Source organism: Oreochromis aureus, linkage group 12 (genome assembly GCF_013358895.1).
Source record: "Oreochromis aureus strain Israel breed Guangdong linkage group 12, ZZ_aureus, whole genome shotgun sequence".
Taxonomy (NCBI): Eukaryota; Metazoa; Chordata; class Actinopteri; order Cichliformes; family Cichlidae; genus Oreochromis; species Oreochromis aureus.
Window position 1 is genome coordinate 8,866,193 of NC_052953.1, and position 133,451 is coordinate 8,999,643.

Sequence of the window (133,451 nt, forward strand, 5' to 3'; positions counted from 1 at the left end):
AAATTCCAGCATTTACACGGGTCGCAGTCAGCTACAAGCAAAAGATGTGGAGGACACACGAAAACTGGCACATGTCAGGATCCATGTTGAACGTGTTATAGGCTGTCTACGGTCCAAGTACACTATCCTAAACGACACCATCCGTCTAGGTTTTGTGGTGCCATGCGAAGGTGAGAACATGACTTTGCTGGATAAGATAGTTGCTGTATCATGTGCGCCACAAACATGTGCCCAAGTGTTGTTGTAAAGCAAGCAAGTGATGAATAACTGTTTTCCAATTTGGTCTTGTTTTGTTGTGCAGCTATGTTTTTAACAAAATGAAATAATAATGCACAACGGTATATTATTTTGCCTTTGTCCTGTAAGCTTCGATAGTAACATGTAAAACTTGTCAGTTATAAATAAAGACAGTCCTGATGAATGACTTGTGCAACACTTACTTTATTTGTATTGGTTCTGACACTGTATATTAGTACAGTCTGAAAAGAAAGATTGCGTATGGACATAAAGAGATAATAATTTACAGCACAGCTGTAGAGTGCAGTGGTGTGAGACACATTTATTGCAATTTTAACACGTTATAATAATTCACTGTGCGTAACAGAACAACAGATAACAAACCATAAAGTGCAGAGTACAGGAAGATGTGTCCACCTTAATGTGACACTAAACATGAAATCACAAGAAAGTCCTTCAATATAAGAGTTGTCTCAGAATGTGTGTAACTGAAATACTTTGATTAGTTTTCTATGCAAGCTTTTGTCTTTCTTTTTTTTTTTGTCACGGTGACATCCATGTAATGTGGCCCTTGTGAAACACTGGTTTCTGGATCACTGTAGTGATTGGCCAAGAGCTCAGGCATCACAACTTTGTAGAAAAATCCTGAGCGACAGGCAACATTTTAGTCCACAAGTCTATATCTGGCATCACACGTGTAACAACACAAGCTTTTGTTGTCCACACAACAATGTCACAAAAGTGTGACTTTGTAACATAGATCTGTGTTTGTACCTGCTTGTAGTAAATGTGTGTCTTTTTCAACTCAACCCTTCCATCTTTTAACCCCAAACAAAACCTGTCATCTTCACAGGCCTGCAGGAGGTTGTTGTTGCGGTGTTTATATGGGCACTTAATTTCCACACATCCTTCACCACAACATTCACATTTTACGAGCGCATCAGGGTGGCACCTAATTCTGGGAATGCGGGGTTGATTATGAAACCACACTTATCAACTTTAAGTTCTCTATGCTGCACCTTTCCTGTGAGGTGTACCACTCGCGTGCTGTGTTTTCATTGTCTCTTCCCACTTGAATTGTTGCGGTTCTTGGTTGGAGAGCTGATGTGACAGTTTTTGTGGGTAGCACACTTTCTTTACAGTTGACAACGCAGGACTGGCAGTGGAGGTGGACACAACCGCATGTATGTTTGACGCAGTGATTCTTCCTGCTCGTGCTGTGTGCCAAAGGTCACATTTGTGCTGCTCCCTGGTTTTCTCCTCCAGTGCCTCTGCCTCAGCCTTTGAGACAACGACACAGTGCTTCAGACGTTCACAGTGCTGCAGAAGGACAGATAGCTGACAGCCCTTCAACTGTGGGTCAAAGATGCGTAGCAGTGATTTGGGAGGACACGAGGCTGGACAGGGTCAGCATATAGGTGGCAGAAGTCCTCCATAACAGCGCATAGGCCTGACCGGTTTTCATGCATGAGATCTGTGAGAGACTTTAAATCGGCCAGTGTGCGCACTTGTAGTGAGCTGCCACCAGTGCGAGTCCGGATTTTGGGTTTAGGAGAACAGTCACTTTGTCCAGCACTACATGATTGGTCGAGTGCCCTTTTTCTTGCTGCACTGGTGGTGTAGTCAATTGTGTGGCCTGGTACTCCTTGCACTCTCTTGATGTTGGAGGGCATAATCCAGTAAGCTTTGACATCTGTCGGCGTGATATTACCTCGTAGACGCACAGTAGTGTCAACTTTGTAAAGGAGAGCCGCTACATGCACACACTTCTCTGCCACACCAGCCATGCATGTGCAATGTGCACTTTCAACGTCCCCATTAGATTGCAGAATAACCCAGGGCTGAAGAGGCTTTTGGCTGAGGCGCATGGAGTGATTTACCTGAAACAGTCAATGCAGAAAAACATGTTTGTGAGGACAGAATGTACAGTAAATGTGTAGCTTTGCATAAATGGTAAATTGTCCTGGCAGAATATTGCGATCGCTTCTGTTATTACCATGGTACATAGACAACAACATATACTTTTATTCACAGGATATATGACAGATTTTTGTCTCAGTGATTGCCCAGTACGATTACAGCATACAATATTATTATCACTGCTACATTTCTGTAATGCATACCATATATTCTTTGCACTACTAATTAATTACCGTGAGCTAAAAGGTCCTATTTATAAACGGTTCACGAATGTGTATTTATGAAGACGATTTGTGAGACAGGTAAACTTACCGTTGTGCGCGACGATGGTCTTGTGCTCAACACGGTGCATTTCCAGGTCCTGTACCCATCCGTCCGTGAACTGCACCTGGGCCTGTTGCAGTGACCTGAAGTTACTAAAACTTCATGAGTGTATGCACTCACCCAAGAACCATGTAATTATAAATCTGAGCGTGGTTAAAGTTGGGCAGCACGCTGATGTCTTTTGTCCAGTCTGTGTGCTCGTAAGGGTCTAACCCTTTCACTCCTTTGATTTTTTCAAGTACCTTTTCTTTGCCTTTTCCTCGAGTCTGTCTTTGTAACGGACCGGCATTGTTCTCCTTCGTTTTGTACATTATTTTTGGTGAGAAAAGAAAAAGCAAGACGGTATTGGAACGTGAGAAAAAACGTTTTGCGGTGCTGCAAATGCTTGCATTTGATGCGGTAATTTAAATGTCCTGCCTTCACCTCCCGGCATGCAATGCGCGAAAGTCACGTGGTCTGTCAATCTCTATAGGGCTTTTGGAGAGTGATGTCACGAGAGGGGGCGTGGCCAGGATTTTTGGTTGAGGCGCCATGTTTCTGGGGCGAACAAAGTGCTAGCGAAAGAGGAGCGAAAGTACACGGATAACACCAGCTAAGGTTTGTACTTGCTGTGCGGTCGGTTGTAAAGTTAGATCGCATGACCGGCAAGGGAATAAGGTTGAAATTGGTTTATCTTTTCATTCTTTCCCCACCTGGAAGCAACGTGAGGCAGCTCATGTATCGGATGTTACCAAAAGAAGGCGTCTAGTCTGGATAGCAGCTGTGAGACGAGCTGATATCCAGTTCTCTTCCATCTCCAAATATCTGTTGGTGTGCTCCAGACATTTTCATTCCGGTAAGTTATAGATATGTTCATATCACTCTTTATCCGGTCTGTAAGTCTGACGTCACTGGCCGTGTCTGGGCTCAAACTCCACTGCAGGTCCATAAATCACACGATCACTGTGGCATCACTGAGAGTTGAAAAAGTATCTAAAGTCTTTCATCTGTAATAAAATGATCAGCGTTCTGCTCTACCATGTGTAACAACTGAGTTTATCATCCAGGCATCCATGAAAACGAAATTAGCAGGAAGTTAGATTCCATCTAAATACAATATAGCATGTCCTAACTGAGGGATTTTGGAAACAAATTCAAACGTACAGCTCTGCTATCACTTCCAACATAAATGAAGACAGAAAAGTAAACAGCAGTGACGTTTGTAGGGTACTGTGAGTAAAATGCGTTTGATTTTCCCCCGAACATTCAAATTAGTGCAATCATAAATTCATTCATGAGGGACAAATTACAGTGAGAACATGTGGAGGCTCTGGCTACATTCACACTGCACGCGAAAGCGTATCAAATCTGACTTTTTTGACCGTATGCGACCCATATCCCATCATGGTATGACAGTGTAAAAACAGCACAAATCCGATATTTTCAAATCCGATCTGGGTCACTTTCGTATGTGGTACTGAATCCGATACATATCTGATGTTTTAGAAAGCAACTGCTGTTTGAATGGTCATGTCGCATTAAATCCGTCTTTTATGTCACTGACACAAAACGTATGCCAATTATCAGCGCTGGAGAAGCGTCCGAGAAGACATTGAGAACACATGAGCGCTTCGTCTCCATCCCGTGTAGATGTTAGTGAAACTGTTGGGAAGACAATGTGAACATTTTATTTATACTATATAATCTGCAGATTCTGACAGAAATCTGCATATCCTTTGAAGCACCGCTCCTCTCTAAAACGGCAATAAGGATAATTATTAGGCCATATGTAAATAACAAAATAACTTAAAACAAAATTGGAGAATGTAAAGTCTGAAACAAGTCTTTATATTAAGGGCCATCAGTCAAACTGGGTCTAAACAGAGCGTGTTGTGTGTGACGTCTGCTTTTGCGTATGCGGGCCACTTTGAGGGTTCACAAAGGAGCGCGTTTGCTGTCACATTTTATTTGTAGTGTGAACAAGCAGACAAAAAAATCGGATTTAAATAAAAAAATCGGAATTGAGCATTAAGACCTGCACGTAGCCATAGTGAGTTCAGTGCATTGATGTGACATTGTCCTGAAGGATTTAGTTATTCTCAGTGGTAAAGAAATTGCAATTATTTATTCATATTTATTAGAAATAATCCTAATTATATATCTTGCTTCCATGTTTGTGTCCTGTGTCACAAAAAATACATTTTTTACTATAATACATTGATTAAGGACCTGCAGAATCTCCTTATCATATTACGTGTCCATAATTGTCACCTAAAGTCAAACTTTATGCTTTCTTCATCTTGAAAGTGATTACATCCTTGCATTACATACTTTAGGTTCATTTTCTGAAGGCAGGTTTCTGAGAGAAAATAGGCAGATTTGGAATATAACATGCAGCGTTCTATAGATGGATACATAAAGAAATGGAAAATTACATGTATGTGCTAACTTTCTAAACACTTTGTTACATTTATGATAAATGGATTTGAAAGTAGATAAAACACATTTATGTCGGCCTTGGCTCATTAAAGTCCTTGTCTTTAAATTAACTTTGTATGTTTCAGGTACTGCACTCTCAAAGACTGAATGAACCAGCATTGCAGCCATGGGTCATTGTGAGCATCACAGGGAAGGTTGAAGCCGCCCACTGCACCTGTATGGCCGGAGTCGTGGAGACCTGCATCCATGTCGCTGCTCTTCTTTTTAAAGTAGAAGCAACAGTGCAGATCTGTGGCACAAGGACTGTTACAGATGAACCTGCATACTGGGTTTTGCCTGGTAATGTGACCAAGATACAGCCAGTGGTTGGCCATAAGATAGCCTTCTCCTCTTCAGCTGCCCAAAAACGGCTCTGGATCAAAACATAAACAGACCATCCGTATTGAAAGGTAAAAGGAGCCGTCCTCAAAAAAGAAAAATCCCACCTGCTACTGTGGAGGAGTTGTCACTGCTATTGGATACTTTGCTGGAACACAGTAAAGCTGTGGGTTGTGGGAATGACACATAATGTTTTATCTAGGGGTCTAGATTTATGCCTGAGTGCACTGCCATGTAAATAATTTGCATTTACTGAATATGTACTGACTGAGTACCACTGTTCAAAAGTTGAATAAAGAAACAAACTAATTTTTGCCTCTTTTTATTAAAACCACTTTATAGAAAATCACATCAGTTACAGTGTAGAATCCATGTCATTTATAGTTTATAAAAGACAAAATGTTTACACAAAATCATGACAGCATTTACACGATATCACCCACTACTAACACTACTTAATTTACTATCAATTACTTCAATTTATCTTTTGAAAAATTACTGCTATCTATACAGCACAAGACTTAAGAATATTTAACAGGAGCAAGTTTCATTTTTCCCTGGTTTTACTACCACACTGTTCACCAAAACGGCAGCAAACCTTCACCATCTTATCCTGAAGGGTCACCTCTTCACCCTCACATGGAAGAAGTAATCTGATTGGCATGGTGGTATGTTTGAAGCAGGTCCCTTGTGTAGCGCTGGCACCCAGTCACGATGTTTCATCCATTTCATTGGCTGGTTTGCCTGCAATAATGCCAAATAATTAGCAAGTCTATAAATAGAACGTAGTTCTGCAAAATCACTCATTAGGATGTTTTTTTTCTAATTTGCTATGACCTCAGAGCGCATCGAAAATAAAACTAATAGGCTATCTGGTCTTTAAGTGATGGCGTGACGAATCTTGCTTCCGGGCCTAAAGTAGTCTGCATTTAATATGGGTTTTGTGTTGTTAACATGTTTAATGTTTTGTATTGTCTTCTATTTAATCTCACAAAGCTCCTAAAAACAGTCAGTGATCACTGTTGGCCTCCCTCGGCTTTTATCACCACTAATCATTTGAAAGCTCAGTTTTTAAAACCTTACGATGTAGCTACAGCCCAGACCATGCAGCAGTATATGAATGACTAATCCTATTCATCCTTGTGGATGGATTATCTCAGTTGTTCTCCTGGCTGATGTTTGGTCCGTTTACAGCATCCTGCCATGAGATTACATTTGTTCCTGACCACCGAGAATCCTCACGATAACTTTTATCAAGTGGAAAAAAGTTAGCGTGTTTATATTATGCTCACATAGCTGTGTCGCTAGCGGTCACGTAGCACATCGTTATATACCAGCTAGCCAAACTTCAGTAACCCTACAAACGTCACTGCTGTTTACTTTTCTGTCTTCATTTATGTTGGAAGTGATAGCAGAGCTGTACGTTTGAATTTGTTTCCAAAATCCCTCAGTTAGGACATGCTATATTGTATTTAGATGGAATCTAGCGAGCTAACTTCCTGCTAATTTCGTTTTCATGGATGCCTGGATGATAAACTCAGTTGTTACACATGGTAGAGCAGAACGCTGATCATTTTATTACAGATGAAAGACTTTAGATACTTTTTCAACTCTCAGTGATGCCACAGTGATTGTGTGATTTATGGACCTGCAGTGGAGTTTGAGCCCAGACACGGCCAGTGACGTCAGACTTAAAGACCGGATAAAGAGTGATATGAACATATCTATAACTTACCGGAATGAAAATGTCTGGAGCACACCAACAGATATTTGGAGATGGAAGAGAACTGGATATCAGCTCGTCTCACAGCTGCTATCCAGACTAGACGCCTTCTTTTGGTAACATCCGATACATGAGCTGCCTCATGTTGCTTCCAGGTGGGGAAAGAATGAAAAGATAAACCATTTTCAACCTTATTCCCTTGCCGGTCGTGCGATCTAACTTTACAACCGACCGCACAGCAAGTACAAACCTTAGCTGGTGTTATCCGTGTACTTTCGCTCCTCTTTCGCTAGTACTTTGTTCGCCCCAGAAACATGGCGCCTCAACCAAAAATCCTGGCCACGCCCCCTCTCGTGACATCACTCTCCAAAAGCCCTATTAGGCTAATCGTTGTGTCACTTCCGGTATTTCAGACAATCCCTTTCCGTTCAGGATTTTTAATTTGTTGTGGATTTTTAATTTGTTGCGGTTTTTTAATTTGTTGTGGATTTTTAATTTGTTGCGGTTTTTTAATTTGTTGCGGATTTTTAATTTGTTGTGGATTTTTAATTTGTTGTGGATTTTTAATTTGTTGCGGTTTTTTAATTTGTTGTGGATTTTTAATTTGTTGTGGATTTTTAATTTGTTGTGGATTTTTAATTTGTTGCGGTTTTTTAATTTGTTGTGGATTTTTAATTTGTTGCGGATTTTTAATTTGTTGTGGATTTTTAATTTGTTGCGGTTTTTTAATTTGTTGTGGTTTTTTAATTTGTTGTGGATTTTTAATTTGTTGTGGTTTTTTAATTTGTTGCGCTTTGCACTTCCCAGCCACCGTAGTTTAGGGTGCGGTGTAGTGAAGAGATTTGTCAGTGATGTTGTAATTCCTTCTTCAGAGGTGGATTTAAGTTATCTACTGCTAGATGCAACATTAAGCAGCTTTGGAGGTCTGATGAATTTGAATCATGTATGGAACGGAAATAAGCCAATCAATGCTTAATCAAGATGCAATCAGTATCAGTAACAGTAGCACAGCGAGCACAGATGGAAATAGTTTGTTATACATGCAATCCTTTTTGCAGAGAGCTCATTAACTGTTGTGTGACAAAATGTTGAATTCATCACCACCTGCAGATCTTTATACCAACTGTTTTTGTAATTTCACTTTTAAAAACAACCACTTGAACAAGAGTCATACAAATCTGCTGGTCAGTCATTAGTCAGGCTATTGCAGCTGTTGCAGTCTATAATGTTAATTGTTATAGAACGCAAGATCAAACATTCAGATTTCTGAGAACTCTGAAAAAAAATGGAAAATCTGATAAACACTAAATAGTGTTATGTGACGACTGTGTGCAGGCAGGAAAAGGACCCAAGGTGCAGACACTGGGAGGCAAAACTTGAACTCAAAACAGCTTTAATGCTAAACTCAAATGTAACATAACTGGATATATCAAAATAAACTTACACAGGAAGACTGACAGAACACACAGCATTGCATAAGGGTAGATCACAACACGGACACAGAGAAACACAGGGCTTAAATACACAGAGGGAGCAATCAGGGAATGGGTAACAGGAGGGAAACACAGCTGGGGCAAATCAGGCCTAACGAGACAAAGGAAGCAAAACCACACGCATTTACATGAGACACGGACTTTCAAAGTAAAACAGGAAACATAACACAGAGACGCGAACTTGACAAGGGGATACAGCTGACAGGGGAGACCGAGCAACTAGAGAACACAGAGACATAAACCATAAGACAGAACTCTGACCAAGAAACCAAAGACTAGAAATGATAAATAATATAATGAACTCAAAACCCTGGGTCAACGACCCAGGCATCCTAACAAATAGCTCAAACATATAGCTTAAAAACAACTGTAAAGTGTCAATAATAAAGCATTTTTTAATTAAAATATTGCAAATATGTGTTTAAAATTATATATGACCATTTAAGATTTATGTTTTCGTCATGTCTTTCTAGCCCGTGTTTCAGTAACACCTATGGAAAAGTTTTGGAAATCCTCAATAACTTATCTCAGTATCACTGTCAGAAGTGAGCTTCACTGACTCATTGAATGCATCATGATAACAGTGAGTATGTAGACCTGGCATTTTGAGGTCACTCGGTGATCTGAAAGCCTACAGGCGACTCAGGTAAAAACATAAAATATTGCAATATGTTTAATTGTTACATATGTGTTTTTTATTCGTGATGTATTGCTAAGTGTTGATATTATTCAAATAAGTTGCATAGTATTTTTATTGTTATTATTTTTGCCTGTCAGTTGTGGTCATTGTGGAGAAACAGAAGATGCCAGTTTTGTGTGATGAAGTGATGTATGCCAAAAAATAATTGTAGGTATTTGAACTGTTTAATATGACTTGTTGGATATCTCAAAAATATCTGTCATGAATAATATCAAGTCTCTCTAAGTCAGTGAGATCATTTTTATCCCAAGGCAGAAGCTGCAATCAGTTTTTGGCAAAGTGACTTTAATTTATATGTTATTTATCAAGGTAAAGAGATCTGACCAACATGAAAGCAGAATTTCCAACAAATGTAACATTACAGTTCCATAACGAAGGTGTAAGTGGCGAAAATAAACTGGATTGAACATAATGTAGATTCAATAACGAAGAGTCAATAAACTCTTCGTAAATCCTGTTGATTATAGTGTATTTAGCGTCATAAGTAAAGACAATAAACATAGAAGACACATGGAAACATCACTGTTTTGGGATACAGGGGGTTAAGGGAATATGTGTAATCGTGTGATAAAAATGATGCTCCCAGCCAGCCTTGAAACATTCCTAATTTGTATGCTTTCCATACATATGAAAGTCCACAGGGATGAAATTATTAAAGATGTGCTTGATCACTGAAATTTTTATGGAGAGCAGGTGAGAGCTTGCATCATTTTGTTCACTATCCCAGAAGAGCAGAAAGAGCAGAGAGCAAACACTTTGAGTTCATAAACTGGAACAAATTTAATTCTCTTGCATTCTCACATTGAGACATAGGGCTCCTTAACCTTGATTAATACTTAATGTTCCTGTTCACATATACTGGTGCAGTACAAGTTGTTCTCACACAGCCACAAATTAAGGAAAATAAACAAATCTGTTATGGGTAAAAAAAAAAAAAAAAAAACAGACTGCTAAGAGAGATGACTTCATTTATCATTTCATATTATGACTTTGCTGCAAAACTTTAAAACTTTTGGGCACAATAAATTACGTACGTGTGGTACGTGGAATATCGAACATTTGTCCATCAATGTCTGTTACACCTCAAAGAGCAAAACAGTTCAAAGGACAGGACAAAATTTGGATAGCGCATATAGTTTTTAAATTAAAAGTCTAGTTATTAAAAATGAAACAAATTTAGATATGCACTCAGTGTATAAGTAAACAAAAAATAAAGCAAGCAACCAATCACATTGAGAGAGGGAGAAAGAGAGACTATATGTAGGAGAGCTGTCACACCAATCCAGGGTTTAGCATCATTCCCAAAGCCAAGCAACCTAACAGGAAATGGGTCTTGAGGCCTAGGGGCCCATCACATATCTCACAGAGACCGAATAGTCACTCCATTTGCACAGCATCCTGATAGGCAGCATATGTGAGTAGAACGTAAAACCTGGTTCTGAAACTTGCCAACAGTTGATTAAATTCTTCAGTTTAAATTTGTTGCTTATTTCTGGGATGAGTAACATGAAAGAGAAGTTTTTTTTCCAGAGCTTCACCTAATTTGCATCCTACTTACATGCTGCTAAGCTGGCAGCTAGTTTCCCTGAGGTCATCTCAGGTGGTCAAATTTTGCAGGTCTAGCGGGTTTTCGCACCTGCACACACCAGTCCTCTATCTCCATGCCTTAAAATCCACGTGGGCAGCGGGCAGAAAATACACTTTGGCTTGCAAGTCAGAAAGCTTGTCAGGGACATAATGAAGCGAGCAACATCCTTAAGCCTCCCGGTTACTAGTGCAGAGCATTTCTCTCTATCTGAGCAGTATGTTGTCCCATCCAGGCTAACGTCAACTCAGCTGTTACATCTGCCCAGGCTCTCCAAATCTCCTTAATTCCTTCAGCAGGCAGCTGGAATCAGCCAAGGGGGCATGCCAAAGATGGAGTAGTAGTTAGCAGCTGTGCAGCCATTCAGAGCTCTTTATGTATTTTGAAAAAGTCACCAGTCTTGAAATAGAACCTCTTTTTTTGTCATTTCTTTTTTATAAAGTGTTCCCTTTCCAGAACAGTATATAAGGTCACTATCTGTGATTTTAATGGTTACTGCATATCTACACTTGAATGTGAGGATGATATGCTTGCTAGACCTCTTGCAATCGCTCTGCCAGGGGACTAACCAGTGTAAGAACGTACATCAGTAAGAAGAACATTTAAGAGATTTCAGGGAGAGCTGTGAAGATAAGCATAATGCCTGTAAAGTATACTAATCCAATTACAGCTATTCCATTACATTAAATTACAGAATTTCACTTTAATAAGGTATTACCAAGGGAGGGGTCACAGTGCGGTTGTGTTTCCATGACTACAGCCAGAAACCTACACTTGAATGAAATATAGAGTGAAATATAACACCCACACACACTACACGGTTTCAAGACTTCAAAATATTTCCCCCCATCAACTGGCAAGTATTTGTCAGGCCTAGAAAACACACGGAGTCACACTAGTCAACCCCGCAGCAGGAGTTCGTGTAAATGATGGATAGGTAGAAGATTATATTTGTCTAAACAGTCAAGCAGAAAATGAACAGGTGAGACAAAAGAAATAAGCACACATTTTATTGAGATGTTCTGGAGGAAAGATGACTGCAAGAAGCGAGAGATGAAGAAAGATCCATGGAGAGGGGAGAAATTGATAAGCCAGATGAGACCACCAGCTGGCAAAAAAACAATTTCCCACGACCTACACTGTCAAAAATGCAGCTACGAACTCACTTTGGAAACAGTAGCTGTCTCTATCTGACAAACAAGTCAGATATAGCCGGCTACTGTACTTGTTAACTCGAGACTGGCTTTATGTCTTGCAGTCTTTGCCACATGACTTCCATTCATCGGTATGTGTCTGTCCAGTTACCAAACAACTTTGGCTCATTGTTCTTTGAGAGCTGTTAGATTGTTCTAAAACACTGGCTTTATTGCATTAGTCATTTTGACAAGTGGTCCATGGAGGGTTTACTTTTAATGTATTTTATGTTTTATTTTCATATGAATAATGCCAATTTGACACTAAAAACATTTTTTAAATTCAGAATACCAATTAAATTCAGTAACGATGGCAATTTTTCATCTTGACATATAGCTGAATTAAAATAATAACACAAGTGATGCTCAGTGTTTCCCACTAATAGATTCAACGGTGTGGAAGATAACAGTCATTAATTTCCATTTAGCCTGTTAAAGAAAGGTTGTGTGGAAATCTGAAAATAAATAAATAAATAATGCCTGGGAAACCTGGGATTGCATTCTGAGCTGTCATATGAAAAAGAATAAGATATCCTTAGAGTGTTGTTTACCTCTCAGGCAAACCCCTTGAGAGCCATTGAAGTGAACATCAAGTTTGTCCAAATGACAAATCAAGAGAAGGTGGCAATATGTGCAACGACACCTGCTGAATGAGCGCTTTCTCTTTCAGGTTTGACAAAGTATTGTGTCTTCCCTTCCTGGCGGAATTTTTTCGGTGCATGCTCAAATGAACTTTGTTAGCTTGAGATGTGTCGACACTTTTGCTTAAGCAGCATGACTAAAGCTGATCTGGGGACACAGTCAGCCAGTGCTGGAAAGCAATCTGCAGCACTGCTCTATAACTAGCCTGAAATCAGCTGAAACTGTCTGACAACACAGCGGTTGCAACAAACATCCACACTGACAATCCACCTTAGAAGATGTGTCTGCACTCAGGAAGTGTTTCATATACAGTAAATCATGATAAGTGTAGTTTAGTGTATGACATTTATCTGTATTGTCTTTTTTTTTTTTACACAAGCCTAATCACTGTAAAGTTTGAGGGCCACAGAATTACAGGATACAAGCATCATCAATCTGTCACTGTCTGTGAACTCCTGCTCTCCTGGCAGAGATTCAGGCAGTGAATTAATCAAAGGAACCGTTATTGCCAAATTACTGACATGGGTTCAAAGATAAATGTCTCCTGGCTGACGCCAACTGACAGCCCTGAGAGTGATTAATTTCACTCCACTCGGGTGATTGGCAAGAGACTCAAACTGAGGAGCGTGCATCATCGTTGTGCCACACATCATCACGTGTTGCGCTTTTTTTTTTCAAGAGTCTGGATTACAACAGCAATCCGTATTACTTTACAGCTTACGGCACCAGTAAGGTGGACAACATATTCTTCAGAGTTTTTAGCCGAAGAGACACTGAAGCCCAAGGGTCAATGACACAATACTTTCTCAAAGGTCTTTGAGCTGGCAACAGGATTGATTTATGTGGACACTGTCCTGTCAAATGCAATGAAGAAAGCAAGTCAGTGAAAAGCCCAAGGTTTTCTTCCAGTGACCAGAGCTTCATATAGCACACAATTCAATAACTGCTGCTGGCAGTAATGCAGTTATGTTTTCCTACCGTGGACAGTCAGGTCTGCATCTCTGCCCGAGAAATAAATCTACTTGGATATTAGCATATTATTTGTAAACATTCTGCTAAACGTCGTGATGTATTCACACTCAAAACAAAATGACAGTTTAAAGAAATCCTGCGATAACCCTAACAGGCTGTTCATAAATAATCAACTGCAGCAAATTGGTAAGTAGAGCAAAACATCATCACCTTTTGATCTTGCCTGTTAGCAGAAATATCCCTATCAGTCTTGATATCACTCCCATGGAGAGTAACGAGATCGATCAAATCCATTATCTGGCTTTTGTGTTTATCACACTTTAAAGTTGCAGCAGGGGCTTGCGTTGTCATAGAAACAGCTGCAGTAGAAAAAGGTTAGCTCGTTGTTGAACTTGGTAGGATGCATGGAGCGAAAAGAGTCATCATTATGGGAGATATCAGCAGCAAAAGCGAAGAGGGGACTGTTGCTTCTTTTGTTTGCTTAGAAAGCAAGGCCTTACAAATTATTATTTGCTGGTGACTGCAAATGTTCTTCCGCTATATGAAAAAGCAGGAGAATGTGTTGAGACGGATGGGCAATATTGAGTCAAGACAATAATACTGCCACAGGTGCAGGGATCTGGCTGAATTCCTGCATAGTAATAAAAGTCAGTGACAGAATTTTGTTTTCAAAGCACAGAATTGGTTTGTACCTGCACTACAATGCAATCATCTTGTCTTCCTTCCACTCGAAAATGAATCTTGGCTGGCCCACACACAGTAAAGCTGAGCCTCAGTGTGATGTCTTTTAACTTGAAGATTGCACATTAGCATTCACACTGTCTGGGGAAGCTTACCGAGCCTCACCAATGCAGCTTACAATCTATAAAACGTTGGGCTATTTACAATAAATGTTTTCACTTCAGTTCAATTTTACGAAGAAGTGACAACGAGGACTCTATGATGTGTAGAGCCATTTTCTTAAACAGAAACCATAACACTGCTCAGTTTTCTTATCCATGTAAAAACAGCGTATATTGTTATAGGATATAGTTGTAACAGTGGCCTAATGTGGTGTGAAGAATGTGATGAAAGTCTGCGGCATGATAACTTTAAAATGGAGCTTTCTAACTCCAACTGTTTGATGTTGTGAATAGAGTGTGTTTTGAAAAGAAATCATTTTAAAGTGGAAACTTCAACATGTTGTTTTAGAAGGAAGTAACAAACAACCATTATGATCATTTAACTGTGGTCATAGTTCAACATTTCAACTTAACATGGTTATATAGTTCAGTAATAAATACTAATACCGTAGTTTTCGGACCATAAAGCACACCGGATTATAAGGCGCATTAAGCGAAACAAAACAGTCACTTAAGTCAAATTTTACTCAACTCATTCTTCTTGCTTCCTCCACTTCCACACCATTGATTCATTAATATTTAATTGTCTTGCAGCTGCTCGATTCCAGTGTTGTTTCAGTATATTAATGACTAACATCGTCTTGTAGATGGATTATCTCAGTTGTTCTCCTGACTGAAGTTTGGTCCATTTACAGCAGTGGTTCCCAAACTTTTTTTGCTGGGCCCCCCTTGTTTAACAAGAAAAATGTTCGCGCCCCCCCACCCCCGCACGTGCACGCGCGCACGCACACGCACAAACACAAACACATCCTTCAACCACACCACCCATATTTTGCTCCATTGCGGTTTATTTCACACCTCAAACATTTATTAAACAATTAAGCAAATACAAATAATCTGCAATAAATTACAGGTAGTAAGAAAATAAACTACCAACTCTTTTACGCTCAGTCCGCACCTACATGGGTATTTTTGAACGCGCAGCTGTTTCGGGCACATGTAAACGGCGTATCGAATCACCGAGAACGGAGATTTTTTAAAACTCCTTTTTTTTGCGTTTACGTGTGGACAAGGAATACAGAGTTCGTCACGCAATATCAAAGGTATGTGCCTTTTTCACGTCACACTGTGCGCCACGTTATTGTTTACATGAGATGAATTGCAGAATGGCAGATAGAGACAAAATACTGTTACTGTTAATCTGACTATCTTCAGGTTTTACAGGCTTACATATACAGGCCATTACTGTCCCTCCATTTAGAAAGGCAGAGGCGCCACGGTGTGATTATTTTACATGTAGTTGTTTTTTTCCTGTGTAATAATGTTCAACATTGCTATCAATACATTTTCAAAAAACCCTCTACAAAATGGGTTCAAAAACATAAACAACTGTGGGATACTGTTTGTCCGTGATTTGAACAGCCCAGCGCTGCTCCCGATGCAGGGAAAACTAATTCTGCAGGGAGACCTACCTCAGCACTTGTGCAGGTGAAGCCAAAGGGAGGATATGCTTCACCATATTTTCTAGTCTTTGGCTTAGAATGAAGTTGGTTTGGAAACATATTCAGCGATGCTTCATCTCCTGCTTTGCGTTTGTGTGGGCGCCCCGTGCTAGCAGTGTCCAAGCGTTGTTTTTGTTTTTGTTTTTTTTTCCCTTTTCATGCCGCGCCCCCCCTGCAATAGCTCTGCGCCCCCCCTAGGGGGCGGGCCCCACACTTTGGGAACCACTGATTTACAGCATCCTGCCATGTGATGGCATTTGTCCCTGACCATCGGGAACCCTCACGTTAACTTTTATCGAGTGGAAAAAAGTTAGCATTTATCCTCCAGCTTCACTGTGTTTATGTTATGCCAACATAGCTGTGTCGCTAGCGATCACGTAGGACATCATTACATACCAGCTAGCACAACTTCAGTAACCCTACAAACATCACTGCTGTTTAGTTTTCTATCTTCATTTATGTTGGAAGCGATAGCAGAGCTGTATGTTTTAATTTTTTCACAAATCTCTCAGTCAGAACATGCTATATCATGTTTAGGTGGAAACTAGCGAGCTAACTTCCTGCTAACTTCTAACTCCGGTAAATTTAATACATTCGGTTTTCATAGATGAAAGATGAAAGATGAAAGAATTTAGACAGTTTTTAACTATAAGTGATGCTGCAGTGTTCGTTTGACCTTGGGACCTGAAGTGGACGGAGTTTTGGACCCAGATTACTCCACGAGGCTCCTGACTATGGTAGCCATAATGCTCCAACAATCCATCAGGCGGTGCAGCTTCGTAGCTTACCAAAGTCGTACTAAAACATTTTTTGACAGATTTTTGAGCACTGTGTACCACATAAAATCGGTTCAAGGTCAGTAAGCACAGCCAGAATTCATTTATATGGTGCATCGGATTATAAGGCACACTGTTGATTTTTGAGAAAATTAAAGGATTTTAAGTGCGCCTTATAGTGCGAAAAGTACGGTACATAAATAGTAATACTTAAAGGGCAGCATGACAAGCTCTTGGTGTTATAAACAGATTTCTACTCTCAAAGGGAGAAGAAGATGCAAAAACTAGTTCAAAGAGTGCATTTCTTAGTTTTCACAGCTCGGTAAAAATTTTAAGCCACTTGAGTTGTCAGAAGGGAATCCAGAGCTCGGTTAGGCAACGAAACACAATACTGCCTATGGTATTCAGATGAGATGAGAAACTAACAGGCTAGATCTGAACCGAGGACAATGTGATTGCTGTAAGATAGGCAGCAGGAAGTGTCTGCAGTGTACAACAGGAGATAAGGTGAGGAGAGCAATCTTACCAGAGGCAAGTGTTTTGCTCTGCACTCAGCTGAAAGTGAATGGCTGATCTGTGCATCCACATGCATACACCTTGTTTAAAACCCCTGGTTCTTTTCCTTCAAAGGCTTTCCAAACTCAAGAGCCACAAAGGAGCCTTCTGAAGGAATATCTCCTGGTGTTTCAACGGGACAGCCGTGCGCCTAAAAATTTCTCTTAACTTGCAGACCCACATGCAGCCTCCAGCTTCACAGATGTTTAATTAAAAGCGGATCCCACTTTTTCCACTGAGATTTCTCATCTGAGTGGGAGAAATGTTGTAAACATAGCAGATATTTGATATTTGTTTTTATTGGCTTATTTGACTTTGTAGATGCATTGTGTCTTCTTCTTCTGTTTTTGCATACCCACACGTTTAGGGGTAAGAAAATGCAGCTGTAACACATGGGATATGAAGAATGTGCAGTTTGAAACAAGCTTCCTGTATAAGCACTTCACTAGAAAGATCACACCTTTCCATTTCAGCTAGGTTACAGTGACCCAATTACTAGCAAAATTTTCCACAGACCATGTTGACTGGTTCACAAATTGTGTAGCTAATTAACAAGACAAACCTAATATGCACCAGTGGGAGACTAGGCTAATCTAAGTTGTGTGAATCGTTTAAAAATGAAATTGCAATGAGAAGCAGCACGTGTATTTGACAGGTGCAATGTACCCCATCAAACCAAAAATCATTTGAAGGAATACATGTGACAAGAGGTCCTTCACAGGGCAGTTGATAAGGGGATTACTTGACTGGTGCTTTTTGGCAGGCCGATACCCCATTCTTAGAAGTCGGAGGGATTTGAAGATACACATAACCATGTGTGCACAAACACACAAAAACACTGTGTCTAAATGCTCGAGCTTTTCCCTCATATTGCTGAGGAGAGCACAGATTCCACCAGAAATCTCCCGGCAGGGCCTATATCAAAAGCTTAGTCTGCTGCAGCAAGGATCACACCTCTGGGAATTCTCCCCACAAACACGTAGCTGAGAACAAAGGCAGTTATTGTCAAAGTGTGTTCCGATTTAACTTATAATTACATTCAATGAGGAAAAGCAAGGCAATCTAGGCTGCGTGAGATATCACATCCAAAGTTTCAATGAACCGATTTGCCATAAAAGCTGAAGATAAAATGGAACAATGAGCAGAAAACTGAGACAATCAATGAGGATGCAAGTGATGCAAGCTTTCCCACATATTTAAAAAGCAGAGGGGAAAAATATTATTACAGTATTCATATCGTGCTACGAACTTCTGTTGCTCATGTTGAATATAAAATGCTGGTGCAAGTTCAGATAAAAATGGTAAATGGTAAATGGCCTGTATTTATATAGCGCTTTTATGGTCCCTAAGGACCCCAAAGCGCTTTACATATCCAGTCATTCACCCATTCACACACACATTCATACACATTACTGCTGTGCTTCATAGTTCGTGGGTACTTTTGTGTAAAATACTGACTTCAGGAATTTCATTTCTTGTGCTGTTGTGTTTCAACTTTTTACATTGCCTCAGAAAAATTCTACAGCGCTTTGTCCATTCATGTGTCCTTGTGACTACTTATTCAGTTCAGGGTCGCAGACGGGCCCTGCCGTGCAAAATGCACCGATAACAACAAAAAAGAAAATTTTAGAAAAAAAATAACAAAACCAAAAACACAACAATTATACAGAAAACTTCAATGGAATCAGTGGAACCTAAGTCGGTGGTGGCAGGTACAAATCTTTTCTCAGTCTTTGCATGTCTTCGCATGAATTTTAAACAGAGTTTGAAAGGATGGAAGATGAGATTGGAATCATAAAGTACCTTTTTAACAAAGGAGATTTGAAATTAGAATTTCATACACTACAGAGTGTGAAAAATTATTATCAGTGTTTAACCCAGCAACAGGGTCTCTGCCATTGGTATTACAAGTCCCTCACTGGACCCAAGCTTCTTTGATTTTTTAAATACAGAAACTAGTCATTTTATACTATATACAATAAAAAACTCTCTCATGTAATTAACAGTGTGTTTAAAAAATAGACCATCTTAGCCTGACAATTAGCATTATAGCTGACTGATGTATACACGTCACATTATATCACATAATAAGTGCCACATGTAAATGTCCACCTTCCTTTGTTAGTTTAAAGCCAGGAGAGTTAACAGTTCTGCTGATATACTCTATGACAAAGAGTATTAGTATTGTTTTTATTTTAGCTATGTGTGGTCTCTTGACAGAGACAAACATTGGCAAACATACAGAGCATTGGATAACACTGGCAGGCAGAACTCTGGTATCATCGGTGCCGATTCACTGCAGTGTGCTTTTGGCATTTGAATGGACATTTTAATGATTTATGTTGAAAGGTGATTTACATTGTATGAATGTCCTCATGATTCTGATCTCACTGATCTCCTCCTCCATCCCATTTAGCAGCACATAAGGAAAGGACTTACTGTGTACTACAGAAAAAAGAAATTATATCGACTTGTCACTATTGACAGTTTCCAACCACTCAAAATAAATAACATTCTCTGTATATTTAAATGAGTATTCTGAAAGGTTAATGTGTGTGTGCAAGTAAGCAATATGAAAGTTATAACATAACAATTATATAAGTAATTTACACTTGACACCTACTTTATTGCATACACCTTGCTTGTTTGGGTTGGACCCCTTTTTGGCACAGGCTCAATAAGTTTCTGGAAACATTTCCGCATAGATTTGGATCCATATTGACATGATAGCATCAATGATGTGAATCTCCCTTTTCACCACATCCCACAGTTGCTGTGTTAAATTGAGATCTGCTGCTTGTGGAGGCCATTTGAGTACAGAGAACTTAATGTCATATTCACCAGCTTGAAAGCAGTTTGAGATGATTTTGAGCTTTGTGACGTGGCGTGTTACCCTGCTGAAAGCAGCCATTACAAGACGGATACCCTGTGGTCACAAATGGATGGACATGGGCTGCAACAATACAGTTGGCTATGGCTTTTAAACGATGCTCACTTGCTACAAAGTGGCCCAAAGTGTTCAAAGTAACCATCCTCTCACACTATCGCACCACTAGTAGTAGGCTGAACTACTGATACTAGGCAGGATGGATCCATGTTTTCATGTTGTTTATGCCAAATTCTGACCCTTCCACCAAATGTCGCAGTGGAAATTGAGACTAATCAGATTAGGCAACATTTTTCCAATCTGCACTTGTCCAGCTTTGGTGAGCTCATGCAAACTGTATCCTCAGTTTCCTGTTCTTAACTGACATAACCCATCTGCTTGAAGGTTCAATAGGCGAAGCATTCAGAGACATCTATATATCTTCTTACATCGCTGATTAGATATTTGCATGAACAAGCAGTTGTGCAGATGTACCTAATGAAGTGGCCAGTAAGTGTAGACAGTAAGTCCTGAACATTTGTAGAGCAGCATGTTTTAAGTAAGCTATAGCTTAGAGACTTGCTTTTATGACACAAAGACTCCAGTTATTAAAAGAATGAGGCAAACAACAGAAAAAGCACTAAATTGAGAGTGGGAAGAAAGCCTAATGGTGGTAGATTATAATGGTATTACTACTTTGTGAGACACAAGTAGGGTACATGCAGCAGGCTTGAGGTGTCTGTGGGATGATGGGACTGACACGCAGCAGATGAGTCACACAGAAGCTAAGCAGAGGGGTGAGGATCATAAAGACTACTGCTCAGCTGTGAGCAGAAAAGAGCGTTGCTCCAGTGAGTCATCCTCTACTGGTTTTGACCTTTGCCACTCAGACCTTTAACTGCTGACTGTTTACATCCATAGCTGAAGGTCTATATGGAATCCTTGGGTGTTTATACTCCTTCGTTGCAAGCCAAAGATGATGTAATGAGGGATTTTTCCAGTAGGTTTCAGTCAAAAGTGCTGCAGTGGCTCACTACCTTTGCAGTTTAATGGGATTATGACAACATTGTGATATATTAATCTTGTTGTGATATTTATGTTAAGGTAATATGGAGATGAATTACACTCTGACTACAACCAGTATTAGTCACAATTTTAGAGGCTTTTGATATTCTAAAATCAAGTGAAACACTTGCCTGGAATACAAAATAAGCATCCCCTATCATACGACTTTAGATCAGCAAAAGGATTACTTTTTATTACGCATCTCATTATTACTGCAACAGAATTTAAAGAATATTTTCAAATTTTGGGACGTACTCTTCTGCTTTCTTGCTAAGAGTTTGACAAGAAGATTTATATCACTCTTATGTGCATCCTTTAAGTATTAAACTATAGCCAGGAGCTAGTTAACTTTACTTGCATAAATTTGGGGGAGAAAAGAGACACTTTGCCTTCTGTTGCTTTGGAATCGAATCAAAGTAACAGCCTATGTGCTGTCACTGTGCAAGTACATATCCAGAACATATCATCTAGTTAAACTGTACACTGGTATTTCTGAGGATTAAAACACTGAGAGACAAAGTAAAAGCCGATGGCGAGCTAATTTTATTTCTTTGGGACAAAACCAGAATAGCTATTCTTCTTTTCCCCCTATATGCTAAACCAGAGATGTGAAAAAAAGAGACAAAGGACTTAAAATTTTGAATGTGAGAGAATTTCACAACAACAAAAAAGGTAGAATTCACAAGTCTGAATTAAAAAAAATTATAAAACTGTGTCAGATGTGACTGGTGATTCTAGATTAGATAACTGAACAATGCTTAAAAAATTGCTTTAAAAATTGAGCAGACAAATACCTGGAAGATGCCAAGTTTGCACTACTTTTTCTTGAAAACCTTTTGTTAAGCTGACCAACTACAGGCTGTAACTTTATATTTAGTAACCATACATAACAGAGGTATCTTCCCATGTCATCGAAATCTTGAAATCGAAAAAGCTTATTTTGCCAGATGTACAACCATTACAGTAACTAAGAGGAATTCTATGTCCTGGGTCAGGTAGACCTCAATATAACAGTTGGACTAAACCAGTGCACCATAACTAGTAAACACTCCATCAGCAGCAGTACATTATGTAGTGTGCCTGAAGCTGACCTAACTCATTCCAGAAGCTGCATAGTGGTCACATGTACCTAGGTCCTTTGCCAAGCCATCCCATCCAAGTCAATTTCACAGCTCGCCTGTAGTGAGTTTTTTTTCCCTTCTTTCTTCTCTTTCAAACTCAATTTCAGAGACTTCTGGGAGACAGCAGTGGCCTCACTGTTAGTCGATCACATTTTCTCATTAATTTAAAGGCACCGTAGTTGCTGTTTAATTCATTGTCTATCCATGTGTATTAAGGAAACTGCTTCGCCATAGTTTAAAAAACCCAAACAGCCTCAGACGTATGACACTGTTGTTCCAGACTTGATAAACCACCAGTCAGGATGTGTTACAGTAGGATGTTCTGGAGGACTGTCGGACACAGAAAAAAGCTTAAAACTACTCATACACATACAGTTTAGTGTGTTATCCTAGTATATCTCAAATGATGTTTTTCACAGGATATGTGATCTAATGGCTCTCTCAGATGAATTGCCTCCCCACATATGTCCGAGTAGTTACACCTCTATCAGTATCTTTCTAGATGTGATTTGAACTCCAATTTGTAATTACAAAATTATGAGGATTTTTCTCTATTACATTAAAAAAATGAAAAATGAAAGCATGTGTATGTGAAGGTGCATGAATTTGCATTCTGATGCATGTACCAGTACGCTGCTGGCGCAGGTGTGCAGGGACTATTTACATTCATTTTATGAGCCATAAACGACAGAGCAGGAATCTTAGGTTCATCAAATAATCGTCATTCAGTGGGGGTCATCCTGATTATCATAGCATTAAAGCGACATATGAAACAACCATTAATAATTCATAAGGTTGTCCGCCTCAATTAAAGGGCTTCCTTCTGGTCCTATATCTGGCTTGTACACCAAGTATTGGTTTTCTTCATGATTGTTAAGGTGTTATGTCTCCACCTAAAGGTACTCCGAGGAACTGTGTGGGGATCGTTCATCTATGTGTGAGCCCCACATGACAAAAAGCTGAACTGATAGGCAGGATAATCATATAAACACTCAGAGCAGCATTTTAATCAGGGCCAATTATAGATCTCTGTCACATTTAATGACACATTAGGTACAAGTTGATACGATTAGGCTTGTGAAATTAGTGGAATTCAAGGGAGATACTGTACTCATCCAATTACAGACACATATCTATAGTTTTTAATTTGAAAAAAAGCAATTATTACCATTAATGCAACTGTAGATAATGCATTACAAGTAAAGTTTTATTATTCAGCTTTAAAAATAACATTACATGCTCCCAAAATGTACAATAGATTGTGCAATTCTATACAGAACATTTTAAAGTGTCAAAAACGTTTCATAAAGTGGTTTAAATAGTGAGAAAACTACAGGAATTCTGAAAGTTTTTCCTTTACTTTCTCTTCAATGTTTGCATAGTATTTCATTTGGACAAGTATTGCTTTGGCGGCCTGTAGCTCTCCTGAAAAAGAAAGAAAGAGGGTGAAAAAGGAGGTTTAATCAATGACTCACTCAGTGACTTAAAGGGAAGCTTCAACTAGATTACAAAACACACAAAGAGGAATGAGTGGGAGGAATAGACAGTGTTTCAAAGCAGCATCTGAATATTATTACCTTTACGAAGAGCAGCATCTATATGCACTGTCAAGTCTGCCAGTTTTCCTGCAAGTAAGGAGAAGACAAGTTCTATATCTGCACGTGTTAACAACACACCCCACACGTGGTGCTGTTTATTCACAGTGAAGAGATCTACTTAGAAACTGTAGAGACTCTATACACATAGGTAAGTCTGTCACGTACTGACTTTACTGGGAGGCAATTATGACTGTTTCTGTAATGTAATGGGTCATTTGTTATGTAAAATTGGGGGCAAATTAAAAACTACTGTAGCCAGTGAAACTGTTCCCATTGGACGAGCACATTTCCTAATATCGGAACATCGAAGCCTATGGTTTGTCCTCTTCAGAGACAAGGTTAAATTTTAATCATACTTAAGCTCAATAAAAACTCATCAAAATCTGCAAGTTCAGCCACATGCGGCATGATGCGAGCTATACTGAATTGAATCTGAAGGCACACAATTGTATCTGCTCCATCAACCAGCAACTGGCTCTGTTTGAAAAATCCAAAACAAGGGTATAGGGACTGTCTTTAAGGACTAATACATAGCAGCATGTGGAGACTGCTGTCTGCCATGTATAAAGAATAAGTCGCTTCCAGTAGCAAACAGACATACATTATATACTGTACAGTTTATTGCAGCTGAGCGTTTTGCACTACAATTGACATTTAAAAATGTTTTTCTTGTGACACCTTCAGCGTGAGCAGTTTTGAATCACAATGAGAAATTCAAAGCTGCTCACACTGCATTTCCTGGGACACGAGCACATTTTTACAAGATCCAGTTTTTTCATCCTGTTCGTTTTTAGCATTTATTCTGCATTAATGATTAAAAGTAATTACTGTGTATTCAGTGTATTTGTTTGATGACCTTTTCATTTAGTATATTTCATTGTTCATGTCATTCTCACCTTGGATTCAATCTCCCTACATATGCACTCCACCAGTGCTGGTCTGTTTGGTTGCTGTGAAAATGGGTAAATCCCTTGCTTCTCTGTTGTATTTCTGACAAGAGTAGCTCCTTGAGGAGTGTTAGATGTAGTGCTACACTGCACTTGAGGTTACTATGGTAACCACAGGTGTTTCCAGATAGACCAGAGCTGAAATCTAAGGGATTGCAACCTTAACTCTTAAAATCAAGCATGTGTGCAGTTCAGCCGTTAAGTGATTCTCATTTCTCACTTTAATAATTGACGATTTAGACTGAAGTAGATACATCTGACATGTAGAAAAACGTGTCTTACACATCCACTTTTGCTACATTAGGCAAACGACTTACTAGAAATCTACTTAAGTAATGTTAAAATAACAACTTGTTTACCTTTTATATCTCGGCCAATCATAATGGCCTCTTCTGGACTCTGCGCTTCATCGAGGGATTCATTAATCTCCATCAGCTTCATTAGAAAATTTGAATCAGCTCCAGAGTCTGTGCCCTCTTCTATATTCATTCCCTCTAGTTCCAGCTGAAACATATGATGGGAATCTGTCAAAGGTTGCTCCTTTAGATCTAAGACACTAGTTTTGACTGTCAGATGGTGATGAACATGTGATCACACAGACAGACCTTGTAATTACGAATTTTGCCACAAGTTAAATCAGAGATTTGAAACTCACCATATAAAGACCACGACTCAAAGGCTTAAGCAGAGTGTTGTATGCTTTGTTAATGAGTGCAGACTGGCTTTCTGAATACTCCTGTTCTTTCTGCAAAAGAGGGATGTGTTAGAATTATTTCTAAGCATAGCAAGTTCAATCCAAAATCATTTATTAAAAAAAGAACAGAAAGGCTGTATTATAATGTTTTGTTTTTATTTGTATTGCTGTGGATTTGAAAGAATGAACCTTTACAATATTCACAGAAAATGTGAGTGATTTTACACTTTGCAATCGCAATCTATAGCATTGTCAAAAACCTTTGTGATACTGATAATTAGCTGTATGACATGCATCAACTCTTGCAGTCAAGCAGTTTGGGACCCTTCAGGAGATGCAGGTGTAAGTTTGACATGACAAATGTGCGGAAACAAGATGTGAGGATTGGGTGGGAGCGGGGGTGAGAGCTCCGAAATGGTTGGCAGATCTGAGAACATTTTGCAGCTATCAGGTCTGTCGGCTCTGGTGAAAATCAATAGTCGGAAGCTCTGCCCCATGGGCCCATCGTGTGAGGCTGTTTCTCTAATAACAACCAATGCAGTAGGTGGCTGCCTCATATAAGTAATGACTTTTCTATATATGATGCAAACCCCTGAGGGTGGAAGATGTCTAATTAAGAAAAAAATGGCCAGAGGTGGTGATAAATAAAACAGATTCAGTACAATATTGGACAGGTTGTGTATAAAGAAACAATTTAGGCTACCTCTCCCCTCTCACATTCTGCTGAATATGAGTTTAGCTTTCACATCATATCATGACAACATTCTGCATTTCGCTTTTCCACCTGAGTGTACAGAATAAATTACACCCAAAGCAATACATCTCCTCTCCATCTTGCATTCATAATGCTTATTCTCGTAAACTGCCATGCATTTTTCTTAATGATCTACAAGGGGGGAACTGGAAAATGGGGAGCTTTAACACTATTTACGACATTGTAAAATAACATCTAACACATTAAAACTCTGATGCACTGGGACAAGCCTTATTTCTTTATGTGAAATTGTTAGGTAAGTGGTCACCCTTACAGTCTCACCGTAAATGAGCTGTGGGCTCAATAAGATCTGGCAGGAACCTCAAACCTGACACAAAATTCTTTTTTTAACTAAAGGAAGTGACAATTTACAAAAGCGAAGATGAAGAAAACATCAGACTTCTTTCCTAAGCATCAGTGAGTAAGTGCTTCATCAAATGACAAGTGGGAGAACCTAAATTAAACTGCTTTCCTTTTATTGTCTATTTCATGGAAAAAAGATCTCTAGTGGTTTAGTATTTACCTCGCAAAGTTATGGAACTCTTAAATGTCCATTGTACAGGATTTATTGTAAGAAAGGAACACACACAATTAAATTAGTGTTTGCACACTGGTGTATGCTCAGCTAAAAATATGATGCAAAAAAACAAACAGTAAGGTGAGGGGGAGTCATATTGTTGCAAACTACACCCTCTGTGCTCGATGACACTAATATAGGTGTTCTACCTTCTGCAGTTACATAACCTACCATTTATTTTGCCTGAGGAACTTCTCTGCCCAGCCACTATGCGATTTTACCTGTACATTTGTCATTGTCAGACTCAATTTGGCTGAGTTTGTCAAAACAGCAAGCATGAGAAGGCACTGGTTTGTATATTTGCTGAGTCTGGGATATTTACATAAGTTAATTACATCAGAAATTAGCAAAAAATTTAAACAAATGAACAACCAAAGCTATATAATTATATAACCTTAATGTTAGCTGCATTCTGTGTGCTCGTCTGGAAGGGAACAGAATCCCAGCCTCAGTCCTACATACTGCTCCTTATTAATTTTTGATGAACAAAAAAAAAATAAGTATGTCACAGAGTGACATTTCCTGGCTTTTTTATGGCTAAGGTTCCAAAAATATGCAAGTGATAGGTTTTTCCAAGATATCCTCTCCCCTTGGTACGTATCTTTATCTTTCAAACTCTAAATTTGCTGTCTCTCAGCACAAGCTGAAATACCCCTGATGACATCACAACAAAATTGTGTCATTTTTCTTCAATTTGTCAAAACTCTTCCAGAGCAATAGACAATATCATCCTATTTGTAGCTGGGGGAAAAAACCAAACCAAACAAAAATACTGCAGTGCTACTGTACACCACCGCAGTGGATTTTAGATTAAACAATCAGAGGCACAAAATAAAATTGGAAAACTGATGATATAACTTTAAATATGAGAATTATTTTTAATACGTGGACAAAAATTCTCTTCTGATGACTGCCTGAAGTCCAAAAAACATGGACATCACCAAATGCTGTTTCTCCCATTGAGACCCTCTGCTAGTCTTAACTACTCACTTCCTGCTTGTTTGTACGTCTCTCCCTTCCATTTTATCTTCATTTAATGAAAAGCATGCTCTTCTATGTTGAGATCAGGTGACTCACTTGGCCATTGAAGAATCTCCCATTCTTTTGCCTTGAGAAGTTCTTGGGTTGCATTTGCACTATGTTTATCTGTTATCTGTTAGATGCTTGATCAGTAAACACTTGTGGGGCATATTATGTTCCTTCCAGTAACACTGCATCTACCATGTTTGGCAGAAGATGAGCCATTTCTCTTCCTATTATGACTTCCTTGTTCTTGAGTGTAACCAGTGTTTTGCATCTTGTTGTAAACCCATTCACGAGGGCATCTCTTGATTGTAGACTTTGACAATGATATTGCTAGATATAACAAAAGCGGTTTTCTTACCAAGTAAAGAGATCTACCATCTACTATAGTTGCCTTCCATGGTCCATCAAGGCTTTTGGTGTTGTTCAGCTGGCCAGTGCTTTTCTAATTTTTCATTTTCTTTTTTGAGTATTATGGTGACCCTATTTACTTGCAGCAATCTGACATCATATTAAGAACTCCAGTGAAAATCTACTAGATATTAGTTCAAAACTTTGAATGAATGTCAGATATTATATCTACTTAAAGTTTCATAAAATACACAAGGAATCAACCTCACCCTCACCATGACTGTGATTGTCAATCAACTGTCCAATTACTTATGAGCATCTGAAAATGCCAAAGCAGGTAATGCAATACTTTGTATTAAACCCATTGAATCAAAGTTGAAAGTTGAAAGGTGTCATTTTAATAGTTTTAAACATCTGAAATCTACCTTGGTGGTGCACAGAGGCCAAATTAAAAAGACTGACATTGACTGAATACCGATGGAACTTCCTTAGTGTAATTAGAGTTTATATGGTAAATGTATAGCGCTTTACTAGTCCCTAAGGACCCCAAGGCACTTTACACATCCAGTCATCCACCCATTCACACACTGGTGATGGCAAGCTACATTGTAGCCACAGCCACCCTGGGGCGCACTGACAGGCTGCCGGACACTGGCGCCACCGGGCCCTCTGACCACCACCAGTAGGCAACTGGTGTCTTGCCCAAAGACACAACGACCGAGACTGTCCAAGCCAGGGCTTGAACCGGCAACCTTCTGATTACAAGGCGAACTCCCAACTCTTGAGCCACGCTCGCCCCATATAATGGGTCAATATACACAAACACAATCAGGACTGTTTTCACAATTAAATAATTGTTTCAGTGATCTTATTAAGCCAAACCGTCCAAATTTATTTGACTAATAAAGAAAATACTCAGCATATAAAACATCTTAATAGTCACAAGATCTTATCCCCTTTTTTCACTTTATTATTTTCAGGGGAACAATCTCAGCTACTTACTTTTCCTAATCTATCGAAAAAGACTCCTAAGTCACAATTTAGCAGCTTGTGATCAAACCTTTTATCCTGGTGGGAGTTAGAAAGTGTCCATTCATAAGGCAAGATGAGTAATTGAATGAAAACTTCTAAACCAAAGTTAACTTTTGCTTTCTTAACCTGTATAAATATTTAATATACTTAATATACCTCTGTTTTTATTATTTTAGATTTTGCAGTTATAATGTAAAATGTTTTGGAAGGCAGGTCCTAGTAGGCACTTTTACATTTCACAGCAGGAAAGGCACAAGTGTAATTATCAACATAAATAACATAAAGTCATGTTGGCTTACTGGAGTTGCCTCCTGGTTTTCATAGCTGAAATAAGCAGCCAGGAATCTCTTCACATACACTGATGCAATTCAACATGTAAAGCTGTTTATATTACTAGACTGTCCATTTATACACTACCCCCCCCGCCCCCTTTTTATACCCCTTTTGTATTTTTCCCTGAGAAGCAAATGCTTGTTCATCTACACTGCTATTTAGTTTCAATTCCTTAAACTTGCTTCCTATGCCTTGAGCTTGTTTGGTAGCTTAACACAAACCAAGTTCCCTAACCAGGCCCTACATTTGTCAGTGTCTTTTAACAAGCCCATCTTTCTTACTTTGCCCAGAGTTACTCCCATGGCCAAGTCACAATGAATTATCATGACAAAACAAAAATGCACACACAAGTGGACAAATGGGGACAAGGGGTCAGACCCAATTTCCTGTGTCACAGGGCAACTAATAGAAAGGAAAGTGTTCTCTGACTCATAGACCATCTCACTCAGCAGATCTCTATTCCCCTTACATTCCCCCTCCCTACCACAGATTTCTGGCTGAAGTTGTCTGGATGAAGAGACCGCTGGAGCTGCAAGTATGTTTTCTGCAGCTTTTGTGTGTCCAGTGTGAATGTGTAGTCACTGAAAAAGGTAACACATGATAAAAATGAATAGACTGGATTCATTTGGAAAGCTTTTTAAGATGGTGGCATATGTTAAGGTAAACAAGAAACTCACCAATCCATGATCTTGAAGTAGGATGTCCCTTCTACAGGGGGCTGCACTGCTTTGCATGACACGCAGAAAAATGCAGGTCTTTTGTCAAGAAGATGCTTACAGTTCCAGCAGTTCAATTTAATTTGACTTGTGCAGCAATTCCTGGGTGAAGCGGATTGATTAGTGAAGTAAAACAGCTCTCTCTCCTTTCTGAGTACTCTGAAGTTCATGTTGCTGTGCCATGTGCCCCTCCTGTGGAGGCTGGTAGACATACTGTAAGCTGTACATGTAACAGCTTTAGAAACAAGCAATCGGTTGGTGGTTAGCCAGCTTGGGTGCAGTACAGCCCGGGATGAGCCAACAATCCTCAAAGAGTTGACAGACAACATTTCTGGAATTAAAATGCACTACTCGCTGTCGTGCACTCAATAAATACACAAAATGTTCACTGTCAAAACACATCTCTTTCCGGAAAAACAAACGAAGAAGAGCGTTCTTCTTCTACGTTTTGTAACACTGTCACACTGCCGCCGCTCGGTGGGTTTCGAGTTCTTGATGGAAAACCAACAGCTAGCTGGCAACAGCAAACGCAATTTGTGAGGAACTATTGATAAAGTAGCCTTAGTTTTGGACGCAGCACACCAATTGAAGTAAGCTGAACACCTCACAAAATGTTCAGTGTTTGTTAGTAGTGTACTAGTGTCGTTTTAGGTGCGGCTTTTGCCGAGGATGTAACGATAACAAGAACCTCTGGTCTGCATGTAGCTAGCTTAGCTCACTAGCTGAACAGTATAGCTTAGTTTGCGAACATGTCTTAACAACAAAAAGCCTTTATTCGTGGTCGGTACTGACAAATAAGCTGGTTGTTGTCAGATTCCAGTTCACGCCCTTAAAAACAGCGTTTCATGTTATTTAAGGGCACATGTGAAGAAAAAAAGCACCCGGGTTTAACTTTATGTTGAGTAGCTTGCTCAGCTAGCTGGATGACAAAGGCATCCCATGTTATGGTTGAGCGGTGACAAAAACAAATTCAAACTAGCTTATTTTTATTATTATTTTAAATAATCACCCATTTAAGAAGCATCAGCTTAAAACATAACTTAATGCACGCTTGCGTAACTTTAATTGCCTTTTTCAGAAAGTCTAGAAAACTGCATTTTCATACCAATTGGGTTGTTTTGTTTTTTTCTTTCAGATTCAGCTGCATTCTGACAAAAGAGGCAATGCTTCATGAAGAGTTCTGGATACTCAGTGAGTGGCTAGTCCGCCAAGGACATCATCAGGCACTGGAGCACAGATAACACCTCCAAACTTGTGAGTATTTTATTGACTAAGAGTACTTGTTGCTGCTTCATCGTCCATCCATACAGGCGGTCGCAATACAACAGCTGCTAGCTGTGTGAAGAAAAAAAATTCTCTGAACACTGGCCAGTGTAAATATGCTTATTTGGCCAAGAATCAGACTAGGCGTCTCGACTATTTGTCATTACAGTTTCCTACCAAAGTACAAGCTCTGTGATGAATGCCAGGTCTTCATTCTTGTTGTGTGTGTGTGTGTGTGTGTGTGTGTGTGTGTGTGTTTTTGGGAGGGTGCAAAAGCTGACTGTAGAGTATTCCAGAGAGACACTTGTTGGAGACAGCAGCTTCTATAAGGTAAACAGGATCTCTTCCTGAAGGTCGAGGGAGGTACTTCTCAAGGCCCCCACAGACAATACTCTGGGTATTATTAACGGAAACCGCTAAGAATAGAGAGCAGGGGAGCAAGGTGGCTCCTCTGGCGGTCACGTTGTTTGGGTTAAACAAGCCAAAACGGAACATCTTCTTAAGAAGAGTGACTTCTCGAGCTTTCATGCTGGGTGTGGCAATTTAGAGGGCTTTATCTGGCTCTGATGTACAGCAGAGGTAAGGGAGATTAGTTGTGGATTGCTCTTGGCTGTTTATGTATGGAGGACTTGTGCTTTACAATTGGAATTTGTAAGTAAAACAAATTTTCATACGTAATAGGACATTGTTAACCTATCATTTTACATAAGCTATGTATTATGTGACTTTTTTTTCAATTTAAAAATAATAGTTTTGGCTTGTCCAGCAATATCCCCCAGACAATGCATTACCTACCTACTAAAGGAAAGAGTCTCTGTATGTTTTTGTGTCTGTTTACTCAAACATTCATCATAAGGAAGGTGATATATCCTAGTATTGGGACAAAATTTTCCTGCAATGCATTTTTGTACAAATTGCAAATGAATAAATAAATGAATACATACATGTATGTATTTACTCAGACATACGTGTTTGAGTAATCATGTCTGGTATGTCATTACTTGTGTTTCATAAGTTTGTCAGTTATATTTGGATGATGAATTGATTTTGTGTTAATCAGCTGACTTCACTTTGTGTGATCTAAAATTTTTGAGGAGATATTACTTTTTATTGGAGTTTGACTAATCTATTCATGTTTCTTCTTTCTGAAGGAAAAATTATATCAGACAATATATTGGAATCGGATCGGATTTTTTTGAATCACCAAATATTGGTATTAGTATTAGTACAACCAATACAAAGCTAATAGCAAAGAAATCAGAACGATGTTAAACGATAATTCAAAGGATTTAATAAAAAGTGTTGGATTACCTGTTTTGGCATTTTCAGATGCTCGCAAGTTTCTCCTTTAACGATGTTAAAGGAGTAATTAGCAGTCGGGCTTATAATGCTATAGCCTCCAAAGTAGCATTGCTTTGGCTACAGCATTTTTCTCTTTGGATCCTATTTGGGCTGGCTTAATTATCTTTACTGTCACCTTTGTGTTAATACCTACATACTAAAAGAAACATCTTGAGTGTGCCCTTGTTAGAGTATGGGTTTGTGGCATTTTGTGGGACTGTAGCATAAGGTTTATGTTGTTAACTCATGGTAATGTGACAGTGTACATTATGTCATACCACCTTGTTAATAATGCAAAAGTTATATAATGAGCAGTGTAAGGAATTCCTTTCTTCAGCGAGTAAATATGTAGCAAAATGAATTCATTTTTAATTTTGGTGACTGTATCCTCAGCAGCTTAGTAAGGCTGTCTGCGTGTATCTTCCATCCAATTTGAAATGGTCTCACATGCTGGATTATGAGCAACTCCACTATCTGTTATATCACCACAGTTGTGATGTAAAAACGAATGAGTAATGAAAGTCAAGTTTCTGTTTAATTATTTAGCGATGGTTATTACATTAACATGTGTATGTGCTTTGTTCAGTGAACGTATTCATGGCCACCCCACCATAAGAACAATTTAAATCTGTGGGTAACTGTTCAAAATTCACATTTTGAGGTTGGTTACACACTTAAATGATAAATGAACTGGAACTTATATGGTGCTTTTCTACTCAATTTGAACACTCAGAATGCTTTCTTTCAACAAGTCTCATTCACTCAAGCACATGCACATCCATACAGCACTTTTTATCTAATGTAAAAAGCATGAGTGAGTGGGCAACTTGTATTCAGTGTGTTTTCCTTTAGCAATACTGTTTTCCCCTAAAATAAGTCATTTTGTGACTTACTCATGCTTCGTAAATTACATTCCACATACAATTAAATTAAAATGTTTCTGAACTTGAGTGCCAAAATCTTTTAATATGCATTGAAAACCCTGCTTCATTAATTGGCTGCATTACTTGTAGAGGCCGAAAACCCCATGTTAAACAGATGGATGAATCTCATGTTGTCTCATCACTGTATTATTGTAGGGTCTTTATCTTACAATGTAAATTGCCTTGAGGTGGCTGCTGTTGTGCCTGTTTTAGTTTTGGTACTCAGATTTTGTGTTATAATCAGCATCAGAACAGAGAAGTGGAATTTATGTATTATTACTGCTGACGAACAGTAATAATACAACCTCTCACGATTAACAAGTGTGAAATTACTGCCTGCCTAACTTAGTCATTTATCACGTTTACACCTTGCATACATATTGAAGGCAGCTGTTTCTTTGCCTGTATTTTTTTTTTCTTAACGTAGGCAGCCCATTAATACTTCACCTTAATCTTGTAGGAGTAATTTAAGATGCAGATAAATTTACTTTATATTTTATTGATTGCCATTTGGCCCTAACATTTGAAATGACTTGTCTGGTATGACAGTCCTTTGAAAGCAAGATTAATTGAGCCTGCTTAACAATAGGTAAATCAATAACATGGTAGTCCACCAAGTAAAGTTAAACACCAAAGTCTTTGTCACAATCACTATTCATTACTCCTGACAGCCTTCAAATTAACCATGGTCAGCGTTCTGATGTGTGCCCTTGTTAGTTAGAATTATAGTATTGATTTTTCTGCTAGGTTTTTTGTCGTCGTTTAGGCAAAGGTTGCTTAAGCACTACAGGGAAGGAGTGTTTAATTTGTAAACAGACATTTCTGTATTGTTCTGATGTTTGACAGGGGTCTTTAATTCAATACATCACTGTCTACATTCTCTACGTTCCCACAGATAAACCATGATCCCCATCACCGAGCTGCGGTACTTTGTGGACACACAGCCAGCATACCGCATCCTGAAACCTTGGTGGGATGTCTTCACCGACTATATCTCTATTGTCATGCTCATGATTTCTGTTTTTGGGGGAACACTGCAGGTCACCCAGGACAAGATGATCTGCTTGCCCTGCAAATGGGTGGTCAATGAAACCTGCAAGAAGAACTTCAATTCAAGCATCACATCATCAGTGCCCAAAGGGATCCAGTATGATTTGGACCGCCACCAGTACAATTATGTTGATGCTGTCTGCTATGAAAATACATTGCACTGGTTTGCCAAGTATTTCCCCTACCTAGTATTACTCCACACCCTTATTTTTCTAGCTTGCAGCAACTTTTGGTTTAAGTTTCCACGGACTAGCTCCAAACTAGAACACTTTGTATCTATCTTGCTAAAATGCTTCGATTCTCCGTGGACAACAAGGGCACTATCAGAGACAGTGGTTGAGGAAAGTGACCCAAAACCAATGAAAATGAATGGCTCGATGGACCACAAGGCATCTGTAATAAGTGAGGATGTTGAAGCAAGTGTTCCTATGCTTCAAAGGACAAAATCACGCTTTGAGCAGGGCATTGTAGATAGAACGGAAACAGGAGTTTTGGACAAGAAAGAGGGTGAACAGGCAAAAGCTCTGTTTGAAAAAGTGAAAAAGTTCCGCATACACGTGGAAGAAGGAGACATTGTATACAGACTGTACATACGCCAGACTATTATCAAAGTCATCAAGTTTATTTTGATAATCTGCTACACAGGGTATTATGTGCATGATATTCAATTTAGTGTTGACTGTTCTGTAAATATAGAGAGCCTGACCGGTTACAGCGTGTACCGTTGTGCTCACCCACTTGCTACACTTTTTAAAATCTTAGCGTGTTTCTACATTAGTTTAGTGGTGGTGTATGGTTTGATCTGCATGTACACGCTTTGCTGGATGCTTCGGCGCTCCCTGAAGAAGTACTCCTTTGAGTCAATCCGCGAAGAGAGCAGCTACAGTGACATACCTGATGTGAAGAATGACTTTGCATTCATGTTGCACATGATAGATCAGTATGATCCTCTGTACTCCAAACGCTTTGCCGTGTTCCTCTCAGAGGTAAGCGAAAATAAGCTGAGGCAACTCAACCTCAACAACGAGTGGACACTGGACAAACTCAGGCAGAGGATAACTAAGAACTCTCAGGAGAAGTTGGAGTTGCACCTTTTCATGCTTAGTGGCATTCCAGATACAGTGTTCGATCTGATGGAGTTGGAGGTTCTTAAACTGGAGCTAATCCCAGATGTTACCATTCCCCCAATCATTGCTCAGCTGGTTAACCTGCGAGAGATGTGGCTTTATCACACCCCAGCCAAAATTGAAGCTCCAGCTTTGGCTTTTTTGCGTGAAAATTTAAAGTCTCTGCATATCAAGTTCACCGACATTAAAGAAATCCCCTTATGGATCTACAGTTTGAAGAATCTCAGTGAGCTTCATCTGACAGGGAATCTCAGTGCTGAGAACAACCCTTACATCGTCATTGATGGGCTCCGGGAGCTCAAGAGACTCAAAGTGCTTCGTCTGAAGAGCAATCTCACCAAGCTACCTCAAGTGGTCACTGATGTGGGCATGCACCTCCAGAAATTGTCCATCAATAATGAAGGAACCAAGCTCATGGTGCTCAATAGTCTAAAAAAGATGGTAAATCTGACAGAACTAGAGCTTATTCGCTGTGATCTTGAACGCATACCACACTCAATCTTCAGTTTACACAACTTGCAAGAGATTGATCTGAAGGATAACAACCTGAAGACCATTGAGGAGATCATCAGCTTCCAGCATCTTCATCGGTTGGTCTGCCTTAAGCTCTGGTACAACCAGATTGCCTACATTCCTATTCAGATTGGCACCCTGAACAACCTGGAGAAGCTGTACCTGAACAGAAACAAGATTGAGAAGATCCCCAGCCAGCTGTTCTATTGCCGCAAGCTGCGCTTCTTGGATTTGAGCCATAACAACCTAACCTATATCCCAACAGATATTGGCTTCCTCCAAAATCTTCAATACCTGGCAATGACAGCTAATAGGGTAAGTGATGTAATAAGCATCGTTTCCAAAGATTTTAATATTATCCTAATTATAGTTTGGAGTTTATCCATAATGCTTTATTTGTATTATTTATTTGCTGATAAAACAATAAATTAACTTAGAAGTCATAATGTCTTTTCTTTTCTTTCCCAATGGAAAATCCCTTGTTCTTTAAAATACAGATTGAGAACCTGCCTAATGAACTGTTCCAGTGCAAGAAGCTTCGCACTTTGAACTTGGGAAACAATTGCCTGCAGTCTCTACCATCACGATTTGGAGAGTTGACTGCATTGACACAACTAGAGCTTAGAGGAAATCGCCTAGAGTGTCTGCCAGTGGAACTTGGAGAGTGCCGACAGCTGAAGAGAACTGGTCTTGTGGTGGAAGAGGACTTGTTCAACACACTGCCCACAGAGGTCAAGGAACAGTTGTGGAAAGCGGACAAAGAACAAGCTTAAAAAACAGGTTTGCATCTGCAAGTACAGATACTGATTTACTGGCTCTGGACCTACAAGTTGGTCCCAGATGCTTGCCATAACAGGCAGTATTCCTGCTGCATTTCTAAGTTTGGGCATCAAGAACCAGTGCCAGATTGGTAGAACCAAAATCCTGGCAGTTTCTGGTTGTCTTCTTAGTCTATTTGATTTATTAATTCCTTGACAAAAAACTTCTCAGGCCTTTACATTATAATCCAGTAATGATGCTTTTTAGCAATAATGTAGTTTGAATCTTGTGTTTACATTTTTATGCCTCTCGATTATGGTATAGAAGACAGCGTATGCAACACTCGGAGCCAATTTTACTAAAAAGAAAAATAACACTGATCAATACTAAAAACATCAGGTTTAATACATTAAAATATTCTGTCAGGTGTTCTGGTTTGAAGGCACAATGAGATGGCAAAATTACTTCCAAGACATCTTTATTTCTGTATATAGACGATAATCACCTGTTTTGAGTTACAAAGATACTATTGAGAGTGATTTGATAGTATGACTTAACAAAACAGTAATAACTATAGATGAGTGGAGTATAATTATACTGAGAGCCTTGTACCTAAAGGTGGTTTACAAAGTGGGAAGAAGAGGGCCATAGAGGACACTGTTAGTATTGTAGCGCTAAAGGGCTTTTTGTTAGTTGGTTGGCTGAACATCTTTTGATACTAGAATAGACAATTTGGCAGAATGGAGGGTTCGGTTCCCTCTTTCTATGGAAAGATGTGTGTTTGACCTAGTGCTTAAGGAAAAGCAATTATTCTGCTGAATATCACTTATTGCACTAGCATTAAAATGGTATTAGTGAAGCATATCAGAATACAAACCTTACTGCTAGTATATCTTTAATGGAAAATAACATTTTCACAAAAAAGTATATGATATGTTTGCAATAACTTGCACATAACAAAATAAAATGCGGGGGAATGCTTAAAGATTTTGAATGAGATGAGTCATGTCTGCCTCATAGGAATTCAGATTAAGTTTATACAGAATGACAGTGGTGAAATTAAAATGGAGCCTGAAAGTATTTGCAATATGTCTGTCAAACGTAGAGGCTTAAATGAGATTGGGGCTTTTTTTTTTTTGTAGCAGATGTAAAAAGAATCACTGGTGATAAGCAATGATAGCTCAATAGCTACAAATAAGAAAGACCAGACATGTCATCATGTCTTTAAATGTATTTTTTAAGCACCTCGCCTCATGTTCATTTGTAGTTTGTTACTATAACATTGTAATATTATATTTTCTACCTTGATAGGATTCAAATTCTGTTACTTTATTATTACTGGACTGCATTAGTGTGCAATGTTCAGTGAAGAAGCTGCTCACCTATGTGTGAGAAAACACACATCCTAAATGTTGGAAATGTTACATATTACTCACTGAGGTGAGGATAAAAGTCACTTTTACTGTTTTCTGCTGATATTAAAAAGCTAGTAGTAAAGAAGTTTGAAATTTTACTGCTACAGAATCAATCTACATTCCAATTAAATGAAAAGAAAATGAAGTAAATCTTACAAGTCGATCAGATTAGTTGCCTTATTTTCTCCTCTCATTGTCATGAATTGATTGTTATGTTTCCGTTGTCTGGTCAGATGAAAATTGTTAGTTTTTCAAAGTGCACCATAATAGTCAACCCCAGATAGTGATGGAGCTATTGTTGTCATAGTTTCCTTTTTTGGGGGGGGGTTTCACTTGCAAAATTTTCAGAAGTGACCATGCTTGACACTTAATATGTCTTAAGTTGATTCCCCACCCCAACACATACCCAGTTTCTGTTTTTCTTGTAACCTCACCTTGTGATATTGAGTATGGTTAAATGTTGGTTTAAATCTGATCACCGGTCTTCTTCCTCACTATTAACAACTACTGCAAAGAGTCGGGGTCAGCAGAGAGCAAACCTTGTAATTTAAAATGTCCGGTAAAACTTCTACAAGGCTGTACCTAGCTGTTGAGTTTAGATTTTGGTTACTGAAGATGCACAAAGTGTAGTTTATTATTAATGTTTTATTTTTATTTATTTATTTTATTTTATTATTTTTTTTAAAGCTCATCTGTCCAAAAGACTGTTGAGCTTATGCCAGGCATCCATGGTGTATTGTTCATTCACAAGACAGTGTTAGTCACAATATAATCAAGCTTGCACACACAATCACCCAGTGAATCTTCACCTAAATTGTGCTCAAGATCGAGGTCATTTGTGGTTTTATGGGCAATAACCTCTGAGTTGTGATGGATCGGGTGTCAGATAAGCTACTATGTCATTGACGTTCTGGGTTTTGGGGAAGGGTTTTATCTGTTTGTTGTTTTTATACCTTTCTTTGTTTTAGTACCAGATGTACTTCTTGCAGAAACGAGTTCCTGTTAAGGAAAAGAAAAGATATGTTTTTTGTTTTGTTTTGTTTTTTAAATCAATAATCGGACTTAATTGGAAGTAACCAGTGCATTCTTTTCTCAAAATATAAACTTTATTTCTCATAGTTAAAGGCAGATTTAATCTTCACTAGTTTTTAATTAAGAAAGAGATTTTTAGGTAAAGGTTTACTTGTTTTTGCTCAGTTGAAAGTGACTGTTCTGTATTTTTGTTTTGACACAGTGACCAAGACAAAGCTAAAAATGTGGAATCTGATATTGATCCACAGTTCTGATGCAGCATAACACACAACAGAAATTCTTGTATTTACCCCAAGAAAAATACAATTCCTGTTCTAATAAAGATTGACTGAAGCAATATACATAATAGAAAACATTTCAGCTATGCGCATCTATAACCGTGACATGTTTGACTATGCTATGTTGTGCAGTATTACATTTATTTAAACTGTATTGTTAGTAATGATATAGATTTCTAATGTGCATTTGTATTCCTTTTGTCACATTGGTTTTACTAAAGACATGGTGAGATTTTCACATTAAGTAGATTAGAGATTGTTGTGCTTAAACGATGCTTTTGCACTATAGCACTTCTCTCAGAACTTACTTTTAGGTGTTGCAAACAATAGTGTACAAGTTATTGTATGCACATAGAAAAACCTGTTTTGGGCATTTTCCAGTGTGGGAAGGTTTACCTGAATGACTGCCAGCCACGAGATTAAATTTAAGTTTACGCTTAAGCTTTTACATAGAAATATTAAAAAGGAAAAAAAGAGATGGATTTTGGTCTTTAGTGGAGCATTTTGAGTGACACCCACAAACACATCAGCAGTACACCTATTTAGTAAGAGAATCGACTATTCCATTTAAAAGGGACATCATGTCATCACGTCTAAGTGATTTGTTGCAATCAGTACTGTAAATAAGTGGTCAGTGCATAGTGTAGTAACATTAAATAAACATGTTTTTGTCTTAGTCACTGTTAATCTTTCTTTTTTTTTTCATTTTTATTATTAGACTAATTTTATTATTTTAATTTTGATATCTATTAGGATTATTGTAGAACTAAATTTCTCAGGAAAGCAGCCAGTACTCACTTTTTTTTTAGTTCATTGTCTATTATTATTATTATTATTATTACGGTATTATTTTTTTATTATTATTTCTGGTATTTGTAATAATTTAAACAGTTGTGATAACATTTTTATATCAAATTTCTATACATTATTTTTTAGTTTTGTGTATTTAATAATAACTGCTGAATTGAAACTAAATGTATCTGTATTTTCAAGGAGAAACCACTTTATTTGACCTTGCTTGTGTTTTTGTCAAACATCTCATGTCTGAATTGTGTCTTCATTGTGAGCAATAGATAAAGCCCAAGTGTGTATGTCTGAATAATGGGACCTTACCCCTTGGTTTCTGTTTTCTATTTTTAATTTGTATTTTTTCCTCTTAAAATGTTTAATTTGGGTACAAAATAATTTTCCATCTTTCTCTATTACAATCAGACGTGTTATCTTGACACATTTGGTTTTGTGCAGTTTTGTTTTGTTTTGTTTTTTGCCAAAGGAACATCATCAATGCATTAGTACTGACATTGAGTGTGTTTGAACATGTTTCTCTTCATGTCTTGTACACCACTGACTCCAGTAAAATAAAAAAAATGAAGTAAGCCACATTTGTCTTGGTGTCTGTTGGGCTTTTGGCACAAACTTTTCTCAGAAATTGCTCACTGTAGTGCTAATGAAATTTACTCTGAAGATTTTATGAACTAATCTGTTCTCAGGTGTTTTACACCAGCACGGAGAACATGTCGTAAACCCAAGCCTTGAATACTCAGAATTTTCATTAGAGGTGATGCTGTAATTTAGCTTGTTTTTATCTGACATTATAAAGAGCCTCTTCAAATCTTGACGTGCCATATATCTTAAAAACCTTCATCTCTGCTTTGTGCTCTGCCTATGTCTTAATAGCGTCATCACACAAGGGTTAAAAAAAATTACATAAAGGTTTAGCTTGATGTGCAAGTGTGCGCATCAAACTAGTGTGTAGATGCAGATACTGACCTGTGTGCAAATGTGTAAATATATATATATATATATATATATATATATATATATATATATATATATATATATATATATATATATATATATATATATATATATATATATATATATATATATATATATATATATATATATATATATATATATATATATATATATATATATATATATATATATATATATATATATATATATATATATATATATATATATATATATATATATATATATATATATATATATATATATATATATATATATATATATATATATATATATATATATATATATATATATATATATATATATATATATATATATATATATATATATATATATATATATATATATATATATATATATATATATATATATATATATATATATATATATATATATATATATATATATATATATATATATATATATATATATATATATATATATATATATATATATATATATATATATATATATATATATATATATATATATATATATATATATATATATATATATATATATATATATATATATATATATATATATATATATATATATATATATATATGTATATATATATATATATATATATATATATATATATATATGTATATATGTATATATATATATATATATATATATATATATATATATATATATATATATATATATATATATATATATATATATATATATATATATATGTATATATATATATATATATATATATATATATATATATATATATATATATATATATATATATATATATATATGTATATATATATATATATATATATATATATATATATATATATATATGTATATATATATAACCAGTATAACATCTCTCATACTGTAGGTGTTCAACTGACCTTATAGTGGCTGCAAAGACCCATATCATGCTACAGTCACACACGTTCAAACAGAGGTTGGAGGCAGTGGCATGACCAAAACTTTTACAAATTGAAATTTCCTTGTCGCAATGAGTTGGCTATCCTATTTGTACTCTAGTGTGACTGAGCCATTATGCCCTCATGGGCAAAGCTATTGTCATGCAGGAAGATACCACTCCCACCTTTACAAAAATCCTTCATCATAGGATGAAGGGGATCACTCATTAAAAAATTTTTTTGCGAGGACCATTTCCAGAAACTGGCCAACCACGCCCAAACCATGTCAGCAAAATGTCCCTCCCCTCACTGTTAGTGCCAGTGATTCATTTTTTTTTCTTTAATGTTTCAATTGTCTGCGCCTCTCGTATTTGTCTTTGTTTTATACATATATGTATATGTATATGTGTATATATATATATATATATATATGTATATATATATATATAAAATAAAGACAACTACAAGTTTTGTTTGCGGAACCATTCACCGCTGGGTACCCATCCCCACACGGACATGTTTCTTCGACACACTTGTTCACAGACGCAACATTTGAAATGGTGAGTTTCATTGTCGCATTTACAGTCGGTATTTGTCAAAAGGAGGTTGTTTCCTAATATTACGTTATAACGGTTCTAAACAGGCTACGAGTCACTTAAAGCATTGTGTAATAATGTAGTTCTTTGCGATAGCAGGCTAAGCTAGTCAAGTAGTTGAAGTTGAAGTTCGGGAGAAATTCCTTGTCTTCGTGATGTTTTTGATGTTCTTGTCTATTTTGCAGGCTGTTACACTTCACTCAGATCTAGGAGACATTAAAATTGAATTGTTCTGTGAGCGCACACCGAAGGCATGTGAGGTAAATGTATTTCTCAACCTAACTCTCCCTAGCAATCAAGCCTTTTATTTTAACACTCTTACATTTTATGGATCTTTACGTGAAAAAGTAAGACCATCCAGCACTCGATTTATTTTCTTCCACTAATTCAGGGTCGTAGGTGGGATGGAGTTTATCCTAACCCACTTAGACCTTGTGTTGTTGTAGTATGAGAGTACGCTCAAATGCAGTTTTGGAACTTTCTGTATGAAGTTTGCATGTTGTTCCTGTGTGTGTGCATGGGTCTTTCGGATTCCTCCCACAGTCCAAAGGCATGCCAGTTAGATTAATTTGTAATTCTGAATTGAATGCAGGTGTAAATGATGATGATGGTTATTGATAAATCAAATCAAATGAATGATTGAACTGATTTAGGACATTTCTAAGAGGTTACTGACCCGTTTTCAGACTTTATTCAGATTTGTGTGCACCTGATGTGTCAGAATTACTTTCCAGCATGGCACAAGACTACAAAGAGCCTTAAAACTCAATTTAAAAACTCAGTTCTAAGATATACTGTCTGCAATGAAGATGAAAGAGGTGTGATGTGGTCACCTCTGGCAGATAAAGTTCTTTACAATCTAGACTCAGAAATGATCGTATTCTGTCAGATAAATAAAGATAGTCAATGCTTAAGGGCGATGAAGGTGTTTAAGATTGCAAATTTTTTTTTTAAAAATGTAATAATAACATTTGTAAAATGGTAATTTAAAAACATGACAAATACATGAATTTGCATTTAATTTTGCTGGTGTTTTTTTTGCAGAACTTTCTTGCTTTGTGTGCCAGCGGCTTCTACAATGGTTGCGTCTTCCACCGAAATATAAAGGGCTTCATGGTTCAGACCGGAGATCCTACAGGTACGGGGATGTTATTGTTTTTGAAGTGGCAAAAAAATATATAAAATGAACTTCCTGTTCATTGCATCTTTGTTTTCTTATTAAAACCTCCAGGCACCGGTAAAGGAGGAACAAGCATATGGGGGCGTAAATTTGAGGATGAGTTCAGTGAACACTTAAAAGTGAGTAAATCCTATAGCTAGTTGGTTTAAGCTGGTTTTGCCCAAGTATCATTCCATAGGAATGTTTTTCGTTCTTCTGATTTCAGCATAATGTAAGAGGAGTGGTCTCCATGGCAAACAATGGTCCCAACACGAATGGTTCCCAGTTTTTCTTCACCTATGCCAAACAGCCTCACCTGGACATGAAGTACACAGTGTTTGGAAAGTAAGCATCTTATGCAAGCCAACAAAAGAGGTTTGTTGGCTTGCATACTGGCTTTGTTACCTCAGGTAAAATTGAAACATTTGCTGACTGCTTACCCTCTAAAATTTAGGATCATAGATGGCTTGGAAACACTGGATGAGCTGGAGAAGCTGCCTGTGAATGAAAAGACGTTCCGACCACTAACTGAAACTCGGATAAAGGATGTGACCATTCATGCTAATCCTTTTGCTGGATAGCAGATTTTCACTTTCATATGATACAATGCTTGTTGCCTTGCTAAAGTCAAAATACTTTTCAAATGGTAGAACTGGAGAGTCCACTCACATGCCCAGACAGTGGGCAGGGTGCTGACTTCAAAGCTACAAAGTGTTAAATTGTCTTAACTTTTTATACGGTGTAGTTCCTGATTTTGCAACTTCATGTAAAAAATATATAAAAATCAGGGGGATGTCTTGTTTCCTTTAAACAATGAACTTTGTAAACAAAAATAAAATATGGACATAACTGCCATGATATCACCCATTGGTTAGTGAAGTCTCATTCTGAAGTGTTTCAAAGTTGTTTTTTGAAGCTGACTGTCACAAGATGGAGATGGATCTAAACAGGAGACCAAAGGACGCCACACACTTGGCACTGACATGTGAATGATATGTTGTTAACCAGTGAAGTATCCTGGATATTTCTTAGTTTGTGCTTCTAAAAATGACCATATTTTACAAAATGATTATGATTTACTTAGTTAACCTGAAACTAGCAGGTGAACCCAAAGTTATCAGGAAAGTGTTTGCTGAGGTTACATAACAAAGGAGCTGAGGATTGTTTCCCCATAGACTTCTCTGTAAACGCAAGTCTTTTTGCAACTTTAAGAGTCGCCTCTTAATAAATTGTAATAAATTGCCAATGTTGCGTATTTAAAAAAAAAAATAAAATAAAAAACTTTTGTAATTAAAATACTTTTGGTTTTAGCATGTTTTCAGAATATGTTATACATGCAGCATATTTTTCGTGAGTGTCCACTTCACATCTTGTAGTCCTAAGAACTAATTTGAACTACAAAGGAGTTATTGCGTCACATTGCGTCATCAGTAGTGGACAACTGTCACGCGGACCCTGGTAGAAATCATGGCTACAGGTGATGCGTTTAAAGTAAGTTTATTACGTTGCGTGGGTTTACAGTGCTTCGTGGTTGCTCATTTATGACTTTGGTCATATATTTATTATTATTCATTTATTTTATCCAGGCGAAAACTCATTGAGAGTTAAATTTAACTTCCAAGAGAGACCTGGCTAATAAGGGCAACAAAAATTAACTAAATACGGGCTTATTTCTGCAAATTAAGATACCTCGGAGAAAGACTTGGAGGTTTTTTGCTGTGTATTGTAGGTGTCATCTCTGAAGGGGAAAGTGGCCCTGATAACTGGTGCCAGCTCGGGAATCGGAGCCGGTACGAGCGTCCTGTTCGCTAAACTCGGAGCTCTGCTGGCTCTGAACGGCCGCGACGTGGAAAACCTCAACAAAGTAGCCAAAGAATGCACAGACTGTGGAGCCGACGAGGTACATAACGTAGTATGCTTCATATATATATGTCTGCACACACTTCCATAATGTAGTTGAATAAACACAAGTTGGATGCTGTAATAACAATATTATACTTTTATACATTTTCTGGCGGTTGGTACGACCTCCTGTGACCTCCTGTTGGTCAATTTAATGACCAACAGGAGGTCAATTTAATGAGCAGAACTAAGATATTAAACAATTTTAGTGTTTGTAACTACATCAGAATTACAAAAACAAGCTTGTACTAGAGACGCACTACTACTTACTGTATACTTTGTAATTTACACCTTACTAGTAGCTGGGTGGACCCCTTTTTTGCCTTCACAAATGCTTTAATTCTTCATGGCATTGATGCAAGAACATACAAGAAACATTTTGGAGATTTTGGTCCATATTGACTTGATAGCATCACACAGCTGCTGCAGGTTTGTCCCTTGCATGTCCATTTTACAAATCTCCCATTTCACCACAGTGCCAGAGCTCATCTGTTGGATTCTGGTCATTTTGGGGGCCATTTGAACAAAGTGCAAACTCATTTTCATGTTCAAAGTGTGTCAAGAAAACTTCCCTCACACCATTACACCTTCAGCAGCAGCCTGAACCTTTGATGCTATGCAGGTTGGATCTGTGCTTTCATGTTGTTTACGCCAAATTCTGAGCCTACCATCCAAAGCAGCAGGAATGGCACCCGCTGTGGTACCCTGTGTGGTCTTCTGCTGTGGTAGTCCATCTATTTCAAGGTTTGATGTGTTGCATTTAGTAATACTCTTCTGCATGCCTTAGTTGCCATGACTGGTAATTTGAGTTACAATCATCTCCAAGCAGTCTGGCCATTCTCCTTTGGCCCCTGGCATCGGCAAGTTATTTTTGCCCAGAGAACTGCCACTCACTGAATATCTTCTCTTTTTCAACCCTTCTCTGTGAATCCGTGAGATGGTTGTGTGTAGAGCTGGGCGATATGACCCAAAATTCATATCTCGATATTTTTTAGCTGGATAGCGATATAAGATATATATCTCGATATCTTTTTAAAGCCATAAAGTAAGAACAAAAAGAGAGTTCTTAGTCAAAGCTGTGTCCCAGATGTCACACAGGCAATTTTATTAACATACAGCATAGATGTACATGAAAAAAACTACTCAAAAATAAATTATGAGCATTTATTAAAGTATGATGCTCTATAAATAAAAGAAAACTATGTTGTTTTGTGCATAACAAAGAGCTCACAATTGTGCAGTCAAAATGTAAACTAAAAGACGCTGAGCATAATAACAAAGACAGATTTCACAGCTGCTCTGTTCCCAACTTCTACTGCATGACTGACAGCCTGGAGTTTGAAATCCGCTTCGTAACCAGGTCTCTGAACAGGTGCCATTTATGGTTCTTATACACACAAAATACGGTAATATTACGTTGAAGCACAGTACGTATTACTCCGCGAGGCTCCTCGGTAGCCGTAATGCTCCGACAATCCATCAAGCGGTGCAGCTCCGTAGCTTACCAAAGGCGAACTAAAACATTTTTTGACAGATTGCTGAGCGCTGTGTATCACATAAAATCGGTTCGCGGTCATCAAGCACAACCAGAATTCATACAAAAGGCACGCAGTCAACTTTTGAGAAAATGAAAGGATTTCAGGCCGTGCATGGCGTTAGCGTGGCTAGCTCGTTAGCGTGGTTAGCTCGTTAACACGTTGACGCCGTCCAGGCCCACGCACGGGGCGATGCGCAGTAACTCATTAACGGAGATTTGCCGTGTCCATCTTGTCGCTGCCTGCAGGTGAAGCGATGGGGGAGGAGGGGGAGTTGTGTTCAGTGAAGGAGAGGCGAGGTCGAGTAACGTTGTGTAAAGACAAAAGTGGACGAAAGAGAGGCAAACTTGCAGCTCCGCAACTATAATTATGTAACATAGACTATATCGATATAAAGGATATTGTCACATCTTATATCTCGTATAAAAATATATCGATATTTTTAAAAAACTCGATATATCGCCCAGCTCTAGTTGTGTGCGAAAAAAAACCCAGTAGATCAACAGTTTCTAAAATACTAGGATAATTCTAATGCTCACTTTAAACTTCAGCAGGTCCTACCGACCAAGTCTACATGCCTAAATGTTCAGAAACTGGCTGATTAGATATTTGCTTTGTAACTAACAAAAGTGACTGGTGAGTGTAAAGAAGCAGTTTTTAAGGCTGGTGCCACTATTGTTATTACTTGACCAGGCCGATATTTGTGCCTTTAACAAAACAGTTTGTTCTGTATTTACTGTTACTTTAGTGTTGAAGGCATACATTTTTGTCACCTTTATAAATAATTTAAAAAACAGTTCTTAATGAAAGGTTGTGTGTGCATGCAGCCTCTACTCGTTCCTGGAGACCTGACTGATGAGGAGATTGTGAAAAGCACGGTTGAGAAAACTATCGCTCACTTCGGCCGGCTGGATGTCCTGGTCAACAGTGCTGGCATACTGGCAATGGGCAGCATCGAGACAACAGACCTGGCTCAGTATGACAAGGTCATGAACGTTAATGTGAGGTAGGAGACCTGGCTTTATGTAGGAGATGTATTGGTATCAGTTTCACAAAGCCATATAGTTGTTGATTAAAGAAGAGGTTAGATATAAAACTGGGAAAGAGAAATAATTTATTACATGGCACTCTTCATATATTAAGAATATCTTTATATAATAATGATACTTGTCAAACTGTGAGGGTATTTTTTTAAGATGCTGCATTTGAATACAACTGAATATGAGATTTATTTTATTTAAATATTCTAAATTGTACATGATGTTTAACAGTTAATATTTTATTATACTGTGAGCAGTTTAGCAGTACTGTTTAATGTGTGCCTGCGTGCTTGAAAAGTAGAATTAAGCATGTTTTACCATCTTTACACACCATGGACACAATGAAGCTGCATGTATGAAAATGTAAGGGTGTTAAAATATAAAATGTTAAACAATTGATAAGAACACGGTGTCCTTTTGAAGTAGATTTTTTACATACTTAGGATGGCCAATCCTTCTAATGTAGGATCCATTTAGTCCTACATTAATTCTATTTGTGCTGTAAAAACAGGTTGGAATTCACAAGCAAAAGTGAATTCTGTGCAAATACAGATTTAACACTGCCATTATCGACAGGAACATTATCTCAGTAGAACCATTCATCAGCTGTCTAGACTGGATGTAGCCTGATTAATGTAGGCCTGGTGAGATACTGCTTTTACTACAATGGTGAAGCCAATCACAGATGTCAGGATGTTAACTGACCTTTGCAGTCTGGCAAGCACTGGTTATTATAATGAATCATAACTGCATATTTAATGTTCAAAGACTTTTAAAAGTAATTTTAGTTCATATATTACAGATCTATATACCACCTGACCCAACTTTGTGTACCACACCTGATCAAGACCAAAGGCTCCATCGTCAATGTATCCAGTGTGAACGGACAGAGATCAGTGGGTACTCTGCATGTAGACGCAATATTTAAACAGCACCATCCATATGCACTATCTTTATGAAGCTATGTGTTATAAAGCATCATCAAAGAAGTGTAATTTTTCTCTCTGTAGTTCCCTGGTGTGTTGGCCTATTGCATGTCCAAGGCTGCTATTGATCAGTTTACACGTTGCATAGCACTTGGTGAGCTCTTTATTACCTTCATGTGGACAGCAATATAAAACTTTGCATTGGCACATAAGAATGGACCATCATGTAACTACTTTTTTAAATTTCAGAGCTGGCATCAAAGCAGGTTAGAGTGAACTCTGTCTGGTAAGTGCAATAAACATGTTATTGTTGCACAAGGTTTTCAAACGTGGACTGCAGCCCTTCACATTTTCAGAGATTGCGGATATTAAAAGTGCTGATAGTGAAAATAGCACAAGCAAAGTGGGCATCATATGCCTCCTGCCTGCTCTAACCACGCAGCACCCTGGTATAAACCAAACAAAGAATTTGACATCTCAAGCAACTACCGTGGCCGGCTGTGGCTCAGGTGGCACAGCAAGTCATTTCCCAATTGGAATGGTCAGTGGATCAATCTCTGACTCATCCAGCCTCGTGCCGAAGTGTTCTTAGGCACCCCTGATGCATCCATCGGAGTGCGAGTGTGTGCGCCACTGTTAGAAAGTGCTTAGAAAGCACTGTGTGATTTTGTGTGTGATTGGGTGGATGGAACTTGCAGTAGAAAGTGCTTTGAGTGCTCAACTGAATAGAAAGGTGTTGTATAAGTATCAGTCCATTTACCTACTGCTGTGTGCTACACAGAAGGGGCAACTTCAAACTCCTGAACTGCTTCTCCAAACTTTTTCGAGAGTCCATGTGTGAAAACTGCTTTCAATTCTGCGCTGTTTGACTGTCCAAAATCTGATGGGGAGAAAAAAATCATTTCTGATTTTATTTGTTCAGTCCTGGTGTGATCATCACCGATGTCCACAAGAGAGCGGGACTAAATGAGGAACAGTATACCCAGGTAATATTTACTGTATTCAGCTGAATAAATATGTATAGAATCTCAGTCATGCAACTCAAGTCATCTCAAATGTGAGGATCTATTTCTTTAATTTTTTAGCAACATAACCAAAAATGTAACTTTATGCATTATTTTCTTATTGTTTTATATTTTTACCACCAGTTTCTTGATAAGTGTAAGCAGACCCATGCCCTCGGTCGACCAGGCGAGGTGGAAGAAGTGGCCCACAGCATTGCTTTCCTGGCGTCTGATGCTGCCAGCTTCATTACTGGAGTCAACCTGCCAATTGATGGCGGCCGTCATGCCATGTGCCCGAGATAAGACCGTGTATGTACAGCACCCTGTACATACACGGTCTTTTCTGGTCTTATCAACACCCATACAGCACTCTGCTAATATAACACTTTTAAACCTCGAGTCTGTCTGTGTTTTTGAATTGCATAAGGCTGCACTAACATTGAACGAGTCCCCCTAATGGCATTAAAATTTAAATGATGATGAAAGCTGCTAGAGAAAAAAGACATCACAGACACCATTTACCTTCATCTGTACAATGGTAGTAGTGGCTGGCACGACATCAAATTTCCAGGTGTGAAATGAACAAAAGGAAACTAAAGTGTCACAAACAGGCAGTTTAAATGCATTTATTTTGTTGCGTTTGAAAATTTTCTTTGAAGAAAAACTTGGAAAGCTACTTATCAACAAAGCTTTCAGACTTTTTATTGAATTACCTATCGAGGCGTTAGACTTAAATGTCTGTTCAGACCAAAACACTGTTAGCTTGTGTACAATGGTAGTTAAGAGTTGTATAGTGTAAAAACAAAAAAATCCTCTGAGTTGTTATCATTATTGCATATTTCAGTAAGAACCTTTAAACCTCCAAATGACAAAAAAATAAAATACAATCCTAAAATGGTGCCTAGTTTGAAGATTTTAAATAATCTTTAAATAGAATCCACTGATAATAAATGTTGCATAGCTATACATTTACATTTTGACAAACTTAAATTATTTTGTCAGACTCATACAAAGAATATTGAAAATGTTAATACCTTGAAAATATAATTTAAGAAATTTGGCCTGTATGTATACGTAACAGTCTTCCCTTTAAAAGCACAGACGTAGCTTTGCTGACAAGAGTTTATCATACACGTGTCGACTGCGGCAGCACCAGGTGTCACCTCTGTGTCATCCCAGATCATATCGGGCAACGACTTGTTTTGCTGCAGGATGGGAGGAACAGAACGAGGTAGCATCTTGACACTTTTTTTTTCAGTTCACACGAGAAATCTTTGCTCCACCTTGACATTTAAGGCACCCCACAGCAGTTATTTGTGTGAAGATATCCGCATAAATGTGGTGTCTCGTAGCACTGGACAGTTAATAGAGGCTCAAAAAGACTTACCTGGAGACTGTGTGTGTGTGCCTGAAGCACACTATACCTGAATGAGTGATATGACATTTATACCGTGTATCCTTAAAGGCTGTGTAACAATAACTATTGCACTTTATCTTACAATATACAGTACATATACATGTTTAAATAATACTTAAACATTGAAAGAAGGAGTAACTGAATTTGAACTGTTCTGTATTTCCATACAAGTCAGACCGTGAAGAAACTATGATACACCATGGTCTGAGATATGACAGAAATGAGACGTTCATAATACTTCCTTCCAAAAGGGGCATCCAGGTCTTGTGTCACACAAACAAGTCTCTAACAAAAGGAGCTTATTGTGTTGCATATGCTGATTAGTGCCAGAAGTCTTATCTCTGCGATTCCAATGGGCCTTCTTTATCTGGCGCCCCTCCTGTTTCTGCAGTCCAAGCATATTTTGGGGAGAAAAAAAAATGGGAGGTTGTTTTTTTTGTGTTTTTTTCTTTTTTGCAAATCACTGAAGTGCTGTTCTCCCTCATCCAAAATCTTCCATGAAGTCACTGCTTTTAGGAGCGTGCCACAGTTATTTATAAGAAGCACACAGGTCCAACCTCTAGGTGATAGTGTGCCCCGGGCTCTGCAGTTGGGAGGTTGTGCACATCCACTATGGGGAGTAAGTTTGGATCCTGGCTCTGGAACATAAAATGCGTCTGATGCCAGCGCCCATCCTTGATCTGAAAGCCAGATTTGCATAGTGTTATGGGACATAATCACAAAATCGCATGAAAGAGCAAGTTCTCCGTCTTCTGGTGTTATTTCTATATTGACACAATTTTATCAGCTCGTTTTCAGATATCCATCACTGTCTTCAAAACCAGTGCAAAAAGAGGCAAATGGAATTTAACTGGGCCCCTCACTGAAAAAGCAGTCTATTCTCGATAATCCTCAGACGTCACTGGGAATAATTTTAATTGGAATGACTTTCTACCAAAGAAATGCTCCTTCCAGAAACTACTGACAAAGAGTTTTGTGGATTATCCAAAGTAACCGGGACAGCATTTATGGAAAGAAGGCTAATGCTGCATTCCTTTTTTTGATGCTGTGAGCACATCAAACCAAACTGCATTAACCCCCATAATATTAGGTTGAATATTGAAGAATGGAGCTAGGGTGAAAAGGTGATTAGCTTTGTGAAGCATGAAGGCTTAAAGAAAAAAACTAAACAAAAAACTTGGTTAACCAGTATCTCTGTAAAACTGAGGAAACAGCCAACTGGCTGTTAAAACATCAATTTATGTTTTTAGAGGAACTTGTCATAAAGTCTTTAAAGCATGTGATGCTCTATAACAGCGCTCCACAACCTCCGGGCCACGGACCGGTACAGGTCTGTGAGTCATTTGGTACCGGGCTCCAAGAGTTGAGGCTCGGGTGTGAAATTTATGGTTTTCAGGGTTATTTTTTTTTAGCGTTTTTATCATTAACTCGGTTTCCCTGGGTCTTTCCCCGTGTCTTATGAATGAATCTTCTTTGTTTGGAACAGTACTGGTTTTATTTTGTTGTATCCGCGACATCTTAAAGGCCAGTCCGTGAAAATATTGTTGGACATAAACCGGTCTGTGGCGCAAAAAAGGTTGGGGGCCGCTGCCCTACAAGGAAAAAAAAAACATTTCTTGCTTTGTACAAAAAAAATGCCCCAAAAGACTAAATTTATTATAATAATACAATCAAGACCAAAGTACTGAGTATTGGATTGACTTCAGTGCCATAACGGTAACGATGCATACCCAGCAGTCATCTCTGGGTACGAGCGGCTCCACGAGGTCTCCTGCTCCAATCCTCTGTCCTGTCCAGGCCTTAAAGCTTACAGCTGTGGATGAACGTTGCAGGGAGGGTCCTGCTGCCCACACAGACATGTTGAGGCAGTGAATGATGATGTGCTGCACAGCCTCAGTGCTCAAAAGGTGGATGAAGTTCATCTGGATGCGACCAACCCCGGTGTCCAACTATGAAGTAAGTAGATTTTTCTTAATGCATTTAAAAGTGAAAAGGTTAAGTTCAGAATCTGGACGCCTTGGTGTTATGACAAACTAATTTACTGTATACTGAGTGTATTGGCTTCATCTTACATCATTTACTCTTTTTGACCATGATTTTTGCAGTAAATTTACTATAGTACATTCAGAAAAGCAGTTAAACTAAGATAAATGATAGCAATCCTTAACAATTGTTAATTTACAATTAAAAATAACCAATTGTTAGTCTTTCTAATGAACAGACTTGAGCACAATCTGTTTGGATGTTGATAACAGACTGCAGCTCTGCTATGAATCTGAATGAGGTACATCTGGATCACAGATTGTACCTTAATTATGACTGTCTAACCCTGTTATTATATTCACAGTTTAAGAAGGAAATGGATCAGTCCATATTTGTGTTATTGTGTGCCATTCGGTGTTTTGTTGCAATATCTTCAAGCCGAAATGACAAAAGACTCAGTGGATAAAGGGTATTTTCAGAGTCTGAGGATTTACTTGCCAACTCAGTGTGTGTTTGATGATGACTTGGCCAAGTCTGAAGACCAAATGGGATGCCTTAAGATTCACTACGACTGTGATCTTTCCAAATAGTCCTAGAGTTTATTGTGCAGAGCCAGAAATTGAACAGCTGTGCTCCTTTATTTATTGCACGAGTGTCATTATGCACACACATGGCCCATCTTAAACCCCAAGCCTCTCTACTTTTTTAGAAATCTTTCTGAAGCCAACACGAGGAGAACATTTTCCACAAGGACACAAGCAATCGTGGATTTGATATTTATCCACCGTCTGCATAGTATGCAAAGCAATCTTGTCTGTATCTAAGTGATATGTATTTACATTTTACTGGATATTTTATCTAGCTCAGGCAAATGGATAAAAATAGATAACCTAACCTTGGAAACTGTGAGAGGCTTCAGGCAAGTTTGTCCTCCACCAGTGAAGTTGCACGTCACCTCAATCGTGTCAGCTGCGCATCCGAGGTTTGGATCAATCCAGTAAGTGCCTTTCAACATGAAGCAATGATGGGAGAACAACCCTTAACTACATAAACAGAGACCATATGTGCACAGAAATGATGGTCCTGTTTAAATATTTCCTCACCGTCATACATCTTCTGCTCACAGTTGTAGAGATCTCTGCAGATTCGGGCAGGATTGTCGCGGGTTCCCAGCGGGTTCTTAAGACTCTGGATCAGAGTGCTGAGATGCTGCAGCGTCTTAAATATCTCATTGCCCTGGTCTAACATGGGCAGGTCCATGCTCGGATAATTCTGATTTGCACATAAATAAATCACTTGAGGTTTTGAAATTTGTCTTTGAGTATATGAAACTTAATTTCATTGTTAACTGTTGATTTATCCGTAGCTATTCTTGAAAACTGTGATAGTCATGACTATATTCTGTACTGCTGCAGTGACCCAATTAACTTTAGCTGCATAGTTTCCATCAATACAAACCTCTTGTCTCAGTGCAGCATGGGAATCAATGATGACTTGAAAAGCAGCACCGAGGGCTTCATTTCTCTGCCAGAAAAAAAGGTAGAAAGGCATGAAGGTAACCTATTTGACTTGCATTATGTGATTAATCCCAGAAAAATCCAGTTTAACAAAACAGGTGAAACACACGTACAAGTGAAAGGGCAGAACTGGGACGCCCCTAGAAAACAACAGAAAAAAACCTGTTATATTACAACTTATTTTGTCTTATCTGCATTTATGTGACAACAGCTGTTCAGCGCATTTGTGTTCATGAAACAGTTCTGTAAATCCTGATCTACCCTGTCGGTGGTGGTGTTTAATTTTCTCCCAATGTGCAGATAAGACACAATCATGAATGCAGAGGAAATGAGGCATGAAAACGCAGGAAATAAAGCGTATCAAATGCAGAAAAGAAAAGCCGCTAGCCAAAAGCTATTTGCATTAGATCACAGTGGGGAAAAAAGCAGGTGTAACTAGTTAGATTATCCTGTAAATAGCACCGTATGTTTATAGTTTAAAGTGTAGATGTACAAATGACTTTGTATTCTTCAAATTATTTTCCAGCAAACTTAAAGGGAATCCCACGTTTTCCTACTTTTTACTCTCAGTGTGTCTCAGTCTGTTCTCCCACTAAATCATGCTGTCTTTGCCAGAGATCAATTAATTTATTTATACTTTCTGGAAAATACAAAAGTCATCCATTTCAACTAAACATAATTTTCCCTGGTATTTCCCCCCATACGCATTAAACACTGAAATCAACCCCAGATTGTCTGAAACAGAAATTTGCCTTTTTAAAATGTAGTAAAAGAAGAACTCACGGTTGGTCCAGGTGGTCCGCGAGGACCAGGAGATCCCTAAAAGGTTCCATTCACACATTAGGCTTCAAAATATTTATAACTTGGCTTTTATAAAAAGTGATTAAGGTCATTCATTTCTTTTCATACTTTGCAAAAAATAATATAAAAGCTACAGAGGTGATTAATTACTCACTCTAGGTCCCTGCATCCCCTGTTAGAGAGATGAAAGCAATACAATCAATATAAGTGCAGAGACGACATTATATTATCTTGTACAGTGTAATGGCATCTTAGTGCTACAAATTCAACAGACAGTCTTTATCTACTGTATTTTGAATTGCCCTCTTGCTTCTTTGCAAGCCTACACTCAGAAATCTTATTTCCACACAGCAAATCCTATTTCCACACGGCAAACCCATACATGAATGTTGGCGTTTTAAGAGTGAGGTTGTGAATTATGCCTGTGTATGAGCGCTCAACAAACCTCTTAAAAAGCTTGAGAGGAGCAAGCAGCCAACATTTATCACCCTGACAGGATTTCCACAGCAGCTAAGTGTCACTGTGAGTGTAACAACAAACAGCGGAACACAATAGGAAATGAAAAGTCCTGAGGGCAAAGGAGGCTGAGCGGTGTGCTGTCTCCATACTAAGTATCCTATTCTGTGCTCACAGTAAAGACAGAAAAGGATTCATCAAAACAGCGCCACGCACCGTCTCCCCTCGACTTCCTTTGTCACCCTGGGGTCCCTGATGGAGAGAAACAAGACAAAGGATCACTCCATCATTGCCAAAAAAACCAGGGAGAAGTCACATAAAGCTTGGCACATGGGATGACATACGAGGTACATACAGGATGACCGCTGGGGCCAATGATGCCAACGGGGCCCAAAGCACCCTCCATACCCTGGAAAGCAGAAGCATGTAAGTGACTGAGGACGGATGATGTAGCATCTGATGAAGCGGTACTTATTTTTCATGCCAAGTGTGCAGTTTGTGAGAGTTCAGTGCAAAGGCATTGGCTGAAATACTGCACTGAGTTGCCAAACTACCGTTAATCTTCATCTTACCATCAAACCACGTGGTCCTTTTGGTCCCTGTATCCCTGCTGGGCCAGTGTCTCCTGGAGGTCCCTAGAAACAAGCACAAGAAATAAAGACAATAGTATTTGTATTTCTTTGTCTAAACCAGACATGTTATTTCAGATAGTGAGAACACATCCAAAGCTGTGTGCTACATGTGAGAAACTGGATGATGGGAAACCCTGATTCTCATGATGTTAATATGTTTAAACAGCTCTATGCCAGTGTTAAACTGTCCTCCTTCATCACCATTAAAGCTGCTGAAGAAATGTCTTTAGCTGCAATTCATTAGGAAGTAGGTCTAAGATTGTATATGTGTCAAAGACCCATACTGCGTTAAATTTAAACATCTACTATTATAATAGTCGTATATTTTATCAAACAAACAAAACTATGTTTTTAATATCCCATTTAAAAAGTTGCTTCAGAAAATTTGTGTGGATTTACCTTAGACTGTGTAAAAAGTAACTTAGCTTCAAGATGTTAGCATCTCTCTTTTTGCAGAAGTAATAGTACAAACAAGCACTACATCAGTTGGGCTGCTTTTTAAATTAATAAATAGTTATTCTTCAAGTATGTAAATTGTTAAAAATTAAAAATCACACACATAAATTTTTTTAAACAAGCAGACTGGAAACTGCAGTTTACAAGCACAGAACACAGCAGTGCAGAATATTCTTATAAATCTAAAGATTAGTTTCACAAACGTGTAGGTGCTGTCACAGATGTGCTATTTCAAACATTTATTCAACGGGTGAACAGCAAATGTGCTGACAGTTTTACTCTCAAATATGTATATAAAAAAGAAGCAAATGGTTTGAAGCACAGTGTTTTACAGAAGCCCTGACCATAAAAAGTGCCATTACAAAAACACTACATTTTATACTTATTATAGTTATCAATATTGTTGACATTACAAACGTAACATCACTCCAGGACTTGTCATGCTTTAAGTATTCTTGCCCATTTCTTCTGAGTAAGAACGACCATTATAAACTCTACCGAGCACCGGCACAAAGCTCATGTGCTCGACACTCCTGTTCAACTCCCCACTGCAGGAAAATATCCAACATCACTCTCAGGGTTTTAAATTAAAGACTTAGACTCCAATAAAGCCTACTCTGTTTCTTCAGCTTGTAATGATATATACTTCAGCAGTGCTGTAAGTAAAACTTATGGTGTAGCAGATGTCATCCTGAGGCATGTTACAGTAATACCAAACAGCTTTCATGTCTAATATTTCCAAAAATCATATAATATTATGCAGCTCTCGACAACTTAAGACTTTTAAACTTTAAAAAAGTTTTTCAGCCTTAAGGTGACTTAAACCCACAAATTACTTTAATAAGCCTATTCTAAAGGTTAAAAACTTTATTCAGTCTAAAAATGTTGGCCTGAGGTCATAACTTTGGTTCTAAATGGAGAATGTGTAGAAGCTTACCTTTGGTCCAAAGAGACCAAACACCCCCGGAAATCCTTGTTCGCCAGTATCCCCCTAATAAAAAAGAAGGAAGGGAAAGTATGGATGTTATTATTGCATAGCAAAAGAATGCTGTCCTATAAAGGAATTTGAGTTGTAAGAAAAAAAGAATCAGCCCTCACCGGTTGCCCTTTAACTCCCTGATCTCCTTGTTTTCCTGGTAATCCCATCCCGCCAATGGAGCCTCTCTTCCCTGCTGGACCAATTTGTCCTGGGAGCCCCTTCTCGCCCTATAGAAGATATGCAATCACACGAGAATCATTTTTACATCCATGCCATAACCTCTGTATAGCTACTTTAACAAAAATACAGAAGTCACTATAGTTCAGCGAGCACCTACTTCATGTTTTCTGTGATAAGGCACTGCTAATTGCATTTAGTGTGGTCCCTAATCATGTAGCAAGTATCAGTAGCAAAACTTAACCTAAAATACAGTTGTGCTGGCCCGTTCCTTTCTCCTTTGGGTGTCCCTTAAATCGGTTTAGATTTAGATGCAGAAGAACCAAGCTACAGTTCATCAAAACTTGGCATGTTTATGTTTAGATCATCACATATAACAAAATTAGAATGCAACTTGATGCCCTGAGTGGGGCAGAGAGATGAAAACTGTCCAATGCTGCAGATCTCATAAATACAGCCTCTCTGTTTGTCTTGCATATTTGCATCTTATATAATATTTGCAAGGACATGCAAACAAAAACTGTGGCAATTCAATGATACTTTCCAACACAAACTTCCCGACATTATTGCAATGGATAGTAGGTCTTCTGAGAAACAGTATAAAGACTTTATGCAGCATTCAGCCTTTGAAATTACATAAGGCTCCACATATAAAGGCAGCATTATGTTGCTGAGGGAGGCATTTATAGCAGATTAAAAGCTTTCTGGCAATTACGAGTAATATCAGCAGTAATTTTGCCTGCACTGCAGTCTATAAAGATTCTTGTGCTGTAAGTTAACATGTTCCTTGTGAATATGATCAAAGCCAGGCAAGCTGTCAACCATCATTTCATCCTCATCACCTTTGGACCAAAGGATCCTTGATTTCCAGGAAGCCCTGTTACACCCTTTTCACCCTGCTGCCCAGGTTTTCCAGGAAAGCCCACGTTTCCATCTTCTCCTTGCTCCCCCTAAATACAGGAGGCAATTAATGAGCAATATTTTCTTTTCATTCAATGAAACAGGCACCACTGACAGTGTCTTCACCTTAACTCCTTTACTTCCATCTATGCCAGGCTGGCCATCCATACCAGGTGGACCCTCAAGTCCCTCCCTCCCAACAACCCCACGTGGACCAGTAGAACCCTCAGGACCCTTGGACGATCAGAAAACTTTATGTTAATGTTTAAGTTAAGGTTTCATTATATAAGCAGACAAGGAGTTTGTCCAACTCACTGGTGGCCCTTTGGTACCAGATGCACCTCTTGCCCCTGATTTTCCTTTCTGACCCTGAAACACAAAGAATTCATGTCAAGGTTCAGACACGGGTACATAAAAGAAAATACAGTAATAATAATATCCCAATAATATTGGAAGAGGTGATTAAGTTACTCATAAATGTAAAATCTTAACTATTTATGTCCTTACTTGGTCACCTTTGGATCCTTTCAGTCCTGGTTGTCCCTTTGGTCCAGGTTTCCCCTGAAATGATTATTAGTGTTTGATTTAAAGATCACAGTTTTTTTTGTGGACAATTTTACACAATATTTATACAACTGAGTTTTACAGTTTACAAGAAAAAGTATACTTACAGGAAGGCCAGGGGCACCAGGTTCCCCTCTTGCTCCATCAACACCTATTTGACCCTGAAAATTTTTATTTTCTTCATTTCAATACTGATTTTAACACTGTTTGCACCAAAAATAATGTAAAAAGAGGATCATATCACTTTCTTTTAAACTTTACTTACAGCCTGTCCAGGGTCACCTGGTTCTCCTCTCTCCCCTCTGTCTCCAGGACGACCCTGGATTAAGATTGGAAAACATAATAAACAATCAGGAAGAGCACAAAGAGAACCAGCGCTTGAAAAACTGCTAAATCTCGGAAACTCACTCTGTCACCTTCAGGACCTGGGAGACCTTCTAATTTGCTGTCATCTCCCTGTTCACCCTAATTGAGCAACACAGAAAAAAAAACAACCACAATCAGTAGATTTTCCCTTAAATCCAGCGGTCTTTGCAAAATCAATGCATGCTTTATTCGAAACACATGGCTTGCTCTCTTTATATGAATGGCAAATCATTACATGCACTATTACCCACAATGATTCCATTTTACATAAATGGAGCCAATATTTGTTCCAGGGTCTTTATGAGATTCATTAAACAATAGCCACAGATATGTGTATAATTTTAATAGGTATGTGCTGTGCATGTATCAAATGAAATAAATAATTGAAGAGCCCAGAAAGGAAAATAAAAAGCTGAAGTATAATTAGGGCTGAGCAGGGGCCAAGTAAATGAACGAAAATGTACTGTAGCAAAAATGATAAAAACAGAACTGTGACAGATCTGTTTTTATCTGCAGTATTTTTTATTGACGGTCATAAATTTTGCAATCATCCATGTGATTGGATGATATTGATTTAATTAGAGCACAAGCATAGCCATCATATCTAGGATATTGGCAAAGGGAAAATGACAAATATCCACATCCAGATGGCTTCTGCCAAGGGACTAAAAAAATTGCAAATTAGCATCTCACTAAAACTGTGGTGCAGTGAGTTACATTCTATGCTGCTCCTGTCAAATAAACACAAATTATGTGGCTAATGTGGCCAAAATCATGTGCAGAAGAGTCCAGGTGCTTGGCTAATTACATACACTTGATACACTGAGTTAATTGGGTGTGTCCTAGTTCATATCACTGATCAAATTAGAGATGACTTTGGGGATATTGCAAGGACAACAAGACAGACACAGGAAGCACTAATTAGAGACACAACTGAAGTTCCAGTGTATCCAGAAAAAACGATCCTGACCATGCACTCAAAGACAATGTGCTACATACATTGTTAGGAAGAGCTCATTAGACACAAAGAGCAACTGCCTATTAGAGGCAGTAAATAAGACTGGGAATGTACCTTTTCACCTTTTGGCCCAGGTGGTCCCAGTGGGCCTGGTGGTCCAACGTGACCCTATGACAAGAAAATACGATTATGACTCAACCTCGTTTCAGAACAGCAAGCACTGAGCTTAAGCTTCACAGTGTGACATGTTTGTAAGACAGAAGAAGATCAGAAAAAACATCCGACTGCATCCAATAGTGTCACTGGCCCTTACTTCAATAGAGTGCATACAGTGATAAAATAATTAACTTAATTGAAAATGTTTATTTTGCTACTCGATAAGATGAATCCCCAGGTTAATGATATTATTCCGTCTTATATGCAATAATAGTGTTGCATTTTACTGTTATATTTTTTATAGATTGTCTTCTCATATATTCTCTGACTGGAGTAGGTGGCACTCATAGGGATCGTTTTGTACGCAAGAATCATCGCATGACCCGTGAAAAAACATCCCTTTTTATGCGAGTCTGTACAGAGCCTGAAGATTAAAACCTGGCTGTTTGAATATTCCCCTCGGGTCTCTCATTTTTCATAACATACCACAATTAGATGCTTGAATTAAACAAAGGCTTACCTTGTAACCTGATATGCCCGGGTCTCCTTGTTGGCCCATTCTCCCTGGAGCACCCTAGGGAAATATATATATATTTAGCCCATATATATAAACACACTAATTAAGTCTTTTAGTCCTACTGTGAAGAATTTACCACTGGTCCGATGGTTCCTCTTGCTCCCTTCTGCCCAACAAATCCTGGCTCTCCTGGCACGCCGGCTGGCCCAGTCTCACCGAGATGACCTTGTTGACCTTTGCTCCCCTGGAAAAAGGCCATCAATGAGCAGTTATTCACTGAGCATACAAATAGCCCTAAATAGTCGTGCAGTTAGTTTGACAAAATCAAACATCTAATGCTAAAACTCTACTTGACAAGCACCTCCAGTGTTGTGCTTATAGAGGTTACAGACCTTTCTGTTTGTTTACTACTACAGCAGAGAACGTTTTAACTCCCAGTGCAGGAGAGTAAATTGACAGACATCCAAGATTGAAAGGTGTATTTAGCTTCAAGCAAGTGAACTGACAAACCTTTTCTCCTGGCCTTCCTCTTTCCCCAATTTTGCCAGGTTTACCCTCCTGACCCTGATAACAGAAAATCGAACAGGGTTCTAGTGGACCAAAAGAGCTGTCTTTTCATTGGAACTGAGTGAAATTTGGAGCTGGTTGGCGAAACACTCACCCTCACCCCCACCAGCCCAGGAGGCCCAGGTGGTCCTTCCTTTCCTTTCAGGCCAATTTCACCCCTGTCTCCTGTGGTGCCCTCAGGACCAGCATCCCCCTTTTCACCCTGGGAAGAGTGAACGAGTCAAATAAAAAGAAGAAAATCATCATCTAACAGTTGAGTGAGAATAAACTGGATTACTGTAACAATAATCACAAGCATCCTTAGCCAGTATTGTAATCGGACATAGCTTCATATATCTGAACAAAGTATCATTATTTATATCCAATAAAGTATTTTACAAGCCCAGAATAAATATGTTACAGTATTTTATAAGCCATTAATGATACTGCCCACTGAGAGGCCTGCACAACAGCGGATGGAGATGCCTGCTGGTAGTGTAAGGAGTTAATATCTACCAGCCTGAGGAGTTTGATTCCACGGGGAACTTCAGGTTATAAATCAAATCTTGAATGTTATTCAGCACTTCTGTACAGTAAAAGAAGTCTAAGTGCAGAAAAGGCAAGCGGTACAGCTAACTGTATATAAAAGTCTTACTCCAGCACTCTGAGCTAGCTGCAGTTTCCAAGCTTGTAAATAGAGCTACAGCCGTTAAGCCAGGATGACACAAAAGCATGACTAATTTATTAGACCAAACAGGCAGCGAACTGGAAATATTTCAGAGATAAAAAAAATAAATAAAAGTGTCATTTTGACTTGACATGTTCTTTAAGGTGTTTTTGCTCCCAGAGTATCAAGTATCATAAGAAAGTAGGACAAAGTTTCACAGTAAATATGATGTTACATCATCAGAAATTATCATGAGGACAGATTTGTTTCACTGACAATTTCTTGGCCGTCTAACTTTTTACAGCCGAAATGTCATCTTCTAAGAAAGTCTACCCATCTTGCTGTCTGACAGTACTTTTTAGGAAAAGGCATAGTGGAGCTTCTTCATGTAAAGTAACGAGAAATAAAACAGACTATCCCAAATGAGTATCTCATTAGAATGCAAGAGTGAACTGAAGATTCCCAAGAAACGCACTAAGACCGTAGAGAACACGGCATATTATTATTACGCCATTATTAACAGTTTTTCAACACTGTAGTCAAGCTGACAGTTCTGTCAGGTTTTATGGTCCTTTGTGGTTCAGTCACAGAGCAAAAATAAAATGCAACCTCCTTGTGACTAGGAAAAAAAGACTGAGACAAATTGGTAAAGGTTTGCAGGTAACTGTTGTCTATAAACATAGACACAGTTCCAACTTTGCAATCAATCTGAGGCAGCCTGCAACAATGACTGCAACTCAGTGCATGCATGTCATGCTGTTTGCATGACTTAACTGGTTCTATTCTTTATATATTTCTATATAAAATCAAGGATGCAGAACATCTATGTCATTTTGCACTTAAATCAACATTTTCATTTTGCGTTTTCTTGGAGAAATTTTTCAATTACTGTTTCAAATCTACGAGGTTCTGGCTGTGCTCTGAATGTAAGTAATGAAGCTAGCTGTGAGTAGTCACAGATCTGGTCCCTGCCTTCAAAGCAACCATTTCAAAGGCAACACGATCATAGTCACTATAATCTTAGCCGTGCCACAATCTTCAACCACTGTTTTCCCCAGAGTGGCTGCATTAGCGCTAACTAGCAGTGACATCATGAAGTACTTTAAAAATAAAATTAGAACAATTCAAAAAATGTTCTTCATCTAAAACATCAACACATTTTTAAAACTCCAACCCCACTACCCCCTTACCCTTAATTAACACTGTTATTAAGTCATCAGTCAACATTTATTAGCAGGGAACGAAGAGTGCTCTTCATTACTCCTGATCTAGCCCTTTAGGTTCTAGGATATTTTAGAATCAATTTTAAGATTATTTAAATGACTTACAGAGTATGGTCTGACTCCCCAATATATTGCTCCCTGTTTATCACAGGACAACCATGTTCATATTCTAAGATGTAATTGTGAACTAATGCTGACTAATGGTAAAATAACAATCAGAGGCTGTGATCCTTATTTTTAATCTAAATGCAGGCTGTTTAGTATTTCCATTATCTGTTACAGGATTTTTATGTGTAAGTCATGCGGCCCATGATCCATCACAATTCACAGGTTACTGCCCGTACAGTGTGACCCGAACCTTGAGAACGATTTTGGGTGAAGACACATTCAGTAATCATTGTCCGTAAGTTTGATTAGTTTCTGACTGGTAGTTTGTTACTTTAGCCAGATGAGCTAATAACACTATAATACAGGAGAAGCATTTATTTGGCAAAGTCAGGGACATTTTGCCACCTTCTCAAACAGAATATTGGCTGGTAGCTCTGACGAGACAAGACTGCAAGACATTTCAGTGAAAACAAATATATTGGGGTCCATACCATGTCAAAGTATCGTAATTACATAGTTTGGTAAACATTGTTTCTAAAAGTTCAATCTTGTGATTTTCTGCTGATGGTTTACATAATATTTCTGCAATAAACCACTACAATGCACCGATTTTCACTCCCCTTTCATTCCTCAAACAACAGCAAAAGCTGCTAATCTCTTCTGGTAGCTGCACCGTGGCCAGAAACCTCTCAAAGTAGTTTACTCCGCTGAACAGAAGAAAAGTCCTGTACAGCATGAAGCTGAAAAGAATCTCAGGTTGATTCTTCTAATCCTCAGTGTTCTCAGCTCACATTTTAGCACGTTGACAGAGCAAAAAAGCGCTTTGTGGGTCCATCAGCCGTACTTCCAACATTTTGGCTTTGCTGAATAGGCACACTTTTTATGCTTTTCCTTTTTTTTCTGTCACACTATCTGCCAGACAGCAGAGCTCCTAAAATAGCTTGCTATCTGTTTTCACTGAGCATCAACACAATGTACTCCAACTGTACAAAGGCCAATATCTCACAAACAATACTTGACTTGTTCTAATTACAGTAAGCTGCTACCGTAAACAGGAAAGTTCGCAGAGTTCACCAACAGCTTCGGGATAAAATTAATCAGTGTCGAAGTTAATAACAATTATTTAACTACTAGCTGAAGACTTGATAAATGTTTTTATAATCACTCTGAAACTCATGACTGTACAATTAAAAACAGTTAATACACATCTCTTTTTTTAAATTTTTAAAGTATTTTGAAACTTGCCTTGGCACCATCAGGTCCACTTGGCCCAGCCTCTGCATCAATGCCTGGCTCACCCTGACAGACAAATCACAAAAACATTAGAGTTGTATTTCTTTCTGATGACAAAGACAGTAATGAAATGGAAGCAAAAACAGATGTAATTGCACACTTAAACATTTAGCACTTTGTGTCGATTTTGTTGCAGACTAAATAAATCCAGTACATCATAATCATTAAGACATCACAGGAAGAAAACTTGGGAAACTCACCCTCTCGCCAATCAAGCCTTGTTCGCCGATGCTACCAGGTAAACCAATGTCACCCTGTTAAACAGTGAAGCGTGACCGTTAAGCTACTGTTGCTGTGTTAAATTTAATCAGTGCCACCTACTATGAAGGGTACTATGATGTGAATCCTGGGAGTAAAACCTGACTTTTTACAAAAGCTTAACTAACTAATAGCTTAACTTAATCTGCCAGCACAAAACTACTATTCACTACTTTTTGTGCTGAAAAGTAGTGAAATTATTAACAATGGCAAGACAGCAACCTGAGTGGATAAAATGCATACAGGAACACAACAGCCACATATATACAAAAATCATACATACAGCTTTGGAATTAATGTTACTTTTTTAAAACTTGAACTTTGAGCAATTACACTTTATTCACAGGTCTATACCCATCTAGGTAGATAAGTCCAAATCCAGTAGGTTATTTCTGTGCATCAACATTAAACCCACTAAAGGGTCAAGGGACTAACACTTATCCCATTACAGTGCAATATTGTAATGAAAAACCTTGAGTCTCGGATTTCATGTGGAGTTTAGTCTGACAGATACCTCTCAAATAAAAATTGTTGTAGACCTTCTGAACTCATATGTTGTGTGGAAAAACATCTGTCATAGAAGCACTGCAGGGTCAAATAGTATCAGCTATATATATCCATAGCATCATAGACTGATCTGTAGCTGAAGTCTAAACAGACAGACACAGCCTTACCCATCATAGTTGGGTATGCCCTCAACTATGATGACACTCTCTTAACTTGCGCATTGCACCTCAACTATATGACATATAATGCCACATGATGTCACCTTTCCAAAGTATTTACAATGTTTTCTGGCAGTGTACAAAACTATTTTCAGAAAAGTGAGACCCTGTAGAAACTGGAGAACTATTTTTTGTTATGCAAAGTTTTATCTGTAGTACAAGTTTAGGATCTGTTTTACGTGTTTAAGAAATTGGGGTGTATAGAACAAACACACTAAACAATTGATGTCTAAAGTTAACAATTTAAAAATCATGATTCTGCACTAAAACCTGCAAAGCATTTGAGGATTTTATCATCTGATTGTGGAGATTTTCTCTCCAATATTGTTGGAACTTTACAATATAAAGCAACTGTTGTTCTGAATTGGCACCGTATAACTAAAACTGAATTGAATTATTATACATAGTATCATTAAAATATTCAAAGAATGAATGGAAATCTCTGCATGCAAGGGACAAGCCAGAATTGAAAGGCCTCTGAAATGAAAGGCCTCAGACTCTCAGGCGGCACTGCAATAAAAGCAGACATGATTTTGTAGCGCAGAGCCCTGCATGGGCTCAGGAACACTTTTGAAACCCGCTGCCATTGAGCCCTGTTCATCTCTACATGTACAAATGCAAATTAAAACTATTAGGCAAAAGAAGAACCATATAAACGAGATCCAGAAACACTGCTGCTGCCTTCTGGGCTTGAGCTCACTGCGCATGGAAAAAAGACAGGAAAATCCTGTGGCCTGATTTGAAATTCTTTTTGGAAATCCTGGAAACCGCCTCCTTTGTTTTAAAGAGGAGAGGGATCGTCTGACGTCCCTGATGGTATTGGGGTACTTTAGCGCAAGTGATATGGACACATTCTGTACAGGTGCCATTAATGCTGATCGATACGTACAGGCTTTAAAATAATAAAAATAAATAATTAAATAAAGTCTTGTACCATTGCTGTACCAACTTGCAAACTCTGCAACTTGCTAATTACTGAATTCTGATTTTCTTTACATTTTATACTACCCATAATTTGGGTAAAATGAGTCTGAATGTATTCAGTACTGCATATTTCTGTAAAGCATAAAGCAAATAAATCACAATTTCTCAATGATCCCAGAGTAGACCTAAAACAATATTTACTGTGACCTTTCTGGGGACACAAATGACATGATGAAATCATCAAAGGCAGTTTTGATATTATAATTCAGTAAAAAAAAAGTGTAATTCTGACAACATATCATCCTCATCACCTTCTCTCCAAGATCACCAGGCAGTCCTCTCTCTCCGGTCTTCCCAGGTAGCCCCTGTCAGGAACAGTCACAGCTTTATTGTTCTATTCAAATGTAAAAGTCAGTTGGAGGTTTTACACTGAATGTGTGATCAACTTACACTCAGCCCAATCTCCCCAAGTGGCCCAATCGTTCCTGGTGGCCCTGCTGGTCCCTGCGGCAATAAAACAGGAGCGTCAATACAAAGGTTAAGAGCATTTTATAATCTTGGACAAACCTCTGAAAGTGACATTAAAAGAGTAAAAATAAAATGTGAAAAGAAACAAGTAATAGGCAGAAAGTGTGGATTTGTGAAGATAAGTTAATCTGCAGGGGTAAGAGCCATCACAACACGGAGCCAAAACTCCTAAAAGATGTAAAAACTGGGCTGCTGTTATAGAGACACAATGAGGCTACAATAAGGCTGCCAGAGAAGAAGGAAGGAGATGGTGTAAATCAACTTGTCTCCAACTCACTACTTTTCTGCTTGTGTTTGTGAGATTTGGGCAGCATGAGAGAAAGAGGATTAGGCTGTCTAAGGCTTTTTTCAAACAGGATAGAAGTTCCTAAGTAGGCTTGAAAAAAAGGGTCAAAAATGAAGAAAATCAGTCTAAATATGCAGGGGCACGAAGGGTGCATAGTAGCTGCTACAGAGCTCTGAGTTATACTAGACAATGAGACACTGATTTATGACCGTATCTTCTAAGAAATTCTGCAACAGCTAAATTTTGCATAACTGAACCACACGGAGTGAACACCAGAGAAAAAATGTGACCAACAAAAGCAGCTATTGTTAAAGCTTCAAAAAAGTACTAAAACTCACTGGCTCTCCTGAAAGTCCTTTGGCTCCTGGAGGTCCAGAGTGGCCTTGGACACCCTGAAAATAATAGCCATTTGTTACACCCACACTCCAGGTACTCATAAATATTTTGAAATGCTATAACCCCCACGAGATAAACAGTGCAACGTACACCTATGTCTTATCCGCTACTATTGCTTACAACAAATTCAACACTGACCTAAAAGAAAGCTTTGTTAGGCCCAATAACTTACTTGAAATCCTTTAGGCCCAGGTTCACCTGGCTCACCAAGTCTTCCCTGCAGACAATGACACACACAGAAAAATATGTTTTGAAATGTGTGTGGCCAGTTAGATATAATTGTGTTGTTTCCATGTGTTAAAATTAAGAACGGGGCTTGGTTCACTTTCTCTCTATCCTCGATTAGGTTTAACGTTACAGCTAAGTTTTGCATTGGAATCTCTGATAGCCACGAGAACCACAACCATTTCCTGACAAACAGGAAATTATCTTGGTAAAGTTTCTATCCATCAAAGTCAAGTTTGGTAAATGGAATCTGGACCCAAATTTGTGTGAGTGCATTTTGCTTTCATTATTTTCTTATGCCTAATAACTGCTGATGTATTTGCCAAATAACCAGGAGGTGCCAAGAGTAAGAACTGATAAGCTTTCATGTCAAATAACTGAAGTGACAGTCATATTGAAATTTATCAATAAGTTTAAAAAAATAACCCAATACATACCTGATTGTGTTCAAACCCAGACTCACAAAAATGATCTAATGGAGCTTTAAGACAGTTACAGCCAACTGATATTAAACAGAACCTGAGATCATATCTCACCAACTGTTGTATATATTCACACCAAACTTGGCCCCTTTCTCATTTTTCAAACCGCACATCCTCAATTCCTTTCCTCTTATCTTAGTCTCTACCACCAGAGTGGGGGTGCCGCAGTAAGAAAAAAATGCATTTCTCCCATCACAGCGCCAATGCTTTTAACACGATAAGATCAAATTGTGATTTTGCACCACTGAACTGCTGGGCCTACCTGTTGCTGCATATACTAAAATAAATTGCTGCAAGTGTAAACGATCTTTGCTGTCAGTTACTTTAGATTTATATTTGAAGAAATGTGTTTACCTTTAATTGACAATTTTTACATTACTGTATTTTTACTTTTATCCCTCCAGTTTTGTGCACCCCCACCCCCTTACTTTAGTGTTCCTGGTCAAAATTGACTGGTCAGTTTTAACAGCTCTTAAATTAGCATAACAAACATTTTTCACCACCAAATTCAGTTCAGTGGGCCATTCAGTGGGTCTTTCATTTGATCATTCAGTGGGCCATTCAGGGGGTCAGGGGCCATGGTCATCACTTTTATATGTTCAAGTGCATAGTGTGGAGGATGTCATAAAGCCTTGAGGCAATCAGATGTAAAACACAATATTTATGAGTGTTTTAAGTTGTAAATCGGGGCGATTTGACCTGATCACGACAGAAAGGTTATTCATGTAACTTTTGCAATGCTCACTGCTCAAGTAATAATGGTTAACACATTACAAAAGTGTAATAAAATGAATTATTTGCTCATTTAAGAATCTGCAGAACACTGTGAACCAGCTGAGGATTACAGCTGGAGTAGCACCATGGTTCCATCACAGTGGAACCAAAACTGATGATCCTGATATACATGCAACATAAAGTACTGAACTTCTACAGTATCAACAGTGCCCCGTTTATCTGAAATGCTATTTCTGAGAAAGCTGGAAGGCTAAATGATCCAAAGCAACCAGGATTCGTGCTAATGCAAAAAATTACTGTTAGAAGAAATTTCGTCACCATGTCTCCAGGGAGGCCCAATTTTCCTCGTGGACCATCAGGGCCCTGCAAAGAAAAAAAAAACATCGGTTAACTGAGCTTTTTCAAATCCCCCCAGAGTTTAAGTGTTTCTCACTGACAAGCACTACCAGCGCCATCAATATTTTAATTTAAGATTCAGTTGTTAAATTTGTTTTTTAACAAGAGTGCCCTCTAAAGATTCTTCAGATGCTAAAAAAAACTTAATAACCACAGTCTTCAGAACAAAGTCTCTTGTAAAAATTCTCATGAGTTGTCGTTTTCTCTGCAGAAATTTGAGCCATTTGTTTTTCATGGACCACGTTTGATGTGCGTAATCAGGAAACTTAATGACAAACATTCCACAAAGGCAGCTGCAGAATAATATTAGCAGCAATGAATCCCTACACGTTAAATGAACATCATACTCTGCATATCTTTTAACTAGCATCACCTTTGATTTTTTGACCATGTGCTCACCTTTATTCCTGTAGATCCTTTCTCCCCCACTGGGCCATCTGGACCTCTTGGACCCTATGCAAAGAAATAAAAGCTGAGGAATAGTTTGAGAAACACTGGCCTTTAACAGACCTAAAGGGGATGTTGTTTAACAAATAAAGTTAATGATTTGGGGCAATTAATCTCCATTTTTGTCATTCCCATTTAGCAGAGCCTGGGAGGCAATGCTTCTGGTTTGATTGCATACTATGGTTTAGCCCACACTGGAGAGACATCATCAAAGATTGTGGCTATTTAGCAAATAGTTGGCATCTGGATATTAGCTCCGCACAGTGCACACACTGTGAACACTTTGTCCTCATTTTTCCAAGACTGCACACAGCAGTGCTGCCTTCACACTAAAGTAATTTTGAAGAAGCCTTGGGAAAGGCTAAAAATCCTTTAGCCGATTCATACTTGCTTTTAAAATGAACAAAACTGTTTAGTCAACACTTAAGAACTGATTCTGCGTGATTCTAGTTCTTTTTCCTTTTCTAAGTATCTTAAATAATGCAAACAGACGCAGAGTACGATACATACAGAGCACTAATTAAATCCTGTTTCCATAAAGCTGTCAAAATAAAATTATGCTTTCTGTTGTTTAGAAACTCAGCAATGTTAGGAGTGAGAAACCATTTGAGGTAGTAACTGTGTGCAGCTTGTGTTCAAAACTTGTGTTAAACAGGTTGTAAAATATAAATTTAATTTAATAAGAAACTTCAAAAATTGAGATTAATAGATTCACTCAAAAAGTTTGTTTCCTTAAATATAATGTTTTGTCTGATAATGAGAAATATTTACACGTCAGTAGGATCATTTTAACTGTTTCCTGTTTAAATAATTTTTTTAATCACGTCTCATTTTCTTGATGCATGATAGGAGAGTAATTGATCATAATTCAAGATACTCTGACTTGTTTCCAACAAATCTTTAAACAGATTCATACAATTTCATTAGATTTCTAATCTAACTTCGCTTGCAATCATTTTTTTTCACTTATTTAGCACAAAAGACAAGCTTGATTATGTTATTTATTCAGACTGAACATCTAAAGTGCAAACATTTAGCATCCATCCATCCTTCCACTGATAATCAGTTTTCACATCCTTTTAACTGGGACAGGAACATTAGTTTGAAGTTCACTCGCACTCAGTCTTTCTTTATTTCTTAAAAAAAAAGAAAAAAGAAAATAAATGGTGCAGTTAAATCACTAGAAAGAAAATTACTTTAATGAATAACCTGCAAATACCTAAAATGCCTAATGTGAAGACTGAAAATTTAGTTATATTTATAGTAATTAGGCAGGATAAAAGCATTGAGCTCTGTGACCCTCTAGAAGTACAACATAACAAGGGCAAACAAAAACGTATAAAAGTCCTATTTATTACAGTCATGTAAAAAAGGAAGTTTTCACTGCACTCTTTCACAGCCCTATGAAACACTAAGTACACCTTTACTGCTTCCATAGGAATTAAGAAGGAAAGTACCAGCCAGGTGCTGCAAATCAAATACCCTTCACTAACTGATCAGCAAACGTGACCACGTGTTGACATAATGCCACGATATTCCCAGGAGTGGACATTTCAGCAAACTCAAACCCATCTTGCATCTTGCCCCTCCCTTCTTTTCCTCCCCATCCCTGGCTGCCTCCCTCTTCCCACTCCACCACACTCACCCACACAGGTAGGGCCTTGGGGTGCGGGTGTGTCACCAGGGTGCAGGGGAGGCATCCCCCCCCCCTTCTGTCCCCTTCTGGCCACCTGTGCCTCAATTTTATTTCACAACTTAGACATCCACATTATTCACACTCTCATAACACACACACACATATATATATATAGGGCCTTGAGGGTGACCACGTTAACGGCGTCCAGAGGACGGTCTGTGTATTCAACCCTACCTCTGGCGCCGGTGCCCACCTCTCAATTTTAAATCCATGTAGACATTGAGGGTTCTCCGGAGGGGCCGTGCTAACACCTGCTGCTCTCTGGCAGCAGCACCATGCCCTCCCTTGTTTTAAATGCACTTTAGAACAACACGCAGCAACACTACACATGAGCGGGAGGAGGGAGGTATGGGGTCTTCACACACCCCGTTCTCTACTAGCCATCGGGCGGGGGCTGGGAGGAGGTGTTGGCTGTCCGATTGGCCTCCCCTGCTGCTGCGGAGCCTGGGGCGGTCTGCTTGCCTCCACCCCGGGGAAAGGGTCACATCTCTTGGGTCTGGTGCCGTTTCCCCTCTGGGGGCGAGGGTACCTTGACCCGGGGCATAGAGTATGTTTGGGGAGTATGATTGTGTGTACATGTCTATGTATGTCTGTCCCTACGTTGGGTGAGTGCTGAGTGTTTATATATGTGTGCATGAGGGTGGGAAAGCATGTTTATGTCTGTGTGTCCCTGTTTGTCTGTGTCTATATGTCAGGTCGGGTCTTAGACTCCACCTCCCTGGGTACTCCCAGGCCCTCCAAGTGTGGAGGCCTATCTCCCCTCACCACACTCCCTGCTGGTAACTGATGCCCTCAGGGGTTGGTGCATTGGTGGTTCTTGGTGTCCGGGGCTGGGCGCTCAGGTATGCACCAGCTCACTCCCGGTGGCTACTTGGCGGGGCCTGGTGCCTGTCGCTCGGTCAGGCCTCTTCCGGGGCAAAGGGGCCCTCGGGCCTCCGGCCTCGGGCCTGCAACTCGGTTCACTCTGGCACAGCTGGCTGCCGGCAGAGCCGGCGGGCACGCCAGTGCAGCCCCCTCTGGCTTCTGCTCCGTGGCTACTGGGTGACCCCCTCGTCTGGGGATCTCCTCAGCCCTTCCCAGGAAGGTGGCACGGATGCCCCTCCGGTGGTACTCCTTTACTCCTGGAGCCTGGATCTCCTCCATGCCTGCTTCATGCCCTGGGGGACGGGGCTATGGGCCTCCACACCCTCTAGCAGACCGTTACATGGGGAAACCTTTTGTATACAAGCGCGTTGATCCACACAGGTGTGCACACGGGTGTTCACTGTTCGTAGACATAAACTACACCTTTCTTAGCTGCTACTTCAAAGCACATTGTGTGCTGTCTGTCCTGCGTGCTGCACAACGACTTTCAATATTTAGTATTTACTGCTGTTCACACTTAGCTAGATTAACGTGATGGTGTTGTGTTTAGTATGTTGCTTTGTTTTTGTTTGGGTTTTTTTTGCTTGTCTTCTCTTCTATTTCTCTCAACAGGTGATCCAGGAGATTTTTTTTTTCTTCTTTCTCTTTGTCTTTGTAAGTGCCCTTTCTCACTGTCCCTTTTCCCTTCTGTTTTTCCTTTCCTTCCTCTCTTTCTTTCTCCCTTTCCTATCCCCCAGTCATGTCTGTCCCATCTGTAACAACTGAAAATAAAATAAATAATAGCAACAAAGTTTGATCAAATGGACCAATACGGCAATGCCATGATGATCCATTTGGCAAAATAAATCCATTTGGTATCCTTGTTGGTCTTCAGACAACAATTCTGACGGCTAAAGAACCAAATGGGACAGACAAAAAAAAAAAAAGCAAACTCAAACCCGATTCAGACCCTCTAATTCTTATAGAAACTGCAAAAAGAAAGAAAGAAAGAAAACCTACATGTCAAACTGAACAGGCCTCAGTCAGCACAACAAAAGTTAAAGTTCACGACAGTACCAATACATAATTATTATTGTGCTATCTACTGTACAATATAAAGCGCCTTGAGGCGACTTTTGTTGTGATTTGGCGCTATATAAATAAAATTGAATTGAATTGAATTGAATTGAATAAAGACAGAATTTTGGCTTATTTGGAAGAGCTGCCAGGAGAAAGCCTCTTCACTGTAAAAGGAACATGGCAGCACAGCTTAGGTCTACAAAGTTGCATCTGAACAATCCACAAGACGTTTGGAACAATATACTTTGGTCAGACAAGACCTTGTGGGAGATGTTGGGTCATAATGCCAGCGTCACTTTTGGTGAAAGTCAAATACAGCGTGTGAACATCTCATAAGAATTATCGAGAATGGTGGTGGAAGGTTGATGGCTTGGACTTATTTTATAGTCACAGGACCAGAAAACTTTGCAGACCATAAACTCTTCTGTACCAAAAGTCTCTCAAAAACTGACAGTCTGATAAAATAATATAGAAAAAGACTACCTTAATGTATTGCTGCTAAAAGCTTTTCCACAAGCTACTGAATCATGATATATACTTAGTCATATGCAGGTTTTCACAGGATGCTGCAGGCTTGTGAAAACTTTGATGTTTGTATGTCTGTAGATACTTGAAACACTGGATAAAAATGATTTCTATAACAGACACAAATGTATAGTAGTCATATATGGATATATTTTGCATGTGAAATGAATAATTAGGGACAAATTAAGTCTTTCCAACAAGTGGATGAGTACATGAGATACCTGGAAAAAACATAAAACAAAAAAATACTGGCAGCGACCAGTAGTAGCCCTCAGCCTCCAATATATGCACCTAAGGTATCAGTTTCAAAGTTATTTCAAAGTTAGCTAAGTTATTCGCATATACAAGATTGTCAGAAAACTTGACCCCTTGACCTCAACCAAGAGGTCAAGGTCACAGATTCAAACTATGATACACCTATGGTATCCATTTAAAACTCCTACACCGCTTCATTCGCGAGTTATCATAGTCAAAGGTTTTTCAGTAAGCTTGATCTCTGACCCTTGATCTTGAGGTTGAGGTCACTGAGATTCAAACTCAACTGAGATTTTTAGTAGCTACACCTTTGGTATCAAATTCACAATCCTACATTGCCTTATTCTCAAGTTACTGCATTCACAAACTTGGGTGTCCACATCACCCGCCCACCATGCCCACCTGGGTGACAACTATACCCCATTAACAGCTGAGGGGTAAAAATGGGCCTAAAATGACATATTCGATCAATTATTTATTTTGTCCAAAATTTTGCACTCTACCATTAAAGTCTGTAATTCCATAATTCTATTATGCAAAGCTGGAAAAAAAATGAAGCACCAGTGACAGATTTAAACCTGCAGATGCAGCAAGATTCTGAGATAAGCTGCTACATCTTCTATATAGAAGGATATACAGTACTTTGGTTTATGGAGGCTCACTGAGGTTATCTTCTAAAATGATCTGTGGTTTTGCATTATAGAAAAGTACTTTAAGAGATGTCATTATATCTGGATCTTTTAGAGACAATTAGAGCTACTGTAATGTTACACAGTTCATCTTCTCATTATTTTGGAAAAAAAGAGAAAAAAACTATTGTTACTGCAACTGGGAATGTAAGATTACAATTACAGCAAATCAGGGCTTTAAGCAGTCTACAGTAATGGCAGAGGCTGAGTAAGACTGTAGATGTGTAAGCTAGCATTTCAACAGATATAGTGACATTAGTGCCTTTTAGCAGGTTACTGGACATGGATCATGATGCTAATTTCATTTGCTGGGTGCAAACATAATTATGGTGTTTTATTTATTAACAGACAGTAATTAAGAGTCACATAACGGAGATATCATCTTTTACTATAGCTTCCATTTGCTTACCCTCCTGCCTTTGGGTCCTCTGATGCCAACAGATCCCCGGGAACCTGGAGGCCCCTGCATGTGTATGAAAAAAGATTCTTTGAGTTTGAAAGTGGAGACTTAGATGCGACTACCTCAATTTTTTTTTTATATGTTGTCAACCATCAAAGGCTGCTAAGAAAAACACAACACCATATGATCATATTGAACTATTAGTGTGTGACTTTTTTTCTGCTACCTTTCTATCACATTGATGTCAAACTGAACCGAAAAACACATTCTCACACGTAACCACACAACGCCACGTACATCTCTTCTAATCTCTGTATCAATTCTGTGTCGTCTTGTTTTGTAGTTTGTCCCAAAGTGTCCATAAGCATTTTGTCTTTTTGAAAATCAATCTATAAAAAAATAACGCAAAAAAAAGAATAAGAGGCAGAAACTTTAGCTGCCCTTTGGGGTTGCATCAGGAAGGGCATCCGGTGCAGAACTGCCAAATCAAACATGTGGGAATACCTCCTATGGCAACCCTTTGTGACACGGCAGCAGCCGAAAGTATCCACTACGGGAGATAGAGTCATCAGCTATTGGGCCTCTTTCCTGTGGAACCAGCTCCAAGTTTTGAATCTACATTTAAAATTCTGCTTAAGAACTTTATTTTCAATAAAGCTTATAATTAGTGCTAGATCAGGTCACTCTAAACCATCTTGTGAAGATGCTATCGGATCAGGCTGTTGGGGGACTTTCCATAATGCACTGAGCATTTTTTCTCCACTCCCCTCTTTTTACTCTTGATGCATTTGCATGCCACAGCTGTATGAAACTAGCTTTGGTCTGCTCTCTCCTGTAATTTGTGTTTAGGCCTATACTCTCCATTTCGAGCTTCACTTTCTCCTTACCCCCCAGAACCAGTCTCAGTACAGTACTGTACCTCCCTGAGCCTGGTTCTACCAGAGATGTCTTCCTGTTGTATGGGAGTTTTTCCTTCCCACTGTTGCCAGGCGCTTATTCATATAAGACCGCCTGACTGTTGGAGTTCTCGCTCTAATATTGTAAGGTTTGTTTTTTCATCTTCTAGAAAATCTCAGGTTATCAATAAAACTAAATTGAAAGTATCTTTATAGAAGCAAAATAAATGCAACATAGCACCAGTGTAGTTGGGTGCGGTGAGAAGAGCGATCTAAGACTGCATACAGGCACCGTTTTTCAGCATGTTATTAAGGATTAGATAAGCTCTGTTAGTGTAGATAGCACAACAGGTTAGTATAGCCACACCATACACATCCACACACACCAAGAGAGTTTACCTTCTGTACAGCTATGATGCAGCTAGCAATAACGGTAAACTTACTGGAATCCCTTGCAGTCCAGGTAGCCCCATCTCACCAGGTATTCCAGGGTGACCCTGATGAATACAACATTACTTGAATGATATCTATACAATCTTTCAAAGAAAGCATAAATAAGTCCTCAGATGTGACAAAACCTTGGTGACCATATATTATGGTCATTAGATTATTTATTAGATAATTATTGCATGATAAATCAAATCTGTTATCACACCCCAGTCCTTTACAACAGAATGCCCCCTGGTATGAGAGATGGGGTCCAGACTTACTCCTTACCATCGGCCCCTGTTCACCTGGTGGCCCGGGAACGCCCGTGTTCCCTCGATCACCCTGAAGTACCAAAAGCCACGATTAGGGAAACACAAGTAGGACTGCAACTGATCCAACAGTCAAATATATGTCAAAACATTTAATTACACCCAATAACAACATAATAAAGTAATGCTCTCAAATTGTTGCTTTTGTTTTATCAGAAATGTACGATTACATTATACAGAGAAAGTTAGCAAATATACACATTTAAGAAGCTACCAGCAAATTTTAGTGTCTCCATGTGGGCAACAGTCATTGCAAGTGGGATCACTTTTTCAGGTTGTACAGCCAGTTCTTATGAGTGCAATATTTCTGGAACATCTTTAAAACTATCATTCAATTGAGCTGATTAAATTTTGGTCAAGCTTACTGTGATCTAGAATTTCATTACTATTCATTCCAAATTCAGTTGGACTCACTGACAACTGATTAGATGTGGCTAGTCAAAGGTCAAGGTATGATTGGATCATTTCCATCAAATAATAAATTGATAGTAATTTAATTTTATAAGTTTAACTCAGTTGAATTTATCTACTTTTGGGACTTGTGTTAATATCTGATGATGAATTAAGTCATATTTATACAGAAATATGAAAACTATTAGAAATCTTACTCAAACTATAACTGGTGATCGGCTGGTGCATGCGTACAACCACAAGACAGCAATTTTACTTGCATGAGAACTTATTTGAATAATTGTGCTCAATATATTTTTGGGCATTTGCTGGCACACTCCATACAGCACTACAGAAAAGATTTCAAAAGGTCAAAACGAGACTACAAATGGTGACAGTAGCAAAGAATGACACATTTAGACCCTGCTAACCTTTTCTCCCGCGATACCCATCTCTCCGACAGGCCCAATAAAACCAGGCAGTCCCTGAGGGAGAGAAAACATGCTGTCTTAACTGTGTCTTATTTCTCTTAGTCCTATGAACTTGTAATTCTCATAATAGGCTGCACAGCTCTGGGGCACTGACAAAACAGACACACACTGTGAGCATCAAACAGAAACGAGCAAAAAAGAGGGAGAAAAGCCTTTACCCTCTCGCCAAGCTTTCCGACCTCGCCAGTTATCCCGGTCTCACCCTACAGCAAAGCAGCCAATTAGCATATCACAAACTTATTCATGCCTTTCGTTTTTAGTGCAATTCAGTTGAAATGTGCTTAGAGGCCAGTTCCCCTGTGGTAGCAGGGAATTAACATCTAATTTATACATATTCAGATGATACATTATCATAAAAGAAAACCAGGGAGAGAGTGTTCAGTTACGGGTGACAGCGGTTCGTCTGTGAACGTATGACAATTAAGTCTGACCTTGAGTCCATCTGTGCCCGTCAGTCCAGGGAATCCCTGCCTCCCCGGCCTGCCCTGAACAGAAAGCAGAAATGACAGAGAGAAGTGTACTGAAGCTCCACACAACAAACAATAAACTCTGTATCTCCAGTAAAAAGGTGTTGCGTCCCTCAAGAGGCTGCGACACAAAACAAACCAACATTTGATGCCAAAACAAAGACACTCCTTTAAGACAGCTAATGATATAAAAAATAAAGAGGCATTTCTAGCATCAAAGGCTTATTATTACTCACAAAACTCTTTGGGTCATTTGTGTTTGTATTTTCATATTCACTTGTGGGTTATACTTTTGGGAGATGGCAGACTGAAGTCTACCACTGCAAAAATAGATTTTTTTACTGGAAAAGACTCCTCTATTGTTTAGCCTGGGATGACTCCAAACAAACACATTTTTGGACAGAGACGGTCACTGTGGAGTTTTTTGTATACTGTGGAGCAGTTCAAAGTCATCCTATTCGTCTTTTATAAAGTCACATTTTGCTTGAATAGCATCTTTATCAACAATGGTCACAATTCAGATATAAAAAATCTACATCTGTTGAAATCAATTGATAAACAAACAATAATGGCAACTTGTTTGACTCCACTCTCAAATAGATTTAATGAATTATCAGAATTTAGATCAAGAAGTTCCTTTTCTTGTGCATTCATCTTAAAAAATAACTCAATCATTAGATACTTTTTAAAGAATTTCTTTTGTTTACGACACTCTGTTTGCTTTCGCGTTCTTTTTATGATAGACGGGAGGACGGCAATTTGCTGACCAATCTGGTAATATGAGTACAGAGTGTCCAATAGGAAGTCTTTGAAAACATCTGGAAAACAATAGGAGATCAGTCAGCCAAAGGACTTACTATCCATAATTGGTCAAAGTTACTCCTCCAATGCTAATTTAGGCAGAGACACATGAGCGTAGTAAGTGTTGTGGTTTTAAATGACAACTGTGTTATTGTTGTGTCTGGTCTTAGGTTGTACTCACCTCGGGTCCAGCGGGTCCAGCTGGCCCAACTGGTCCCTCATCACCCTGACCAAAAAAACCAAATTTTAAAAAAAAGTCAACATTAAGTAAAGAAACATTTATTTCAGCTTAAATGAACTTTTAAATTTAACCACACCTGAAGTCCTGGAGTTCCTCTTGGACCTGGCAAACCTCTTGTTCCTTGTTTTCCCTATTAATGAGACATTGAGGTTCAGGGTTCACTTAATTTTTGTGGTTCTAATTGAGCTGATGTGGTTCTACTAACCTTGGGACCTTCAGGGCCATTTTGTCCTGGTGGGCCAATGTCACCTGGAAAGCCCTGCAGAAATAACAAGAAATGAACCCCAGTTATATCACCATATGGTAGCATGGTTTATGCTACTCTAAAAGGTTAAAATGATAAACAGCACTGAGCAAAAATCTTGAGCAACTCCTCATTTCTACAGATTTTGTTTCCAGGAAGCATTGAGCAATACCTGAGTTGTCATGAGATAGCTATAGCTCGGGAGGTAGAGTAGGTCATCTACTAATTGGAAGGTTAGTGGTTTGACCCCTGGTTGCTCTTGTCTGCAGGCTAAAATATCCTTGGGCAAGATATATTCTAACAATACTGAACCCCAAGTTGCTCTCCAAGTGTGAATGTTAGATTGAAAGCACTTATACATAGAAAGAAAAAGCTTATATCAATGTGTGTGAATATTGTGAAAAGCACTTTGAGTGCTTGAGTAGAAAAACCCTCTACAAGAACCAGTGCATTTATCAATAGTTAGCCAGGCTTTCTGATGATTTTTCAGAGTTTTCTTTGGACATTGGCTGCTTTTTCACTCATTTTCAGTCCAATTCTTATACCTGACCATTTTCAGAGGACTGGCTGTATTTGTTAAGTGACTTAACACTGACCTATGAATCACCTAACTCAATAGATGAACCATTTTTGTGTTTAGCAATTTAGCAAGAACCTATTCTAAATTTTATCTTCAGCCTCTTCAGTCTGTTGCAAAAATACATAATTCACATCCGTTTCTGTAGTCGAATCTACAAAAAAAAAAAAGCCAAAAAGTTGATTCCCAAAGAGCTACTAGCTGAAAACTTGAGAATGGAACAAAAGGCAGCCAACATTCAAAGAAGAGCTTTGAATGTCCTTCAAGAAGCCTGGAGAACTATCCCCGAAGGCTACTTCAGGATTTACAAGAAAGCTTGCTTAAGAGAGTTCATGTTGTGTTAAAGAGGAGGTGGTCATACAAAACACTGACTTTCAACCCAGTTTTTGTGTATTTCTATGTTTGCAGGTTTTCCTAGCAAATATAAAGAAATGAGGTTTGGCTCAGGACCTTTTCAAATTGCTGCTGTATTTAGATAATATGTTTGTATGTGACTATAATCTATCCCTACCTCTAGGCCAGGAGGACCAGGTAAACCAACAGGGCCCTTCTCACCAGGTTTGCCCTTAAAAATGTCACACAATTATCACCAAGATCAGAAACGTAAAAACAACAACAAAAAAGCTAAACAATCGATATCCAAAGCACAAATTTGCAGATTTACTAGTTACATAATGTGGCACTTTAACGAAACAATCCAATACAGCTTCGTGATTTTTTTTCAATTATAATAAACCTGCCCTTTAGCACCTGTAAAAATGTTATGCAATTCAAGGTTACGTCAATGCAGAATAAAGGAAATTTAATTTTCATTGCACCAGACAACAAATCCCTCAAACAAGGGAAAATCAGATAAGATCCTGATATGAAGAATGAGTTTAGCTCCTTGGAATGGCTGTTATCATTGCTGAAAGATGCATAAATCACATAGCAGATCAAGCAAGCATGAGGCTTAGTTTTCTATGCAAGAACCTCAAATCAGATCAGAGAGCACTGAAAACATTAAGGAAACTTTTAGATTGCATAAGTGCCAAAGCTCGGAGAGCGTTCACACTGGGAATTTGCCTGTGCCCTACTCTTTGAAGAGTTGAGCTGTATGTGCCTGATTAGACCAAAATTCTCACACACACATAAGAGCATAAAGTTTGCTTTTGTATACGTTTGAAGATTTCCACTCATCTTTCTTCAAGAAGACCAACCTTTTTTTCTTGAGAGCATCTTAAGACTTACTGGATCCTTTGAGCGCACCACTCTGCTTTCAGAACAAAATTCTCATGCGCAGTTTAAAAAGGAGAAACTGCCTTCACATCATAATTTAATTGCAAAGCAAACGTTTTCTTGCTTGAGAAAAGAAATATCTGTTATTTCCAAATAAAGTTATAATGTTCAGTCTAGACATCACTGCAACATCACTAATTAAATCATTTTAATCAAAGAAATTCCAATTCACTGCACTGGCACTGGGGGCAGCATCACTGCGATCCAGTTAGATGTTAACTAAATGAGGTTTCAACTATACTGAATGGAGTTTTCCTGCATGAAACTATCCACAATGGATAGCTGTAAATCAATAAGCATGTGGAAGATAAAATACCTGTGGTCCAGGTTTTCCACAAGGACCGGGCAACCCACGTGAGCCATGGCTGCCCTGTAACATAAATGCCAGTTAACAAGACAAAAAGGGGCATCAAATGCATCAAAACAAAAAGTACTGTGCAAAGCCTATTTGGTACATTGGAGGCATTTGTGAAAGACTCTTTACATTACTTTTAGTGCCTAAACCTGGTACACGGCTATAGTAAATGGTTTGTACTTCCCTTTAAGAGAGCAGTACAAGAGACTTTACAACAAGTCCCATTAATCCATGCACACACAGATGGTTGCAAAGATGACACACTCTGTGCTGGTCTAATTGGTAGCAATCTGGAGTGAATCATCTTGCTGAGGGGAATCTGACACGGACCCAAACAGATGCATTTACGAGAAGCCAGCCATTAAATCCATAATCTTATTAATGGATGATCTGCGCCATCACCTGAGCACATACAAAAATACACCTACCTTGTCCCCTTGGAATCCACATTCTCCCGGCTCTCCTGGCAGGCCAACATCCCCCTGGAAACAGAAATAAGCATAAAAAATAGTGTGAATGTTAATAAGAGAAAGATTCTATCAACAAGGAGCTATGATTAGCACATGCTTTATAGCTTTGCCTTAAATGTTAGCTTTCTCAGGAGAGAGATACAATTTTGTGATTTTTCTCATTAACCATTCTTTTGTAAAGAAAGGTAGTAGTTTGAGAAAGATATATGCAGATCACCTTATCACCTTTCAGTCCTTGTTCCCCTGTATTTCCAGGTACTCCCTTAGAAGCAAAGAAAAAAAGCGCTGTCATGTTTCCTTGTTCACAAGGGTGTATTAAAGATGGACACAGCCAGACCTGAAAGATAAGTCATGATCTCTGTGCTCTGAAGCCTCAACAACAGTCACCAAGTTATTTTTTGGTGCTAAACGTTACCACATTTGCTAAGAGTGCAAAATGCTAAGTAAGAAAAAGCAATGAAACGTAGTTAGCAAGCTGTATTGATAAATGGCACAAGTGCAACAGACACATACACAGCTACACAGGGAAAACTGTTTAAGGCTGTATGCTTTCCAATGCAGTTTAGTTTGCCTTTTTAATATGGTAGTGTATCGAGATTGACCACCAGTTCCTTTAATGGTCACTCGAGGCTTCCCCCAACACTAAGTCTGCTATTTTATTAGTCAGTATTAATGAGCGTCTGTGTCTTGAACCAGTAGAGCTTATGCATGCAACTTGCTAACCTAGCTTGCTAGTGTCAGCTAACTTAAAACAACCTGATACTCTTGACTAAACAGGGTCATTTCTGGCTCCACAAAGCTAAATTAGTAATGACCAAAATACTAACACTGAGGATTAAAAATATAATCCAAAGCCAACTGGTGTCATGGTGGCTAAGTCCATCATTTACATACATCTCTGTGGACTGACTCACTTTTGGCTGTTAGTAGAAACGCAGATTTTTGGCATGTTGGCTTCATTTTCAGCCCAGAGATTGCCACTTGAGGGACATCTATTCTGTAGCATAATTAATCCCAAGACTAACCATGTCTGACCAATGTAAGCTTAGCCTCCACTGGAGGAAGTTTTGAAGGCCAATCACTAAAATACCAAAATGCTTACAACTTATAGTTAAAAAACCTCAAAACCAGACAGCGCAAAACAGTGAAACTGCAACATTTACCTTGAGTCCTGGTGGTCCCGGTAATCCCATAATGCCAACAGGGCCCATGTCTCCCTGCAAACAATCCCACCAACAGCCTTAAAACGATGTCCTTTGGAGGCATTTTGGTCAATAGCAAAACAAGTGTTGTTTTAAACTCATAGCAGATGCTCATAAAGAAAGAAAATAAATAATACTCCACAAAAAAGTTGTTTCAAACTAATTTTAGAAGGAAGAGAAATGAAAAAGCAGAGAGCAAAAGACAATGAATCAAAGTGCATAAACCACAAAATATAACTTTATGAAATCAATTACAAGGATTGCACAACACTCACAATAAGACCAGGGACTCCACATGGGCCAGGAGCTCCCAGTTCACCCTAGGAGGAATGGAGAGGAGAAAGAACAAGAGAAAGAAGAGATAAAACATATGCACACTCAGGAGCATAGAGCTGTCATTACGAGACTGTACGATTGAATGCGGCATGTTTCTATATTTGTTTTGTTGATTAGTATTTTCCTTATCCTGAGAAAATGTTTTCCTCCACTCTATCTCAGTTTAGCACTGAGTAAGCAACTTGGCACTTGACACACAGAGCAGATTGTTGCCCAAATGATCTACCCCACAGCCACATGCTATGCCTACATCCTCTCCAAGCCACGCATCCAGTACAGAGATGGATGACACACAGCCCAGTGTGGCCTTCCTGTCGCTTCCTTTCTTTCTCTATGAATGAAAGGAGATGGATTTAGCCAAATGGAACATCCCTCTTCTCTCTGGAGAGAGAGGAAATGAAGCCAGGGGGACACTCTCAGAGGTCAGCCAATCACAATCTAACACTGACCTACTCAATCACAAGTGGTGAGGGTCAAGCTAAAGAAAGATGAGTGGCGACTGAAACAGCTGATGGTGCCCTCATATCAGTATGGATAAGTATGAGTGAGGGAGAATGCCAAGATCTGGCTCGTGGTTTGTCCTGAGTAAGTATAAAATGTTCAGGCTTTAAGTTTTGACTATGTTAACGACTTTTTCAGAAATATCCCTCTAGGTTACTTGAGGTAGACTAAAGAAATTTAAGTGCTACATTAACATTTGTATGAATTGCACCTGTTTGTTGCACTAGTCTTGATGTACAGCATTTTGTATGTAATCTTCTAAATGACACTGCAGTGTGATCGTTATGTGAAATCTGTTTAAATCTCTGTCAGGTGTAACATTGTGGACTTCAGGGACAAATGGAAGGAAACAGATTCCACCAATCATGATTAAATCGTGCAGGGATCCACATCTTTTCACTTACTGGGTTCCCATCAGGGCCAGGTGGTCCCCTCTCTCCAAAGTCACCAGGAAAGCCCTGAGCACACAAAGAGACAGCATCGTCATGTAACCATAGAGAGAGAGAGTCTTTATTATATTCATTCTCTCAAAATGCCCATTTTGATGTTGAATGCATTTACTTCACCGACATCCTGACACGGGATGTTGGTGAAGTTATTACAGCAAACACAGGGGATCAACAAAGTGTTTTTCCAAAACGGAAGTTTGCAGAGTAAGGCCAAGTTATCAGATGTGCTCCCAGCATTTTCATTCCCCAGAGACCGGCAGGAAATTCCATGGCTGACTGTTTCCAAGCGACGAGTGTCTGTGTGTGCACGCGCTGGCAGGGATTGCTCAGCAGCCCGCGAACCAAACCCCCAGGACTCGCCTAAATGGCTGAATAAAGCTGCTTGGCCCAGGAATTGCTGATTGTGCTCTTTTTTTGCTTGGCGCTCGTAATTCCATTATAGAGGCAGAACAAGAGGAGTGATGCAGCCAAGAGGCCACACGCTCATCGTGTGCTTGTCAGTATGCCAAGGTCAACATGCAACCCACTGCACATTACGCCTCAGTACTTGCCTATAGAAGGTGAGTGTTAGGGTTAGGGGAATGATAAATGGCAGAACTGCGGTGAGGTCTCTTTTATTCTGTCTACAGAGGGAAAGATCAAAAAGGGCTTGAGTCTTAAACAGATGGCAAAGATAGGGCTGCTTGTGTGGCAAACAATCATTCCTTTTTTAGAAAATTAGGCAAAAGTGGATCAAGAAATAAGCAGTAATTGGTGCAAAAACAAGAAACATGGAAAGGTTTGCTGCTCCCAAACTGTCAATAACTCTCTCAGTTTTGATCAGAAACACATGCAACTCTTTTTTTTCTCGTGCCGACAGTAAATCTCAGTGAGGATTTAATTATAGGATCTGTCCAATGAAAGTCTCTTCTCAAAGCTATGTGCAAATTCTAGACAGTCATTCTATCTGTATGGGTGACACAAGAAAATGGGAGCAGTTTGATGTCATTCAAAATCTGAATTCAAAAAGACAATTTTCAATTTTTTTTGTGGTTCAAGTTATTCTGTTCTTGAAGACATGTGAATCACACATATTCCCATTTGATAAAATGTGCCAGCTCTTTTGCTTGTCTGGTTCTCTTGCACTGCTGCTGAGTCAGGACGGAAAACAAAAAAACCCCAACTTCTTACACAAACTGACCTCACTTTTCACCACAGAGGAAGAGAAATGGCTTGCTCATGACTTGGCAATGAAGGGCTTACTCTTAGGCCTTGGCATGTGTCGCTGACCATTGCAGCATAATAAGACTGAAAAATCATGTTCAACCGGACTAAGCCTGGGAAAAATATGTGATTCATACAAGTGGTTATGTGCAGTATTAGTGTTTTCCATGTAGCTTGGAAGGACGGGAAATTCGCTTCCAGGCGCCAATGACGATAGACCTCTCTCGTCTCCAGAGGGCCAAACCCACAACTGACAAATTATATTAGCCTATCAGTCTAACGCAACACAAGAACAGTAATAAGCACACTGTTTAACACAGAAAGTTTCCTAATCGACTTCAGTCAGAGAAAATTAATTGCACTGATGATGAGATTTATAGACAGCATTTTTTAACATTAAACTAGCAATAAGCTTAGTGGGAATATGATTATAATCTTCTGATATGTACTAACGGAGTCTATGCTTCCTCTTAGACTGTAGTAGGCTGAGGTTTTTTGCCTCATATATGTATTTACGAGTAAGGCCAGGAGGGGTTTCACACTGAACTGAAGTCTCTGTCAGAGTAATGGTCATTTAATGGGCTTTATAGTAGCTCTGCACTGCAGTAAGGTCCCATAGATCACAAACACTGTCATTGCCATAAGGCTACATTAATAACTGAGAAGTATGTTGAGAGAAAACTTTACCGGCCTACCCATCTTGCCCTTCTTCCCATGAACACCAGGAATTCCCTAGGAACAGGAAAGAAATGGATAAGAAGAAGAGTACATCATTTCAAAACCTGGACAACATTCAGCGATAAGACTCAATCTATCGGGCGGTGTGTAGTTTTGATGCTCCTCACAAGAACAAAAATATTGACTGAAAGCAGAGAACACCGTTTCTGTTCTTGAAACTTTACCAACTGTGGGGGGGGGGGGATAAAATATTCAAATTCCATCCTTCAGCTTGGTATCAGCAGATGACAAAACAATCTCAAAGGGTCCATTTAACAGCTGTTCTGTAGCTTTCTATATTATTACATGATCCTCAGAAGTGTTCAGGAGAAAGTTGAAATCTGAACTTCTGATAAACAGAAGAGCTACAAAATGGTTCTTGAGGTGAGGTTATTTCATCAGATAAGACATTTGAAGCTCAACTTATTGGATACAGGATTGTGCATTCATTGTTTTTACTCAAGAGTAATGGATGAGTTTGGCTAGTGTGGTCTTAGTATTTTGATCTAATGCCCTTGTTTCATTCAAGTAAATCTAAATCCATAACTACATTTATGGATTTACACTACATAACAACAGGTGAGAAGTTGGCTTGCAGCGTGAGGCTCCATTCTGCAAAGTATTGCACTATTTTAGGCATAGAATAGTGATTTAGTGAAGTCTCCCCACTGGGTCTCATTTCCATTTCATCATTTTTGGGACATAATGCAGCCCAGTGGGTATTCTCTCTCAAAGCCACTAATACTCACTCTCTCGCCATCAGGACCAGGAAAGCCAAAAAGCCCAGGGATGCCAATGTGACCCTGGAGAGATAAATAAAAGATGGAGTAAAGGAACAGATAAGGCGAAGATAGATGGAAAAGCAAAAGGTGGATAAGGGGAAATGATGAGACTGAGCAAAGATGATGGGCATTGTGTAGGACTGTCAATAACACTAACACGTGTCTAAAAATCTTTATAAAGCCTTCAGCTGTGATGGGTCCATCTGCAACAGTGCTCTGCAAGGTTTTTGTTACAGTTGAGTGGTTTCGAAGAGCCAAACCTTGAAGCAAGTGTATATGCCCATGGACTGCATGGTGCTGGCTTCCACGATGTAGTCCAAGGGCACATACCCTCACATCAGGGATCTCTGGAGATCTTTGTGCCAAACCTGCTCAGTGGAAAATTAGAAATAACAATGACATGAAATGAGAAGCTTACATCTGGATGCATTATGCAGCACAGCTATAAAGTTTTATGATCTCTGGCTAGCATTACTAAAAACTGTATTGACTCTAACATACTTTAAATATACGAAGAAAACCATCTGTTATCATTATCATCGCGTTAACGGGAAAAGATGAGTGGTGTTTATGACACTGGCTGTTTTATATAACCACACTGGTTAGGTAATTAAATTAGCATGATTTTCACAGCTCATTTAAGGACAGCGAAGGTCCAACAGAGAAGAAACATGCTGCTCTCCCCTGTGGCCATCAGTAGTTGCTACATGAGGGAGCATGACAAAAACAGGAAACATGAAGAAATGGCGAAAGACTTGCAAAGTACCATAAAGAGTCTTACAAAAACACACATCCCAACACCACCACCAAGAACAAATGCAACATCTACTTACCCTCACCCCTTTTATCCCCATTTTTCCTGCAGGCCCAGGAAAGCCCTAAATGTAATAGATAAAAAAGCATATTTCAGTAGTTACAAACAGCTGCATTCATTTGAGATGCCATACAAGTAAATTTATATATTTAAATCGGCTGACTAGTCTACTTAACAATTAGCATCCACCTTTTGAATACTGAATTTTGTATCCTCTTTAAAATTCTGTTTAGCATAAACCCTGACATTTGCAGTGTTAATGCTTCAGCAGCATTCACATCAGTTTCCCAGAGACACTGTAGTCTAATCCACCGGCACAGAACATGACTCTGCAGCTATAAAGATCAACTTTCTCCTCAGGAGAGCTCCCAACAGCAAAGTGTAAAGTCTTGACATAAACATATAGCCCTCTTGATTCCCAGCCTACAGATGGTAGGGGGTGCTAAAACCTAATCCACCACACATCTCTAAGTTCATATAGGGGATCAGAGTTTTGGCATAGTCAGTGCACTAAAGCACAGAGGCAAACACAGAGACCTGTGCCTGAACACTAAGTTATCTTAAACATTCAACGGTTGTGAATGAGGGAATAGCCAACCAGTTGTTTTTGGAGTTTAAAGCTGAGATAAAATAGATTTTTAACATGGAGAAACTCTAATGCTCCCCAGCTTTGACTTCTTCAGTTAGACTATTCCTAGAAGTGAAGCAAGGGATAATGCTCAGAGTTTGAAAGGACAGAAGAAGCTTTTATTGTCTGTGTGTGTGTGTGTGTACCTGGGGACATGTGGCATTAGTCACACTTTTATTACCTTTTCTTTCTTCAGGGTATCGCTTACGATAGAAACCCTTTTGACATTTTATTTTCTCACAAGACCAGGGGCATCCATCGCTGAAATTCCACCACAGGTAATTTTTCTTTTCAATCAGCAGCTACACACTTTTCATTCTGATTTACCAAATTAGGTTTTTTTGTTGAGGCGCTGGTGGCGGAGATTTTTTATAGTTTTGCCAGCATCCAGTATTATTACGTTTAATTATTTCCTTGCTTAAGAAAACATAAGAATTCAATGCTCCCCTGTAGTTCTCAGTATATTCATCATTCTGACAGCAAGTAAAAATTACAAGATGAAATTTGATTTGTTCAAAAGTCCCAAATCAGCCCTAATTTTTCAAAAAGTTGAATTCACAATAGAAAAGATGTGCCGGCCTCCATTTATTGTTTTATTTCCGTGCGTGTCTGTGTGTATATGTGTGTATGTGTGTGTGTGTGTGTGTGTGTGTGTGTGTGTGTGTGTGTGTGTGTATCCCTGCTCAACCAGTGCCACAACTCTAGATTTACTGCACCTGCCTGCCAGGATAGCCTTTTGCCCCAGGGCTTCCATCATCTCCCCGCTCACCCTGTGGAGACAGAGACAGTAGAGAAATATGTGCTAGAAGAATGCAAGAGACTAAAAAGCAGGAAAAGGAAGGAAAAGAGGATGAGGAAAGGAAATATTCCTAGAATAAGGGCGTCTTTTGTGCACAAATGATTTCTGCTGCAGCCTCGCTGATTGCAGTCGTAGAAAATTAGGAAACAGAGTAATTAAAACTGTAAGCAGACATATTTATGCCGTAATAAACAACAGTCAGTTGGTCCTATAGAGGAATTCAAAACCTCTAAGCTTTTCAATAGAGACCTATTGTTTAGTCGAGTTGCCTAAGGAAAGAGGCGCCACTACAGACATTGCCACTCTAACCACTCAATTAATCCAACAGTAAGTGCTTTTTTAATGCGGTCAAGCTGCATGCTGTTAAGACTACTGTGAGCACAGCTCTGCATTGGTATGTTTATTCTTATCGACACACTGTATGATGCATGCGTCATCCCTTCATTGTGGTGAGACCAAATGAAATGCATCAATCAGAGAGTAACATTTAATTCTGTAAATATGGGAAAAGAAAATTACTTAATGAAGGAATGCAAATTACAGGCCCTTCATACAGTATTCCTAAAGCTAACCATATTCATTTAAAACTGAGGTTTTTGTATTTTCAGATTCCTGGGAAAACTGGATTAATATGTTAAGACATGCCAGAAGGATAATGTCAGTAAAAACCATAAATCAGAGAAACAGCAGTCATTGTAGCAACCTCCCTTAATATTAGACATACTCTAGAATATACTGCAGTCCAGTAAAATGCCATCACTAACCAGAACATCAGAGCTAAAAGTATAATTAACTCCTCGATGGCAGAAACTGCAAAAAATGCATCAGAGAGCTTCAAAAGGTGCCCTTTAAAGCATAACTGTTAATTGGTTTGCATTAGACTGTATAGGTGCACAAAATAAAGCAGACACCACTGGCAAGTAAGAAATATTGCACAACAGAGGGTTAAGGTAAAATAATAAGCTAAATATGTTGAGCTAAGGAAGAGCAAGACATTTTTTCACAATTACTAAGCTTTATCAGATGGCATATTTAATTATCTGTTACAATTGCACCCCCCCCCCCCCCCCACACACACACACACACACACACACACACCACAAAGACACACACATAGGACACAGCCATAAAAGTGATGTTACACACATTCTTAACTCCAGAGGGCAATACATAAAAAAAGATCTAGTTCTTACAATCCTCACTGTTCCCATTGTCCACACTTAGTTAACCTCCAGGTGGAAGTAATAAGTCAATAAGCAGTTGGTGAAAATTTCTAGCTAATAAAAATATGCATGTAAACACATTCACGTGTTGCATTTATGAAAACATATCATTTATAAGTGTTTTAAGAAAAATATATAGTTAACTACTTCACTATCAGGTTAACGTTCAGTCGGGAGTTTCTGCAGTAATTACATGCCGTATGTTACATTTGACACAGTTTACATTATCTGAAAAAAGTGCTTGAAAAAAAAAGAACTTTAAACCTTTTTCCCTTTTACTGTGACACGATACAACTTCTAAGAGATATTTCACAGGTTTTAGATTCATGAAGACGGGAAAGGACTAGGGAGGGGAATGATCTAGAGTCTTCAAACTATTTAGCCTACTTGCACCTCTGCCAAAAAACTCCCACTATTTTCCCGCCAAGCTTCCCAAATGACTAATATCTGACATCTCCAGCCGCCATGTGTAAAGATATCATCACTGCTATTTTTTTTTTAATGAACCCGTGTGTGCCTCTTGTACTAGTATTTTTCCTCTGTCACTCTCCCTTTCTCTTGTTTTGTTACTATAAATGGAAAGAAATGCTTAAGAGTTATGGGAACTGTCTCTGTAGACTCTTGGCTCTTTTACTTGGTAAGTAAACATATTGTGACAAACAGCTAACACACGCTGCAGCCATCAAACAGACAGAGAAAGAGACAGAAACATTTTTTATATTATACATGAAAAAAAATATATTATAGAAATGCTATATAAATGTCACAAGTATAAAAGTAAACGGACTAGGCTCTGAAAAAATATTATATATCAGTTTAACTAAAATCAATATTTGAAAAAACTGACTTTGAATTTAAACCAGAACTAATTTAATACGTTAAGCCTCTGTGTCTCCTTTTAGCACGCTCTATGGACCTCTATAAAAAAAATAAGTACAGTACACCCCTACTAGAAAATTAAGAGTAAGTAGCAGCCAGATGCTGCTAATCAAATCCGTATAATTAATTGATCACCAGCAATTTTATAAAAGCAGAAATGATCACAAAAATGCACTGTCAAATCTAAATCAAGACGTCTAGAGCAAAGACTTTTAGGCAGATGACACCAAAGTGGAGATGTGTCAATGCAGAGCGTCATATTTGGTAAAAATCAAACACAGTAAATCAGCACAAATGCCTCACCCAGGCTGTCAAACATAGTGGAGGAGGAGTAATGGTTTAGTTCTGTTTTACGCCCACAGGACCTGGGCACTTTGCAGTCTTTAAGTCAACTATGAACTCCTCTGTATACCAAAACATTCAGGAGTCAAAACTGAGGCAGCTATCTGACAGCTAAAGCTTGTCCAAAATTCCTCCACAAGAAAATAAGTGACTAATTAAGTGATATAGAAGATCATTGCTTCAAAATATTGCTACTAAAGGTGCTTCTACAAGCTACTGGATCATGGTTTGCATTTAGTTTTTCACAGGACGCCATGCTGTCCTGTGAAAAACTTTCTTTTTTCACATCACAATAATAGACACCATCTCCTTTATTTGGATATTGACACTAAGATCAGACTAGGCGCCTGTTTCATTCTGAAGGATCAAATGGGCTCCTCACTGTAAACACTGTGTGACAGCTAAGAAAAACAAACCTTTTCTCAGTACGTGACATTAAAACTGTTACCATGCTCCTGTAAAAAAATACTCACAGGTTCACCCGGGAGACCAGCAGGACCAGGATATCCTTTTTGTCCCTGTTGACAAAAAAAACAAACAAAAAAAAAGCAACAAGTTAAAAGTTAATACTACTAATTGATACTAAGTAAACTGATTGTGCCATATAATATTCCAGTCACAATTCCACAAGGAAGTTCAGTGTTAAGTGCCTTGGAGCAAAAAGACTGTTTATCTTGGAAGGGAAAAAAGTTAAATGGTCACTTGTCAAATTCAATTAATTTTTTCTTTTCTTTTTATCACCTTGCGTTCAAGAGTGCCTCAGTTAACATTGCAGGGGTTTAAATTATGCTAAAGTAGTTTCCAGCTGCCTTAGAGAAAATTTGACTTTGTTTTCCTATAAAAAAGTTCAATAAAATGACTTCATAAAAACCTGGAAGGCTTAGCTTAAAAGGCTCCACAGCACAAGCAAACGTAATAAATGTGAAACTAATAAACCACTTATCAGCGGTACTGCCTGGTGAACCCTAAATAAGGCATTTCTTTACCATTTCTACACAAGAACAATGGCATTTTATTTATTGTTGTGGCACAGCTACTTGGCTTTGGGTTAGTCTAATCATTGCCACCGCCGCACTCTGACAAAACAATTCAGTACCATCTTGCATTAATTAAACCAATAAACCAATTAGGCAGTAATGCGTAAAACCCAAAAGGGTAATTAATGGTCACCTTCACGCCCTGTGATCTCAAATGAGCTTGCCAGCTGGCTACAAAATGTATTAATCTTTTCACAATCAAGATCTGCGGCAATAAATAAAGACATGAAGTCATCTCTGGGGGGAGAAAAAGTTTATTATCTGAAGTGTAAAGTCATTAGCCACAAGCTGTTTTGGCCTGACAGCAGCAGCACAAATAAACCACAGTCAGACAGAGGCTGGAAAAATTAGTAGCTGTGTGTACAGTAAATAAAGTCGCCATCAAGAGATCAATGCAAAGCACCCTCGGACCAAACACCAGAGTGTAAAAAGGGACATTAAAATTCTCCTTACACAAACATCCTCTGAGGTATGTGGTAGTATCGATGTAAAGGGTCAACTTTAAAGGTTTCTTTACTTAGTTCATGCTGGCCTCGGTGAAGGAAAATGCCACTCGATAAAAAAATAATGCATCTGGGCACATTTTAATGTTGTAATTTGACTTTTTTCTGCTGACATTCTGTTTTGTTTTTGTGCAAAAAAAGAAAGATCTGGTGTCTTCTGTGTTTTTGGAAAAAGAGTCTTCGTTAGAATTTAAAGTAAAGTGTGTTTTTTTTATTATTTGTTGGTTGGTTGGATTTTTTTTGTAATGATTGGCTGTCCAAAGATAGTAAGTATTAATGGACAGCATGAGTCCGGGTTGAAAGGCTGAGAAAGATTGAGACTGACAGGCACAGAGCCGATAAGTAAAATCTGGCTGGCAGGTTGACATCTTGAACTGATAAAAAATGAAAAAAAAAAATAAGAAAAGCCTTGTGCAACATCTTAGAAATGTGAGCTATCCCACAGCTACAAACCAATTAAACAAAACTAAAGTTTATTATGTCATCGTGATGTAAGAACTCATCCTTTAAACAAGCAGACAAAGTAATGCACTCATTGAAGTTTCGTTCATGAACATTCATGAGCTGACTTTTACCAACGCTCTGTGATTGTGTCTTAGTTCAAAAGGTCCTCACAAAGAAACAAGCACGCTTTCAAGGGCAACCGTCTTTTTGAGATTCATATTTTCTGCACAGATCAAAGCCAGATGTCAGCCAATCGGCCACAGTAATTCTCTCAGACACTGTTATATTCACGTTTTGTGAAACTCCTGATTATTTGTCTATTTATCTGCAGACAAGCCACACAGTGCTGAGAGATGGAAATAATTGATAGGATTTTCGAGGGTAGATGAGTCTCCTGCTGGAGCCAAAGCAATGCAGCCACAAAAGAACAAAAGAATGTGTCTGGGCTTTCCACCACAGCCAATACAGCTGAGTACAGTAAAAATAGGGAAAAGAAATCTGTGCATGCGTGTCGTATGTGGGTTAAACAAAAATTGGGCCGCTTTCACGGCTCTGTAAATCCTTTGTGTGACACAAAATGACAAACTCAATTATGTGAGAAAAAAAGATGGCAAGGTATCGCTATCTCCATTAGTTCTTCCTGTTCATGAAGAGCAAACAGTTTTAATTAGTGTAACTCACACCAGATCAACCCTGCAGCCAACAGGCAAAGCGAAGCACCAGCAGCGTCTCTGCTGCTTGAAGAATAAGTAACAGATTGTACTTGGCAGACAAAAAATACATTGTTCTTTCCATAGATTTTTAATTTTATTATAACAAAAAACCTAATCCCACCTGGCAAGCCTTGGGCTTCTTTCCTGGACAAATCAGCAAATAAAGGTAAGAGAATATTTTTATATGGAGCTGCAGAGCAGGAAGGAAAAAATGTGGAGGAGTGCACACCTAATAAAAAGTTTGAGTGTTGTTGCAGTGTGCTATCATCAGAGCTAGCTGTGTAAATGGAACACAGGTTCAGAATCGGTAGTAGTCTTTGCAGAGTTTTGGTTTGACACACACATGCACGAGTCTCTTCTTATTTTACAGCGCAGACCACTGATTGACTCCCAGGCAACCTTCCCATTACATCTTTACACATTTCCCACAGTGAGAAAGGCTGTTTCTGGCAGAAAGCCAAGGGACTGAGCAGAAAACTCAGCGAAAACCGTCCATCAAGCGGTGACAGGTCATAGCTTTACAGGCTGGTTAGACAGACAAAGGAACAACCCTCGAGGTTCATCAGAGGCAGGTGATGGAATTTCAGCGTAATTGTAATACAAAAGTGCACTATAGAGAGTTTTGCCTTACTTAGTACAATCAAAAAAAAAAGTCTAAGTCAAGAACAGCTGCAAGCAATGAGGTGTCTCGTGGCTTTCAGGGGAGCCAAGCTGATTGCTTTGTTTTTATTAGCTGGATTTTAATACTTTTTAGGGCTGTCAGCAGTTTCTTGCACAGACACGGGCCCTTTAAGTTTAACGTGAACTTGTGTTACCGGAATCTCACTTGAACTTATAACAAGAGCAAGAACAGAGAATCTGTTACAGCTATTTAACCTCTGCAAGGATGCTGCTTTCAGCCTACCAAAGATCCACAATTACCATAACTCAGCTGAAAGAATATCAGCTTTTCCCATGACTCCATGTTCCATGACTCAGAAGACGAGGAGAGGCCTTCCTTTTTTTCCGAGTTGGAGCCTTCCCCACTACTAAACTGAATGGAGGGAAACTGAGCACACCAGATGGTTTTTCACAGTCAGCCCTGTCTGATTGCATAACAAACTGCTGGCGCTCCCGCCAAAGCATTATTGCACTCGTATTATTGGGTCCCAAGTGAGAACACGGGTGTGTGTATGTGCATGCGTCTCAATGAGAACAAAAGTTGCTTACAAGGGGTTTCTCAGATTGTGTAACAGCCATTTTTAATTAGCATTCTTCAGGCATCCGATTCCTGACCTTTCTCTGACCTTTTACTGTACCGATGTAGCTTTTACTTCTTTCTATCTTTACCAGAGTATAAATTTGAGAGCTGCCCACAAGAGGAGCAGTGTGATCATATACTGTCAAGTGCAATTTAAAAGAAGCTTTGTCTGTGGATTGTCTTCCATAAGCTTTTATGACTTTGTTTACTGCTGCAGCAGCCCATCGGGTAACTCATCTCTAACGCGCTCTGCCAAGTTTCCTTTCTTCTGTCTCATTTTATCCAGACTGAAAGCAGTGTGTAACCTGTAAACACTTCAAACTATTTCAACACCATATTAATTCAATTCTTTATTTAGATTCCCTGCTGCTAAGTAGGCAGTGCAGGTCGCCTGCTTGAAAAACTCAATATGAATATCATACATCTGGATTTCAGTCTGTGGGTCCTACAGTGTTTCTGGGCAGCTTCTGAGGTTTATTCTTACTGAATCTGGAGGAAGCTTTGGAAATTAGGGGGAAGAAGTGTCTGTGAGGTCTGCTGTTTACTGGAATGAGCCATCGCTGCAGAAGACTAGTAAACATTTTTCTAACATTAGCTGCTGATGTTAGGAATGAAGAATTAGGTGAAACCCTGGCCAGGACAACCTCCAAACCTAATCAACATTTCTCATTGACACAAGATTGCAGGTTCTTTAACCATTAAAGGGCAAGGCTAGTGACATTCTACGTTTTTCTTAATATTAAGAAACTCAATGAAAAGACTTAGCTAGAAGTCGCGTAGACAGGCTTCATTCCTACTTTTGGACTTTTTTACCAATTAAAAAGTGCTGCAGTTATGTAAAACTATTATTGTAAAACAAATTCTATGCAAGAGTACGATCAGATTTACCATTTTATTTGTACACTGTGCATAGTAAGAAATCCCGACAAGTGCCAGACCACTTGAGATGTGCAATTACTGTGAGGGGCTTGGGAAAAGGCCAAAGATAAAATGAACAAGGCCACTGAGAAAACACTCTGCTAACCGTCACTCTCTGTCAGGATAACCCAGCGCAGTGGTATCCAAAGAACGTTGAATAATGCTGATTGCGAACAAGACCAGATCACAGCGCTAACCCACATTCATAAGTTGTCCTACTTTTTAGAAGTACTGCTCTCCAGAGTGAATGACATAACAACCGGAGAAACCATGTAAAACTTTTCACCCGGCAATCTTTATTTTCCCCTCAGATGCCTTCATTATATTTTAGGCCTGCGACACAGATGATGTAACAGGCCTGGTATTCAAATATTTCATTTTCCAAGCCAGTGGGGAGCTAGAACACAGGTGTGCTCCTTGACTTCTGCATTATGTTAGGCTGTTTTCCAAACAAGAACTCAAACATTCATGTTTGGCTGAAAGCCCCACACAGACAGACAGATTCCACCTTCAAAGGCAAGAGAGCTAAAGAGCGTTCATTTGATTTACGGATCCTCATTATACAGGACTGAGTCAGTCAGTCATTCTTGATGTGTCTGATTTATGTGTGAAAACACTGTCAGAAAGGAGAAAGAATGGACAGAAACCAAGAATATGAACTTTCGCACATATGTGTCACCTTCCTGGGTCTGTTGACCCAGCATTTTAAGTTTTAGTTTATTTGGATGTTGTTTATGTTTAAGTTCATTAGATTAGCGAAGTTCATTTGGTTATTAGACTCCTTGTGTTTTCTTCCCCTGTATTTAAGTTTCCCTCACCCTTTGTGTTTCATGCTGCGTGTCTTATGTTATCAAGTTTGTATTATCATGTCTGTCTCATGTTTCCTGTTTTATTTTGAAGGAGTCGTGTGTTCTTTGTTCACTGTATTTAGTTTCACTTCCCTTGTCCTGTCATTAGGCTCATGTCAGTCAGCTGTTCCTCCATGTGTTCCCACTTCCCCTAATCACCTCCTGTGTATTTAAGTCCTCTGTTTTCAGTGTGTCATTGTCAGGTTGTCTGTTGTCCCATGTCATGTTTAGGTTTTTTTTTTGTGCAATGTTCAAGGTTTTGTTTTTTACCTTTTGTAATTAACCTCTAGTTTTCCCAGTTTAGTTGTAGTTAGGTTCTTTCTTGTGTGCGTCTGCCTTTTGTTTTTGTACTTTTTTATCAGCCATAAACGGCTCGCTTTTGTTGACACTCAAGTTTTGGTCCAAGTTCCTTCGTGTCTGCGTTTTGGGTCCGCTCTTCACAACACATAAAGTCTGCCTCAGCCAGACTGTGACAATATGGAAGAGAACCAGCAAACTGTGATGGCAATTAATTACTTCCTGGCGGATTTACAAACAAATACATACAGCTTCAGTTTGTGAGCCAAAACAGCTGTTTTACCTTTCGTCCGTCTTGGCCAGGCAGCCCAGGGGGGCCCGTGACACCAGGCTCTCCCTAAAATGGCAAATGAGGACACATTCAGTTTATCGACATATTTACATGCCTATGTCTGCGGATAATCCAACAAATTTAAGGAAGGAAATGTGATCATGTGTATACTTTTTCTCCTTTTGGGGGTTGACCAGGGGACAGTCCAGGATCTCCTTTTTGTCCCTAGAACATAAAAAAGAGAAAGCATTAATTTTTCATGACGAGTACAACATGTTCTAGTCTGCCAGAGCTTTTTATTGCACAAATTTCAACACTGATCCTCACAAGGTGCAGAGAACTTTGAATTTTATTTTTAGAGTTATATAATCAAAGAGTAACGAGTTCATCAAACTTATTGGTGGTTGTATTTACGCAACTGTGCAGTCCATTTATGCCCTCCTGTGACTCAGTTTACACCAAGCTAGGGAGAAGTAATGGGGAGTGACTGTGTACATTCTTCTCCCTTTTCGGGCAGTGGGAATCCTGTCAGTGCGCTCTGGGTTAGCATTCAGTGTTCAATTTTAATAGTGAAAGAACTGCCATGTAATATGTGCAATCATGTCCAAGTGGAAGCACAGTATAGCATTCCCTGTGTTAGTGGTTATGTACTGATAAATAATCGTGTGATGTGATAAAGCACCCAAATGGTAGGGCTATAATCAAAGAACTGTTATCAGGTGATTGCAAATGCTGTAACACATTACATTTGACTCCAAGGCTGGGTGTGGAAGAAAGTAAACTTCTTATAGCAACAGCACATTAGCATTTGAGCATAGATGGAAAGTCATGCATAATTTTAAAAGAACAGATTTCATTTTTGCACTGGATAATTCCCCCCTTGACAGTATATCGGCCCATTCAAACTTGCATGTTTGTGTCAGTTACCACTTGGCACTGAATAACCTCTTGCAGTTTCTCCAGACTGATTTCTTTATAGTGCAGGGAGCAACATCCATATACAAACACTGTCTTTTCACTCTCCTTGAACTAGATTATCTGAAGGGTTTAAGTGGAAAAAGATGTGGAATTGGTTAATAACTTCTGCAAGCTCAAGACCTTAATAAGCACTTTTACCTTCCGCTGATTTATCCATTTTCTATTCCTTCCTTTTCATTTTTTAAGCCTAATGGTCGGGTACTTAGAGTAGCGAGTAAGTGAAAATATTTTTGCTTCAATTTATCATAATGACATCTAAATATACAAACAAACAAAAAAAACTGCATAGCGTGCTTTCATTTGACTGGCTCGGTTTTTCTAAGTGCAGCAAACGGGGCCAAATCAGACAGTCTGCTGTTTGACGGTTGTGTGCAAATGAGTCAAAATGGGCCAGCTCAGGTTTTCTGTTCCAGATAACACATATTTACAAAATAAGACCTAACAAAAATATAACAGGACTTTTTTTTTTTTTCCTCACAGTTATAGCAGGCCAAACCCAGATATGAGTTATGCTTTGGAAAACACTGTAATTGAATGCATTCAAATGGATTAGGTATGGACGTGAAGTATGGGCAATTTCCGTTTTATTCCAACAAAGTCAAACAAGGAGATCCTTTTATGATAGCAGGCTGACATATTGTGGAGCTAAGCAACCCTCTTTGCTGACAATTGAAATCAGCTGAAGAGCAGGCTGGTGTCAAGTACATGCAAATGATTGAGACAGAGAAACTTAAAACTGCTGTTCTCTTTTGAAGGGAAACAAATGGCTTTTCAAAGTGGTAGAAGGAGCCAACAGGATCTGACCTCAGACATGCAAACTAAGTAAAATCCCAAACAAGCATTGGATGACTAGGGAAAAAAAAAAAAGAAATATCCTCAGTTAGAATATGGAGAATGAAGGAAATGTTTTATGCATCATAAAAAGTTTTGCCATGCATTTCATTTCAGTTTAATTATACTATCCTGCCTGACTGCCAGTACTTGTATCCCTGAGGGGTTCACGTTACAGTTTTGCCGAAGGATAATTATACTTTGTTCAGCGCTAGCAAGGCCAACTGATGGTCACACCAAACACTCCAAAACACTCGAGTTTCTCATCCGACTAATAACTAAGGTATAGCGCAGTACACTTCAATAGTTGTAAATATATATATATATTTTTTTTTTTTTTGTAAAACCTTCAGTCTCAGTCCAATATTGTTTATTAGCTATTAACAATGTAATTGTTGGTGCCAAAAGTGTAGCTGGATAAAAATGAAACAACAGTGCCAATGTTCAATGTTGTGGATGGAAACATGACACCCAGAGCAGAGGAATTAAATAAAGTCTATCTCTTTTAATGTTTTTTATTAATTGGACTAACATGAATAATTTTCTAGCATAAGTCATGGTAGCCACTACTATTTAAAATGTAGATGTACCTTGATTCCAGGCAGTCCAGGACGACCAGGATTTCCATGGGGGCCAGGAGGACCCTAAAAAACAGAGATTTATGTGATAAAAAATGACACAGAGGAAATGTAGTCATTAAAGAAGCAGCAAAAGATGGATAAAGTCCTACATGTGTGCTATTCAGATTTGCAGTTCACAATTTCAATCTGTTGTGAGACACGAGGTCCTCTCTGCATGAGTATGGGTGCCCTGTGCCTGCTTGTCCAGATATGGATGTGATTTTTCTCACCTTTACACTTTTCCACTGTTTTCTGCGGTCCCACATCATATTGCATGGTAACTTTGTGCCACAAACTGTAGGAGTATTAAGACCTATCTCTGCCAAATATTTTATCAAATGCGCCATCTCCTGCAAAGCAGGGGATGGTAAAGAAAAAAAGAACGAGGAGACAAGTTTTATTTTTCAAGTTGAACTTATTAAAAATTCAAGCAGTCTGCAAAAAGAGAATGTTTGGAAAATTAAAGCCACAACTTCCTGAGGCTTTCAAGTGAAGAGTCTTCGGGTCATCTGCACCCTTGTGCGGAGTGGGGATGAAATGCTGAGCATTGGAAAATCTTCTCCAGCAAAGTTGAAAGCAATGAAACATGTTGAAAAGGCCCTGAACAGGAAGCTACTGTAACTTCAACCAGTTCTTTGAGTTGTAAAGAGTTTCCATGAGTTGTGAAGAAACACATTTTTTTTTCCCCCAAGCTGGAGGTGAAAGTGAGGGATTGAATTACTCTGAGTAAAATAGACAGGGGCCAAAAGGTGTAAGTGTACAGTTGGGTGATCCAGCCAGTTTCTGTCTCTGTTATTTATCGTGCTGTATTATCACACTGTGGAAAGTCCACAGCGCGGACAGTTCCCCTCAAACTGGCCAGACCTCTCCCCAAGCAGACGCTTGCTGCTGGACATACGGAGACACTTAACAGAAGCTCATCGACAGATTTCCTCCTCCTCTTCTAGTCAGACCATTCTGCCTTTCAGCTCAATATTAAAACGTATGGAAGTCATTAGCTTCAGATAGGAAGCAAAGGACGAAAGAGAAACTGAGAAAAAGAGAGGTCAGGATAGTGTATTACAAATTACATTCTCACAGTACGTAAGGTAAGGAGGCCTAATAATGATGACAAGCTGTTTGGGTGATATCCCAGCAGGGAAAAGAATAATAAGTAGAATGCATACATTTGTCAAAGTGACTTCACATTATTAATTATTAAAATGAGCCCTAACAAGTGGTCATTTAGAGACCACCAGCAAATAACCGCAAGATAATGAATACTAATAAGATATAGAAGCACACAAACACACCTGAGGTCTGCAGATGAAGGGTACCTATGTGCCAGCGCTGTGACCAGGTTTATGATGTGGGGCAAGGTTTTTACAGGAGTGGCGCGTGGAGTGCTGCAGTTTTATAGGCCATTAACCCAGAATAGACCTGCTAACGCCTTCTCTGGAGCACAGGGACGGAATTACTAGCTTTTATATGATGCTTATGCAATATAATGTACATTAAAAGATCTTAGCTTATTAATTTTATTGAGTTATGAGCTCGGGTCCTAACTGAGCACTAATTGTTTCCCCAAGATCAGTGGCACGGCCATCAATACAGCTGGTGTTGCGCACTGACTAATCTGGCCCCAACACCTTAATTTGCAATCATCAAACAGGGTTCTTGTTTCACATAGAAAACAATGTTGATCGACTGGAGCCTGTCTGTGTGGAGTTGGCATTTTCTTGACATGTCTGTGGTTGGGACTGAATTCTCTTGATGTGACACTGGCCTATGGTCAGTGTTTCTGTTGATGTTCAGGATCATTTCACTGGTGATCAACAAACTGTTCAGAATGTCAGCGTCTCTTAACTTGAATGTGTGAAAAATAGCAAATGTAATCTAGCTCTTAGTCATGGCTTATTCATGACTACATATGGTGCATGTATCCTACACAATCAGTTCCATTGTTGACCCTGCAATTTGTGTCAGAAAGTATCAACCATTCTTCAGGCAATTGTGCAAATATTCTCAGTTTCACAATAACCCAGCATTGCATACTGATTATACGCTGGCAGGTCAGTTTGTTTGCACAAAGCCCTCTTTGATCTTCTCTCAAGCCTCACATTCAGTGCCAGGTGATCTTCGGCACCCTGCCGGGTTTACGGCTGTGTCAAGGAACATGGATGTTTTCACGTGTCAAGAGGTGCTTTAAGGTGGTAGCAGCGGTGAGACTGTCTGCTCGGTCAGACATGACACCTCGATGTCAGAGAGGTAAAGCCTTAATAGTGCAGCGATATTCCAAACGTTGTAAAGTTTATGATGGGAAAAAGAACTACACTTTCCCGGAAATGCTACACTGTTCACATATTTTCTGCAATAGCAGAGCAGCTTCTTTTATATTGTGTCTCCCTGGAACATTCGGTTTATATCTGACCAGAAAGGAGAAGGTGAAATTTGATCTGCAAAAGATTGGATTGCTCTTTGAACTTGAGAAAATGCTCTTACACACTCTAAATTTCCCAATGCCTTTTAATTTCCCATAGGTGACCAGCATCTTATACAGCCAACTGAATCTGCAGTTGCTTACATTCTGCCTTTTCCAAATATCTCTCGCATGAAAGATATAACTCTTGAATTAGTGATGAAAATGTTTCAGACAGGAAATTCTTGAAAAATGGACTAACTGTGGCAACTGTATGATAATTCTGTAAATTTAGCCATACACAGTGTAGAGTCTCATTAGTTTAAATTGGATTCTGCTCTGGTGAGTTTGAATTTAACCAAAACAAAGTCACTAGGCTTCCCAGTCACACTTGGCCTTGTTTTCACACTGAGTCATTCGATTTTCTACTAAACATTGTTACTTTAAGTTTAAACTTTTTTGACAATTGGGCACAAAATGGGGCCAAAAAAAGCAACTATGTTTTGAATTACATGGAAATGAACATCAAATATAAAATACAGCAAACGTCAGTTTTAATCCAAATGTTTATAACGGATTTACTAGATCAGAGTCCACTTGTTAGCTTTCTGCAGATCATGCGTGTAGCCGTTTGGTATTCCCCCTCTAATCGTGTAAACCAGGACGGTTCATGGAAACGGTGAAAAACCTGCACCCTTGCAATCTGAGTCAGCGTGGCCTATAGTTGGGTCTCGAGAGCTTGATGATGAATGAGCTCTATAGAGGGTATGGAGTACAACTGGAGAGAGCTACTGAGCTCCAGACAGGGTCTTAAATGCCTTTAATAAGATGGGGACAAAGCCCTCTTTCTTCCTTGTTTAAAGAGATTGGGTTCCACAACCCACCCCTGAGGCCCAACTGCAGGGTGCAGTCTCATAGGCTCCAGTAGGTAGCTGATATGCAAAGTCTTTAGACGCACAAGTGCTCTGCAGGTACACTTTAGTGGCAGGTCAACAAAAAGAGCAACTAAGACCAGTATCACACCACTGAAAATGTTTCCTCTTTCATTCTATCCATGGGAGGTGAAGAAGTAGTTCACAGGTCAGAAACTGCACAAACAACCATCAATGACAATGTCTTTGAGAGAAATTATAACAATAAACCTTCCCTTAGGACAAATTATGCCCCGTGTTCTTTCGCTTCTTAAATTTCTTCCGAAAACATGAGCTTAAAATAACATCTGCACCTTCTCTATTTGATTCCATCAGTTCTCGAGCTACACTGAGTCTAGAAATTAAAGACATGGCACCAGAGGACTTATACTTATTAGAATACAATAGAAGTTTTCACTGACATTAACTTAGGACCCATGCCTAATTTAAGTAGTGTTAATGTGCTGTAACCTTCATTTTTCTCAGCGTCTATTAAATATCTACATAATGTGATCCATTATATTTTAACCCACATATGTGTAGGTTGTGTTTGCTTGCTCTAAAGCTTTGCAAATGGACCTTGAAAACATAAGGTCAGCTAGATCAAACCCAGCGCCAAAGCAAACTAACAAGTGACTGAAAAATCTTCTGTGATCCACTGAGTGCTTGATCAAAACACTCAAAAGGTCATCCACATCGGTGAACAGCTAGTGGTGTTATCACCCTGTAATTAGAGCATTATTGAGTTTTGAGCATGAAAGGAACTGTAGAAGAGCCCAGAAGGGGAAGAAAGAAGATTTGTGGGTAATTGCGGTTAAACTTGTCACTGGTTGGATTGACTGGGAAATGCTCACCCGTGGGCCCCTCTTGCCCGGCTTTCCTGGCAACCCTGGAAGCCCTGGAAGACCCTAAAAGCAAAATATAGAAGTTGTCAGTGTCAGAGTGAAATACAGAGGAGGAACTAGAAGCTGCTGCCTTTTTGTGTTATTTTAAGAGAGTCTTGAATACTCTTGAATAATAAAAGACAGCAAGTTTGGAGATTTCAAAGTAAAGAAAAATCTTTAAAAGCCACTCAAGCTCAAGAGTCAATCATTAAAAACATGTTGAGCTTGTATTTTTTGTCCCTTGGTGAAGTTAGCTATAAGTTGCAAAGCACTCGGGCACTGAGACCCTGGCAGGCATGAGGATATCTTGTTAGAAACTAATGCCACACTCTCCCTCTGCAGCCAATGTTATTTCAGCCCAAAACCACTAAAGTGCATACACTGTAACTCTGAGTCATTGCGCTGGTTGGGAGGTCGGCGCTGGTTCCAGCCACAGCCAATCACATTAATTATAAGCATCAGCTAGCTTTGAAACAATTTCATACATGGATTAGCAAAGCCCTGAAAGGTCAAACTTAATGAGGGGTCAATCTGAGGAACCTGAGTTTGCTTGAAATGTTAGGATTGTTACTTATTTTCCCATAGCTCAAGCAGCTTAAAGTGGAAAAGAAAAAATAGACCCAAAACAGCCCGAGGCAGTCCTGCTGAAATTGGGTTACTGTAATAATGTCAGATGTATGGAGCACTTTGGTCTGTCTCAGCCAAGACCACAAGCTATAATTATACTATTTCAGCCTCCGTACACTCTGGAAATCCAAATGTCTTTCAACAACTTTTAGATTCTTTAGATTGCAACCATCAGGCTGTCCACACATGATAAGTAGACTCAGCTGTAGTCGCTGCTAGGGTCAGTGCCAAGGCAGTACTGGAGCTCATGTTTTCAGAGAAGTCATTAGATTGAAACATGACTAGAAATTTTAGTTGTATGCCTCCACCAACCAGTCAAACTGCAGTTTGCAGAAAGGGAGGAATTTGATAAAGTATCACAATAATTCAATCTGCCAAAAAGCTGATTGGTGTAGAAAGGTAAGATACAAATATGACAGTAAGCAGTGCTTCAAGTATAATATCACCGCAAAGAAGCAAAAAATCCTAAAACATGGATGCTTTACGCTGAGGCAGCACAGAAGGGCCAAACAGTCACCACCAATTTGACCTTCTGAGTACAAAATGACATCATGTGAGCTTCTGGAATAGTCTTCCACTGTCAGTGAGGGAAAGTACAAGTCTACCCATCTTTAAGAGTCACTTAAAAGGGCGGCTGAGGGACACACAAACATGTGATCATGTTTAATAATCATGCTTTATATTGGACGGGAAAAAGAGTTAGTGTATTACTAAAAGGGAAACAACTGTTAGTGCAATGGGTGAACGCAATATCACGATAGTCAGGGCATATGCAATACTGGGGTTTGTGCAATATAATTGATGTGTTTCCGTTATTGTTATCTATGCTGTCCTCTGTGTCCACTCTTCCTGTCATTTGTTTGTTCTAGTATAATGTGATGACTGTTTTTGTCTCTGTTACATGACCTGTAAATAGTGTCTCTGTATGTTTTTACTAACTTGTGTTTAACACCAACCTGCCAGAGGGTCTGCAGATGGAAATTAGCCCAAGGCTATAATCTGGCATATTTACATTTATTAAAATGTTCATTAATATGTATTGCCCCTCTTTCTAAAAAAAAAAAAAATAAAAATAAAAAAATAAAAAATGTAACATTTGTCATCATTAGTGTATGTATCTTAAAAGTGCTGTCAACATTCTCCAAAAACCACATGATAATTTGTTTAAAAAAACAAAACAAAACAAACAATACCAAACAATAATAAACTATCCAAATGTCTCCAACCTCCTCCTAAACATCCAGCTTAGCTCATGGCTAGCTATTGAATCGTTATTTACAACATCAGACAAATATTATGACCCATTCACTCACGTTCCCTAATCGTTATCATATGTTCCTCGATTAAGCGAAATCATTTATCTCTTTCACTGGGAGCAGCGTATGTCATTAACTCCCCCGGCCACCCTCGCATTCTGTGCCACTCGAGAGAGAGAGACTGCTGCTGGCAGTGTAGATTTTTTTTCCCCCTCACAATCAATTAATCATTTGACAATTGAATATCCAATCTAATTTAAATTCCGTTATATAATTAGAATATTAATTGATAGCCATTCTTAATGTGCTCCCAGGGTGACAGATACTGCCATCCTATCAGATAGTGCTGTCATACCAGAGTGAAACCCTTGCCATCAGTGCACTGATGAGGCAATAGCAGACTTCAAGAGTTATACTACTGTTCTATTTTAGAGAGACAAAGTCTACATATTTAGGTTGGAGGAGTGTAGATGACAAGTTTTCCAGCCAGGAGATCAGAGTCTGTTATCAATCCAGGGCTTTGTTTTCATTAGCTGATTAATTTCATTTGCACTTACCTTTTTCATTTTGCTTACAATCACTGGTTTGGTTAGGCATCAAGAACTTTTCGTTAGATCAATGGATGGATGGCTTTTAAACATATCTAGCTACTTTTGTCACTGGTGCAGAGGTATAAAAATATTTAGTAATATCTACTAGAAATTATTCATTTGTATTCATTATTCTTCTTGCAGCAATTTCATCTGTCTAAACCAGTGAAAAACAAGGTAGAAGATCTTGTTTCTGACCCCAACAACATGTTATAAAGTAGCACTTTTCCAAAGTTCAGACAATCTTTACCCGAGAATATTACACGATTAAATAAATTATGATATTATTGTATACATCAGTGTTGAAATAATTTCATACAGGGCAACATGAGCCCAGAGTTTGCTGTTAAAAAAAAAAAAAAAAAAAAAAAAAAAAAAAAAAAGATCACTTACCTAACTGAAACACTGAACTTTACAATGATATCGGTATTCTCTGTATTGTCTATTTTTTCTGCAATATATGGATATTTATCTGATTCATGTGAACACACAATATGTATCTCAATGCTCCAAAAGCTTCAAGGTCCAAATAGCCTCCGGTTCTCCAAATGAAAACCTTCTTTTATCATCTAATCATCACTTCAGATTAGATTTATACTTTATGTTTGAGCCTATCATAACCACTTTAAAACCAAAGTTCATAAAACTCTTGTAAGCAGCCCACTTAAGTCAGCTGTATCCCAGCAGAGTAACATCAGAATTTAAAAATAATAATAAATGGCACATAAGATAAGTTAAATTGGACTATAAGCCAAACTCAACAACTTGTTCAAACAACATAATTAGTAAGAAACACAACAATGCAAAACCTTGGGAAAGTAACCTTTTCCACAGTAAATACATCAAGATGAAATGCTTCTCATTTTGTATTTATTATAGCCCTGTATACAAGTGTAACATTTATGTTATATTATAAGGCCTTCAAATATTTAGTCCCAATAGTTAACTGGGCACAAGTGCTTTATCCCTTTTTACCTTTGACCCTGCTTTAAAATGATTCGTTCTCTGAGCAGTCCCACTCCCTCCCAAAGGAATCTAACACCTCACTGCCGGCCCTTCCACCAAGACAAACACTGACTGGCAAATGCCGACTATGAACCTGACTGTTTTCACCATAGCTTTGAAAATAAAAATGAGGTTTTAAAATTATTAGCACTGCTTGCAAGTACTTTTTAAAAATCCATTACATCATTTTATTTCATGACTTTGATAAACTCCCCATCATTAACACAACCAGCACTTCTACAATCAGAACAGCACATGCCGGGTGACTGCCTGATTCACAAAACCACACAATAAAGAGCAGCATCAGTTTTTACATCAGAGCAGGTCTGGAGATCACAGAGTGAACCAGCAAATAAGCCATTATTGAAGCAACAACCTGTTGAACTTATGTGTCACTGTGGTTCAACAAAGGGTTAATAGACTAAGCTAAAATATAACAATACAAAGATAAAAAATAAAGCTTGAATTCAAATACAGCAACAGATGTACAGATAAATGTACTCATCTAATCGTTTTACAGTTATTTCAACACAGACATTCACGGATTTCAGCAAAATGTTTATGCTGTGTTTGTTTAGAGCAGACACACTTACCGGCGCTCCTGGTTCGCCCTTTAGTCCAGGTGATCCAGCGAGCATAGAGAATTGGGTCGGTTCCAGGTCAAATGTTTGAAAGCCATCTGTTGCAGCTGGAGTGACTAGAGTGAGCGAGGTGGGCTTGACATCCAGCACACTGGCCACCTTTGGCTCGGGTTTCTTTGGAGCTACTGTGGTTAGCTGCATTTTATTAGAAAAGTAGGCGTTTGAAGGAGACCCCTGCGTGGAAGCAGCTGTACTTTGGAGAGCCAGCTTCATCTCTGATGATCTGGTAAAAACAGGTAAGTGTATACTTTTTCCAGAAGGTTGTGGTGAGTTGGTATCCGCCTGCTTTGTGTTTTTTATGGCGTGTGAGGTTGGTTTGGGGTTCGGTGGAGTCATGTTGATCCCAGGAGATGTTGTAACAGACTGAGTTGGAAATCTAGATGGGATTTCAAGCCCTGGGTGAACTGGTGGAGAAACAGACACAGCACCAGGTTTTGGAGTGCTCATTGCCATATACACAGATGTTTTGTTTAACATCACGGAGTCGGTTGAAGGAAGAACTGTAGTCCTCATGTTTTCCTCGGTGAAGGCCAAATTAGGTGTCCGAGCCTTTTTGGATATCTCCGTCAAAGAGAGAGGAGTTATGTGAGTGACAGTAACGTTTGGGTCTGTGGAAAATAGAGGTAGCAGGGGTGGAAATACAGGCCGATAAGTGTCAGCTTCTCTGCATTGTTTCTTAATGTAATCACAATAGTTATGAGCTGCCTCGGCTGAGGGATAAATGTCAAACTGACAGATGGCACCTTCAAATGGCACCGAGCTGTGGTCCATTCTGCCCAGCAGGAAGGACCCCTCTGGATCCAGAGTCTCCTGTTTTTTAGAATGCAAATCTGCATGTACGCTTTTCTTGCCACAAGATGTGTGTAAGAACACTTGTTGGCCTCGAATATCCAAAGCCAGACTGTGCCACTGGCCATTGTAGACATCGTAGTCAAAACTTACAGAGCTCTGCTGCCCTACGTGTACAAGGATCTTCCCTGGTACAAACTGCACTCCGAGCTGAACTTTTCTTTTCTTTGACAGAGCTGAGAAAATAAAAGCGTTGTTGATGCGATGAACAGACAGGCTAAGGATAAGGGAGAGATTGGAGGGGTTGTAAGAAGAGGGTATAACAGTGCGCAGAGGTGCCTGGATGCGTGCCCTCTCAGTGAGGATAACGCCTGACTTGAAGGGGATGATGCCATGATGGATGGATCGAGAGCTTGAAGATGGGGAGCTGCCAGTCCTTCGCCCAGAAAGTCCAAGCTGCTGCAAGACATCTACATCTTTAAGGAAACAAGAAAGAAAAATGCCATTAGTGGACAGCTAATTCTGTGTGCAATTAATAAGCTAATTAAATTTACACAAGAATCTGATTATTAACATCCTACTCAAATGCAATCGGTATTCAAGTAAAAACAAAAGTGCAGTAATATAAATGATCATCTATTAAGATATGATGCCATGATGGGAATTCACAAGTTTAAAGTCCGACTAATGGAAAAACCTGCGGCAAAGACAATTTTAAAAGACTGCATAAAATTTCCAATATATGGTCACACTTCCATATTTGCTTTTGGGGATTGCTGGAAATTGTGTGATCGTTAAATCAGACTTAATTGGAACAATTTCAGTGTAAGGAGGCTGAACGAGTCCCTGGAAAGGAAAGTGGTGGGTTTTTAAGAGGTGCATTAGAAACAGAAACGCTATCTCGCTTTATCTGGAAATGTCTGCTGATTAAAGATGATCGCTCTGACAGGGGCCCAAGCTCATGAAAACACACTGCTGTATTTTCTGCCGGTTTTAATTGCTACTTGCTTCTCAAGGGAGGAAAATGTGGGTAACAGTGATCCATTACAGCATTGTGTATTCTGTATATTGCTCCTAATTGGATCCACACCTTTGTGCTAAAGTTTAATTAAATCCACATTTCATTGTAGCAAGAAACGGGTGCTTTTTTTCTACAGAACTCTTTACGATAAACGTACACTCTTGGGAAAGTGTCCCATTTCTCTTGTGACCAGGAGGCAGAGCTACCAACCTTCCGATTAGTAGATGACCTCATCTACTGATCGGAAGGTTGGTGGTTCGATCGATGGCTGCTCCTGTCTGCATCCCAAATATCCCTGGACAAGAAACTAACCCCAATGTATTGGAGTGTGTGTTAGATGACTGTGTTAGATGTGTGAATGATGCAATCAGTACAATGCGCTTTGAGTGCTCAGGTAGAAAAGCGCTACATAAAAACCAGTCCATTTACCACCTATTAGAATAGAACATATAGTCAGAAAAAAAGATTAGTACAATGAATGTAAAACATTCTTTCAGTGAACCAATAACATTATAACCTATATTTAACCAAAATTTAAACAGAGAAAAAGCTGAAATATTATACATTTAGTAACACTGCTTGTCCCAAACCACAAACCGAGACCCATAAAAGCAACAGCATTATGGTTGTCTCTGTTATTTATTGGAAATTTGTTCTTTTAATTTCGATGTTGCATTTACAAAAATAACATTTACTGATCTTTAGAAGTCAAACATCAAGCACAGCGTTACTTCGGGCAGTCAGGCCAAGACATTAAAGTCAGCCCACAATCTCAGCACATCAACGGGTCTCTTATCATTAGTTCTTCCTCCCCACTATCATCAAGTGCTTGTTTATATGATCAGACCAGAAAACTGCAGGATCTTTATGATATAAACCAGCGTGTGATGAACAAAACTGGGTAGATTTGGATCTCAATACCCACATTATAGCTCAGCTCACACCATTCTACACATTAAACTGGTAAATCTCACATTAGCCACACTATTTAAACTATGTCAATCCCAACTTATCCGTTTCATGCCATGTCTGACTTCATGGATTAGCCTTTTCTTTTGACTATAAATATAATGGACTGAACTCTTCAAATCAAAACGGACTGACTTCACATTATTATATTATTTTCTATTATTAGCCATAAATTTAGGTAATCAGTGATTCTAAACATAGTTTTTTTTCTGTTTAAATTAGTAGGGTTGAAAAATCTCAAACCAATCAGCACATGCTAAATATATATTATGTATTAATCTTCTCTGTACGTTTCCCCATCTTCTCAGACTAAAAGCTCACATAGAAATTGTAAATACCCATTCTTTTTTCACTTAGTAAATATAAATCGCTAAGTGATAAATTCTGGCTCAGCAGAAGAAAAACAAGTATAGACACAAGTCCCGCTAGGAGGCGGGAAATCCAGCTCAGTATGTGCAGGCAGCGGGAGGTCAGCTCGACTGAAAAATTCACACATGGAAAAGACACATCAAACAGTAAGTGAAACAAGAACAAAGGCCTTCTTCAGTCAAATTTCTTATATAGAACTGATTTGAATTGTTAATATGGTATGAGGAAAGCAAAATTGTTCTTTCATTGTGTGATGTACTTTCAGGGCTTACACTGCATATTTAAATCTAAGCGGGTAGGCGGGCTGCCTCTGGCTTTTTGTGGCCTCCTGATGAGCTGAAAAAAATAATAACTGAGTCTGACACATCCTGGAGACACGCATAGCTAAAGTACAAGTGTATCAGACAACAAAAACTTTTCACAGAAAGCAGGGGAAGATTAATACGTTTCCACTATTAGTATGCTGCTAATGTAGACTCTGTATTTTCTGCAACAGCTTCACAGCAAAAATATTCTAGCAGAGACAAAAAATGTCTATTTTATAGATACCATCAAGAAAAGCAACAACACTGAATAACAAATCATGTCTCTTTACATTTCTGTGATGTGATCAAAAAGTTCTGGGAACAGGTACGTAAAAATCCTTACATTATTTCAATTTAGACAATCTCCACCTCAAGGTCATCTTCTCTGCCATCACCAGATGGTTTTCACCACGAAAGCTATTTTTAGATCATTCTCAGGAAGTGCTGCTCTGACCACTTATACTGTGTGCTGTACATGTGCTGTACATTTTCACCAAAGACCTAAAACCTGCATTGAGAGGAAACATCAACTTCTGTTTAAACCTTACCTAAATTTCACATGACTATCGTTTGTGATGAGATCTGGGTCTCCAGCTACGAGCAGTTTTCCATTGAAGAGTCCACAGTTTCCAAGCCCAGAGGTAGCGTGTCATATGTGAAATGTTCTGCATTTTTCTCAACATTTTTCAGTTTACGCACAGAAAATTAATTCCTCGGGGTGAGAGTGTCAACAGGGAGTGCTACAGTAACATCCTGAGGCATCCGAGGGAGCGTTTATAGGAAACAGTCTTAATTGTGACACATGCCAGTGTAGCATCTGGTGCCGGCTCAGAGCACTTTGAAAACGGAGGAGTTTTTTGGTGACATAAACAATCTTTGCTCAACTCCTCAACCACTCACCAGATTTCCCTTCATGGATCTTTGTCCATTTTCTAAAAATAACAGTCAGGCTAGTGGTTTGCCATTTCGACACACTGGAGGAGATCCATTGGGGGTTGGAGCATATCCCAGCTGTCATCGCGTGACAGACAGGGTACACTGCACAGGCTGCACAGAAACAGACAACCATTCACATTCGTACTTATAGCCAGTTTAGAATTGCTAATTACCTAACCCACACACACATGTCTTTGGACAGTGGGAAGAGACAGGAATACCTGGAGAACCCATGCAAGCTTTCAAAACTCCTCACAGAAAGGCTCTTTCTGGCTGGTGGGTAAACACAGCAGTCACTAAAAACTGTCCATGTGTGCAAGAAAAGATGTCTTTTGATGTGAGAATTGCCAAATAGAAATATGGTAAGGCAGTTCTCAGAACCTTTTGGTCAAAACTTGTAGGATGACTACAAAAAAACCAAAAACCATAGCCTGTTTTTGAAGAACCAGAACGTCAGTGACGTAGTAGCTCAACATGCTTACAATCCATCACAGTTCACAGGTCATTGTTCAGAAACTGACGGATGTGACCACGACCACAACCTTGGGGTGAATATGTGCAAGACGATTTGTGGAAATCTCACTAAAATCTGATGCTTTGTAAGAGAAAAAGTGATCCTTGCAAAAATGGAAAACTATCCTTAAAGACAAATATGTCTATTGCCGTACAGTACTGTAAGAGGACTAATTTGTGCGTGAATGGTCAGATGGGCATGGATGCCTCGTTAACACATGAGGTCAACAATCCTTTTGGTCATATGAGCTAAAAATTAATGTCTTTTAAGAACTTCAAGTACAAGAAGGGTTTTGTTTTCACTAAATTTCTCATCTGAGAGAAAATTGTTGGCCTTTGATGAGGCACAATAATCCAACTACTGGGCAGTGTATATTACCAATGGCTTAGCTGGCCATGGCTAAACTTTTACTATTCCATATTAAAAACCCAGAATGTATGGTTTTTTAATTACTATCATGGTTATTATAGAAAATAGTCTTAGGCTTCTTGCCTAACTGACTTCATAACAGAAGTAGATGTAGGTGCTCAGTCAGTTTCCCTGAGGTTTGCTGGTTCAGTGTCTGGCACTGACAGATTGGCTGTCATCTAGAAGATGGTTGGTATTACATCAACACATACATAATGAGCTCCCATATCTACTCTGGGATTACTGCACTCTGGCTGACCTCAATCGGGAACACTTCTGAAAAAAACACACAGGCTGCTGATATATGTGTAACTGTAGGAACTAAACTTCAAGACCTGTGCACACTGACATTGAAGATTTCTTCTGGTGTTTGATGTCAAAATGTAGAAAACAATGCAGACTAAAAGCTGTAGTATAACAAAATCTGGATTGTGCAGTACAGGCAACAACATCCGAACATGCATAGTCATTTCATATCTGCACGACTGCTCCATGTGATCTATTTGCAAATGATCCAAACAATCTGCCGGTTTGTGTACCAGCAAAACAATTTTTCTATTTTAGCCTTTTGCAAGCACAAAATTGTGCCTTGTTAGGATCTGACAGTGTGCAAATTAACACATTCGCACATATAAAAATCTAGGTCTCTAGACACTCAGTCATCACAGGAAGAAAATATCATCTGATGCATGCAGAGTTACAGATAAAACTGCCAGAAACTGCTATCAGGGAACACAGTGGCTTACGTTATCAAATGACATCTAGAAACTGGGAAGAGTGCCGACTGAATAAAAATCTGGCGGATTTTGATTGACAGCAGACTCAGACAACAAGCTGATAATGGCCTCTCAGATGTATAACAGCAAACTAACTGCAGCAGACATCAATGCACAGCTGAGTGTGAGTCACAATATGAAAGTGCGAAAGTACTTCAAGCAGACAAGACTTTGCAAAGTGTGGCTGATAGGTCATGTAACACTTTAATTAAGTTATCAAAGAGGGGGTATGAGGTTTGCTGAGCTTTAGAGGCTTAGAAACAAAAAAAATGAACTCCTGCAGAATGAGAGAGGTCCACAGGTTCATGTTTTTCCAACAAAATAAATATCTGAAACACATCTGAATGCACATTATTAGAAGACCTGTTTTTGTGTGTGACATTTGAGTTACCAGTTCAGTTTTCGCTGTAACAGAAACGTTAGCAATGAAACCAAACCACTTTTAAATTGGTTTGGTAAATTCAGCAAGTTATAAGTATTTAAACCTCCTGCTTCTATGAACATATATTAGAAGATGTGGCTGTCCCACACTCAACCACAACTTAATATGGTTTCCAGCGAAGAGTAAACACTATGAATCAGTTTGTGTAGTTGGCAGACTGCACTGCTCATAAAGGTAAAGCTGAGCAGGATTTATGCTATTCACAAATAAACAGCGGTAAACTGACAAACGTTTGCACAATAACAAGTCCATGTTAGGACCACATACTTACCCAACCTTCTACAGCTCATTAGTTTATTTCAATTTTCTTTTTCTCAGTGGTTTTAAGGCATATTTGTGACACCACATGCTCAGAAAAACATTGAATGAAAACGGATAACAGACATTTACCCACCTTTGCTTTAAAGTTTCTTACCTTGTGTTTGTGTTAGCCTTTGAGAGCAGGTACAACAGAGTAAAGTCCAAAGAATCAGAACTCTCCTAAATACAAAGACAAAAGGAAACATTGCAGATGTTAGAGGTTTGTGTAATCTTTATGCTTTACAATTAACTCAGCTTTCAGGTCCACTTCAATCACATTTCATAAAAAAACTTATAAATTCCTTAAAAACGTCATCTGAGCCCTTAATGTATCTCTTTCGCATTCTTGCTTAGTCCAATTTAATGCAAAATGTTATGTGAAATAATTTGCAGGATACATTACCAGTTTAAGTAAGCAAAGTGACATACTAAGTTTCCTGCAGAGCCATCTAGCACAGTGATGTTAGGTGAGGCTGCAGCATCAGCAGCAGCAGCCCTTGCTTTTTCAAACAGTCTAACATCTGTTTCAAGACAGCAAGTTCTGGCTTATCTTGCTGCCTGACCAGATAAGCTACTGCCCAGCAGAGGCAGGTAAGTGCTCCCATAAGCCCACCTCTGACAATCTTTAAAAAAGATGCACCGCATCACCTTAAAACCCACAATGCCAAGCAAAAGATAGACAAATGCTTTGGGGAAAAAAAAGTGTTTCACATGTCAGTGTTTTATCGCTAACATCTGACTTTTATCTGAGGCAAACTGCAGCCTGGCCGAGCACTTTTGGACTGTGGGTTTTAAAAGGGGTTTCATCTAAACCCAGCAGTGAGAAAAAGCTGCTTTTCTCAGCCTACACAGGGACGTGTAATCATTCAACTAGATTTAGATCAATTCTATTTTCACAGGCCAACAGTGCCACTTAATATCCAACATTAAGCAGCACACGGCAAATTTTACACCATTGATTTTTCTGTGACATTTATATGTCAAGACAAGTGATAAAAGAGATGCTGATTACTCATATGGAGCTGCTCTAAAGGTGCTGAATTATCTCAAATGGGTGTGATTTTCAGTTGTCTCTATGATAATATCAGGTTTTCACACGTCACATCATTTGGGCTTTAAATGCAGCAGATGAACCTGGGTGAATGTGGTCCAAGTGCTGCTTGAAGTGGCACACACTTAGTGACAAGTGCTATAATTAAAGCATTTTCAGGAATTCTTACATTTGTGGTTCTTCTCCAAAGAGCCACAAAACCACTGGTCAGCCACTGGCACAATGAATGCTGGTTTAAGCTTCAGAAAGTTTTAGTCCTTCCACCTTCACTGTAATCTCCCTAAACTGACAGCAGCAGGAGCAGCAGAAATGGTATGTGCCACTTGTGACCAAGCCTCCTGTATGTCCTGCAGATTTTATGTGATGCAACATCTGGACTTTTATAGGACATCTCCTCCCATTGTGTCAGCCAGGCCAACCAGCTGAGTAAGATGCACAGCAGGGAGGAGAGAAAAGGAGGAGGAGGAAGAGGAGGAGTGTCTCCTCCTCTCATACATTTCCCTTAAATCAGTCCCAGATCGTTTGGCAGCTCATTCAGATACAAGCTGCAAAGGCAGAACTTGAAGAACAGCACAGCAGACTACACTGGCTTTCACTGAACTGATGTTAAGAGCAGAGAAAATAGTTTCCACATGCTTATCTCTGCAAGCCATTAAGTACACCACCTGTTCTGCACGATTTCTCAAACAAATACCTCTAAAAGTTCAAGTCATTTGTCTTAGTAACCCAAGAAATGCTGTCACAAGTTTTTTCAAACAACTACTGTAAAACATACTGCTTGTATCAGTGCTGCTAGACATCAACATCTTTCTCGAAAGGACATTGATTCGGGGAAACCCGAAAAAAAGAAATCCCTCTTTAATTCAGAAAAGTGAGAAAGAAAAGTGCTCATTTATGCACTTCTGAATATGTCGACTCACCCCCCGACTCCAGTGGTTTTGAGTTTGGAGTACGGGGCATTATCCGGCTCCATAGCGGTTACTTCATTCTTTCTTGGGAGTTTTTTCTACAGTCCAGAGGAGGCAGATAAAGTTTTTCCATCCCAGGTGTTCCTTGAAGAGTCGCGCGTAGAGTAAAAAAGTGCAAGACAGCAAAAATGAAACAGTGAAACGATGCGGGATTAACCAGCAGTGAAAAAGCTGCTTTTTGCCATTGTCTTGCCTCTAATTCTTTGAGTCTCCTTCCAGAAGATAACAGCAACGTGATTTTTTTTTAAGAAAAAGAAAAGACGCTCCACAGAGCTTCACCTGTGCGCTTCCGATATTTCTTTCCGTCTTTCCGTTCGCGATAAACGTTAAAGTCTTGTCCAGCTTTCCCGGGGAATCAATGCAGGACAAGATGTAGAAGCCCAGCGGTGTGTGTATGTGTGTGTCGACTTCCCAAAATGAAAGTTTATTGTGGACTGAGGGAAATCTTGAGAAGCGGGAGAGGGGGGACAACACCTCCCTCTGTCGCCCTCAGCTGACATCCAGGGGAAGCAAATCTGGAGCTACACGCGGTTTTCAGGCGCTCCTTCAGCAAAAGGTGTGTCATTTCAGAAAGCAGGAGCCTGTCAGTTTGCACGTGTGTCTGTGTACTGCCGATCAAATCACTGAAAATCGTGTAGTTTTCGTGATGTGCTAGAAACAATCACATCTGCAACATCTGCTGGGCCACAGCAACCATTTTAGAAACAGATGGTCAGCCCTCTGTAGAAATATGGTGACCAGACATAAAAACAAAGCTCTAAAACAGATCCTGCTTGTTAGTTTTGTCTTTGATCAGTTAAGGATAATTGATGATTGAGATGCTTCCAGTTATGACGTGGATAACGGTGCTCACTGTCATATCTTGCTGGAGTTAAAAGAGCATTGTAAATGTTAATAATAAAGGTTAATTCATTCTGATCTAAGCACTGTTTTACTTAGCAAAAAGATTCTGTGGGTTTATTATCTGAAAGATTTGATTAGTAAAGGGGGTTTTTAGCACCTGGAAGCTCCAGTTATACTCACTATGCTCCTACATCATCAGTTTGCCACAAATCTGCTAAGAGTACAGGGATATAAAGAGTATTTTTGTTTAGAAATCTAACTAATCACATAGCAGCCACAACAAGTCACCTGCATGCTAAAGGTGGTGGAATGTGCATTCACCCCTCCAGAACTTGATCTATTTCTAAACTGTTTTGCAGTTTTGGCGTAGCGACCTCACCGCTTTACTGCCTCATGGCAACTGTGGGGCTGAGAAATGAAGTCCAAGCAGAAGTTCAACAACTGCACTTCCTCTTGTGGTTAAGGCTGGCTCAGCAATCTCCACAGATTCTCATGTTAAAATGCCCAACTTTACAGCAGAATGGTCTCTATAGGTAGTTTCTACCAGATGTGCAGGCTGTGGCCATGTGATAAGTGTGCCAACACAGGCACACAGGTTTTGATCTCACAAATGACAATGCTTGCTATGAGTGAATTTCAGTTTTTTATTAGTCTGTTACTGTTAGCTTACTAAATAGCAGACATCTGTGCAACTTTCTAGTCATGCTTTCAAGCATTTAGTGATAACCCAGAACTCTACCATGTTGGCTAAATGTGGTCAGTTTTTGCTTCAAAAATGCCAACATGACAGCAGGTCCTCCAGCTACTTTCTAGTTATTAATTTGCCAAATTCCAGCAAAAGCAACACTGACACTGCAAAAAATAATAAAACTGCTCTGCACTTTTCTGTGTGTGCATTCTCAGTTGTTGTGCACTTCTGCTGATATTGAAAGTATACTTCTGATCATTTATGTCAGCAAAGAATATTATTGGCCAAACCTGCATGTCACAAAAACCTGAAACTGTTGCAATTTACACATTTTTAGAGCCAACAGAAACCCCCAGGAATTTGAATTGGAGGCTTTTTCCATCTACATAATCAGTCAAGGTGAAGCAAAACCACATGAAAGTACTTTTGTGGACTCACCTCCCAATCCACTTGTGCTCTACGAAAAATATTTAACTTCTTGTGAAACGTGTGACTGAACTTTTTCAGTGTAATCTGTCTGACATTTGAAAATTTGCAGTGTAAACACTCCTGCTGTTTGTGCTTCGCAACTACTCTGTCTGTGTCAAGTTCCATCAAACTCCAACCAAACCCCAGCAAATGCGAGGAACACATTTCCGCTTTGACAAATGAACAATTAATTTAATCAAGTGAAATTTAAACCATTAAACCAGCTTTTTGTGACAGCCCCCTTTCACCCCCTGCCTCTTCACTGTTTACTTCCGTTCTCACCATTATAACAGGGTTGCAGGGCTGCACTGATTCCAATTTGTGCATGTATGTGTGTATGTGCATGCGCACTGTCGTGTGCTGCGAAATTCCTCTGCCAAATAAAGTCCTCATTGACCCGCCTTCAACAAACACGCTATGACAGTGTCCAGGGGAGACCCAACAGAGCACCAATTCAGCCGTCTGCAACTGGATCTCTTCTCCTCGCACAGAGTCCCCACACAGTTCATCCTCTCATGACCAGGAAGGAAGGGAGCTCACCACCTTGAAAGAGCACTTCCCATGTACCTGTCTCAGCATCGCCGGATGTGAGCTTTTGTTACCACAAGTTTTAGTTTACAGACAAGGAGAGCTATGTTCTGTGGAAGAGCCTAGGGGAAGATCTTCAATCTGGAGTGTAAAGTTTCATGGGGTTTGTAATGATTATTGCAGCAGCCTATGCAAGTGATTCTCAAATTGTTGCCCAGGAACTGCCAAGGGGTTCTTAGATGCATGCCTGTTCATCTTCTTGCCAACAGTTAAATGAGAAGAAGAAGAAGCAGATGGTTACTTTTGAGCTCAGCTTAGCATTAAAGTATAAACCAGGTAACATGTCTATTTAAGTGCAACAGATCTGCCAGTTTGCTGTTTTTGCAATTCAGCTTTTGTGTAAGAGAATAAAGCGTATTACAGAACGAGCTTCAGAGCTTTATTTTATCTTTAGACAAACTGTATATGAAAGATGTATGTAATTTATAGGTCTTTTTTCTCACTTCGACTGTCTCAGTGCTTTTTATGCAGGCATCATTTAGAGCTCGCTTCACCGATTCCAACTGATTCACAACCATGCTGCCCGGATTTTAACTGGCACCAAGAAGTATGAGTACATTACTGCAGTACTGGCAAACTGACACTGGCTGCCTGTTAAGTTCCATATTGACTTTAATATTTTGCTAATCATTGTTAAAGCATTAAACGACTTTGCTCCAGAGTACATCAAGGACTTATTAACCCCCTGCGTGCCTGGGTGTTTACTGTCATCGGTGACTTTTTATTCCGAGTTCTCGGCTAATAACAAACAAAGGTTAGCAGGCTTTTGCAATCATATGGTTATGTTGTGGTCTTATGATATGTGGTATTTTTTTATCCATCTTTATTTTTATTTTATTTTTGATTTTGTTCAGTTTTTACATTTTCACCTACCTTTTGTGAATTTTCCTTTTCTTTTTTTTTCAGAGATCCTGCCTATGGATAGGCCTAAAATTGGTTTTCAATAATTCAATAATAAGTAGTTTCATATCACTGTGTGGGCATGAGCCTCTCCACACATCTAAAAGAAAGGTAATTCTTTTCATTAGCAATTCCCTAAATTAATTGTCCTAAATTGTAAGATAATTCCTAGCAAAACCTTCTATTTTACTTTTATATTATCAACAATCAAAACTAATGGCGTATGTATTTTCCATCCTCGCTTCACTCAGACCCAAACCTATTTATGCTTCCTGAAAAAATAATTATATATTTAAATCATTTACATTCTAAATGATTTTCTAGATAAGCTGGGCCCTTTAAGCCAGGGCCCATTTGTCCAATAAAATACACATTTTTTGTGTAACGGAGTGTTCTTCAGTAATAGCTTTCCTATGTAACACAGGCAGTAAAATGTTATGTGTTGTAGGTATTTGAAGTCTTTCCAGATACGGTTCCTTTGGGCACATAAAGGTTTGTGGTCTGATGCATGTTGGTGGTCCTTGACACGAAGAAGTTTGAGAACTCTTTTCAGTTTGGCCTCTGGGATTTACATTTCTGTTTTTCTACCTGACAGCAGTTTCACAAGAGTCGTCTTCCAATCCAAGCAAATACTTTCCTGCATCCTCGCAGTTCAGGCCAAAAGCTTGTTTTAGTGGAAAGCATGAATTAGCTTTGATGGAAAAGCTGCAAGATTTTCTATGAGTATTTTAGTAGCATATTCTCTTCTTCACAGGACCCCAGTGAGAAGTTCTGTGTGTGTGGAAAATTGGTGGATTTTCCTGCAGACAGTGTCGTTGTAACTAGCATTGCAATTAGCATCGAGGGAAATTTGTTCAACTGAGTGCTAATTAGTTATAAGCAACAGTTCAGTTTGCACAGTTTAAGATTTATGGTGATATATTCAATTAAATTTGGATTCAATTTGAGTAAAAACATAAATGGGATATTTTTGGATATTCTGTTCTATTTTTACAACAAACCCTAAAATATGAGCTTAACACATGGCACATCTTTTCATGTCATGCTCTAGAGATGGAAACTCTTGTCTGATAAACACAGACTCTTTTGTTTTACTCTCATGTCTTGGGGAAATGGGGCCAGCCGAATGCAGCAGACTCTGCTCAGGCACAGCTGGATCCAATAAGAGCATGCCCTGGTGTTCTGTTTACCCATTCCATATATTACAACAGGAAATTTGGGGAGGAAAAAAGTGATATAATAGTATCAAATACTACTATATTCATTTCATTTCCCTACTAACAATGTTGCTTTTTCCCCTCAACTACAAAAAGAATGATAACATCTGAAAGCACACTGTTTTGATGTTCAGCCCAGAAATACTTTGTACTTTGTTCTACTATAACAATACTATATTATGTTAGTTCTAGGCTGTACTCTGTTGTCTGTGCACATGTAAAGACAACCTATCTACTGCACAGCAAATCTACCTAGCTGCACCTGAACCTAAACTTTACAGTTTAGTCTCACGGCTCTCGCCTTAAATATTCCTACAGAAGGCGGCTGTGGGAATATTAACTTTACAGACTGGTAAAGTTCAACAGTGCGGATCATTTTGTAGTGGCTTTTTTGTCTCAGGCATTTGTGGAAACAAAGTGAGACAGAATATTGGACTGAAATTTGTCAACGGGGACAGAAAAGTGAAAATAAAGTTAATAACATTGTTCCTCTGAGTTGTTTCAGATTGTTAATATTTAACGTTTTCTAGCATATTAGCAGTTTTCCTTTTAATGTTATTAGCCTATTGTGCTATGTCACACAAACTGTTATTCAATGCAGGTTTAAAAGAAATACACATTATTTGCCGCATGCATACATACATATAAACTTTTTTCCCCTCTACACTCCAGAATAACACAATGCACCAGTCATCTGGTTCATCCTGATATGCTGCACCAGGTCATGTATCGGCCATCTTTGCTACTTTTTTTAGAATACATTATAAGTCAGTGCACTGAACACAATAATGCAGTGATAGGGTAACTCAAGATTTTAACCCTCTTTAACAGTGTAATAATAATAATTTGAAGTTGTGCTAGAACACAAAGACTCAATCTGTCTGAAGGCCACATTAGATGTGGTAATTATTGCCAATTCCTTACCCCGTGGAGCTGCAGAAAGACAGACGCTGCTGCCAAGTCAGAGGCATTGTTGTGGTGACATTTGAGTGGGGGATCAAACCGCTGATGAATAATCCATATTGAAAAGCTGCTCTTTCTGCCAAATGTCAAACAGCAGCAGGAGCCATTGTTCAAGGAGCGGACTCTAAAACTCTTCATTCAGCATCCTCATAATACTGTGTCACACAGTGTACTAGTAAAGGTGGCGATGCAGCGTGTGCTGAACAAACAGTGGTTTAATAACTGAGGGGTAAAAGAATTTCCTCACTCACTAGGTTGCTCATTTTCTAAACCAGTCCTGTCATAATATGCCACACACTACATTTGAATGTCAGTAGAAGTACTAACAGTTTACTTTCCTGCAGCTTCATCACAGCTCGTCTGTGAATTGCTCTTCCGTTATGGATTGCACCCTGTGATGATCTCTGATCTCTGCAGCTCTACAGTACATCTCACAAATCTAGAAACCCTCATTTTTATCCTTTGCTTTGAATGTGCAGCAAGAATGAGAAACATCAGCTTCCTGCTCCCCTTCTGTTTACTGCAACAGATGAAAAGAGAGCAGAGTTTTCTGTAAAGACGAGGGCTTAGCTGATTTGTTTTGCATTGTCATAAATTGGCAAACTGACTCTTTATAATTAGCCTGCCGCAAAGCCAAGCAATGTTTCAGGGCTTGCAGCCTGTCTCCAGTCCACATAAAGAAATATTCGAAATGAACAAAAAGCAGCTTCCATCTGGTTGAGATGCACAACTTGGGCTGTGTAGCTGAAACAAATTGTTGTATGCCTGTGGTCAGCATAGATCTGGCATATAGAACAGATGCTCCAACACCCCCAGGCTTCCATAAAAACACACAACACCAACACACACCTCTGCACATCCATTCCCTCATGTCATACACTGACTCACACTGTTATGGTGGAATAGATGCAGGTGGATTCAGTCTCCCCCAGCATGCTTCGGCGCTGGAAATAATACAATATGGTATTTTAGCTTTTTAAAAGATTGAAAAATACATGAAGAATCACACTGAAATGGGGCAGGGGCAGGACCTAACACAAACAGGCAACAAAAGTAGAACATCAATGTCTTGCACAATGCTGGGTTCTGGTTTTCCATATATACTGCATGACAAAAATGTAAAGATCTGAGCTGCCCTATTCTTCACAGTAATTCACACTGCAGATAAGGAATAGTTTGGAATTTGATTTTTGCCTTCTCCTCGCATAAGTTGCTTTCTCTACCAGCTGCCAACAAGTACACAAGCTCAGCCTGTTGATTAAAGATTAGCAAGTTTCACTCTTCTTTTCGTATCCTGGATTTTCATTCATTCAAATCTTAACACTCGCCATGTCACAGAGATGGCGAGTGTTAAGATTTGAAGTTTGAATCCAATTAGCTTGAAGTTTGAATCCACCTGTGCGTATCCGTGGGACAAAATTACAAAGACATCAAAAGTTAATGGCTCTGCAAACAGACACTGACCGTTTATACACTGTAAGTGGAAATAAATTGCATCACCCTGCCCTAAAGAATGTCTGAATCACTGAACTTCCCATGAGGATAGGTAACCATTGTTCACTTCATTTGTTTTGTTTTTGCCCTAAGTCAGAGACAAGAAACTCAATTCTGAAGACTTTCCATTATCCAATTCCCCACAGCACAGTCTCGCTTATTTGAAACCTTACTCCCGTGTACCAGTGTATCAGCAGCACCTACCTATGCTACTTTCAGCTGTGTAAGAGCGATTCTTTGTTTTTCAAGGATTTAGGTAGTTCATCCATTAGCAGTATCGGCAAATGTGACGAAAGATGTGTTTGATTTGATTATACCTTGACTTTAAAACAACAGCGGACATCACAGCACTTCCAAGACCTTATGTGACTGTACAGCAGCAAGCAATACTGCGCAGTAATCTACAAAGGCCTGAAAGGGGGAACTGTTTCTTTAGCCAACCTGTAAATTCCTAACAGATTGAGCTTCTGGTTGAAGGCCTTGTTTTTGGAAAAGCAGCTGAAAGAAGCTTGTAACACTGCAGGATTTCTTTCAGGCTAAATACATTAGCAGATGGACAATGGGGTCAGTGATCCGAGGTTTACTTGTAACAGAGAAGCACAAAGTCTTTATCGAAGGAGTCTGTGAATTACAGTGTGACTCTTGTTTGCCAGCTTATGCTTAGCCAAGCGTTATGGTGTACCACTTTGTTCTGTATTGAATCTGCTGCAAACATGGCTGTTAATATCTTAGAATATCAGCAGTCAAAACTAAAAAGAAACACGGGCTTATTTTAGTTGTGATAGCATCCTTCTGCAGGACTAAGAATTGACCTGACAAATCATGACACCCCAATTTAGACTTCTTTATTCTAAATGTACAAACACCACAAAAAGAAGCTTATTCAGTGTGCGACGGCAACGCCGGATAACGTCTGCAGATGTAATCTTCAGGAACACCAGTCTCATTTATCTGTCATCCGCTTGGGGATTCGAGGAGCGCCTTTATCGGGGTTCCGCAGAAAGGAATTCGCAGAGACTGCAGATGAAATATGGACGGGTTATTTTCAACAGAATCACTACTGGCAGCCTTGAGAGGAGGAGATAATTACCACTTTGACAAGCTTTGATCACAGGTACAGTTATTCTCAGAATGTCTATGTTGATAGAACAATGAGATGACGGCCCTGAAATCCAGATGAGTGTGGCCTAGTTTTGCTTCTTGGATTATGAATAGAAGTACTGTCTAGCGCATGAAGACGCAAGAACAACAAAATAGGGGTAGTTGATGTGGCATAGTTGACTGTCCATAACTCTTTTGATTTGTAGAAGTGGAGAAGAGCTACTGCAATGCTCTGGGGGAAAATGTCGTGGGTAAGTCATCCACTTGTAAATACTGTGGGTGGAATGAATCACTGTGGTTTCTTTTTTGTCAGAAGGCAGCAAATTATTCAATAGAATGACAGATGGATCAACGAGCCTGGAGTCTTGCTGGAGTCGATTTTAGCGAAGTAGGTGTGGAGTCACGAGGGGTAACACTGGTGGGAAGTAGGAAAAAAAAAATCAAGATGAAGATGTAACCTTGGCATACAGAAATGAGGTTCAGTTCATTGATATCTCTTTGAAAATGCATCCAGACCAAAGTAAACATGCCTCCCACACTACCTGCCAGAACTAAACTGAGATGCAGTGTTTCTTAGCAGGGCCACCCAGGTATAGGAAGGAAGAGCTCTTTATGTGTGTGTGTGTTTGATGGTCAAACAAGTCAAATGAGTCAGGTTTTGCCTCTCTGACCTCTGGAATGTAAACAACAAACCTTATGAGTTTTCAAGCCAGTGTTTTGTTTATGTTACATAGTTTTTCAGGGTTTGCGAATGTATTCTTCCACCCCTGCAGGACTCATTTATATTTTACCTCCTCCTGTATCCTGCTCATTAGTCCTGCACTGATGTTGTTCTCCTGGAGGCTCAGATGCCTCAGTGGAAACTGTGTCCTGCAAAGCAAAGCCCCCATGATGTCATTTCCTCCCACATCGCTGATGCAGTTCTTGTCTAAATCCACCTGCCGCAAACTCATGTTCTCTTTCAGCATGTCAGCCAGCAGCCTGACCCCGGGGTCACCCAAGTTATTTTCGTCTAGGATGATCTGAGTCAGTGAGCTGTTTCCTTTTAAGCTGTCAAAAAGTTCCTTCCACGCTGCCAGATCGGCACCGCTGGTCTGTGCTAGCCCTAAATACTGAAGATAGGAATGGGATCTCATATATGATGCTAACACTTTCACCCCATCACTGCTCAAACCATTTCCTCCAATATCCAGCTCTAAAAGTGTAAAAAGCCTGAAAGAGCTCCATCCAGAGGGCAGCTGAGGTAGCATATTGTGTTCTGATGGGAAAAGCATAGCCTGTTGGATAGCAGCAGCTGCTCTTGCTGTTTGTTCCTGCAGCTCAGCTATTCCGTTCAACAGGGTCAGCACTCCATGGTCACGCAGTTTGTTCCCAAACAAGCTGTAGAGAGAGAAAATAGAGGTTACTGTGGAGATTTATTTTCGAGCCTCCATGAACCACTCACTTCAAAATGTAGCTGTGTGCACCCTGATATTAAGTTTTCTCTTATGTGACATCTAAGTTCAGGCAGAAAGACTTCTTTTTTACACCGGATGACACTGGATGACACAAACGGTGGATTTTTTTTGTGTGTGTATTTTTGTTTTGCAGCTTCAGTAAAATGGAATCTGCAGAAAACTGCAGGATGTCCTGATAATTTGTTACACCTTTTCCTGTTGATGTATTTGGTATTTTAAATGCAGATTTAAGGATTTTGAATAACTGAAGAACTGAACTGGTGCATTTGGGAATAATGCTGAAATATATTCATGTGTTTTCACAGGTAAATTATTTTTACGCCCTTACAGGAATATCTTTGCCTCTATTCCCCTTTAAGAGATGAAGATACACTTTTCATTGGCTGTATTAAAAATAGTCTGCTAGCTGAAAATCTTATCTCATTTGTTTAATCTGTAAAAAGTGAAGTCTCACAATAATTACACTGGGTCACAAGCTTGACTGTCGCCAACAAAGGCCTTCTAGAAATAGAGGGCCGGTCTTTCTCACCACTCCGCCGCTGTCTCGATAATTACTGCAGCCACCTTTGCTTACTGCTTGTTTGTGGGTCTCTATGCTTTAAGTTTTGGCTTCAGTAAATAAAAACAATCAAAATCAGGTGACTGACTCGATGATTAAAAAATATCCAAAATTTCTTTCCCTTGAGAAACTCTTGGGTCACCTTTGCAGTATGTTTTATTGTTTGCACTGTGAAGCATCAGTCAGCTGTGCAGCAACTGTGTTCTTTACTTGGTTTTATGCAGTAAAGTTATTTTTCTAACCAAGGAAAGAATGCTTCCATCATTCCCTTTGGTTGTCTTCTGTGGTTTTTCACGTCTTTTGGTCTTGGCGTAATCGACAGTGTTTTCCTGTAAGAATGGGCGAGATTCCTAAATTGGTCACTCCTAAAGTTTTTTGCTGTCATAGCCTAATGATGGGCTCTCTCACTTGCAAGGACATCTCTTTAGACCTCGTGTGGAGGATTCCACTGAAAAGTACCAAATACAACATCATCATCTCCAGACTTTTATCCACCTAATGCGTCACAATAATAATAAGGAAACCAATTAAATATAAGCTGCTGAAAATGGGGGACTGTGTATAAAAATGGCTAAAATTCCTATACAGTTAATGTAATACTTATATATCCAGTACTTTGGTTACTGTGTTTCTTGGATTTGCTGCATTTTTATACTATCTCTTCAGTTCATATTCCTGTCTCTCTCTCTTTTTTTAAAAAGTGATATTCAAATGCTTTCAGATCATGGCATGTTTTCTGAATTCTAATGTTATTCTTTCTCAGATTTTGATAAGACACGACTCAGTGGAGCGTAGGACTTACTGCAGGCCTTTGACCTGGGGCTTCACTCTCAGAACGTCCAGCAGAATGTGAGCACCGTAGGGGCCAATGAGGTTGAGGTTGAGATTGAGTAGTGTGACTTCAGACTGGCTGCTTTTTAGTGCCCCCGCCAGGCTCAGCAGAAGGTCATCTGTGAGGTCCGTGTTCCTCAGAACTAGCTGCTCCACCTCATCAGACATGCTCAGCACTGTCATCATGGCATGAAGCTACATTTACAAACCAAGAGAAAGTCACAGAAAACTGTAAGTCCCTCTAAAATTACAGTGCGGGAAATGAAACTGTTATAATACAGTGTTGCTATACTGTTATCCATAAGAACAGTTTCTTACTGTAAAACTAGAGCACTGTGCTGAGTGGAATATATATTTTATATCTGTGAATTCTTCTTTTCTGTAATCTTGTTGTAGAGTGGTGCAGAATGCGAGAGCAGAATTGCAAAGATATGATACAGACATAAATATATTACATTTAACTTCTAGGTTACCTCAATTACAAGAGAAGCAGCTGTTATAAAAATACAGAAATCACATTTGCACAAGTGCAGATTATTATTTTGTCCTTCATACAGAAATACATTTTGCATCTGAGCCCTGAGAGGAATATTAACATTAAGCATTTACTGTTTGTAAATGTGCGCAACAGCACACAATGTGAGATGTGTTGTCGGGTGGGAAAGAGATGTGGGGGAGACAGGTGCTGGAGGTTTTCTAAACACAGACAAGATGAGAGTCCGGAGACATATGGTCTGGCTGTCGGCCACGTCTACTGTGCCATTTTGCTAGACCTTGAGGAATTTTTCAGCCACTGTTGGAAGCTTTTTCATCATGATCGGTATGACCGAGTGAAATGCCTGCCTGCCCCAGATAAAACTCAGTGACCATTTGAACAACTCGTCTTTGTATTCAAAGCCCAAATAATAGAATTAATCCTCTGAATTCATCCGAATGAAATTAATCAACATTTTATCTGCCAAATCAATGTTACATGCCTAAAACATATTGCCACCTTTCTGTTATCAGGGTAGATTTTACATTTTGGAGGTTCCTCAGGGGGGGACGTTTGTGCTTAAAAGCTAAAAATATGAACCAGTAATTAAAAGAGAAAATGGTGGCACTCAGTAAAAGCCTGAGTTTCTCTCTGTGTAAACACTACATTATTTAGTGAATAGCTGGAACACGGTAATATAGTCAGAGTGTGGAATAACATGAACAACCTTAAAGCTAGTTGAGAAGTGGGACAATGGAACGTGCATTACTTTAATGGGCAAATTGTTTTTTAATGTTGACATTTCATTATATTATTTGGCAGATGCAATTCCTGCTCTAACAAAAACACAGAATGTAAGAATCTGCTTGAATCGAGGCTTTTGGCAGTGATTTAATGCCAGGAAAGCTTCTGGCAAAAACACAGTTTCACCACAGTAATTTGTGTTATACACACACCTGTGCCTGCAGGTCTTGCTCTCTAACGGACTCTTCCGTGCCAGCGCTCTGATTAGCCTTGTCCTCTTCTTCCTCTGGCTTTCCATCATGCTGCAGAATGGTGTCACTTTCTGCACTGAGCTCCACATCTGAGCGTTGAGCTTTGGGGCCCAATGACAGCCTCTTCTGGAGCCGGCACCTCTCCAGGACTTGGCATACAGAAAGAAAATTAAACAACTCAGGTGCAATAAAACCAACTGTCCTGAAGCCAAGTGCATGCAGTGATACTGATATCCGCGGTTAATTTGAAAATGTAAATAATAAAATCTAAAATTCAGTTTGTGCCTCTGTTTGAGCAATAGAGAAAGCAGATCAGCTAAAATTTATGCACACAGGCATGTGTGTATCTGCATAACCTCTCCCACACGTCATCCGTCTTCCTTTAAGCAGACATTTCTCAATGCATCACTTTCTTGCAAATTCAACCTTTTTCTGCTTAAGTGTATTATGTAAATCAGTTACAGCTCTCCAGGGGGATTCCACTTTGGTCCTACTGTGCTGCGGTTTCTTTACTCACTGTTTGCCTTGAACCAGTGATGTTTGCTTGGGCCTTGCTTCAACGCAGCACTCATTTCCACACATTCTTCATAGAAGTCCTTCAGCTTTTCCCCATCTCTGTTTTTCCTATTTGATCCAAGGCCCTTCTGTTTCTCTCTGTTCTGCTTAGTCAGAGCTTCCTCATCCTGCAATGAAT

General features: G+C 39.0%; 6 protein-coding genes across 7 annotated transcripts in view; 3 read left to right on the top strand and 3 right to left on the bottom strand.

Annotated features, from left to right (window-relative positions):
* Nucleotides 1–23,334: 23,334 nt before the first annotated feature.
* On the bottom strand, nt 23,335–30,777 carry hscb (HscB mitochondrial iron-sulfur cluster cochaperone). The gene is made up of 6 exons (XM_031746569.2): nt 30,299–30,777; nt 30,106–30,202; nt 25,513–25,602; nt 25,217–25,361; nt 23,890–23,937; nt 23,335–23,737 (listed from the first exon to the last, which is right to left on the bottom strand). The coding sequence occupies exons 1-6, from the start codon at nt 30,664–30,666 to the stop codon at nt 23,643–23,645; spliced, it is 843 nt and encodes a 280-aa protein (XP_031602429.1). The 5' UTR covers nt 30,667–30,777; the 3' UTR covers nt 23,335–23,642.
* Nucleotides 30,778–30,785: 8 nt separating this feature from the next.
* Nucleotides 30,786–41,436, top strand: lrrc8ab (leucine rich repeat containing 8 VRAC subunit Ab). The gene is made up of 4 exons (XM_031747166.2): nt 30,786–30,927; nt 31,473–31,591; nt 34,760–36,869; nt 37,052–41,436. The coding sequence occupies exons 3-4, from the start codon at nt 34,767–34,769 to the stop codon at nt 37,325–37,327; spliced, it is 2,379 nt and encodes a 792-aa protein (XP_031603026.1). The 5' UTR covers nt 30,786–30,927; nt 31,473–31,591; nt 34,760–34,766; the 3' UTR covers nt 37,328–41,436.
* A 1,719-nt stretch (nt 41,437–43,155) lies between these two features.
* Nucleotides 43,156–45,357, top strand: ppil3 (peptidylprolyl isomerase (cyclophilin)-like 3). Its single transcript, XM_031746586.2, has 6 exons — nt 43,156–43,267; nt 43,489–43,563; nt 44,348–44,441; nt 44,535–44,602; nt 44,689–44,807; nt 44,917–45,357. The coding sequence occupies exons 1-6, from the start codon at nt 43,265–43,267 to the stop codon at nt 45,041–45,043; spliced, it is 486 nt and encodes a 161-aa protein (XP_031602446.1). The 5' UTR covers nt 43,156–43,264; the 3' UTR covers nt 45,044–45,357.
* Nucleotides 45,358–45,883: 526 nt separating this feature from the next.
* On the top strand, nt 45,884–51,268 carry zgc:101858 (uncharacterized protein LOC449555 homolog). The gene is made up of 8 exons (XM_031747186.2): nt 45,884–45,953; nt 46,192–46,362; nt 48,727–48,905; nt 49,742–49,835; nt 49,950–50,019; nt 50,115–50,151; nt 50,788–50,851; nt 51,014–51,268. The coding sequence occupies exons 1-8, from the start codon at nt 45,930–45,932 to the stop codon at nt 51,170–51,172; spliced, it is 798 nt and encodes a 265-aa protein (XP_031603046.1). The 5' UTR covers nt 45,884–45,929; the 3' UTR covers nt 51,173–51,268.
* A 211-nt stretch (nt 51,269–51,479) lies between these two features.
* Nucleotides 51,480–120,624, bottom strand: col27a1b (collagen, type XXVII, alpha 1b). 2 transcript variants are annotated; one of them, XM_031746735.2, is made up of 61 exons: nt 120,131–120,623; nt 118,275–118,339; nt 111,283–112,595; nt 107,182–107,235; nt 102,989–103,042; nt 100,761–100,814; nt 100,602–100,655; nt 94,792–94,836; nt 91,792–91,845; nt 90,467–90,511; nt 89,601–89,654; nt 88,822–88,866; nt 86,887–86,940; nt 85,921–85,965; nt 85,607–85,660; nt 84,661–84,705; nt 84,402–84,455; nt 83,935–83,988; nt 82,852–82,905; nt 81,725–81,778; nt 81,596–81,649; nt 81,460–81,504; nt 80,442–80,495; nt 80,169–80,213; nt 79,951–80,004; nt 79,089–79,142; nt 78,815–78,868; nt 77,485–77,538; nt 71,940–71,993; nt 71,463–71,507; nt 69,875–69,919; nt 69,645–69,698; nt 68,943–68,996; nt 68,804–68,857; nt 66,786–66,839; nt 66,538–66,591; nt 63,410–63,517; nt 63,259–63,312; nt 62,885–62,992; nt 62,752–62,805; nt 62,190–62,243; nt 61,160–61,216; nt 61,017–61,070; nt 60,859–60,912; nt 60,695–60,748; nt 60,503–60,556; nt 60,314–60,421; nt 60,130–60,237; nt 59,230–59,337; nt 59,069–59,122; nt 57,616–57,678; nt 57,399–57,452; nt 57,260–57,295; nt 56,742–56,759; nt 56,570–56,605; nt 55,900–55,926; nt 55,728–55,793; nt 55,373–55,541; nt 55,165–55,274; nt 54,017–54,235; nt 51,480–52,966 (listed from the first exon to the last, which is right to left on the bottom strand). In XM_031746735.2, exons 1-61 carry the CDS (start codon nt 120,181–120,183, stop codon nt 52,820–52,822), a joined length of 5,106 nt encoding a protein of 1,701 aa, XP_031602595.1. In that variant the 5' UTR covers nt 120,184–120,623; the 3' UTR covers nt 51,480–52,819. The 2 variants fall into 2 exon arrangements, with proteins under 2 accessions (XP_031602595.1, XP_039476806.1); XM_039620872.1 differs by lacking the exon at nt 55,900–55,926 and having other exon boundaries at nt 120,131–120,624.
* Nucleotides 120,625–128,259: 7,635 nt separating this feature from the next.
* LOC120443156 (NACHT, LRR and PYD domains-containing protein 3) overlaps nt 128,260–133,451 on the bottom strand; it is a 6,421-nt gene continuing 1,229 nt past the window's right edge. Inside the window, exons 4-8 of the mRNA XM_039621186.1 lie at nt 133,275–133,451; nt 132,719–132,906; nt 131,259–131,482; nt 129,232–129,820; nt 128,260–128,855 (exon numbers count right to left, since the gene is read on the bottom strand). Coding sequence (XP_039477120.1) covers nt 128,841–128,855; nt 129,232–129,820; nt 131,259–131,482; nt 132,719–132,906; nt 133,275–133,451 — 1,193 coding nt within the window. The 3' untranslated portion in view covers nt 128,260–128,840. The remainder of the gene's footprint in view (nt 128,856–129,231; nt 129,821–131,258; nt 131,483–132,718; nt 132,907–133,274) is intronic.

Excerpts from the sequence above, each read along its gene's own strand:
- hscb (XM_031746569.2), bottom strand. The coding sequence starts at position 30,666 with ATGTTGTCTGTCAACTCTTTGAGGATTGTTGGCTCATCCCGGGCTGTA. Across the intron at positions 25,603-30,105 it reads ACTTCAGCCAGAAATCTGTG|AAAGAACAGGAGTATTCAGA; the intron begins GTAGGGAGGGGG and ends CCTCTTTTGCAG. Across the intron at positions 23,738-23,889 it reads AGATGCTGCTCTTCGTAAAG|GAGAGCTACAGGCCGCCAAA; the intron begins GTAATAATATTC and ends TTTCTTTTTCAG.
- lrrc8ab (XM_031747166.2), top strand. The coding sequence starts at position 34,767 with ATGATCCCCATCACCGAGCTGCGGTACTTTGTGGACACACAGCCAGCA. Across the intron at positions 36,870-37,051 it reads TGGCAATGACAGCTAATAGG|ATTGAGAACCTGCCTAATGA; the intron begins GTAAGTGATGTA and ends TTTAAAATACAG.
- ppil3 (XM_031746586.2), top strand. Across the intron at positions 44,603-44,688 it reads AGTTCAGTGAACACTTAAAA|CATAATGTAAGAGGAGTGGT; the intron begins GTGAGTAAATCC and ends TTCTGATTTCAG. Across the intron at positions 44,808-44,916 it reads AAGTACACAGTGTTTGGAAA|GATCATAGATGGCTTGGAAA; the intron begins GTAAGCATCTTA and ends TCTAAAATTTAG.
- zgc:101858 (XM_031747186.2), top strand. The coding sequence starts at position 45,930 with ATGGCTACAGGTGATGCGTTTAAA. Across the intron at positions 49,836-49,949 it reads GTGTGAACGGACAGAGATCA|TTCCCTGGTGTGTTGGCCTA; the intron begins GTGGGTACTCTG and ends TTCTCTCTGTAG. Across the intron at positions 50,852-51,013 it reads ATGAGGAACAGTATACCCAG|TTTCTTGATAAGTGTAAGCA; the intron begins GTAATATTTACT and ends TTTTACCACCAG.
- col27a1b (XM_031746735.2), bottom strand. The coding sequence starts at position 120,183 with ATGGAGCCGGATAATGCCCCGTACTCCAAACTCAAAACCACTGGAGTC. Across the intron at positions 82,906-83,934 it reads GTGGAAAACCTGGACCACAG|GGCAAACCTGGTGAGAAGGG; the intron begins GTATTTTATCTT and ends GACATTTTTAAG. Across the intron at positions 71,994-77,484 it reads GAGGACCCAAAGGCAGGAGG|GGTCCAAGAGGTCCAGATGG; the intron begins GTAAGCAAATGG and ends TTCTTTGCATAG.